At 40.1% G+C, this 144,179-nt stretch overlaps 3 protein-coding genes across 5 annotated transcripts in view; 2 read left to right on the top strand and 1 right to left on the bottom strand.

The window, feature by feature from the left end:
* Nucleotides 1-46,012, bottom strand: part of brwd3.L (bromodomain and WD repeat domain containing 3 L homeolog) — a 71,280-nt gene extending 25,268 nt beyond the window's left edge. For 2 of the 3 annotated variants that reach the window (XM_018229951.2, XM_018229952.2), the window contains exons 1-22: nt 45,732-46,012; nt 45,556-45,614; nt 45,427-45,456; nt 45,237-45,296; nt 40,427-40,577; nt 39,066-39,164; nt 38,652-38,812; nt 37,698-37,919; nt 36,311-36,411; nt 35,440-35,510; nt 34,689-34,789; nt 27,677-27,717; nt 26,928-27,032; nt 25,521-25,674; nt 23,803-23,937; nt 23,477-23,605; nt 21,578-21,803; nt 21,085-21,261; nt 19,873-20,056; nt 11,660-11,753; nt 9,590-9,736; nt 339-415 (exon numbers count right to left, since the gene is read on the bottom strand). In XM_018229951.2, coding sequence (XP_018085440.1) covers nt 339-415; nt 9,590-9,736; nt 11,660-11,753; nt 19,873-20,056; nt 21,085-21,261; nt 21,578-21,803; nt 23,477-23,605; nt 23,803-23,937; nt 25,521-25,674; nt 26,928-27,032; nt 27,677-27,717; nt 34,689-34,789; nt 35,440-35,510; nt 36,311-36,411; nt 37,698-37,919; nt 38,652-38,812; nt 39,066-39,164; nt 40,427-40,577; nt 45,237-45,296; nt 45,427-45,456; nt 45,556-45,614; nt 45,732-45,741 — 2,534 coding nt within the window. In that variant the 5' untranslated portion in view covers nt 45,742-46,012. The remainder of the gene's footprint in view (nt 1-338; nt 416-9,589; nt 9,737-11,659; nt 11,754-19,872; nt 20,057-21,084; nt 21,262-21,577; nt 21,804-23,476; nt 23,606-23,802; nt 23,938-25,520; nt 25,675-26,927; nt 27,033-27,676; nt 27,718-34,688; nt 34,790-35,439; nt 35,511-36,310; nt 36,412-37,697; nt 37,920-38,651; nt 38,813-39,065; nt 39,165-40,426; nt 40,578-45,236; nt 45,297-45,426; nt 45,457-45,555; nt 45,615-45,731) is intronic. The other variant, XM_041572778.1, reaches the window with a different exon arrangement.
* Nucleotides 46,013-73,426: 27,414 nt separating this feature from the next.
* On the top strand, nt 73,427-108,968 carry sh3bgrl.L (SH3 domain binding glutamate-rich protein like L homeolog; the record flags this gene model as incomplete). The annotated part of the gene is given in 4 exon segments (NM_001096530.1): nt 73,427-73,674; nt 102,330-102,515; nt 105,866-105,946; nt 108,164-108,968. Coding segments are annotated over 4 exon segments (354 nt in total). The 3' UTR covers nt 108,206-108,968.
* A 16,223-nt stretch (nt 108,969-125,191) lies between these two features.
* Nucleotides 125,192-128,045, top strand: XB5776174.L (provisional ortholog of RIKEN cDNA 5430427O19 L homeolog). The gene is made up of 2 exons (XM_018229950.2): nt 125,192-125,371; nt 126,883-128,045. The coding sequence occupies exon 2, from the start codon at nt 126,907-126,909 to the stop codon at nt 127,828-127,830; it is 924 nt and encodes a 307-aa protein (XP_018085439.1). The 5' UTR covers nt 125,192-125,371; nt 126,883-126,906; the 3' UTR covers nt 127,831-128,045.
* The last annotated feature ends 16,134 nt before the right edge of the window (nt 128,046-144,179 follow it).

Below are 144,179 nucleotides of genomic sequence, written 5' to 3'. Positions count from 1 at the left end.
TTTCTCCTTATATCATCATCCCCATTATCTTGGTAGCTCACATGCAAAATAAATGGTTAATCATACAATGGAAGCAAGCTTAACACTTTCAGAATGTATGCTCTAATGAGCAGTATCCAATTTAACTCTTGTTTTGTCTGTATGTGTGTGTGATATGAATGCATACACCATTGCTGTAAACAAATGCAGCACTTGTTGGTGCTTTATCGAATAAAAAATAGGATTTTTTCCAAAGCCCTATAGGAATGCAAATATATTAATTCAATAATGTGCACACCTATACTATTAGTACATTTATTTAATCTAGGTTTGCCTTTAAATTTACAGAAACCGGATACCTGGATGAGGTTTCTGATTGCCAGGGAGCTGCAGTTTCATCTGCTGAAGCCTCTGTGGAATGCTGGGACTCCTCCTCCTGCAATATCAAAATTACAGATTTAACCAAACACACATACAAGGATGCTAAGTGCCTAAAAGGGGAACTGTAATTGCACAATTTAAAAAAACAAAACAAAACTTAACATTGCTTTTTCCGCCACCACTAGACCAGTTATTCCTGCCCTCCACACTTTCTTCAAAGTAAAATAATTTTTTTCTGCTTTTAGCCACACGGCTGCAGCACCCACCCTTCCTCTTTAAATTTCCCACAGGATTTATATACTTACCAGTAAATCCATTTCTCTGTAGTCGACCGGGGGACACAGGAGACCAGTGGGGTTAAGCTCCATCCTCCTGGAGGCAGGACACTTTATTGAATAAGAAAATAAGGGGGTGTGCCTGGATGTTCCAGGTTTACCCCTAGTACTTCCCTCATCAACTCAGTTGGTACCAAGAAACCGTACACAGAGAGAAGATAAAACAGTAACAATATTTCAACAATCAACTTATTTACAGAGGGTGGGAAGTCCTGTGTCCCCCTGTTGACTACAGAGAAACGGATTTACCGGTAGGTATATAAATCCTATTTTCTCTGGCGTCTTCGGGGGACACAGGAGACCAGTGGGGACTTGACTTAAAGCAGCCCCAACAACAGTAGGGAGGGTGAATAAGAATTAGAATGTGTTGCCTTTAGTCTTGCACTGCAGCATGCAATACTTTGCGACCAAAGGCTGCCTCTGAAGAGGCAAATGAGTCAAGTCGGTAGAATTTAGTGAAGGTATGGATTGATGACCATGTAGCCACTCTGCAGATTTGCTCAGCCGAGGCAGAGTTGCTCCAGGCCCATGATGCCCCTACTGCTCTGGTGGAGTGAGCTCGAACCCCAAAGGGGGGTGACTTCCCTTTAGCAATGTAGGCTTTTTGGATGCTCTCATGCATCCACCTGGCAATGGTGGCTTTAGAGGCCGGTTGTCCAGCTCGAGGTCCAGCTGGAATGACTAGCAGGCAATCTGACTTGCAAGTCTCTTTGGTTTGTGATAATAGGATTTATTTACTCACCGTTAAATCCGTTTCTCTGAAGTCGACAGGGGGACACAGGAGACCGATGGGGTAAAGCACCATCCTTCAGGAGGCAGGACACTTGATTGACAGATCAAAAGAGGGCGTGCCAGGACTCCGGCTTTACCCCTAGCATTTCCTCTTTTAACTCAGTTGGTACCAAATAACTGGCCACCAGGCAAAAAACAAGGTAGAACAGGTTTACTATTTAACTTATAACTATGTACAAGCATGAACCGGGTGGGATGTCCTGTGTCCCCCTGTCGACTTCAGAGAAACGGATTTAACGGTGAGTAAATAAATCCTATTTTCTCTGACGTCTCTGGGGGACACAGGAGACCGATGGGGACTTACCAAAGCAGCCCCACAAAACAGTAGGGAGGGCAACAGATTTGTGAATGCTTGCCTTTAGGCTTGCACCACTGCGTGTAGAACTTTGCGGCCAAATGCCGCCTCCGCCGATGCAAATGTATCTAGGCGGTAGAATTTGTAAAAGTGTGAATTGTGGACCAGGTCGCTGCTCTGCAGATCTGTTCCACTGAGGCAGAGTTTCGCCAGGCCCAAGAGGCTCCCATTGCTCTCGTTGAGTGTGCTCTGATTCGAAAGGGTGGAGTCTTTCCTTTCGCTATATATGCTCTCCCAATGGCTTCTCTAATCCATCTAGATATGGTTGTCTTGGATGCTGGTTGACCTGCTCGTGGTCCCGATGGAATAACAAAAAGAGAATCTGATTGTCTGATTTCTTTAGTACGTTTGGTATATATCCTCAGCGCCCTAACTACATCTAGGCCATGCAGTCTCTTTTCCTTAGGATTCTTGGGATCCGGACAAAAAGACGGTACAACTATTTCTTGGTTGATATGGAAGGAGGATACCACCTTGGGAAGAAATGAAGACTTAGTTCGAAGCACCGCTTTGTCTTTGTGAAACACTAGGAATTCGGGATCACATGAAAGTGCTGCTAGCTCTGACACTCTGCGTGCGGATGATATTGCTACCAAGAAGACTACCTTCCAAGTAAGCCATTGCAGGTCAAGTGAAGAAATCGGTTCAAACGGAGGATCCACAAGTGCTGTGAGCACCTCGTTTAGATCCCAGCTAGGTGTTGGACGTTGACGTGGTGGAGCTATATGAGCTACTCCTTGCAGAAATTCTTTAACTGTGTTATCCCAGGCAATCTTATGTTGAAAAAGCAGTGACAGAGCTGAAATTTGTACTTTGAGCGAATTTAGCTGTAGACCCATATCGAGACCTTTTTGTAGGAAGGATAAGATAGATGGTATGGAAAGAGTCTCAAAATCGATGCTTTTCTCTTGACACCATAACCAGTAACTCCTCCAGATTCTGTGATAAATTCGTACCGAAACTGGTTTTCTGGCCTGCAGTAATGTAGCAATTACTTCCTCAGAAAATCCCTTCTTTCTCCAGATGGACTCCTCAACAGCCATGCCGTTAAATTGAAGAGCATTGGATTGGAGTGATGAATGGGACCTTGCAGTAGTAGATCCCCCCTGCGAGGTAGAGGGATATATGCGTCTGCCGACAGATCTTGAAGGTCGTGAAACCAAGTTCTTCGCGGCCAGAAGGGGGCGATTACAATTGCCAGGAGGTCTGAGTGGCGAATCTTCTTGAGGACTCTGGGTAACATGGGAATCGGTGGAAACACATATGCCAGGTCGAACCTCCACAACTGAGTCATGGCGTCTATCCCGTCTGCTAGTGGATCCCTGTACCGAGCAAAAAACTGGTTGACCTTGCGATTTGTTCTTGACGCCATGAGGTCTATCTGTGGAGTTCCCCACTTTTGTACAAGTTCCTCGAATACTTCGGGATGCAGCTCCCACTCCCCTGGGTCTATCTGGTGTCGGCTGAGGAAGTCCGCCTGGATGTTGGATACTCCCGGAATGTGGATCGCTGACAACTGTACTAGGTTTTTCTCTGCCCAATGAACAATCATTTCTGCCTCTTTTAAGGCCCCCTTGCTTCTGGTGCCTCCTTGACGGTTTATGTAGGCCACAGCTGTGGCATTGTCGCATTGTATTCTGACCGCCTGTGCCTTCAGTTCCGACGCCCAATTGTTTAGAGCCAGTCGGATTGCCCTCAGTTCCAACAGGTTTATTGGCATCTTGGATTCTTTTAGTGACCATTTTCCTTGTGCTGTGTATCTTTGCCATGTCGCTCCCCATCCGGAAAGGCTGGCATCTGTTGTCAGGATAGTCCAGTCTGGAGTTGCCCATGATTGGCCTTTGGTCAGTGTATTCGGATGAAGCCACCACTTCAGAGAGGATGTGGTCTCGTGGGACAGAGGAAAGGTTTGCATTAGTGATCCCCTCTTCCACCAGCGCAGAATGTCGGACTGCAAGGGTCGCAGATGAATTTGGGCAAATGGAACTGCCTCTATGGTCGACACCATCGAACCTAGAACTTTCATGGCTTGATGTATAGTTGGACGGCGAGATTGATATAAGTTGGATACTTGTTTCTTCAACTTGATCTGCTTGTCCCGTGGCAGAAACACTCTCTGAGCTACAGTGTCGAATTCCAACCCCAGATATATCATCCGATGGGATGGATGTACCTGTGATTTCTTCCAATTGATCCACCAACCAAATTGCTGGATTATCTCTGTTGCTCGCTTCAGGGCCGCTTGTGCTTGTTCCATTGAATTGGCCTTGATGAGAAGATCGTCCAGGTATGGAGTCACTGAAATTCCCTGGAGTCTCATTGACGCTGTTGTGACTGCCATCAACTTTGTGAATACCCTTGGGGCGGACGACAGTCCGAAGGGTAGTGCTACAAATTGGTAGTGTTGGTTGCGGAATGCAAATCTCAGGTAGCGTTGATGGGCCGGCCAAATTGGAACATGTAGGTAAGCGTCCTTGATGTCCAGAGACATAAGCAATTGGTTTGGCTCCATACCCCTGATGACTGATCGTAACGTCTCCATCTTGAATTTCGCGGCTCTGATAAACTTGTTCAAGTCCTTTAGGTCTAGGACAGGTCGAAAAGTCCCTTCCTTTTTCGGAACCACAAACAAATTGGAGTAGAACCCGTAAAATTTCTGTTGCGGGGGTACTGGAATTATTACCCCCGTTCTTTGAAGGGTTGTCACACAGTTGTAGAAAGCTTGCGCTTTGTTCGAATCTGTGGGTATTGTGGACATGAAAAACTTTCTGGGGGGCATAGCCCAAAAGTCGAGGTGATATCCTTCTGTAATTATTTCTCTTATCCAGGATTCGGAAGTGTGTTGAACCCATGTTTCCTGGAATAGTCGTAGTCTGCCCCCTATTGCCCCCTGCTGCCCCAAGGGGCTCGCCCCATCATGCTGAATTGGACTTGTCCTGGGCGGGCTTGTTTTGAGATTTATTAGATCTCCAACTTGGTCTGGTTGCTTTGTCAGAGAATCGATTGCGAAAATTGTTTCTGCGTGGAGAGGTTGAACGTTTTGTTGTTCTATTACTTTGGCCACGAAAAATTTTTCCCCTACGGAATGTATTAGCTGAGCGGGACTTTGACTGGGGGAGGAAGGTACTTTTTCCCCCTGTGGCCTGAGAAATTATTTTCTCTAATTCCTCTCCAAAAAGGCGTTGGCCTTTAAACGGCAGTGCAATTAATGACTTTTTTGAACTGAGGTCAGCTGACCAGTTTTTGAGCCATAGTGTCCGGCGAGCGGCAACTGCTAGGGCGGATGAACGTGCTGTCAGTTGTGCTGTGTCAAGTGCAGCTTCGCTAATATATGCGCTGGCTTCTGCCATGTCCCGTGCTATGTCCATGAGACTTGCTCTGGATGTCCCATCTTGTAGACCTGACATTATGGATGTGGACCAAGCTTCCATTGCTCTACCGACCCATGCTGTGGCTAACGCGGGACGAATAGCCGAACCTGCTGTTGAAAATACTGCTTTAAGGAATCCTTCCATCCTTTTATCAGTCGGGTCTTTAAATGCAGCTGCGTCCGTAACAGGTAGTGTGGTATTCCTAGACAATCTAGAAACTGGTGCATCCACCACAGGTGGTATCGCCCACTTATCTACTGTTTCTTTTGGAAATGGATACAACTTAGTAAACTTTTGCTTGGTTGAAACTTTTTGTCTGGAGTGTCCCACTCGTCTTGTATTACTGCTGTTAGTTGATCATGTGACGGAAACTCAATTGTAGTTTTGCGTTGTCTCTTAACAGGCCTTTGGACTGTGTTTGCTGGTCTGTAGGTGGATCTAGTTTTAACGTAGTAATAACTGCTTTTATAATGGCTTCCACATCATGGTTTATCTCTTTATCCATCTCCCCTTCATCCTCATGTTCTGACTGAGAAGAAGAAGAGGAAAGGATTTCTCCCTCTTGTTCAGACTCTGATTCTGATGGTTGTAGAGTTAGTGTCACTGGTGAATGAGATTGTATGTGTTTAGCAGATCTCTTACGTTTCTCCCCAGTGCCTTCCTGAATTTTTGACATAGACTTCTCAATAGTCTCGACTATAGAACTGGCAATAGAGTCGGCAAGAGAGGGTAACTGCTGGAGAGAAGCTAGTGACTGAGACAATTGTAAAGCCCATGGTGGAGCTGATATCTCTGACTGAGCCCTAGTTTCAGAACTCTGAGCATTCGTATCCTGAGGAAAAACTTGTCCCTCTTGATTAGTAGGGAGCTCCAGGGATACTGGCGGAGCCTCTGACTCCAGTAAACAAGACCTACAGAGCGGGTCTGTTTGGCCCAATGGAAATTTTGCCTGACATTTATTACACGCCAAATATGTAACCTGTGCCAGCCCTGCTGCTAGTGCAGCACGTCCCCCTCCACTCCGAGTAAATAGTCCCCCTTTCCTACCTTCAGCCATAGTAGTAGTGCTAGGGGTGAAGTCGGAGTGTGGATACCGGACAATAGTGTAACCGGCAAGTCTGTGCGCCGCAGTGAGGAAGCTGTTCCGCTTCGCCGCACTTCAGAAATCCAAAATGGCCGCCGCTTGAAGCTGAGCTCAGTTTCGCGCCTTCGGTACCAAGATGGCCGCCGATGGGACTCACAGGTGCGCGAGATGTGCGCGAGATGTGCTCTCTCCCCTCCCTCACCACTACCGCGCTGTTCTTCACAGCACTGTAATGCCAGCAGAAACAAAACGAGCGGCCAGCATATGAGTAGCTGCGGTGCGGAGGGGTTTCACAGACACGCTGTGCGCGCGCGTGCGCACACACACACTTAGTGACCCGCATTAAGAAATAGCGGACAATGCGTCAGGAGTAAGCCTCCTCTTACCTTATCCGCATGTGTCTCCCGGCCAGAGTCCCTGTACCCCCCTCAGGGGGCAGGTTTAGATCTGGAAGGCTGCTCCCTAAAGGTGAGCTTTTGGCCCCGGGACTGTAGTATTCCCACGTCGGGGGTTAACTATTCTGGGTGTAGGTGAACCCTAACCCAAGTCTGGCCCCGGGTGTCAGTGCTATTCACTGACCGGAGCTTCTCTAGTTGTGTCTCTCTAGAGACCGATGGGTCCATCCTCCTGTGGACAGGACACTTGAAAAACTGAGTTAAAAGAGGAAATGCTAGGGGTAAAGCCGGAGTCCTGGCACGCCCTCTTTTGATCTGTCAATCAAGTGTCCTGCCTCCTGAAGGATGGTGCTTTACCCCATCGGTCTCCTGTGTCCCCCAGAGACGTCAGAGAAAGGTAGATTTTGAGCGATCGGACCACATCAAGACCATGCAGGCGTTTTTCTTTGGCATTTTTGGGATCCGCACATAAGGATGCTACTACAGTGTCTTGGTTGATATGAAATGAAGTCATCCTCTTACTGGGCAGGTGAAGAGAAAACTTCTCCCTAGGATCCAGAGCGTTCAGGTATATCTGGAGAAATAGATGCGCGATCATCTCGCTTGGATACAGTACGCTTGAACTTCTCAGTAGGAACCTCCTGAGGTTTGGACATAGCTTTCTGAATGGAGTTAGCAATAGAGCCAGCAATGGCATCTGCTAGTGAAGGGATATTCTGTAAGGATGCTAGGGACTGTGACAGTTGGAGGGTCCATTGTGGTGCCCCTGATTGGGAGGGTGCACCTGCTGCCTGTTTGTGTGATGATCCTTCCTCTGCATTCTCTAACACACCAGGGGGCAAATTCACTAACAATCGTAGTTTCGCCAGGCACAACTTCGCCGTACTTCGCCAGGCATAGTTTCGCCAGCGCTTCGCAAATTCACTAAAATCCGAAGTTGCGCACAGGGGTAGCGTAAGGTTGCAAAGTTGCGCTAGCGTTGATTCGCTAAGTAAAGCGGTTACGCTAGCGAAGGCTAATTTGCATAGGGCGCCAAATTCAAATTTCAATGGAGGAATACGTATCAGCACTACAAATGCCTAGAAAACCTTCAATTCATCAAATAAAATTTTTATTTTGTCCTACACATGTGCCCACTGTCTAGGTAAGTTGCCATGAGTCAGGAAATGTAGGGGGGAAGGAGGGGAGCCCCAAAAATTTTTTCGATCTTTTTCAGCCTATCACCCATAATGTAGAAAACACGCCAGCGTGTTTTGGGACTTAGAAAAAATGTTGCCTTTTTTTGAAACAATCCCTATCTACTCTATTGCGCTTCGCCAGGTCTGAGGTGGCGAAGGAAGTCTAGTGTAAAAGGTAGCGTTCAGTACACTGCGCGCGTTAGTGAATTTGCGTAGTTACGTCGCTAGTGAAACTTCGCCAGGAGTAAGGGTGCGAAGTAACACTAGCGAAACTACGCCAGCGTTCGTTAGTGAATTTGCGCAGTAACGAAAATGACAAACGCTAGAGAAGTAACGCTAGCGAAGTAACGCTAGCGTTCGGCGCTTCGTGAATTTGCCCCCAGGAGCAGTATTGGCATTATGTGCCAGTGCCCCCCCCCCCCTCCCCTGCATGAGAGGCAAAGAGGATCAGCTCTACTCATGGGGAATTTAGTGTTGCATTTGATGCATGCAAAGTAAAATACCTGAGCCTGCGTTATTGGAGCTAGTCCTCCCCCCCTTTGGGAAATAGGGCCCCTGTTCTACCTTCTGCCATGTGTAGGATCTGGGTACCAAGAAGTAGCTGCCCCGCTGTAGGTAGTTTTTTGCTCTGAGGAAGATGGGTTGTGCCTTCGCTGGTCTCCTGCTGTGATTTGGAAGCAGCTTTATGGATAGGTGCTGAGTGTAAGGATTGCATGGCTTCTCTTAGTCTGCGTGAATTGGCACCAATGTGAGAAGCAGATGAGGAGTAGTCTGGGCTCATCCCCTTAGTGACGTCACAGCTGCACCGATCGATGACGTCACTTCCATGCACCTTGTGCACACTGAACCTTCGCGCCAAGGAGCCGACAGCAAGGGCAGATCTCTGCACCCCAGTCAGAACGCACCGGAACTCCGGTGCTAGTTATCATTCAGGCAGAACGAGCTGTGGCCTGATAGAAGAGAAGCAACATCCACAAAGAGCAGGAAGTCAGCTGCGAGTGTGGGAGAGCAGTGTGTGTGTGTGTGTGTGTGGGGGGGGGGAACATAAGCAGTCTCAGCATAAGCAGTACAGCCAACAGAAGGGGAGGCTATAATCACATGAAAAGGACATCCTATCCAGAATACCTTGGGCCATGATGGGGAGGTGCAAGTCTGGGTGGTCTTAGTCCCCTAAGGGAGGTGGTGACCCCGGGAGTCTAATTCCAGCATTGGGGGGTTAGCATTTGGCAATCAGGTATACCTGTTCCTTGCCTAGCCCCTGGTGTCAGTGCTAGCCACTGACCGACTAATTCCTTGGAAGGGTCTCCTGGAGACCTAAGGTCCAACCTCCTTGAAAAACTGAGTTGAAGAGGGAAGTACTAGGGGTAAAGCTGGAACATCCAGGCACGCCCCCTTTTTTTCTTATTCAATCAAGTGTTCTGCCTCCAGGAGGATGGAGCTTAACCCCGGTGACGCCAGAGAAATACTCTTTCTGCCTGACCTGCTCCACTGTCTCCCCTCTTTCTGAAGACACCCAAAACCTGCTGATTAAATCATTTGTCAATCAATCATTCGCATATTGCCATCTAAATGGGCTCATCTCAAAAGGGGGGGCATATTTTTACTTTGTAAAGTGTAAAGCTAAAAACAGACTCTATAAAACAAATCTGTGAACAATAGATCATCCAGTCTCTCGAAAAGCAAAATCCTAGCATAAAATATCGTATTCTGGCACCCTACCTCGGGGGAACTCTGTGAATCTTCCCCGTTTGTACTCGGGACTGTAGCCCCTGCATCATGCTCACTGGTGGAACGTGTCTGGTAGGCATGCTGACGTTTCCGCTGTATTTTTCTAAGTGATCGTCCACCGAAAGCTTGATAATCCGTCTGTAGAAATTTAGGAGACCCAAATATTGAAGAATGAAAGAACATATCAAAACAAGCATAATGCAACTTGCATGGGGATAAACAGTATGCTTTAAAAGTTATTATAAAAAAAAAGCAGAAGGCTGATAGAAATTGAATTTATCTGCCAAATAATACAACCAACTAATGCCAATACTTTAAAAAGTAGAAGTCAAGAGCCATGATTAGAACTTTTCTTGACTCTTCAGGTAGATCATGGACTGCTTCACACTAACAAAGATTAGGTTGTCATGAACTATTCATCCACCAAGGCTTGTCCCTTTGCAAAACTTCTACAGTCCGTTTATAAACAAGTGGGTCTGTTTTTAGGGGAGCGGATATTCATAAATAAATTCTGTATACAGTAATTCATATTTGTATACCTACAGACATTTCATTAAAAAAACTGGTGTTTGACTGATAAAGGAAACCCCATATTTGTAATGCTTAAATGATAAAAACAGGCATTGCTAAAGATGCACCTCTTGTCCAGCGATAGGACCTATTATGTAGTAAATTCCTTACATGGGAAAGCAGTTTTTCAAAATGACCTCCTTAAAGGAGAAGGAAAGCTACGGAGGCATTTTATTGCCAATAGATTAGCTGCAATAGAGCAAGCTAGAATGCTATATTTATTCTGTAGAATGTTTTACCATACATGAGTAAAAAGCTCTACAAGCTCTCTGTTTTTTAGGATAGGAGCTGCAGTATTAACTTGGTGTGACATCACTTCCTGCCTGAGTCTCTTCCCTGCTCTTGGCTCAGATTACAGTAGAGAAGGGAGGGGGGGGGGAGAGGAGCAAACTGAGCATGCTCTTGCCCAGGGCAATGAGGTTTAAGCTGAAGGCAGGAAGTCTGATACAGAAGCCCATGTGTACACAATAGAAGGAAAGAAATGCAGTGTTTCTTTTGACAGGAGATTCAGAGCAGCACTACTTTGGGGGTTTACTGGTATATTTACATGGACCTTTCTGATAAGGCTTACTTAGTTTTTACCTTTCCTTCTCCTTTAAGCAAACATTTATTTTTATGACTGCCCTGTTCTTTGTGCTACCATCAAGTACAAGATACTGTGTTATTACAAACACATGATAATTTAAAAAAAAAAAACAAAAAAATAAAAAAACGATTTAAATTATTTCAATGTTAACTTTTTAATGTTTAAATGTTTTTGGTAGCCTTGAGGCATGGTGATCCCAATTAATTACCAATCATTTACTTTGAGTGGTAAACCCATGCATTCCAGATAGCAAAAGCCACACCTGTATCTGAAGTAACATGTTGGTTAAAAGGCATGGAAAACTTATTTTTTTGGAAAAATTTGCTAAACCTTACATAAGCCTTTTAGAAACTCCGCAAATTGCCTGGAGCAATTTCTGCAAACCCGCCCATTACATTGCGATGATAATCACACTGAAATCTCATAGAAATGCTCCATTTTCTATCCAACAATCAATTGTGTACCTCACAGAGCTGCTGTAGGCTCTAAATCCCAGAGGCTTGTTTTAAAGGAGAAGAAAAATTGTTTACCACCTGGGGTGCCAAATGTTAGGCACCCCCAAGTGAATGTATTCACTTGCCTGAAACCCCACCTTTTACTAAAAAGTCGGCTTTTTCATTCTACTGCGCACGCATCTGCCCCAGGAAATTTGAAGAAAGAAGAAGAAGGCGGACTCACTGGAATAACCCCGGGCTGGTGCAGTTGTCTGCTAATACAAGCACCGGCCCGGGGCTTCAGGTAAGTAAACACATGCACTCCTAACATTTGGCACCCCCTAGCGTTAAACGACTTTCCTTCTCTGTTAAACATTCTGGATGCTGTCTAATTTCTATTTTATCTACCTTTCCAAGATATATTATTGTTCTTATTACATATGGACAAAGGTAACAAAGCTCAATTCTTACCCTCTGTGCAGGGTTAGGTGGTTTCCTCTTTTTCTCTGTGGTGTACAAACAGATTTCCATTTCACCCTTAGTAGTTCTGCATTCTTCCTGGACCCTGTAAAGGGAAATACTAAATTAGCATCTTTCTTTTATAATCCATGAAGATAACAGGAATTTTTGAAACTCAACGTTAGCTCTGTTTCTCTGTAGTCGATAAGGGGGACACAGGGAACTAATGGGGTTAAGCTCCACCCTCTAGGAGGCAGGACACTTAGATTAATGAAGGGGCGCCAGGAGACTGGCTTAACCCCACACTATACCAATCACATCAGTTTTTACCAAAGACACTGCTGAATAGAAAAAAACATCATCCAGACCAACTGGTCAACTCGCATTAGGGACGGGAAGCCCTGTGTCCCCCTTATCGACTACAGAGAAACAGATTTAACGGTGAGTATCAAAAAATCCTGTTTTCTATGTCGTCTCAAGGGGGACACAGGGAACGAATGGGGACTTAAAGCAGCAGGGTGGGAAGCAAGATTTTGTGACACGTCATTGCACTACCTTAAAGCCAAAGGAGGCCTCGGCTGAGGAAAAGGTGTTGAGACTGTAAAATTTGGTAAATGTATGGACCGAGGACCAGGTAGCTGCTCTGCAGATCTGATCCAAGCATTGCGCTGTGCCCAGGAGGCTCCCATCGATCTCGTAGAGTGGGCTCGAATTGTCTCAGGAGGTGACCTTCCCTTGGATATGTATGCTTGTCTGCGCTCCTTATCGTTCTTGGGTTCCGGAAAGAGGGATGGTACCACAATTTCTTGATTGTTGTGGAAAGATGACACCACTTTTGGGAGGAATGATGGAACTGCGCGTAGAACTGCCTTGTCTTTGTGGAAGACTAGGAATGAGGGGTCGCAGGATAATGCACTAATTTCCAAAACTCGTCTGGCAGATGAGATCACCACTAGAAAGACTACCTTCCGGGTTAGCCATTCCTCAGAAATTGTCTAAAGGCTCAAAGGGAGGGTCTAGCAGATCCTCTAGAATGATATTAAGATCGCATCCTGGAGTTGGAGGCCGAAACGGAGGAGCAATATGCGCTATTCCCTGCAGAAATGTGCAGAATGGATCCTCCATGGCTAGGCGTGACTGAAGTAGAACAGACAATGTCGACACCTGGACCTTCAATGAGCTAAGTTTAAGGCCAAGCTGTAGGCCCCTTTGTAGGAAGGATAGCACCCTCGGAATGTTGCATTCCAGAAGAAAGAGTTCATCTTCTGTATTCGTGTGCGTCTCTCTGTACAGTTCCAGTAAGTGTGGCAAACTCTGTGGTATGCCTTAGATGAGGTAGACTTGCGTGATCTTAACATTGTGGCAATGACACCACCCGCTTTTCCCTTTCGTCTCCAGATGACGGCCTCAACAGCCACCCCGTCAAACTGAAAAGGCCCGGGTTGTGATGAACTATGGGGCCCTGTCATAGCAGATCGTCTCTGGGAACTAGCCGAATGGGTTGTGCTATAGACATCTCCTGAAGATCCGAGAACCACGTCCTCCTGCGCCAGTAGTGAGCTATCACAATTGCTGTGAAAGGGGATTGCCTGATCTTCGTTAGTACTTTGGGAAGCATGGGAAGAGGTGGGAAGACGTAGGCAAGGTCGAACTGCCAACACTGGGTCATTGCATCCACCACCACTGCTAGAGGGTCCCATGAGCGGGAGAAGAATGTTGACACCTTGCGATTGGCTCTGGACGCCATTAGATCGATCTGGGGTTGTCCCCACTGACTGGTTAGCCCTGCAAATGCTTCTGGGTGAAGTGCCCATTCCCCTGGATCTAGGAAGTTTCAGCTGAGAAAATCTGCCCTTGTGTTGGATACTCCTGGTATGTATATGGCAGACAGTCTGATGGAGTTGGACTCCATCCAGCTCGATATGAGTTGGGCCTCCGCTAGTGCTGCTTTGCTGCGGGTTCCTCCCTGCCGGTTGATGTATGCGACTGTGGTGATATTGTCACTTTGTACCAGAACTGCACTTTGTCTGGAGATGATGTGACCAGTGGGAGAGGGATAGTCGTACTGCCCGGAGTTCCAGAATGTTTATCGGTAGTTTGGACTCCCCGGGAGACCCCAGACCTTGTACAGACAGATTGTTCCATGTAGCGCCCCAACATTGTAGGCCATCCCTCTTTGGGTCTAGGAACAGATTGGAGTAAAAACCTGAGAATGTGTCTGCTGGTGGCACTTTACTCCGCTTTGTTTCATCTTGTGGATGCAGTCTAAAAAGGCTTGAGCTTTTTCCGAACTGGTGGGGATTCTGGACATGAGAAATTTTCTGGGAGGATGACAAGAAAAGTCCAGATGGTAGCCTTCGGTGATAATTTCTCCGACCCAGGCATCTGAAGAATGTTGGGTCCAAACCTCCCGGAACCTCAGCAGCCTGCCCCCTATGGGCTGCTGTAATCCCAGAGGGGATGCCCCATCAACCGGAGGTGGGCTTGTTGGATGAGGGCTTGATGTGGAACTTGTTGGTCTTTCATGTTGGCCGCCTTTTGTCAGATGGTTTTGAACGAAAATTAGACCGTTGTGGAGGGCTGTATCTTTGTGTGAAACGGCCGGACTGGCCACGAAAAAAAATCTTCCCCGCCTAGATTAGGTAGATGATTTGTTCTTGGGTTGAGGGATAAAGGTTCTCTTACCCCCTGTGGCTTGGGAGATAATCTTCTCCAATTCTTCCCCAAACAGGCGTTGTCCCTTAAAGGGAAGAGAGGTTAAGGACTTCTTTGAACTGATATCCGCTGCAACCGTCAGGGCAGATGTACGTGCAGTAATTTGTGCTGCGTCCAGTGTGGTGTCGCATAGGTATGCGGACGCCTCTGCTATGGATTGTGTTGATGATAGGAGCTCCAATCTAGGTACTCCGTTTTGAATGTCTGGAAAAAGGGATTCGGACCAAGCTTGTATGGCTCTGGATACTGATACTGGATACAAGCTGAGGCTAGCACTGGACATAGGGTAGAGCCAGCGGAGGAGTAAACCGCTCTCAGGAACCCTTTGAGGCACCTGTCAGATGGATCTTTAATGGCTGTGGCAGAGCTGTGGACTTGGAAAATCGAGACACCGGTGCGTCTACTCAGCGGGCAGAGACCACTTGTCAATGAGTTCCCTTGCGAAGGGATAGGACTTAGAGAATTTTCAGGTAGCCTGAAATTTCTTTTCAGGAGAATTCCACTCCTCTTGTATCATGCTGAGAAGTTGATCATGAGAAGGGAAACATTCTGAGGACTTGTGTTGTCTCTTGAACAAACTAGAAGATTGGGACTGTTGCTCAGTGGTGTGAGAGATTTTTAACAACTCTGTTACTCCCTTGATATGTTCAATGTCATGTGGAATATCACGGCCCTTGGCCTCAACCTCAGACCCCTCTTCTGCCCCTGAAGAAACCTCAGAAGGAGGCGTTCCATGGCGCCGAAATGCAAGATCCTCCTCCCTCCCTGCCGCGCCGTGAGTGAAGAGAGGCAGAGGAGGGAGATGTGTGTCCCTAAACCCCCAGGCGCAAGAAGCAGCGCATTTTGGGCTGCGGTCTGGGAGGAAGCTTTCCAGGCAGCACCCTCCTCCGTTCCGAATCACACTGAGTAGGTAACCGTGGGGACGCAATTAAAGCGCAGAAGGGGAGCCCAGAGGGAAAAAAAGGAGAGAGCAACCAGACATGCGAAACATATGAGTGAGATAAAGACTCACTGCTCTTCCGCACCAGTCAGGCCGTCTGCCTTTCCCCTCTTGCAGGAATGCCTGGAAAGTCGTTATAGCCTGTAGGGCTAGGTTATGACTCCAGTGCGGTGTCCCACGAGGGAGGTGTATCTAAAGGAGACAGGTAGCCCTGCACCTGATAACACCACTATGACATACATTAAAACAAGATTCTTCTTGAGTAGAAGAGGATCCATCCTGCTAGGAAGCAGGAAACATAAAAATGATGCGATTGGTTTAGTGCGGGGTTAAGCCAGTCTCCTTGCACGCCCCTTCATTAATAGAAGTGTCCTGCCTAGAGGGTGGAGCTTAACCCAATTTGTTCCCTTTGTCCCCCTTGAGACGACAGAGAAAAATATTTCACAAGGAACACTATTATTCTTGAAAAGTAAATGAAATGCATAGTAATACCAAAAATGGTATGCTCTGTTTTGAATTAGTCTTATTATATGCAATGTTAAAGGAACAGTTCAGTGTAAGAATAAAAACTATGCAAATATATAGTCTGTGCTGCTTTTAAACTCTTGGTTTCCACTGATTGGTTACCAGGCAGTAACCAATTAGTGACTTGAGGGGGGGGGGACATGGGGCATAACTGCTTTTGAATCTGACCTGCATGCTAAGGATCAATTGCAAACTCACTAAACAGTTATGTCCCATGTGGCCCCCCCTTAAAGTAGCTGACTTACTCAGCTGTTCTGGCTATTATGTTAGACAATCAATTACTCCAGCGTTTATGGATTAAAGTTTTGGATAATTAACTAGATCAGAAAACAGGATTTTTCTATACTCACCGTTAAATCAGTTTCTTGTAGTCGATAGGGGGACACAGGGAACAGCTGGGGTTAAGGTCCACCCTCAAGGAGGCAGGACACTTGGAATAATTAATTAAGGGGCGTGCAAGAGGGACTGGCTTAACGCCCCCTCCCACACACTGTACCAACCCATTCAGTTTGTACCAAAGAGACTGCTGAACAGAATAAACGTATAAACTTATAAACTTGCAGAACTGGTAACCCAGGGAAATAATTCCCTCATGGACCAACGTGGACAGTATTTAACAGATTGGGCTGGAAGCCCTAAGTCGACTGATCAACTACAGAGAAACGGATTTAACAGAGAGTATAAAAAAATCCTGTTTTCTCTGTCATCTCAGGGGGGACACAGGAACAGCTGGGGACCCAACAAAAGCAGCCCCGTAAACAGCAGGGTGGGAGTGAGCGATTAGGAAACGTTATACTTGGATGCTGCCATGCCTTGCCAAGGCCCAGTAGGCACAACAAACAGAGAACGTCGGGATGACCTGAATCTTTCCCGCGACCAACGAAGAGCACTGACCACATCCAGAGCGTGGAGTAGTCTTTCCTTGTTGTTCTAGGGATCTGGACACTTTAAGGATGGCACTACAATCCTGGTTCATGTGAAATAAAGACACTACCTTATGTAGGAAGGATGGGACTGTGTGTAACACCGCTTTGTCCTTATGGAATACTAGGAATGGTAGTTTGCACAATAACGCACGAGCTCCGAAAACACTAGAAACACTACCTTCCAGACGTGTCACTTGTCTGATATGGTCCCCAAAGGTTCGAAAGGAGAATCGAGAAGGGCCTCCAGCACCAGATTGAGTTCCCTCCTGGGATCGGAGGATGGAATTAGGGTACGACATGAGTTACTCCCTGCAGGAAGACCTCATTGCAGAAAATATATAATTCTTGGTATGTTGCACTCAAGGAAAGGTAGACGTGCCTCTTTGCTGCAGCTCAAATAGTTGTGCCAAACCCTGTGGTTTTTAGATGATGTGGGTTAGCATGACTTTAGCATCATGGTAATGACCTCTTCAGCTAGAAATCGCCAAATCCAAATGGCTGCCTCAACAACCATTCCGTCAAATCGAATAGCCCCAGATTGTGGTGGAATATGGGGCCCTGGCAGAAATGATCGGTCCTTGACGTTAGACAAACCAGTTGTGCTACTGACATTTCCCGAAGGTCCGAAAATCATGTTCTCCTGGGCCAATAAGGAGCTATTGCGATTACTGTGGTGTGCGATTGTCTAATTTTCTTCAAAACCCGAGGCACATGGGGAGGAGAGGAAAGATGTAGGCCAGCTCGAAACTCCAAGTCTGTGTGATAGCATCCACCCCACCTAATCCCGCGAGAAGAATCTTGTCAACTTGCAATTTGCTCTGGACACCATCAGGTTGATCTCGGGATGCCCCCAATCCCTCACAATTTCCACAAAGACTTCAGGGTGAAGTTCCCATTCCCCTGGATCCATTTTGTTTTGACTGAGGAAATTCGCGGCCTTTGGAGTCCTCATTCTCTTCCTCTACCCCCAATTAAGGGGGTATGGTTGGTAGTATCCCCTTTTGAATTTGGCTAGAGCTTGGCCCAAATTGTCAGCGATGGAGGCTAAGCTCTGCAGTGAAGCAAGTGATTGCGAGAGCTGGATTGACCAGAGGGGGGCTGGTGCATCTGAGGAAGTGCCAGTGATACCCTCCTATGATGTGTATTCCTGATTGGTGTTCCCCGACTGGCCTGCCATGGGAGTGGGGATACTCCCTGGAGTGGCTACAGCTCCTTGCCCCCTGGCACAGGGTCTGCAGAGCAGTTCGTCCTGACCCGATGGCATCTAGAATCTGCATTTTATGCACATGAAATAGGTTACTTGCGCTTCTGCTGCGGCTGGTGTTCTCCCCCCGCCCTAGGGAATAATCTGACTTACCTTCTGCCATGGCAGTGTCTATGATACTAGCTGAACAGGTAGAGTGGGCGTGTAGCCAAGTGCTCAGAAAGGACACTCTAAGCTGCCTCTCAAACAATCTCCTGTCTTGAGGTTATGAGGGCAGATACGCCCCCCCGAGGACCTGTTAAGGTATATGGAACTCAGGGGAAACTCATTTGGTTTGCCAGCATTACAGCCAGCAGCATTTCACCTCAGGCCTGAAGCAAGTAAAATGGCACCTGGAACGCAACCGCTGGGCGGGAGCAGTGCATTCCAATTCAGTCACAAGTGCCAAATAATGGCGCCTGTAACGCACAACTCCTGCTCCCATCCTCATAGTGTGAGCTCCGGTCCTCTGTCCTGGTGACTGTTGGTCGGACCTTTGTGAGCCGGGTACTGGCCCAGGCTAGAAGTAGCAGGCGAGTCCCTGAAGCTCTGACTGAAAGGGAGAGGACCCGGGTTGGGTTAAAGGAGCGGAAGGTGGGGGGTAACGGACAAGCTGAGGCAGGGCAGCAAAGTTACCCGGAGGGAGAGCAACCGGGGAACCTGGGAGTAGGCATAGATAATTCTACTCACATGTCATCTCTATCCGGGAGCAGGAAAATCTGGGTGGTCGTTATAGCCCTGAGGCTAGAAAATGACCCCGGTAGAATTCCCCCCCCAGAGGATACAGGTAGCACTCTTCCTGGTGAGGCCCCTTGTGCCAGCGCTGTGACGGCCATCTTTTAAGATGTGGATGTCCGTCCTCCTAGGAAACAGGACACTTGAAAACTGAAAAGATTTGTACAGTGGGGGGGGGGGGGGGTGTTAAGCCCTTAATTAATGATTCCAAGTTTAATTCATGCCTCCTGGACGGTGGAGCTTAACTCCAGCTGTCCCGTGTCCCCCGGAGATGACAGAGAAACATTTATTTTTGAGCTATTGGCAATTGCACATTTGCAGTACAGTAAAACTCAGCAGGTTAAATCTATTGTGAATGTGTAAGCAAAAATCAGCACTAGAGATGCCTGGGATACCAAGAGGAAGACAACTCAAATTCCAGCACAACACTTAAAGGACCAGTAACATAAAAAAATGTTAAGACCTTTTTTTTTTTTTCCAAAGAGGCTGGTGCAGTGGTTTTCAAAAAGGAACACTGGCCCAGGGGGGAAAAGAGAGAGAACATTTTGGCAACCCACCAATTGAAATGTGCTTTATTTATCCTTTAACAGTTGTATAGTCTATTACAGGCACTGTGCCTCTACAATTTGTAAAGAACTATACTTGGAAATTAAAGAAGCAGACAAGTACAAAACAAGTGAGAATGGTCTAACAGGATAAAAGACAGGAGCAGCCAAACAGAATAGCAGGTTTTCAGAGTAGGAGGGAAAGAGATTGCAGGTGGGGAAGGCCGGTAGATATACATCACACAGAACTACCTATATAGCAGGTGGGGGCAGTTGCTTAAGATCCACATTTCAACAGGTATAAAAAATGTTTAGCTCTAATGCTTAGCAATTTACGGTTACAGTTATAACCTGTGTTCAGTAAAGCACATAAAACTTTACTTAAATGGTAGCTCATATAAGATATAAAAAAGCTAAATATTTACTTTTAATACTTTTAATATTCTTTAATATGTCATTTATTAGAATGTAGTAAAAACTTTCTGTTCACCTTTTGTTTCTTCCACAGTAGATTACACAACATAGCAGGTTCAGGGGTCGGCTTCAGATTAAAAACAAAACCCCTTTACCCCCAGGTACTATAGATTGTCTTTTACCTGCTAACACCAGGATGCAGTTCATTTACTATAACCCTTCTGCTCCAGGCCATTAGGTCTCTTTCTGTAGCCATTTGACTCCGAGGTGCATTACTATGCATTTGCCGAACACCCTCAATTTGGCCACTCCGAAGAAGACCAACATTAGGTGGGGATGATAAATCCAAACTATTACTTCTCCATACTATAGGGACAATAGAGATATGCAAGTAATTAAGCAAACATAACATAATAGATGAAAGAATCATGCCCAGTGTAACATAAAATGAAAATAGATACACCCATAGGTAGTTGCCATAACTAGTTACAAATCAGTCAGTCCTACATTAAGGGCCTGATTTATCAAAGATTGCGTGTTTTTTTTTTACTTTGAATAAACTCGTAACTGGAACGGACTCTTACTTAAGAAAAGATTTGAATATGAAAAACCAGATTCTGGGAGTTGAGTCCTGCAACTCAAATTGATTGACTTTTCAGTGAAAAAAAAACTTGTATCGCTCTAATCATTTCACTTTTTGACCAAAAGCCTCCAATAAAAATAAATAAATAAAAAAAAAAAGATAGAACATCAAGCATGTTGTTAACATCTTCAAATGGTTCAAGGGATCTTTGCCATTGACTTCTACAGAACCTCAACAGGTTTTAGGTGGTGTATTTACAGATTTGAGTTATTTCCAGGGTTGGGGTATAATAAATCTTTTAATACGAGTTTTTTGTTTTTTTTAACCAAAAAATGTGAGTTTTGACCAAAAACAACTCGAATTTTCTGCCCCTAGCTGTAGATATATGGCAGCATCATCATTCCGAGATGTGTTGAGTGAGATAGTTTTCAATCCAGAGCAGAACACAAGTCAGACCTTGATTTACTATATGCATATAGAAACTGCTCGATTAGAAAGAGTAATGGGACTTTCTTCAGTACACCAGCACTCAAAACACCCTACACACAAGTGCATTGCTAAAATATAGGTCTCTTTCTGTCAAAAGAAGTGTATACTACATTACTTGGTCAAAAATTGAGCAAAAAGACTTAAGAGGCTGTGTTATTGTCAGTGTCCTCTCAGTATGCAAACACTTCAAAAATGGAAGGATGCTTAACAGAGCCTTCTAGAACGGTGTAATGTAAACTTTACGGTATTAATGAATACATCTTAATACATCTTAAAACTTAAATTAAAGATAAAAAGCAAAACAGAAGAAAAAAAGGCATGCCTCCGTTTCTTGAGTCTGTTCTGTTATACATGGGTGTATCCACATCTTCACCTTCACCATCATTTGTACGCCTCTCATCCTGTTCCCTCTGGAGCTCTCGGATTATCCCATCAAGTATACTTCCCTCCTGATTTCCGGTTTGCTGGCCAATCACCTGCTCCACCACATCCCCATTGCCTTATTTTGCAAAATACAACAATCATTTTATAGTTATTTATAAAAGACTACATGAACAGTTGTATACTTTTTGTTGTTTTGTGCTAAACACTCACTAGTTATTACAAAATAGATTACCGCCCATCCTACTCTTGAAAAGAGAAATAAGGAATTAGACTAATACATACTTTCATATTGTACCCCTCTAAACTTATATCATCTCATCATATTGTCTTACATAATATAATTTATGTTGCCCTTTCAGTTTTTTCAAACTTCCTTCCTCAAAATGTATTGTCAACATAACCAAGTGAGGATAAGCAATGCAGAAAATTACCATTTGACATATATCCCAGCTGAGGGATGAGTTGCTCATCTTTGCAATTCTCGCGTCCTGGCACCAATCTCTGGAAACGGGTAGGATGTGGGTTGCCATCAACATCAACTAGGAAGGGAGGGGGCATTAGGTGTGGGGCCTGTTGCGTTTGTTCATCCAAAACATAGTTGTTGGAGTCTCTTATTAGAGGCCTAAAGTCTGTATGGAAGAACATCTGTTCTGGAATCTGTTAAAAGAAACCACATACAATGTCTGAATTAGTAAATGGATATTATTTGAAATTATAAAACCACCATCATTTTGAGGATAGAAGTGTTTTGGAAATTTAATTAGTGAACAGCGTCTTTGAAGTCTTTAAGGCTGCGGCATCCTCTTAATCACTTAGAACCCCTACTCCTCCTCTAATCCACTCTGCACCGTCCCTCAGGAATTTACTTTGGCTGTTGACTTATAAATATGATCAGTTCTTCGCAGCTCAGATTACTAAACACACCCTCCAATCTAACAGCCAATGAAGATTAGCATTGCTGGTTCCCATAGAAACTCTAGCAGTCTGATCCTATTTTTTTCTCCTAACCACCACTCCTGAGGCTCTGCTTAAACAATACAGCAGTGGTGCCAAAAAGGTAGATCAGGATCTACAAGTAGACCCTTAGTTGGTGATCAGTAGATCTCAAGACACTGTCAACAAACAGCTTGTCTATATCATCCTCCTGTTTCATGCTTTTTATTCAGATATTTATTATGTTAAGGTTACATAAGAAATAGTTGTTTGTTAAATATAGCAATATAAATTCTCATAAATCAATATAACATTTAAGTAATATTTTGTATTGAACAGAATGCTACCAATGCTTTTATGGATGTAGATCATAATGGGACAACATCACTAAAAGTAGACCAAAGTATGGGCACTCCTGCATTACAGTGCTTTTTATACTTTTTATCAAAGTATGTTGTGTCTGTATAAGTTTGCATTCTGAATTGCATGAACTTTATAGCATAAATGTTCTGTTTGCCGCCGGGTAAAAGTTGCTATTTGTTTTAGGAAAATGTGATGGGGCTGGCAAATGGAGGAGGTTTATGTAGTACAAATTATGTGGCTGGGTTGGGGAAGATATACCCAATGTGTATACATGGTAGGTACATGTCCTTTAACACAGGATTAAGAGTTAGTATAGTGGTTTTGTTTTTTTTTTTTCATATTTGGCATTTGATTTGACAATGTTTTATATAGCTGCAGCTGCACAAGCATATCAGCGTACACAATCCCTCTCAATTGCAGATGCCATTTGCCAGCAACAAGAGTGTTTCTGAGAAGTTCTGCCTGGATTGCTGGCTATTGAAAAGCTATGTAGGCAGCAAATACCACTGATAGTTTGGAAGCAATCCACTGTGTATGCAACCTATTGGTTTGAGCCTTCCCATGATCACAGCAGTTGCAGGTTATGGCTGATATCTGGCAATCTTCCTCCCCATTACTGGCTTTCAGAAGGCTGGAAATGTTTCCTATGCTACTAAACAGACAAGTGCCATCAGGATAACAAGGAAGGATGTCTATACACCGACTAGCTGAAAATAACTGCCGTCTAAGGCCCCAAATAAGCAGCCCTAGGAGATTCCAGAAATGTTTATGGCTGCATAATAATCTGGTCATTCAAATATAAGTAAGGATAGGATGTAAAACCCCACCAACAAATAAAAACAACAGGCTGTGAAGATTGTATGCAATGTTACAAAGTTCTTAAATGATTATCCGAGATTGCTTTATATTGCCAGACAAGAAGTTCTATAAGCAGCATTTGCACATCTAGGTTAGATTCAATAAGTGGTGCTACATTTTAGAGAAGTCTGCAGTTCCCAATGAGGCACTCTACTGCAGACTGCATCAGAACTCACCTTTTCGTAAGGTTTACTGCACCCAAAACCAAAGAGCAAAACATGTCCGTGAGAATCTGTGCAAGCAAAGTTTTGGCCATCAGGAGAGAACTTACAGTCAAACACTGCTCCATGGCCCTGACCTTCAATCTGGAAAACAATGGCAATCAAACTATGTTATTTAAATGTGGGTTAAAAGTACATAAACTGCATTTTTACACACAAAAGTACACACACACACAAAAAAAAAAAAAAAAAAGTGCGTTCGTCAATCAACCTTTCAACAAATAGACGTATCTTTCATTAAAACGCAAAAAGAAATTGGTGCATAATATATATGAACTTACCATGTTAAAGTAATTACGAATTTTGGTTCCGGTTTCTAGATCCCACACAAATATGTTTCCATCATGCCCAGCAGAGATTAAAATCCTTGGATCAAAAGGATGAGGTTCCAAAACAAAAACTTCATCATCATGGCCCTGATTAAAAACAGTTAAGCAAATTAAATATTATTAAAAACACCTCATCCTGTTACTTGCTTTCATGTTTAGACATACAAACCAGTTCCTAATTTTTAAAATATGTAGCACTGCCTGCAAGGGATTCAAAGAAAGAGGACAAACTATTTTGCATTCCCTGACTAAAGGGTGTGGGTTAGGATTAACATACAGAAGACTGTATATTCTCATCTATGTTCATTGTTATATTTATACAACATTGTAGAACTTCTCTAATTTTTGCAGAACAATTTTTAATTTTTTTTTAATTACTAAATAAATTACCCAAACTGTAAAAAGCAAGACAATTTAAAAACTAGTTAAGGACAATAAAACAGTTTGGGCTTTGCAGTTTTAGGTCTGGTGAGGTTAGAATGTGAGCATGTAATCTATATCACATAAAAAATGTAATCTGTGACTTTATACACAATATATATGAAAGCAATGGGGAAACACTGAGCTTGGACAGGCACAATACTGGTATGACATATAGCCAAACACAAGAAAAACCAACTAATTCATAAGAAAAGCGGAAACAAGCACATACCAAAACTAACATCAGACTTAAAGGAACAGTGACACCGAAAAATGAAAGTGTTTAAAGTAATGCACAGTGTTATGTAGCACATAAGCTCTGTAGTATACAATGCGATTCTTCAGACTGTAGCTTATCTACGGTGTATCCTGTGTTTGAATGGCTGCCCCCATGGCTACAGAACAGCTTGTTTAGATCAACTATAGTCGTGTTTCTGAATCAAACACACCCGTTTTACCAGTGGAGGGCAACACTACGTTATAGTGACACTCCTTTAAAGGGGTTGTTCACCTTTCAAACACTTTTTTCTGTTCAGTTGTTTTCAGATTGTTCCCCAGAAATAACGCCTTTTTTCAATTACTTTCCATTATTTTATTTTTTTTTTTAATGTTTTTCCCAAAATCTAAGTTAAAAGTTTAATGTTCGTGTCTCTGGCGTTTCAGTCTGGCAGCTCAGTAATTCAGGTGCAGACTATAAACGGTTACAATTTTGCAACATTTAATTGATACATCTCTCAGCAGCATTTCTGGAGTATTAGCAACTATTGTATCGATTCCAACAGCTGCCTGTGATGAAACCCAGAGATTCTGCTCAGCAGGGACAATGTATCAACTAAATGTATCAAATTAGAACAGTTTACAGGGTCAGCGACCTCCCCTTCCCAGAGCTGCTTTAGAAGGTGAAAAATGACACTTCAATATTAGAAAAATGGTGTGACACATAGAAAATATCATCTGCAGACAGACAAGTAGCACATCTGTCTGGTGCTCTTGATGCCACTAATTATTTAGAGCTTTTACAACTGGCAGGGATAACAATGGGTGAAAGGTTTTTTAAGACCATTCACATTACCATGGAAAACTGCTCTGGGTTTTGCTTTGCTGACAGGAGCAGCAAGTGGTCAGGAAAAATATATCTGCACAGTTCAATATTCCTCACAGCTTTACATTTCACCTAGGGTATAAAGTAGCTATAATGCCATAGCCTTGTAACCAATCTGGCAAATGAATGCAAGTTATAAGCTACTCACAGACAATACATGAAGAAGTTCGCCAGTATGAGAGTTCCAAACTTTCAGAAGGAAATTGTTTACAGCAGTAATAACTGTTGAATCAGATCGGTCCCAGGCTACCATGGTGACCTTAAGCTTGGTCACTTTGTCTTCTGGATTTGTAACACTGCTCCTGTAAAATGAGAGTATGTTACACTAGAGAACATTTTTAAAAGGCAAAGTACACATCGTTTTCCCATTTGTCACCGACAAGTTGAGGAACCACAGCTATTATGATATATACACTATAAAACCTAGAGAACATAATATTATGAGAAAATGTACATTGTGCCTGTAGGTGCTGCCACAGTATAAAGTGAACATTTGAGAAAAATCACAACAAAAGATCATTGTGATTGCAATTTATTTTTACTGTGATTAGTGGTTTCTTTAAAAAAAAAAAAAAAATTAGACTTATGCTACCTAAAACCAAGATGCCATAGAATTCAATTGGAAGTGTATCGTTCAAACAGGTTTTTTTTATTGCCAGACAATTTTTCAACCTCATTGAAAAAAAATCATTCATGGAAAAATGCAATCTAAATTAACCCTTTTGTGTTTTTTCTTAAATAGATTAACCATCACAGAAATAAATAAATCTATGTTCACACAATGCAGGGTAAGTAATATTATTCTTTAAAACTCCATGTCACATGGCTGAATGATTCCAATCATGTAAGCAAGGTCACTATATATACACTGCAGCAGCATGCATTTTGAGAATAATACATTAAAGGAGAACTATTGTGAAACTTGAATAAGCTCAAACAAGAAACTTACTAAATATAATCAAGTAAAAACTCTGCACCATTCTGAAATATAATGTTACTCTTCACTTTCTCCCTCTCATCAATTTATATCTCTACACTATCTTCCTGCAGGAGTCAGAGTCATAATTTGAATTATATTTAGGTCTATTACATCCTTTGGAAGGTTCTAATTTTGCCTAGAAAATGTGTTAGAGCTCACTCATTCAAAATAGCCAACTTTGTAAGAAATACTGTCTAAATGCAGGATGTGTGGCAGAGCCGGTTATTTTGTCACATTTTGTTTGTGCTGGAGTCAGTTATTGGAATTAGTTCAAATACATCTATTAGAAAAAATGGAGGTCTCCAAAATATATATTAGACCTGTCAATCAAAATCAGTCAGACTGCATGATCAAAGACGAGAGGAGAGACAGATTGCTAAGAGGATGACAGAGAAGAGTAATATGATTATTTCATTATCACTCTGTACAGAATTTGTCATTGTTTATATTCAGAAAATTTCTTATTTCCATGAGAGAAAGCTTATTATTAATTTAAAGTTTTTGCAATAGTTGCCCTTTAAGGGACCAACCTAGAAAAAGCAGTAAGTGTCACTAAAGACTACAAAAATCACCTACCCAGTCACCTTGGTAGTCATATCCAGTACAGTCATTTTCCACTCTTGCTGTTGATATTGCCAAATCCGAGCAGTTCCATCTCTGCTTCCACTGACGAAGCATAAGCTTAAAACAAAAAGAAACTTATTAGAGAACACCTTCCAGAATGTCTTTATATCGTATCAATTCTTTCTGTTCCTACAGCCTTAACATGACAATTGTGCCGATTGGTCAAATTATCCTGTTTCTACAACTGTGTTCCAGGTGGAATTACAGTATTTAGTACATATCTAAAAAACAAAAAAACAGTACAGGATAGGGAAAACACACTTAGTGATTAGAATTGCTAGGGGTTGTCTAAAATACCAGAACTCCCAGTGAATTCAGGATTGTTGGTCCTTTAATAAAGGCTAGTTATGCATTAGCATTATAGGACAGTATATATCCAGTACTTCTGCATGAGGCAGGATAAGAACCTTGCCACAGGTGTCATTTTACCAGGGTTGTTTCTAGTAACGTAAAGCAAATTTTTTTTTTTTTTGCACAGTATGGTGCCCTGACAAAACTGTGTACCATTGCTAGACCATATGAAATATGAATTTGTCTACAGCTTGAAGCATTACAAGTGCGGTCTCATGTTAGATTTGTTTTATTGTCATAACATTTACGATTAAAAAGAAAAAAGATTGATTATACATAACTCACAATGATCGATTACTGTAAAGCAAATGAATGATTTACATCTCTCAAAATTCTGAAATGCTACTCACCGGTCTGAATTGTTGCAGAATTGAATAGCGACCACTTTGTCCTGTAAGAAAAATATATTAATTAAGAGTGTAAATTAGAAGATTTTCAGTAAATTCAAACAATGGTCTTTTCTGCTCTGTAAGTCCCTCAATTGTGCGAACAATCCACGAACAAACAGAATGGCAACTAAAACATAAACATGAAGTCCAGAGACTTACGAAAACCTCAGTTGTGGCAAAGAATAGAACAGCTCACACTCATATATACCAATTTCCCTACAATGTTAGATTTATAAGGCAACTAAATTGAGTTACAATATGTTTATTTTGAAGGGAAACTTCATTCTAAAATCCATGCACTAGAAAAGAATGTGCTCCTCCAAAGTCCAGCATTAAAAATTTTTTTTTTTTTTTTTAAAAAAAACAAACTATTTCATAATTAAAGTTGAAAAGGTTGATGTGATATGGTAACCATGTCTCCTTAAGGAGTCCCGCTTTTTGATTTTAATGAAGTAAATAATAGGATTTTTTGCTACTCACCGTTAAATCCTTTTCTCTGTAGTCGATAGGGGGACACAGGGAACAGCTGGGGTTAAGCTCCACCCTCCGGAGGCAGGACACTTGTATGAATAATCAAAAGGGGGCGTGACCTAGGGACTGGCTTAACCCTGATGCTACGCCAACCTATTCAGTTTGTACCAAAGAGACTGCTAAACAATAGGAATAAAACTTCAACTAGCAGAACTGGTAACTCAGGGAGTATTCCCATATGGACCAACGTGGTCAACATCTCGCCGCGGGGCGGGAAGCCCTGTGTCCCCCTATCGACTACAGAGAAAAGGATTTAACGGTGAGTAGCAAAAAATCCTATTTTCTCTGTCGTCTCAGGGGGACACAGGGAACAGCTGGGGACTTATCAAAGCAGCCCCAAGAACAGCAGGGTGGGAGCGAAGAGATTGTGGTACATTACTGTACCACTGAATGTAACACCTTTCGGCCAAAGGCAGCCTCCGAAGAGGAAAAGGTGTCTATTTTGTAGAATTTAGAAAATGTGTGAACAGACGACCAGGTGGCCGCTCTGCAGATCTGATCCAGGGTTGCTGAATTGCGCCAAGCCCAGGAAGCTCCCATTGATCGAGTGGAATGTGCTTTTACATGCTCTGGAGGAGATTGTCCTTTGGAAACGTAAGCTTGTCGTATGGTGTCTTTCAGCCATCTAGCAATGGACGATTTAGATGCCGCCATGCCTCTTCGAGGCCCATTAGGAACTACAAACAGTCTTTGAGAACGTCGAAAGGACTTAGACTTTTCCAAGTACCAGCGAAGAGCTCTGACCACATCTAGGCTGTGAAGTCGTTTCTCCTTAGGGTTCTTAGGTTCCGGGCACAGGGACGGTACCACAATTTCCTGGTTTATGTGGAATGAGGACACAACCTTGGGTAGGAAGGATGGTACTGTGCGTAGAACTGCTTTATCTTTGTGGAATACTAGATAAGCTGGGTCACATGAGAGAGCACTCAGTTCCGAAACTCTTCTGGTTGAAGTAATCGCTACTAGAAACACTGTTTTCCAGGTGAGCCACTTCTCAGGAACTGTGCCTAACGGTTCGAAAGGGGGATCCAGTAAGGCTTCCAAGACTAGATTGAGATCCCAACCAGGAATCAGAGGACGAAATGGAGGAACTAAATGGGCTACTCCTTGCAGAAAAGTGTGCACAGGATCTTCTAGAGCTAGGCGTGAGTGAAACAGAGCCGACAATGCCGAAACCTGCACCTTCAAGGAACTCAATTTGAGGCCCATCTGGAAACCTCGCTGTAGAAAGGATAGGATTCTTGGGATATTCAACTCGAGAAAAGGTACTTGTGCTTCCTTGCACCAGTTCCAGTAACTGCGCCATACCCTGTGATAGGCTTTGGACTATGTAGATTTGCGTGACTTTAACATTGTGTCAATAACCTCTTCGGTTATGCCCTGTCTTCGCCATATGTCGGCTTCAATAGCCATGCCGTCAAAGCAAATAGGCCCGGGTTGTGATGGGCTATGGGTCTCTGACACAGGAGGTCCATTCTGGATGGAAGGCGAACAGGTTGTGCTGCCGACATTTCTTGGAGATCGGAGAACCAGGTCCTCCTGGGCCAGAAGGGAGCTATCACAATCACTGTGGAATGCGATACTTTGATCTTCTTGAGGACCCGAGGCAACATGGGTAGTGGTGGAAAAATGTAGGCTAGGTCGAACTGCCAGGTCTGGGTCATGGCATCCACCCCTACTGCTAAAGGATCCCGAGAGCGGGTGAAGAATCTCTTCACTTTGCGATTGGTTCTGGAAGCCATTAGATCGATTTGAGGTAGTCCCCATTGACTGACAAGATCTGAGAAAACTTCCGGGTGAAGCTCCCATTCCCCTGGGTCCAGATTGTTTCGACTGAGAAAATCTGCTTTTGTGTTGTTCACTCCTGGGATATGGATAGCCGACAGCCTTACAAGATGGAGTTCCGCCCATCTCAGAATCTCCTGAGTTTCTGCTAGTGCTGCTTTGCTGCGGGTTCCACCTTGTCTGTTGATGTAAGCCACAGTGGTCGAATTGTCGCTCTGAATTCTCACTGACTGTCTGCAAACGGCTTGACCAGTGATGAAGAGCCAGTCGCACTGCCCGAAGCTCCAGTATGTTTATGTGAAGCTTGGATTCTGGGAGGGACCATGTACCCTGCACGGATAGATTGTCCCATGTTGCTCCCCAGCCCCGGAGGCTGGCGTCTGTCGTGATTACCTTCCAATCCGGAATCCCCCAGGATTGGCCCCTTGATAGATTGTCTTGTTGCATCCACCATTGTAGAGATTCCTTTACTGTTTGAAGAAGTTTGATCTTCTGGGAAAGAGGACCCCTTTTCCATCCCGACAGGATGTTGTTCTGAAGAGGGCGTAAATGAATCTGTGCGAATGGGACTGCTTCCATGACCGAAACCATGGATCCCAGGACCCTCATGGCCATTTGTGTAGTTGGATTCTGGATGAGAGATAGTTTGGAAACTTGGTCTCTGATCCTCAACTGCTTGTCCAAAGGTAAGGTCACCTGTTGTGTGAGGGTGTTGAACTCTAGACCCAGGAATGTCATCTGGTGGCTGGGAATTAGACTGGACTTCTCCCAGTTGATTGTCCAGCCAAAGTCTTGGAGTAATCGGATCCCCGTCCGAAGATCTGCTCTGCCCATCTCCAATGTTCTGGACTTCAGAAGAAGGTCGTCCAAGTAGGGTGTCACTGAAACACCCTGAAGTCGCAAGGAGGCAGCCGTAACCGCCATGAGCTTGGTGAACACTCGAGGGGCCGATGATAAGCCGAAGGGGAGGGCTACGAACTGGTAGTGGAGGTTCTTGAAGGCAAATCTCAGGAAACGATGATGAGGTTGCCATATCGGCACATGAAGGTACGCATCCTTGATGTCTAGGGACATCAAAAATTGTTCTGGTTCCATTCCTCGAATCACAGAGCGCAGGTCTCCATTTTGAATCGTACTGAGCGTATGTGCTTGTTGAGGAATTTCAGATCGAGAACAGGTCTGAAGGATCCGTCCCTCTTGGGTACTAGGAATAGATTGGAGTAAAACCCGGAGAATTTCTCCAGCGGGGGCACGGGAACAATTACTCCGTTCTGTTCCATGTTGGATATGCATTCCAAAAAGGCTTGAGCCTTGGCTGGATTGACCGGGATTCTTGACATAAGGAATTTTCTTGGGGGGAGAGAAGAAAAATCCAAATGGTAGCCCTCTGAAATTATTTCGTTTACCCAACTGTCTGATGAATATCGGTTCCACACCTGCCGGAATTGAAGCAACCTGCCCCCTATCGGATGCTGTGACTCCGGAGGGGATGCCCCGTCAACCTGATGTGGACTTGTCAGTTGTGGGCTTGTTGTGAAACTTGTTGGTCTTCCATGTAGAACGTCCCTTGTCACTGTTCTTTGATCTAAAGTGGGAACTTTGGGGAGGACTACTGCGTCTGTTGTAACGTCCACTTTGGCCACGAAAAAAATTTCCGCGTCTGTAGGAAGGATTGGTCTTGCTTTTGCTCTGGGGTAGAAATGTACTTTTCCCCCCCGTAGCCTGTGATATGATTTTTTCTAATTCTTCACCAAAAAGTCGCTGCCCCTTGAAAGGAAGTGAGGTTAATGACTTCTTTGAACTGATGTCCGCTGTCCAACTCTTAAGCCAGAGGGTTCTGCGGGCGGCTACCGATAGAGCTGAGGTGCGGGCAGTAATCTGGGCCGCATCCAAGGTAGCGTCACATAAGTAAGCGGAAGACTCAGCTATCGACTGTGCCGTGGCAAGAAGTTCCGATCTAGAGACTCCGTGTTGAATGTCTTTGATTAGGGAATCGGCCCATGTTTGTATGGCCCTTGCCACCCAGGAAGAGGCTAGTACCGGTCGAAGAGTAGAACCTGCGGATGAGTACAGAGACCTCAAAAATCCCTCTAGACGTCTGTCAGATGGATCTTTAAAAGCTGCCGAGTCGGTGACTGGTAGTGCTGTGGCCTTCGATAATCTGGACACTGGAGCATCAACTGTTGGTGGCATGGACCACTTGTCCACCAATTCCCTGGAAAAGGGATAGGACTTGGAGAATTTACGGGTCGCCTGGAATTTTCGTTCTGGAGAGTTCCACTCATCTTGTATGATGGCGAGGAGTTGATCATGAGAAGGGAAGACTGTGGCGGACCTTTGCTGTCTTTTGAATAAGCTAGCGGTCTGAGGTTGCTGTTCTGAGGGAGTAACCTTGAGGACCTCTAGTACTCCCTTAATGATACTATCAATGTCGTGTTGTGGCTCACGACCCTTATGGTCTTCGCATTCATCCTCTTCCTCCCCAGAAGACACATCGGATAGAGGTAGTTCACCCTCTGACTGGGATGAGTCGGCTTCCGCTGATGAGGCGTCTGAGGGAGTAAGGTTACTAACTTCAACCCTTGAAGTGTCTACTCGTTTGCGTTTCCCACTGGATTTCTGACCCAGCTTGGCTAAAGCTTTACCCAAATTATTTGCGATGGAGGGTAAACTCTGTAGGGATGCCAGTGATTGAGACAGCTGGATAGCCCAGAGTGGAGCTGGAGGGTCTGAAGAAGTTCCAGCTACCTCATCTGGAGATGGGTCCTCTAAATTGGAAATCCCAGTCTGAGAATCCGTAGGATTGGATGGAACCCCTGGAATTGGAGCAACTCCCTGCCCCCCTGAACAAGGTCTGCAGAGAGGCTCACCCTGACCCCCTGGGATTTTTGCATTGCACTTAGTACACATAAAATAAGTGACCTGTGCTGCTGCCACTGCTGCTCTCCCCCCCGGTCTAGGGAATAAACCCCCTGACTTACCTTCTGCCATGGTAGTGTCTGAGGTACTCACTGAGCAGGTTAGGCAGGTGTGAGGGATGAAGCTGACCCTGGCAAATTTATGGTGCACTCGGTCAAATGTTGCTGCTGTTATGTGGAGAAAACTCCTAACAAGTAACTATGTGTGAGGAGTGAGAAGCGTCTGCTTTAGCCTGTAAGCCGGAACGCTGTACAAGTGCAGGCGTCGCGCTGTAATGCGGCGCGACCGATCAAAATGGCGCCTGGAACGCAGCCGACGCTGAACTGAGGGATGCGTTCCACCTAGGCGTGCGAACAATCAAAATGGCGCCTGGAACGCACCCTGCGTGTAGCTCAGTGCGCACAACGGCTGGCCGTAACAGGGAGGAGGGAGATGCTGCTCCCACACCTCTCTGTCACCTACTCCGGAGCCCAGGCTAGAGAGGGCCTGTACATTAAGGACAGAGCCTGGGGAACACGAACAGTAGCAGAAGGCCACTGTAGAGGTACTGAGGAGGAGGAGGGCGGGGGAAAACGACAGGCAAACCCCAACAAGCAGCGCTTATATGAAAAAAATATATATTATAGGGAAGAGTACACATCACCTCTCACACACACCGGCCAAACCTTCTGCATCCTTATCAGGAGCAGGGATGTATGGATGGTCGATATAGCCAGAGGGCTAGGTTAAGACCCCGGTATGTATTCCCACGAGGGAGGTCTCTCCTACGGAGACAGGTAGCCCTGTTCCTGGGAGACCCCTTTTTGCCAGCCTGAGCTGGTCTGTAAAATCTTCTTTTTTTCCTGAAGAGGAAATGTCCAGCCTCCTAGCAGGACACTTAAAAACTGAATAGGATGGCGTAGCATCAGGGTTAAGCCAGTCCCTAGGTCACGCCCCCTTTTGTTCATACAAGTGTCCTGCCTCCGGAAGGTGGAGCTTAACCCCAGCTGTTCCCTGTGTCCCCCTGAGACGACAGAGAAAAAGTATATTCTATATTTTTTTTTTTATTTAAATAATGAACTCTGGAGGAGCACATTCTTTCAATAGTGTATGCATTATGAATTTGTTGGGCTGAAGCATAGAACCCCCTTGAATGTGTATAAACAGAAGACAGCTGAATTATTTGTAAGGACAGCCCTGGGCTAGGGAGACCTGGGAGTAATGTCTGTGTACAGTAGAACCCCCATTTATGTTTTTGAGGGGACCAGGAAAGAATGGTGTAAAATACAGGAAAATGTAAAGCCATGGAAATGTACAATGCATAATATATAGGTGGGAACACAAAACAACATTGTAAAATGAGGGAAAACTTAAAATCAGGGGATGTAAAATTGAGGTTTCACTGTAATACTACATTGTAAAATGAACATTTAAGTATGATGAAGCTACCCTAAGCCAGTTAGCAGCTAGTCTTTATTTTTCTGCTTTATACCCATTTATGGAATGTCCCATTGCATCAACAATAGCAATTGGCAAAAGCCCCATCATTATGGCCAGAAGATATATGGATGTTTGTGAAGTCAATTTGGAATGCCTCATCCATGTAAAAAGTTATTTTCTGACAAGTTATTTAAACTTTGGTCTATTTAAGTTAATTTTTGAGCTATATTTTCTTTGCTACAAAGGTCAAGCACTCAATAACCTATACTTCCAAGCAAAGACTCAGCTAAAGGTAGATGTAATTGAAGCTGGAACTTACCAAATGTTCTTCCAATTCAGTGATCTTCTCTGGTGAACCAGAACCCAGATAGTATATTCTGATCACATGATCAGTACTTCCTGTGGCTATGAACATACCACCTAAAAAAACAAACAAAAAAAAATGCATTGAGATTCCAATTGTTATGCCATAGTCGAGGAACTCGATTCAACTGAATTTTGAATTAAAACTTTTTCAAAGCCCTTCATAGTTATACCCAAGGAAGCATCTAGGTGAAATGTATATAGAGATATTGTATGCTTTAACATGTGGGACACAAAAACAAATTTAATGTTTTACAGGGACGTTGTCACTGCATGCATTATAAACTTTTAACAGAAATTCCCATGGAGGATTCAAAAAGGAACCGTATACAGGCTTATATATTTTGTGATTACTTGACTTTTGTAACAGTTTTGAATGCATAAACTGGTCTTCCTATAGAAGACTTAATGGCTTTGTGTTCTAAATAAAATATTTCACTGCTGCAATAGATCCCTTATTCTATTCATCCCAAATTTAGGAACTCTAAGAATTGCACCGCTAACAATGAATGTGTGTCCATTTACAGGCAAAAATACATATTTAATATTTTTGGTGCTACACAGCAAACCTCCACTTTTTGTCCACCATGACACCAACAAAGTTTCTGGCTACACTTTGCCCTTTCTTGTGGCTTAAGAATTATGCCACTACATAACAAGTACGATAGATGTCTGAAATGGTTGCCTTTATGAATAAGTATGTTTACCTGAACTAAACGACGAGCAGGAGATCTGAACTCCAGGCCTTGACCTCTCTGCAAATTTTACAGGACAATCACTGCAGAAACAGAATTAGTGGTGATGTTATACTGCAGTATAACAAAAAGAACATAAATCTGAGTTTTAAAATCAGTGACAGATTTTTTTTTTTCTTTCTTGCTTGCTTCCAAGAAAAAAAAAATAAAAAAAGGTGGGGGAGTAACCGTTCAATTAGTGGAGACCACTTGAGGTGCAAGACAACATTTTTGACAGGACATGGGAAAGAGTATGGGAAGAACATAAAAGATATTGCTCCACGGCACAGCAAGACATAGTACTGCTCTTACAGTTTAAAAAGTGTCTCTGCCCTCAAGGTCAGGGTAGTAGTGACCAGGGCTAGCTTGAGAGCACAATCCAACCAAGCTGGGGGGGGGGGGAATTTGCAGAAGAATCTGCTTTACTCTCAGTTACCTTTAGAGTTTGGATGGATGGAAATTATTTCATCATTCTATTTCCTATAGTCTCAGTATGCCAAAATACCTTTTATTGTATTAAATGGAAAGGGACCCCAAGTCCTTTGGCAAAGGCAACTTCTGCTTAAAAAAAAATGCTAAATTTGGGAAGTAATCTGGGTACCAGAAGACCAGTACCTCCTGATCTACTGAATGAAAACTTTTCTGTGGTGGGATTGCATAGCAGTAGTGCTGGTAAAAACGCTGTATACGTGCTCTAATTCTTGAAAAAGGCGTGTGTCTAAATGCATCAGCAATGATTTATGGGAGATTAACTGGCTATATGTTTAGCATTTGATGGCTCCCAATTCCCCAAATCACTTGCATTTCTGATGTACTACCCTATTCAATGATATCACACACTCACTTAAATGTCATGGTATCTGCATGCCATTCCCAGAAGCAGATTGTCCCATCAGCACCAGTAGATGTGAGGTATCTTGTTTTTTGTTTTGTTCCTGGGCAAAACTAGAAAGAAAAATATAAAAAAGCATGTTGTAAAAAACAGATTATTCTCGATGACAAATTTGCTATTTATAACATTCACACTCATGAGTTTTATATGCCCACCAAAAATCAGTATACCAGGATACCGTCTTTCTTTATGTAGGTCAGTAAAGCTAAAAGCATGCTTTGTTAAGTCAGTCAGAAGTTTGACAAAAAAAAAAAAAAAAAATGGATATCTAAAAAGAGAGAAATCGCTAACTCACACAAAATAAAACATTTTAAACCCTATTCACAGAGAATACAAAATGGTCTCCCCACAATAAAGACAAACATATTAAGTACAGTACATGGGTGATTTTACCAGAGTTGTGATGAGGCAGAAAACAGGAGATGTGGTATGTTTTCAACTCTACCGTATTCTGCCTGAGCAGCCTGTGCTATAGTGTTAAAATAATAAAATCCTGTTGGAATTTTTTTCATACAGTGATAAAAAGCCTGAATAACCGTCTAGGTGGCTGCACCCTTCGTAACTTTGCCTAGAACAGAAAAGCTTCATAACTGTACAGCTGCTCCACTATGCATTCTGTAAATAATAGATAACACAGCATTGTGGCAAATACTTGTTAGATTCGGAATTACGTTTTAAACATTCCTGGACAGTGCTGGGATCATTTTATATCTATAAAATCAAGAACTAATGGGGGCTCTGACCAAAAGCACCCAGCAAATAGTGAACCCAAAAAACTGGCAGTGTCTGTCCTAGGGTATCATTTCTGACTACAGAGAGATGGACAACACACATCTGCCACAAAGTATCAAACTAGTTGAATGGATTCTTTGAACACAAAGGACTATTATTATTATCAACATGTATTTATATAGCGCCAACATGTTGCGTAGCACTGTAAAGTTAATGTGATTATACAACTAAATCACATGAATTATATGCATAGAACATATGGACTACTAGTTTAGTAGAGTGAACTTGTACAGTTATTGCCATAGCGATGCAAACAAGAATGGTCGTGGGAGCCATGAAAGGTGCAAGGCACAATTAAGCTATAGTGCCGGTGGTTGAGCAAGAAAAAAAAAAAAAAGCCATTACTTTTGTTCATAAACAATATTTAAAAAAAAAAAAAGTCAGATCTAATCTGTGTTCAATCAGAGTCCAGTAAAATATAGCAACTATCACATTCTGTTTTATGATGAAATTCTTCACTTTCCAAGTCACCAATTAAAAACTTTAATTAGTTATGATTTAGCAGGAAGGCACAAAGTTATGTAAAAGTCCGGCATCAACCAGTTACCTGTATGGAAGTGATAGAAGCTGTATGGCCCTGCAACACAGCTACTGGTGCACATGTGCGAAGACACCACACACGCACCACTTTATCACAGCTGCCAGAAGCAATCAATGTATTCTCATGATTCACAGCAAGATCAGAAATTTCAGCCGCATGACCACGTAGTGTGGAAAGAAGACGCCCATCATCAGTAGCCCATAGTTTGACTAAACAGTCATCTGAACCCTGTTAATATGGAAGACAATAGTTTAAGCTGTTTGTTATAAAAGCTGTCCAAAACACATACAGCAAAGATCATTGCAATGATGGGTCTACCTTAACACATTCTATTTCACTTTAAAAATACAATACAAACAGTATATCCAAAAATACATAATTCCTAGGATGGGTTCCCAAAAAACTTAAAAAAAAACAATTTATAAGCATGAATTTAAAATTAAATGTATGTTACTCGAAAAATTATAAACCTTTGTTAACCTGTTTTCAAAAGTATGGTTAGATCAATTTCTATAGCCAAAATCAAACTAAAATTAGTTTACACCAACTACAAATAGAGCCAAAGCAGACTGTGGACCACAGCAGAAGACATTGTAAGGTTCTGGACATGAACCTGTGGGCTTTATTTGATCTAGAAAGCTGGCTCTAATCTGCTCTCTCCAATTTATTTTTTTCTAACTTTATAGAGTGTTCTAGTACTGACAACTTGCAGAAGATTTGGGGGCTCCACCTGAATGGCCCTTTTGTAACCAAAATGCTCAGCAGTTTAAACACCTAGAGATAATTGGATCTGCAGAATATTTGTTTGCATTGTGACAACAACTGGCCTTAAAATTAGACCAACTTAGAAACTTGGATGGATACAAGAAAAACAACTGATTGACAATTACATTTTTTTTTTTGTACGATCTGTTTTTTTTTGTGGCAGACATCCACCAAAAAATGTTACTGGGTTCTTACAGTGAAAATACGCCTTCCAGTACGATCAAAAGCCACGCAGTATACAGATGAAAGATGACCCAAAATTCGCTTGTGCATTTTCATCTGCTGGTAAGCTGAAGATGGAAATATGCGATGGAAACGTGCATATCCAGTCAGATCTCTGCCGCAAGTGATATTTACTAGAAAATAATTACATCGGTAAGTTTGCACAATTACATATGGTGGTAAAATGCTATCAGTGAGGACCTAATAATAAACAAATGAAACAATTAATATTGATTTGCACAATGAGGTTTAGACCAAAATTGGACAAAGCTCTGAAGTCACTAAATCAAAGCTCTCTCTGAATAGGAGAAAAGGGTTAAAGTACAAATTCTGTTGCGCTCTTACGCCCGAATATGCAGCCAACAAACAAATGCAAAATAAACTTACCAACATTGAGGGCCTTGCCATAGTTGACTGGAAGTTCTGGTGGTCTCCCTCTGTGCAAAGCTGCAAAAGCTGTCCCTTTCCATGGTGTATGCTTGCAGTCTATAGCAGAAGTTGAAAGGACTTAGTAAAATATACATTTTAGGCATTTAGGATGAGTTATTTCAACAGATACTTCATGCCTCAAAACTGTAGTTTAGCAGGAAAGAGCCACTCTACTATGATAATTTAATGTGACAGAATACTTAAACTGAAATAAATGGAACACTACAGCAAAAGTAGATCTTGTTCTATGTCCCTCCCCGGCTCCGGACGGTGCCCCTACCTCCCTCCCCGGCTACGGACGGTGCCCCTACCTCCCTCCCCGGCCCCTGCCCCCACCTGCATCCCTCCCCGGCCGCTGCGGGGGGAGCAGAGGGACCTTTGTGACTGGGTGCACCCCCCCCCCCCGAGGGTGGTGTGGGGCCAGAGGCCCTACAGTCCAACACGGTCTGCCTGGTCCCCTTCTGCCATGCATCTATGCACACACAAATCAGCAAAAGTGCAGTAGACCCTATTGCATGGAGAAGAGTTTAATCCTGGACAAATTTTAGGAGGCATCAGAACACATGAATCTGGAAAGAGCATCAACGGGCTGCTTTCAGTGGCAATCAGTAATGGAGGTCTATGCATTAGTACTAGGAAATTTAGCCTTGATCACCTCTGGGCTTTATTTGCAATTACATATTATGTAATTAATGCAAAACTATAATAAAAGCTAGCCTCACAACATCATTGAAAGTTACACTTTGGAGACAGGCAGAACAGAAATCAGAATTATATTAAAAAAAAAATAATTTAAAGATGAAATAGTGAACTTCCCATTAAATAAACCGAAGTTCAAATACAGATACAGTAACTGTTCATGCAACAAGCAGGATTAACCCTCTAGCTCAGTGATCCCCAACATGTTGCTCGCCAACCCCCTGGATGTTGCTCTAAGTGGCCTCAAAGCAGGTGCTTATTTTTAATTCCAGGCAAGTTTTTGGTGTATAAAAAACAGGTGTACTACCAAACAGAACTTCTTGAAGGATGCCAGTCCACCAGGGGCTACCAAATGGCCAATCACAGCCCTTATTTAGCATCCCCAGGAACATTTTTCATGCATCTGAATGTTGCTCACGGGTTAAAAAGGTTGGGGACCTCTGCTCTAACTGAACATTAAAATATGTTTTTTGCTGTAAAGCACAAACCATCCCGTATGCTTGTATATTAGCTGGAATTGGCATGACACGAGCAATGAGGTCTAAGCACTGAAGCATTCACAAAAATTACCATCAAACAGACAAAAAAAAAAGTAAGCATATATTATGGTTTATATATACCTTTTTTACTTCTGAGTAGTGACTGTTTTCCAAGTCCCAAAAGACTATTCAACCCAGGAACACTCGGTGGGATTTCTTGATCTAGGATAGGTCCAAAACGCTCACAGATTTTCAGCAGGTAGTCTGGTGGAATGTGTGCATTGGCTGCCACCTAAATATAACCCAGGATGACAAGTTGTATTAAATAACAGAAAATTACCTGTTACTTTGTACTATACTGGAAATAAAACACTTCACAAAGTAGCACTAACACCTTTACATTTGACAGCAACTTTAAGAGATCAAGTTGGTGGCAAGATTAAAAGGAAAAAAAAAAAATTACAAACCTAAACACAGCACAATTTTATATAAGGAATCCATTAGTTTAGTGACAGCATCATTACAGAAGAAGTCACCAGGTGGCATTTTCTCCCTCCAGTTTTCCTTACCCCTCCAGTACCAATCTATGTATGTAGGTTTACGAACTGGAGGTCCCTGTGCCAGGTGCAAAGATTTTCACCTACAACTTCTCAGCAGCATTTCTCAACTGGGTCAGAAATATATATAGACTTTGATGTTAAGAATAGGCGACCCAGCCACAAAACCCACCATAACAGATGGCTTGTGTTACAAATGTTTAGCGGTGAACAGAAGTAAATGAATCAAGACAACAGAAAGATGATATGAAGTAACAGAAGGTTGAAAGCAGGTACAAGAAAAGCAAAGTGCCAGAACATATACAAGAACAAAAAATTAGCTTATACAGGTATGGGACCTGTTTTCCAGAATGCTTGGGACCTGGGGTTTTCCGGATAACGGATCTTTCCGTAATTTGGGTCTTCATGCCTTAAGTCTACTAGAAATTCATTTAAACATTAAATAAACCCAATAGGCTGGTTTTGCTTCCAAGAAGGATTAATTATATCTTAGTTGGGATCAAGTACAAGCTACTGTTTTATTATTACAGAGAAAAAGGGAATCATTTTTAAAAATTTGGATTATTTGGATAAAATGGAGTGTATGGGAGACAGCCATTCCGTAATTCGGAGCATTCTGGATATTGGGTTTCCGGATAAGGGGTCCTATACATGTATTAGGAGCAGAAAAGATCAACGATGACAATTCATGACAATGAAACTATAAAAACTACTCTTCAAAATATTAATAAACATTAAAAGTTACCTTTATGTCATGTTGATCGTTTTTCACCAATAGATCTGCTTTAAGTAATTGTTACTTGAAGTTCCTCAACCTTACTGTTTTGCAAACCTGACTGTCCGTTCTCAACCTGCCAGAGTTTCCAATGCTAACTGACTACTTCTTCACAATATGGCAGCCTCCTCATAGAGGAACATGGGGGATCAGATAGGTAATGTCAAAGCATTTGGCAAATACTCTTATGGCAAAATTATAGACAGCACTCAAAGACAATGTTATGATAGATGTAAAAAAAAAAGTTTAATTTCTGCTGTCAAATCATGGAGGCTTTGGGGAACTTTTGGCCAGAGATATTTAGGTGCTGTGACTCTTTGGGCATACTGACAAGTTTCTATGGATTTTCATGTGAACAAGTCAGTATCGCTTAAAACATAGCAAGTAATATTATTAGATCAATAAAAATTACCCCAAGCCGAGTTGTCTCAGAGCATTTACAAAGCAATCTGCATGGAAAAATAATTCTCAGATCTAAAACTACTGAGAATGTGCAAAGAAACATTCTCTGTACAAACCGATTCATTGGGCAAAATAGTTAGAGGCACAAAAAGGCTGTGACCCTCTGCACCTGAATAAAATATTGTACAACATGTTACAGGTTCTAATCATTTTAACCAACTCGAAGTGCTCAGCACATACATATGCCTTTTAAAGCACAAAACCAGAAACCTCTTTCTTAGGGATAAATATCCACAAATCCTTTTAGAAATTATGGATTTGCCCATTAAAAAATGTACAAGTTACACACAAAAGAAAAAAAAGTATCTTAAAACAAAAACAGCTGTTCATTGCTGCATGGAAACTACACTATAAAGCTGCACAGTTGCAAACAGTGCCAGGCCACACATCTGTGTTCACCAACACACAAAGACATGCACAGTCAGCTGTGGTGCTCACTACGCAGGACACTGCCCCTGATTGAGCAAGTGGTTTAAAAGAACAGATGTCCTATAGGCATTAGAGCAACCTTCTGGTTGTGCCTTTTTCTGTATTAATAGACAGGAAATTACAATTATTTTTAACTAACATACAATGTACCTTGATATGTTATACAAGCCCGGACAGTACATTGAGATTTCAATTGGCCACCTTTAATCTTACACAAAACAATGTGCATTAAACTGTATATTAATTATACCATGTCCCACTTTTTGGTATTAGTGGTATTTTAGTGCGACAGCACAACTGTATGTATATTTCAAGACTCAAAGCCAAAATACAGAAATCTGTATACGAAGTTATGTTATTGTACTCTAGGGAATTCCTCCAGAATATTTATCAAATTTTAGCTACACTCAATCAATATCTTAATCTTAAACCAGCATTATAGGGCACCAACAGAAACAAATAGACATGCACTAGGTAGAGCAATTCAGCTGAATAATGAAAATGTTACAGATTTAAGGGGGCTGCTCGCCTTCAAACACTTTTTTCCAGTTCAGATGTTTTAAGATCAGAAATAAAAGACTTTTGTCAACTGCTGTCCATCATCTATTTGTAATATTGAAGTTTCACCTTCTTTTGCCTTTCTAAAGTAGCCCCGGGGGGCTAGCACATTGTAGCACACTGTAAAATTTCAGAATCTGCACCTGGATTACTGAGCTACAAGACTCAAAACACCAGAGAGAGGAACATTAAACTTCAATTTAGGAAGGAAAAAAAATTGTAAAAGAAAAATGGAAAACTGAAAAAAAAAAAGTCTGTTCTAAAAACAACTGAACTGAAAAAGTGCTTGGTAGGCAAGCAAACCCCTTTAATTACATATAAAAACATTTTCGCTGAAGTGGCAAACAGATGAAGAATTTTCAACACGTTCCTTTGAAATAATACATGGACATTGTGTGTGTTCACTACACTATTTACGTTATGATCAATGGCAAAGGGAAGCACAAGGGGCACCAACAGAAACATGCACTAGGTAGAGCAATCCAGCTGAATAATGAAAATGTTAGAGCACTCACGCTATCTGCTACAGTTTTGGTAGTAAAACACTACACAAATAGCATGGAGACAAAATTATATTAAAGGTTTGTAGCCTATGGTACAGGACCCAAGGACCCACTTTACTTTTATACAATAGTATTTAATACAATGATTTTCTACCATAGAAAAAAAACTGTTAAAATAAGTTTCATTGTGGATTTAAAAAAATTTTTTGGCATCATCTGATATCCAGATAAAGTGGGCAATCAACAATTGGAATATTTTTACAGAAAGAACCCATCTAACAACATTAACACTGAAACTTAGAGAATCAAATGAAATAGAAAGCCTAATTCACAGATGGTTGGGGGGGTGACAATACATTTGGCATCCAAAGAAATGGTCCCCCACGGCAGTGATTTTTTGGCATATTAATCCTAAACAGTCTTCAATACTGTTCGTAAAAAGCAAACCAGATGTAAAATGTAAATGCTACTGGGCATGCGACAAGGGTTAATAACATTATTTACATTATTTTTAGGGTTGCCACCTTTTCTGGAAAAAAAAAATCCTCTATTCTTGCCCTTTTTTCCTATTAATAACATTGGCTTCAAGAATCATTTTTACCGGCCAGGTGGCAACCCTAATTATTTAGAAAGCTCCAGAATATTGCTAAGCCCAATAACATAATACAAACAAATAAAGCAAGATATCAAGTGAGAAGGCTTACAATCTATGGCAAACACAGAAACCACTTCTGGCTGCAACAAGAAAATGATAAAATGTCTGGTTTTAAATTGTGCCCAATGGCTACCAGATACCAGTACACACATTTATATTGCTTCTATGATTCAAATAATACACTAAAAACAGGACAAAAAACGCCTACATGTTTGTTTCATGTGGGCCCAAGCAAGTGCATGTATTTTATTCATAATATTAAGAACAGGAATGCAATTTGCGTTTAATATATCAAGGAGTAGTGCATATCTGAGTTTAATTACGTATTTTTAAAACCATTAACAAATCCCTAGGTTTCACAGCACGGTATTATTGTTTTAAAGTGCTGAAGAAAGAAGGAAAACGTTAGTTCCTGTATTATGAAGACGGCGGACCAATCACAACCAAACATACACAGGCGAACAATCACGCAGGCAAAGTTAGCGGCGCGCCGATTGGTCAAGCCATGTCGGTGACATCACCCCCTTGTACGTGCCCTCAGATAACCCTCCCATTTTTCACAATAGACGTTTCCCTTGTGGTAAAAAATGTAACAATAACAACAATAACAACGACCATAATAAGAAACATGAATAATAAGTAAAGCGCAGCAGTCGGTTCCTCACAAGGTCACGGAGAAAACACGACTGCCTGCTGCAAGTCTACGGACTCACGGATCGGTGCCCTACCCCCCCCCCCGCTCCCGTTTACCGAGTAAACGATTAGAATATCTGTGGATCTCGTGGGTTTTTAGATCGGTGAGATCAGATATCAGAGCTTTGGGGTCCGGCGCAGCTGCTGCAGAACTACAATCCCATCAGCCCCTGCGCGAGTTTACTCGCTATCCGATCTACAGAGCCGAGGCTTTCAATGTTTTACTAGAACTCGTAGCCGAAGTGACAGTCAAGGATGCTGGGAAATGTAGTTTAGCGCCGTTTAAGAAACGTTGAGGTGGGAGGTTTGCGCTACTCACCAGATCCTGATAAGTTCTCCGGTGTTCCTTCCCTTCCCAGTCTAAGCGTGGTGGGATGAGCTGAGGAGAGACACACAGAGAGAGAGGATGAGGAGTGAGTGTGTCTGTACATGCAGCGATACACGTTCCGTTAACCCACTCACACACTGGGGGCCACTCACACACACACACACAGTCCGCCCAGACTTACCCGGTACTCCTCCAGTTCCTCCGCCAGCACCTGCAGGGTAAAAAAAAGAGAGCCGAGTCAGTGGGGCTTGATGAGATGTAGTGATGGGACAGGAAACCGGGGACGGACTGGGTAAGGGAAAGTACTCGCCTGTGCGGATCTGCGGCAGGGGCCAGACTGTAGGAAGCGGGCGATCAGGAAGTAAAGCTCTGTGGGCAAGAAAGAGAGAGGGCACGCCAGTAAGTGACTGTCAGGAAGCTGAAGAAGCCGTAGAACGCCGGCCGGTAAAAATGCCGGCAGAGCTACTGCAATGTCTCTCTACTCACCAGCTTCCATGTCGCTACCGGCCCCGGGTACACGTCTGCCTTTTATTAGCTAACCAACGCTTCGGCTTTATTGTGTTCGAGCCCCCATAGCGGCTGCTTGCCTTGTCGGATTCACCGCATCGCTCGCACCCCCATTAGATGGAGCCAATACCCCCCTCCGGCCTGAGAAGAACTGAGAGACAAGGCAAAAAGCTAGCAGCGATACGTACCTCCGACCGCTTGTAGCGCTCTACCACTTAGGCAAACTGCGCAGGCGCAATGTGTCCGAGTCTCTCTGGTTTTGAACGCCATTGGGAGCTTGCGCTTCTAGAGTGACGGGTTGGAAGGGGCGGGGCGGAAGGTTTTGTTGTGATTGGCGCTGATTCATAATGGCCGTGGTGTCCAAACTCAAGTGTGAAATATTCATAATATCCGCAGCAAATGTGGAATCGATGTTTCTATGCGCTGTCTGAGGACCACATGAAACCATGATTGGCGGCTTCAGTCGCTTTCTGTTATTATTTATTGGACAGCTCGCACATTCACATGGTTATCATGATGTAATCAGAGGCCAAGATATCACTCTGCAAAACTAGTTGTGCATCAGAAATAAAAATGTTTTGTTACCTGTGAACAGTGTGTGCTTATTGTAACTCTAAATTATAGGGGCCTCAAGTGAATAGTACTAGTGCTGAGCAATGCATTTTGCCTAAAAATACCCACTAGACACTGCAAAATCTGAATTTGTAAGTTTACGTAACTTCTTGTTCATCCAAGCATAATCAAAATAAATATCTACTCGTTGTATAGAGGCTTTCTGTAGAACAGGAAGTAGAATGTGGCTTTCTTTTTCAGATTTATACCCATTTAGTGCAAGAATTAATGTCACCTAAGATTTGGATAATGCAATTTCCTATTTGGATTTAAGATACAATTGGGTTGTTTAATAAAAATAGTTGTAATTGCACTTTTTCCGCACCGCACGCAAATTCGCTATAAACTGCAACTCTTGTTGACTAGGCAGAATAGGGAGCTAAGAGCAAAGGCAGACTCGTAACATTTTCATTCTCTTATTAAGAACAATGAGGTACTCTTGGAAGCCCTTCATCCTATATAGCCTGACTTCTTACATCTTTAATGTGGATATACTGTCTGTGTACCCACCAACTATTGGGTATTATACAGTAGTTGCTGTGCTCTTAATTTCTGAGATACTGTACTCTAGGAAGGTTAGCCGTTCTTAGCTTCCATTTTTTCAAGTTATTGGATTCATTAATGGATGGAACCTAGATTTTAAGTAAGTATTAAGAGATAGGATTTACAGCCATGAGCAAATCATATTATAAATCATATTAAATCATATTATAAAAACCTAACAATAACAGTGAATTTTAGACAAGTAGATCATTTCATTCCCAGTTGGTGGTGGACTGGACACATATACCAGAACTCCCTCATCAAGGTGGGGAACAGTTTGCCTAATGTATCAACACTGTCTGGGATACTATCTTCACCTGCAATTTAGGAGACACTATCAGACTGGTAGATCTTGGCTCAGGGGTTATTTTGGCTCCTCAGAAACAAGAGCTAGAAGCTGAAGCACTGAATAATAGTGAAGTAAGTGAAATAAGTGAAGTCACAAGAGCATTTGCTTAGGTTACAAGCAGTTCTAGGGTCAATCCCATATAGACCAGAATATTTTTCAACAAAAGTTAATTTAAGAACCTATATACTGAGAACACAATTTAACAGAACTGAATGATTTTCTATATATATATATATATATATATATATATATATATATATATATATATATATATATATATATAAAACAAACGGGAAAGTTGTGCTCACCACTAGTTTTTAAAATCATTAGGCGGGGGTGCAATGAGGGTGTGACCACAAAAAACATATAGACAAATACAAGATTCCTCTGCACTCAACCCATTATCAATATATTTAAGACAGCGACATTTTGTGCATACTGCTTTACCCTGTAAACAAAACAGGGATTGTTTGTCCATATATTGCAATATATTTAAGCTGGCCAACTACGTCAAAGTCATCCCATATCTGGCCAGTCCTACGCTCAATTTTCATCTGATTCATTAAGATATATATATAGAAAGATAGATAGATAGGGCTACATATGCACATGTGAATATATTGTTTTTTCACTGAAATCCTGGTGTTGCTGGTCATTTCTGCACTACATATTATTTTACCGGGCACCCAGGTATAGAATTAGTATAAAGTTCCAGCTGTGGTTCACTCCAGTCAAGCGTTCTCTTCATGCCTGGGTGCTGTCAAATGTAGTGTAGATAGTAGTTTGCATTATGAAGCCATGGAGTGTGTCAATCTTGGGGAACTACTCTATATATATATAGGTTTATTAGACCAACCTGCACTTTTCAGCTCTCTTGGTTTACGCTGACTGGTTACCCTGGTCATATCTGTTGCTTTTGAATCTGAGCTGAATGCTGAGAATCAATTGCAAACTCACTGAACAGATATGTCCCATGTGGCCCCCCTTCAAGTCGCTGACTAACTCAGAGTTATAGAGTTGAAAAGCAGGAAGTAGTGTTCTGGCTATTATGTTAGACATCCAGTCACTCCAGCCTTTATACATTACATTTTTGGCTAACTAACTATATTAGAAACATTTTTTATTTTGCACAACCGATCTATTTACCCAGTTTGTTTTGTCAAACTGAACTGTTCCTTTAAGTAAATAATGCTAAACATCAGACATGATGGGTGTATCATTGTGATATGATATTAGTAAGAACATGATAAAGAACATGATAAAGTTCAGATGTGCTCATAGAGAACAATTGTATCCAATGGCTATTTATTTATACAATAAGGTCAGATGGAGTGTGAGTGTGAGAGAGATCTGTCTAGTCCCTGAGTATTCAGGAGCCTTATGGCTTGGGGGAAGAAACTGTTACACAGTCTGGTAGTGAGGGCCCTAATGCTTCGGTATCTTTTTCCAGATGGCAGGAGTGTGAACAATGAGTGCGAGGGGTGTGTTGGATCAGCCACAATGCTGGTGGTTTTACGGATGCAGTGTAAATGTGCGTGATGGAAGGTAGAGAGACACCTATGATCTTCTCTGCTGTCTTCACTATCCTCTGTAGGGTCTTGCTCTCCATGACAGTGCAGTTTCCAGCCCAGACAGTGATAAAGCTGCTCAGGATGCTCTCAATAGTCCCTCTGTAGAAGGTTTTGAGTATGGATGGCGGTAGATGGGATTTCCTCAGTAGATTTCCAGTAGAGGCGCTGTTGGGCTTTCTTGGCTAAGTAGCTGGTGTTGTGGGACCAGGTGAGGTTCTCCGCCAGGTGGACACCAAGGAATTTGGTGCTTTTGACGATCTCCACATTAGAGCCGTCGATGTACAGTGGCAGGTGGTCACTCCTAGTCTTCCTAAAGTCAACAACCATCTCCTTTGTTTTGTCTACATTGAGAGACAGGTTGTTGGCTCTGCACCAGTCTGTTAACCGCTGCACCTCCTCTCTGTATGGTGACATGTCATTATTGCTGATGGGACCCACCACAGTTGTGTCATCACAAAACTTTATGATGTGATTTGTGCTGTGCGTGGATGCACAGTCATGCGTCAGCAGAGTGAACAGTAGAGGACTAAGCACAGCCTTGAGGGGCTCAGTGTGGTGGTTCTGGAGATGATGTTTCCAATCCTGACTGACTGAGGTCTGTAGGTCAGGAAGTCCAGAACCCAACTGCAGAGGGAGGTGTTCAGTCCAAGCAGGCTCATCTTTTCAGATGCTGAGGAATGATAGTGTTGAATGCTGAACTGAAGTCTATGAACAGCATTCAAATGTAGGTGTCTTTTTTGTCCAGATGAGAGAGGGCCAGATGGAGGGTGGTGGCTATTGCATCGTCAGTTGAGTGACTGTAGGGGGTATAGTGCTGGTGGCAGTAGGGTTTTGATGTGTTTCTTGACAAGCTTCTCAAAACACTTCATGATGATGGGGGAGAGTGCCACAGGACGGTAGTCGTTGAGGCAGGACACTGATGATTTCTTCGGCACGGGGACAATGGTGGTGGTTTTGAAGCACTTCGGGACAGTGGAGGTGTTCAGGGAGATGTTAAAAATGTCAGTGAAAACATCTGCCAGCTGATCTGCACATTCTCTTAGCACTATGCCAGGGATATTGTCTGGTCTTGCAGCCTTCCGTGGGTTTACTCTTTCCAGCGTCATCCTCACGTCAGCCACCGTCAGACGCAGTGCCTGGTCACTAGGCAGAGTGATGGTCTTCCTCATTCCTGTGTTATTCTGTGCTTCAAACCATGCATAGAAGTCGTTCAGCACATCTGCAATGGAGGTGTCACTGTCACAGGCAGATGGTGTTGACCTGTAGTTTGTGATAGCCTGGATGCCCTGCCACATACGCCGTGCGTCGCCATTCTCCTGGAAGAAGCTGCATATTCTCTGAGTGTATGCGCGCTTAGCTAGTCTGATGGCACGGGAAAGTTTGGCTCTCGCTGTTCTCAAGGCGACTTCGTCACCTTCCCTGAAAGCAGAGTCTCGGGCCCTCAGTAACACACATACCTCTCCAGTGAACTACGGCTTCTGGTTGAGGCGTGTAGTGATGCACTTGGAGACAGTGACATCATCAATGCACTTTGTGATGTAGCTGATTACAGATGACGTATACTCATCCAAGTTGATGTAGTCGCTGTAGGTTGTAGCCTCCCTAAACATGTTCCAGTCAGTGCACTCAAAACAGTCCTGAAGAGCAGTCATGGCTCTTGCTCGCCATGTTTTCACCTGCTTCAGAACCGGTTTAGAATGCCTGATGAGTGGTCTGTATGCTGGAATTAGCATAACAGAGATGTGGTCTGAGTATCCAAAGTGTGGGCAGAGCTCTGCTCGGTACGCACTGGAAATGTTTGTGTAAACCTGATCCAGTGTGTTTGGCCCTCTGGTAGCAAATTCCACATGTTGATGGAATTTAGGGAGCACTGACCTTAGATTTGCATGGTTAAAATCTCCAGCGATGATAATCAGTCCATCTGGGTGAGTGTTTTGTATGACATGATAGCACTGTACAGCTCCCAGAGCGAATCTTTGGTGTTCGCGCTCGGAGGAATGTAAACTCCAATAATATGAATGGAGGCAATCTCATGGGGTAAATAAAAGGGTCTGCACTTCACAACAACAAACTCCACCAGCGGTGAGCAGTGGCTGGACACAAGCACAGAGTTCCTGCACCATTTCGTGTTGATGTAAACACATAGACCACCACCACGATTCTTACCGCTCAGAGCAGCGACTCTGTCAGCTCGAACCGCGACTAGCCCATCCAGCTGAATGGCGACATCTGGGACTCTTTCGCTGAGCCACGTCTCCGTGAATACAAACACTGAATTCACGCTGAGTAGTTTGCTGGAGTCTAATGTAGTCCATTTTATTCTCTATGGAGCAGACGTTAGATAGTAGTATGGACGGGAGAGTGGGTCGGTTGGGGTTAGTTCTTAGTCTAGCATGGACTCCTGCTCACTTTCCGCGATTCCGCGTCCTCATACACCGTTTCCGAGTGCTTCTCCTCCCGCCATTGGCCCCAGACAAGACCGCGGTCAGAAGATCCGGCTCCCGATGTAGGCCAGGATCCCGTTGTGTGTGCAATAAGCCATCCTTTATCGGAAGATATGCATGATTGCTGTACCTGTCATGTTCGACACCCTATATCCAGAACCCATGCTAAGCTCCCTGGTCTTGGCTCTCACTTCTGCCTTTAACTGGCGCCTTTCACCTCGGGAGGAGCCCTCGCTTAACAGAGAGAGGAGCAAAGCTAAAGGTTCTGGATGAGCAAAGGGGCACGGTCGTCTATCCAGGATACTGGAAGGAAGAACACCTCCAGGAACAGGCAGGCCGGGCCAGCACAAGCAGATGGAATGGTCTGACAGGCTGAAATCAGGATAGAGAGCGTAGAATATTCGATGGACAGGCAACGGTCGGATTGGAGAGGTCAGAATAGTCACAGACAGGCAGGATCAGTATTGGAGAGATAAGAGTAGTAAATCAGACAGGCAAGGGTCAAAAGACAATAGATCAGTCAGGATTCACAAGGAATTAACACCCAGGAACTTCTAAATAGAACCTAACAACGGGCAGTTTGCTGCAAACTAAATTCCCTTCTTATACTTTTGAATTTGGCGCTATTGCGCTCTGACTTCAGACGCCAGCGTCACTTTGTCTTTATGAAACGAGCACGCGCGGCACGCACACCTTAGAGGAAGCCAGCACCAGGAAGGTAGGGGTGGCACAGCGGGCATCCAAGCCAAGGACACGGCGGTGGACCCCGCTGCCCATTAGACCACCAGGGAGAGGTAAAATCCTTACAGTACCGAAGTAGTGTCTGGCGATTATAGACCTGGACCTTAGTTGTTCCGAGGTCCATAGCTTCACAAAGTAAAAAAGCACAAAAAGCACAAAAAAAAAGAAAGCACCTTATGATCCGGAGAGGCCGCTGCAATCTACTGTCGCGCCGCCATCTTGTCCGCCACTAGGCCCACAGTCTCCGCCGAGGTGCCCCACGTCACCAGGCCAGCAGTCTGCCCTGCAGCTCAAGTAGGGTTGCCACCTTTATGTCTGGCTGAGACCAGACGGGGGCGGGTCAGTGACATCAGTGGGTGTGTCTGTGATGTCAGTGGGCGGACCCGTGACATCAGTGGCGGGGTTATGAAGTGGCGATCAGCGATTGCCCAATCACGTGTCAATCATGGGAATCCCGCCCAGTTTTCCTTATTTGGAAAACCGGGCAGGAAGTATAGACCCTCAAAATACCGGCTGTCCGGGTCAAAACTGGACAGGTGGCAACCCTAAGTTCAAGCCCCAGCTCGGTCTTGGGTACCTTTACTACTAGAGTCCCCAGCTTCTGTCGAGGAGGTAGGCCCCGTTTTTTTCTCCAGCTCTGTGTGTGCTAGAAAGACAGTTTTTCCTCCATTAGGCAGCGGATGTCCCTTTTAGGCTGCTGGTGTGGGAGATGTTGGCAGAAGGGGACTTGTAAAGCACAGATGGGTGCAGATTTTAACAGTGCCCTGGGAGCCCTTGCAGATGAGTCTTCCCTTGGGGAGGGTGGGGGTAGGGTTGCCACCTGGCTGGTATTTTAAAAATGATGGCTGATCCCAATGTTATTAATAGGGAAAAAAGATAAATATATAGGAAGGCCGGTATTTTTTTCCAGAAAAGGTGGCAGCCCTAGGTGGGCGTGATCAATCAGTGAACTTTACATAATTAATAAATATATGATTAATAAATATATAAATAAACATATAACCAAATCCATATATCTCAGGAACTATCCCCTGTATATCAAATGCAATATATAAAGTGCCATATATAAAGTGCATCTATAAAGTGCAAAATATAAAAGTGCCATGTGTAAGCCCTAATGTATCAAATGCTTGTACAATGTCATATAGTGAATATAATTTAAAGTCATAACACACTAAAACAAATTACTATAAAATCATTAAAATAAACAATTCTTCAATATACATTAGATCATAACGGAATCCATTGGAGTCTCAAAACTCATCAAACATGAAGCAGTCCTGTACATTTAAATTCTAAATGCATATGCTAAAGGATATCATATTCTGTTTAAACCAGTTAGAGAAAGCATTGCAGGGAGAACATCTCATTCATATACACACATATATATATATGTTTGCAAAAGGATGGCAAGGCGGCACTCCGGTTAAAAAGAAGGTGGTTTGTTGCAACAGGTCACAAACCAATAGCCTATGACTAAGGGAGTTGCTCCAGAAACGCGTCAGGTGATGTTGGTTTGTGACCTGTTTTACCACCTTTTTAACCGGAATGACGCCTTTCCATCCTTTTGCAAATCTGATTACAGTTTGAACGTGGGTGGCTGAGCACCCAGTACACCAAAATGGAGCTGCACTAAATTGAACATACAGGGGGTGAGCCTAGAGCGGCCCAAATCTTCTTTTTCCAGATATACGTGTATATATAGTATATATTCACTATCAAGCTGCCGAACTCTAATCCGAAACAGTTCAACTGTGGGTGCAGGGTTAAAGGACATACAGAAATCTTCACACAAACCCACACTGCAGTTTGTGATAAATCAAATCACTCTTATTGTATGCATCTGTACATCCAACGTTTCTGCCCACCTTAGAATACTTGAAAAAGGCCCTAAGGTGGGCTGAAACATTGGATGTACAGATGCATATAATAAAAGTAATTTTTGATTTATCATGAACTGGAGTGTGAGTCTGTGTGAGGATTTATATATATATACTGTATATACAGCATATATATAATCACATCATTTATACCCCCTGGGATATGTCTGGCAGAATTTGATTCTTTCCGATTCCTTTTTCCAGGTACTTTGCCCATGTACTCCAACTGGCTGCAGGGGCAGTCATTTTTCATAAGGCTAGTGTTCTTGGGGTATTCCTTTGGGAAATGTAGAGATATTTCATTAGAGACAAGCCACTGAAACCAGGGTTGAGGAAGGAAGCTGATTCATGCATTATTTGGAACAGAATCCACAACTTTTTTCCTCTTCTATATATTAGAAAAAAAAAAGGCTTTATATATACCGATGAGAGGTGCTCAATGTTAGCCCTGCTGCAATGAGCTTCCGTAAAGTACACACAAATATAGGAACACAGGCACACTCACTTCAATGCCTGGACTGATATGACACAACAGTGTCATGTAGGGTTGCCACCTTTAAAAAAAATCTTCACCGGCAGGTGGAGGGGGCTGGGTTAAAAGGGCGGGTTGTGACGCTAAAGGAGGCGGGTTGTGATGCTAAAGGGGGCGGGGCCATGATGCGCTATTGGCTGGGCGGGTTGTGCCGTCAAAGGGGGCGGAGCCAATGCACACGTTTGGCAAGAAGCCCAGTGGTTAGGGTTGTGTTGTGGCCCTGCCCCCTTTTGCGTCACGGCCCCCCTTGGCTCTGCCCCTTTCTACGTCATAGGGATGCACCGAATCCACTATTTTGGATTCGGCCGAACCCCCAAATCCTTTGTGAATGATTAGTCCGAATACCGAACCGAATCCGAATCCAAATTTGCATATGCAAATTAGGGGTAGGAAGGGGCAATCACCCTCCCCCAGGGAAGACACATCTGCAAGGGCTCCCAGGACACTGTTAAAATCTGCACCCATCCGTGCTTTACAAGTCCCCTTCTGCCAACATCTCCCACACCAGCAGCCTAAAAGGGACATCCGCTGCCTAAAGGAGGAAAAACGGGCTCTCTAGCACACACAGAGCCGAAGAACAAAACGGGGCCTATCTCCTCGACAGCAGCTGGGGACTCGAGTTGTAGAGGTACCCGGGACCGAGCTGGGGGCCTGAACTGCAGGGCAGACGGCTGAGCTGTAGGGAGACTGCTGGCCTGGTGACGTGGGGCACCCCGGGGGAGATTGTGGGCCTAGTGGGGCTGCGCCACAACTGGCAGCGGCTAACTGTTCTCTTGCAAATACAGTAGAAAAACGGTTTATTTTTATTTATTTTCTTTCCGTATGTTTGCCCAGTTTGTTTTTGTGTTACTATAGTCACCATGCATACTACCTATGACAGACACACTCTGCTTGAAATCGGGAAGAAATGCACAACTTCTATGCCAAATCTGCTGATAAAGACTCTGCGGAGTCTGGGCTTGTTAACAGCACCGGAGCTCAGAATAAAGACCGGTACTGCGAGATGCTGCTGGCTGAGACGCAAGCACTGCAATCGTAAAGGAGGAAAGCGCGCGGGCGTTAGCACCAGGCTAAAGGCTAACCCGGTCCGACCAGCGCTACCGTCAATCCTTCTCTCGAACGTTCGCTCCTTGGACAACAAGATGGATCATCTGTGGCTCCAGCATTCAAGCCAGCGAGAAATAAAGGACTGTTGCATCTTTATTTTCACGGAAACATGGCTAAACACAAACATCGCAGACTCGGCTATCCAGCTAGCCGAGCTAGCCTGCTACCGAGCCGACAGAAACGCTGCATTGTCCGGCAAGAGCTGAGGTGGCAGTTTGTGCATCTACAGGTATATCAACAAACTCTGGTGCACAAACTCTGCTGAAGTGACTCACCACAAGTGGCGTTTTTAATTGTTGAATGTCGGCCTTTCTATCTGCCGAGGGAATTTACCGCAGTACTAGTGGTAGCTGTGTACTTGCTGCCTAGCTCAAATGTTAACTCAAAAGACGCCACACTCCCAGAGGAAATGAACAAGTTCTACGCACGGTTTGATGCGTTAAACAAAGAGCCTGTGCGGAAAGCCACGCCTCCTCTCATCTGTCTACTCACGGCCGACGTGAGGTGAACCTTAACCAAAGTCAATCCACGAAAGGCTGCCGGACCAGACAACATTCCTGGGCGTGTGCTCAGAGACTGTGTGATCAGCTGGCTGACGTCTTCACTGACATTTTCAACTGATTGCTAAGCCAGATGATCATCCCCACATGCTTCAAGTCCACCACCATCATTGCAGTGCCAAAGAAATCTTCAGTAACCTGCCTGAATTACTACCGCCCTGTTGCACTAACCCCAGTCATCATGAAATGCTTCGAGAGACTTGTGATGGCACATATCAAGAGCACCCTCCCCCGCTCACCGGACCCACTACAATTTGTATATCGGCCAAACAGGTCAACTGAGGATGCCATATCTTCTGCTCTCCACCTCTCACTAACTCATCTGGACAAGAAAGACAGTTATGTGAGAATGCTGTTTATAGACTTTAGCTCAACATTCAATACCATCATCCCTCAAAAGCTGAGTGGGAAACTAAGCGAGTTGGGATTGAGTACCTCTTTGTGCAATTGGATCTTGGACTTTCTGTCAGAGAGGCCTCAGTCTGTTCGTATCGGCGACAATGTTTCCAGCACCATCAGATTGAGCACAGGAGCTCCTCAAGGATGTCTTCTAAGCCGGTTGTTGTACACATTGCTGACACATGACTGCATAGCTAGACACAGCTCAAACCACATCATCAAGTTTGCCGATGACAGAACTGTGGTGGGGCTCATCGGCCACAACTCGCCCTGCTCACACACCACTCAGCATCAACGGCTCCACAGTAGAGACAGTAAAGAACACCAAATTCCTGGGAGTCCACATCTCTGATGACCTCGCCTGGACCACCAACACCGCCTCCATCACCAAAAAGGCTCAGCAGCGTCTTCACTTCCCAAGACGACTGAAACAGGCCAGCCTTTCGCCTCCCACCTTCACAGTGTTCTACAGGGGCACCATAGAGAGCATCCTGACGAGCTGCATCTCCATCTGGTACAGTAGTGCCAGTGCTGCTGACCGGAAAAGTCTACAGTGGAATATCAGAGCAGCTGGCAACATCATTGGAGTGGCTCTTCAATCACTGCAGGACATCTTCCACAAGCGCTGTGTAAGAAAGGCCTCTTGCATTGCACTCCACACACCCCTCACATGGACTGTTCACGCTGCTCCCATCCGGCAGACTCTTTCGCAGCATTAAAGCCGGATTAACCAGCCTGCGCGAAAGCTTTTTTCCACAAGCGATCAGACTCCTCAACTCACTGCCTGCCCTCCCACTACATTCCAGGCACACCTGAACTGTGAACTTAACTTTGTGAACTGTTAATTTATTTGCGCAATTCTAAACATTTACACATGTATGTATCCAATTTCTGCCAATATATTGCACATTTCATGTTTACATATTTATTGTGTATTTTTAAGTGCCTTTTTGTTGATGTATTAGCTGGAGCCATGTTGTCTCATCTCACTGTGTATTCGTATACTGCTGAGATGACAATAAATTTTACTTTGACTTTCCTTGTTTTGTGACAAAAAATTACACAAATTTCCCTCTGCGCCACTAATTTGCATATGCAAATTAGGATTCAGTTCGGCCTGGCAGAAGGATTCAGCCGAATACGAATCCTGCTGAAAAAGGCCGAATCCCGCATGGGGGGCACTGGGGTACGATTGGATTGGACTGGATGGGTCATCAGGAGGCAGCTCCATATAGAGTAGACATTCTGAAATTACTGACCCCTGTTGCTCTTTGCTATTAACTAAACTAAAGGTGTCCAAGGGGATGGCCACATGCTGCCTCCAGTCAACCCTTTATGAGAAAAGTGCTGCCAAAGGGAGTACACAGACCTTTGTGTTTCATTCTGGAAAGACACTTGTGTCTATGGGCACTAAGCCCTCTAAGAGTTTTTACATTAGTAAATACCTCAACTTTTGTCTTGTTAGAGGATAGTGCCCCCATTGCCTTCTAATTTTCTCTGCCCACTGCCATCTATTATAGGGGATCTATCACGAAAATGAAAATTTAATATAAGCTTCATCTTGCTGAAATAAGGTACAATCAATTAAAGATTCTGCCCTTTTTCAATGAAAAAATCAAGTTATTCTTCACTCTCCCCTGTCTCAACCTGTCTTTCTTCAATCTGTCTTCAAACTGTAGGTGGAGTCAGTTTTTGATTGACAGTTAGGTCTAATACATCCTTTGGGGTGTTGCACCCTTAACCTAGGTTCTCACTCTTTAAAAATAACTGGCTCTGATGAAAATCCAGTTTCTCTTTGTGCAGGGTGTTTGCCAGAGTCTTTTATTTTGTTACCTTTAGTTTGTGCTGGAGTTGGTTACTTGAGTTATTCTGCTAAGAAAGGGAGCCCCCCCAAAAGACATATTAAACATACCTGTCAATCAAAGTCTGACCCAGGCTTCAGCAAGAGTGACAGGTTGTGTATAGTGAGACGTTGAAGAGTAACTTAAACAGTACAGATTTTTTAATATTTTGTACATAGAAAGTGACTTATTTCAGTGAGATGAAGTTTATATAAAATTTTCATTTTTCCGATAGATTCCTTTTAAGCACTTGCATAGTAAAACTGTATTTCAGACTAGCACACACTACTACTACTACTACTACTACTACTACTACTACTACTACTACTACTACTACTACTACTACTACTACTACTACTACTACCACCACCACCACCACCTGGATAAATAACATTAATATTGGAGGATGTCAACTTTTTGTAGAAGAGACATCTTTGCAATTTGTAGTAACGTATTATCTGTTTTAATTATCCTATGTGTTTTCTTCTTAGGTGCTGCGTTTTCAATTATCATGCTTCTTGAGAATTGAAAATTTACGTCCTTTAATATTATGTATATTTTGACAAATGTCATGTGTCCTTTGTGATTGTGAAAATAAGGTGGTTGCATGCTTTCTTTTGTGAACTGCTATGAAGGATATTCCCTATTAGAAGGATTACTTCAGTATCCAGTTATGAAACATATAACACCACTGAATTTGGTAACAAGACAAAAAGCTAATATTTAATATTTATTTCTGAAATATAATAAAAATAATTGCAGTGTTTTGTTTTGGTACTAAAGTCTGTCGTGATTTGTTTTTAAATAGAAAGCATTATACTCAATGTTCAGTGGTACATTATTTTTAATTTGAATGCTAGTATAATCCAAGCATGTACTGTACCTTATTCTGACATAAATGATGTAACCCCCTTAAATGCTATCAAGAATGCCAGAACTGCAGATACCGTATTTCCAGGCATTATTTCCCACTATGGTGAAAAAAGCATGGTGTGCCAGTCACAAATGGGAATAAGAGTGTTAAAGGAAATCAATTGTGTGCTGATTAAGTGTAAAGTTATAGGATCTGAAACTATTCAGAAAGCCCCCATAGATTTTAAACAACAATTAAAAAAATGTAAGTTATTTTTCTTTTCTCTGTAAACATAAAAGTATACCTTGTGCCTGATCCAAACTAAGATTTAACGAATTCTTATTGCATGCAAAACAACTTAATTGGGTTTATTTAATATTTTAGTAGACTTATAATATGGTGATCCAAATTACAGAAAGACACCTTATCCGGAAAACCCCAGGTCCAAAGCATTCTGGTCCAATACCTGATACCCATATTTTTGGTTCTACAGACTGTTATAAGTAAGAGCTGACAACTTTCCTAGCTTTGCAAGCAGTTTAAGCCATGGAGGCAACGCCGGATCCAAATTTCCGGTTTTTAACTACATTTATGAAGTGAAAAAAAGCTTAAGGAGAAAACAGTCAGCATGACCTATAGGTAACTTCAAATGAAAAATCATTTGATTATGGTAATTTTTTGCTTGCCTTTATCCATTCTGAGGCATTCTCAATACTAGACTCAATACTAGAAACATGTTCTAAAATTCGCTTTTTGAAGTGACGACTGGTCTTGCCGATATATACCTTATTGCAAAGACATGTTAGCAAATATATTATGGCGTCAGTGGTACATGAAAGCCTATATGTGATGGGATGCCATTTGCCAAACCTATCAATTACAGACCTTTCGTTATGTATGTAGCTGCAAGCTTTGCACTTTCCACATGGATAGGTGCCCATTTGCGTTGATTTCTGAATTAGTTTCGCAAAGTGACTCCTTACCAATTTGTCCCTTAAGTTGGGTGCCCTACGGCAGCAGGTTAAAGGATGAGCACCAAGGGCTGTTGCTAATAAAGGGTCAGTCCTCAAAATGTGCCAATGTTTACTGAGCACAGAATTAATTGATTGCCATTGATTACAATACGTGCCATATAGGTTGATTGTCCTTCGATGGAGAACGTTTATGGCCTGTGAGTAGAGTATCACGGGGAGTCTTGATAGCTCTGGAGTAAGCTTTGCGGATCTCTGTCCTAGAGTATCCCCTTTCAATTAGTCTATTGGTGAGTTCCTGTGATCTGAGCTTAAAGGTGGTTAGATCAGAGCAGTTACGTCGCAGGCACAGAAATTCACCCACTGGGATGCCTCTTTTAGTAGCAATTGGGTGGTGGCTCTTAAAATGTAAAGTTGAATGAGTTGAACTGGTTTTATGAAACAGATCAGAAGAGATGTTGTCATTCTCATTGATTGAGAAAATCAATACTTTCCTCACTGATCATCTGTGCCAATCTGATATACAAATTATTGTCATTAAAGGACCAGTAACATCAAAAAAAATGTTTAAAAATTCGTTAGTGCACAACGAAAAATAAACACCAAGACAAATGAAACTTTTAAAAAGCAAAGCCTTTATTAAGAAATAACTTACAGAAAATCCACTTCCTGTCCTCTTCAGAAACGGCAAAAAAGGGAAGACAGAGAGGGAGGTGAGGAGAGCGGAGGAGGGAAGCCGATGCACGGGGAAGGAGAGACACTGCTGCTTCTGGACGTCGGGAGGAGGATGCCTGTCAGTGAATAGCCAGGGAGGAGAAATCGATTGCTGCAGTGTGGATGGTCGCCTTTTCGCCGTTTCTGAAGAGGACAGGAAATGGATTTTCTGTAAGTTATTTCTTAATAAAGGCTTTGCTTTTTAAAAGTTTCATTTGTCTTGGTGTTTATTTTTCGTTGTACATTAACGAATTTTTAAACATTTTTTTTTTGATGTTACTGGTCCTTTAAGTGCCAATAGGAACTCTTGTAAGGAGTCCTGACTGCCCGTCCACAGAAATATCAGATCATCGAAGTAACAAAACCACAGGGATATATGCTGGGTATATTGGGATAAACGATCCACAAATACCCAGTTTGCCTCCCACCATCCCATAAAAAGGTAAGCATAGGTCGGCGTGAATGCTGCTCCCAACTCCACACCCTTTACTTGTAAGTAAAACTTATCATGAAAGATGAAAAAGTTATGATTCAAACTAAACTCAACCAAATCTGACATAAAATCTATAAATTGGCCATCCCAATCACTCTCTGTTTTCATGAAGTACCTGATCGCTTGTAGCCCATGTTTATGTGATATGGATGAATACGTATTCCACATCACAGCTCACTAAGATGCTGCCCCTGTTCATATTGACATGTTCCAGTTTGTACAGTAGGTCCCCTCTGTCTAGGGTTGCCACCTTTACTAAAAAATATTACCGGTCAGAAGAGGGGGGCGGGCACCAAAAGGGGACGGAGCTATGTGGCGTGGCACAAAAAGGGATGGAGCAACATCGCAGAGATGTCCACAGCGCTAGAAAAAAGGTAAGTTCTGTGCGAATTTGGGGCAGGCCAGGGGCTTTTTTAAAGGGTATTACAAATTACCGGCAACTGCATTGCCGGTAAATTTGTAATACCGGCTGGGTGGCAACTCTACCTCTGTCTCTAATATATGAGGTAAGATTGATAAAAAACTTTCTTAACTTAGAGTCAATAAATTGGCTGGCTTTTTCAGATAGATTGCCATTGCCTGAGACAATTGGGTGCCCTGGAGGTTTGGTGAGGTTTTTGTGTACCTTTGGAAGTGCCATAATCAATCCAGCAGGGGACTGAAAGCTATGGGTCTCTCCAAGCTATCACTAGGTATCAGGGGAGGAGATCTGGGGAAAGCTTTATTAACTAAAGAGAGTGAATGGATTTTCCTGATGAACACTCTCAGCCCTGTAGGATTAAACGAAAATATCGTTATGAATATGTTCATATAATGAAACCTATATTATGTGCTCTGTTTTTACAAAGGATATACGCCTCTCCGATAAATACATTTTTATTGGCTTTATTTACAAGTATTATCTGGGTATCAATTGGAGGGTATAATGCTGTTTAAATGTGTCCAATTCCTCTGTTGGACACACCCACATTATTAACTGCAACCGTATCCAATCTGAGTATAATGAGTATCAATGTTTCTTATCCTATTTCCATAGAGGATACATTGTATAGTTTACCATACATTATGCTAACACTATATAATACACAAAAGCCATGAATATCCTGTAAATTATATCCTTATAAACGGTGAGTTCTGATGTCATCAGTTATAAACGGTGAGTTCTGATGTCATTTCTGTCACATGACTCACTGAAATTTGTGTATTATAATAAATAAAGTACCCCCTTTTGTAAAATATGAGGATATTAGAGGTTACCTCAGAGTTCCATGACCTGTATAAAAACACTCGGCCTTCGGCCTCGTGTTTTTATATGGTCATGAAACTCCTCGGTAACTTATAATATCCTTATATTTTACAAAAGGGGGTATAAAGTTCACTATATAATCGATCATTTCCTTGGGAGATGAATTATGCATAATTTGACACGTAATTTTTCGGTGGATCATCAATGTTTCCTGTCCGATCAAATCGCTTCCTCCTCCTAACATGACGTCCTTGTCCGCAATTGGGAGACAATAATTACGTCAGCAGGTCCCATTTGAACAGCTTTACAGTACAAGTGTTAGAGTCATGTGTAACCCATGCTCTAGTGCACTAGCTGGTAATTAACCCCCTTGTCCCGTATTGCACAAGATAGCGTTACAAGTGCTTTGATTCAGACAGAACACAATACTGAAATAAATGAATCTCTATATCAAGAGTACCTTAGGAAATGTGTCACTTAACTTGCCTTTGTGTTCCTGTAGTGTTAAATGCACTAATATAAAATATCCACACGGTGGCACTCATACTGTGCTACTGCAAGGACGGCAATGTGTAAACCTGAAGATTAATTACCCTTTCGTGAATAACTATAAAAAGTGTGAGTGTTGCTCAGAAATTGTAGTAAATAGGTAAAATGAAATGCAACAGGATGATACATGGGTGCAGGTGTGCCAAAATATATTATTTACACACTTTATTACACAAAATGGAACACAAGGGCATCTGGTCCCACTGTGATTACAACTCCATTCAGCCCAGCAACACTAGGCTTTATAAAACATACACTGTCACAAGTGCCTACCTCTTTCTATTGTTCGCAGCATTTAGCAGTTGCAGCAGTATATTCATTTCATGTCCAGGAAGAGTTTTGCCTTTCGGAAAAATTTTACCATTAGGCCAGGAGTCAACTGTAGGGTTTCATTTGCACATGACGTCCATGCTCACTTTTTTTTTTTCATGTGCATTTGATGTTTAAATACTGCCCACAACAGTAACTGAATTCTCCTTTAAGAAGCATTTTACCTGCCTTTCAAGTGATATCCAAAATGAATAATTATAGTCATATTTACCAATAAATATCCTACCTGTTTTATTAGATTTTCCCAGATCCTCAAAACTAATTCTATTCTTTATTTATAATGTTATAATTTGCACAGTGAATCAGTTCTATAATGGGTTTTCGTCCCCTGATTTAAATCAATGACATTGCTTTATGCATTATGCACACTGAAGCTTTGTGGTTCAAGGAACATGACTAAATTATGTGGCAAGAATAAGCAATGTAGGTACAATGATTTGCACTTAGTGTGGGTATATTTTTTTTTTTATAAATTACTTTTTGTCTCCACTGGGTATTGAATCACCTTCATAATAAAATACATGTTCCCATGGTTAAATTGTGGAACACCCAAAATGCTTGTAAAATAAGCGTACATGGAGGAATGATTCATGCTTTAAATAGTTTTAAGAAAAGTCCTGTATCATGCTTAAATGCTAATACTTGTTACTTTTGTTTAACTTTTTTAGTAACATAAGTTGCTGGTGTCACTTTCTACACAGTGAATCGGTGCTATAATTGGTTCTCATCCCCTGATTTAAATCAATGACATTACTTTATGCATTAAACACACTTTAGCTTTGTGGTTTAAGGAAATGACTAAATCATGTGGTAAGAATAAGCAATGTAGGTACAATGATTTGCACATGGTGTGTGTATTTTTTCTTATAACTTACTTTCTGTCTCCACTGGGTATTTAATCACCTTCATAATAAAATACATTTTCCCATGGTAAAATTGTGGAACACCCAAAATGCTTGTAAAATAGAGTACACTAAGGAATGATTCATACTGTAAATAGTTTTAAGAAAAGTTCTGTATCATGCGAAAATGCTAATACTTGTTGCTTTTGTTAAACATTTTATTTAAAAAACTTGCTGTTGCTATAAATAAATAATAATAAATAAATGATGATGATGAAGATCAGAGTCCTTGAGTGATGAACACTTTATACTACTACCAAACATTGTGTTTCCGACTGAGAGTTGTCATATGCCATTGCTTTTAAAGGAACAGTTCAGTTGTTTAAAAATAAAAACTGGGTAAATAGATAGGCTGTGCAACATAAAAAAAATCTTTCTAATATAGTTAGTTAGCCAAAAATGTAATGAATAAAGGCTGGAGTGAGCGGATTTTTAACAGAACAGAGTACAACTTTCTGTTCAGTAAGTTTGCAATTGATCCTCAGCATGCAACTCAGATTCAAAATCAAATGGTTATGACCCATGTGCCCCCCCCCCTCAAGTCACTGATAGGTTACTGCTTGGTAGCCAATCAGTGAAAACCAAGAGAGCTGCAAAGCAGGAAGTAGTGTTCTGGCTATTATGTTACACATCCAGTCACTCCAGCTTTATAGATTACATTTTTGGCTAACTAACGATATTGAGAAAAGGTTTTATTTTGCATAGCCTACCTATTTAGCCAGTTTTTATTTTTATATTGGACAATTGCTTTAAAGCTGTGGTTTCTCAATGTAATTTTTTACTAAGAACTGAAACTAAGTTCTGAAACACAGGTGTTGACAAATATTTATGTATATATTTACATTGCCTACAGCACCCAAAACAGCTGGAATGTGGCCTTCTATGTTGTAAGCAAAAGTAATTGGAATTAATAATTCAAATTACTCCCTGTCCCAGTGGAACATACTATCTAAGTTCCCTATCTCATTCACACACAGTAGGGGCAATTTAATCTTTAAAGGTGGCCATAGGCACACAGATCCTATCATACGAATCGAGGATTCGTACGATTTTCGGATCGTGTGTAGCGTGTGCCGACATCTTTCGTCCGTTTGGTCGATCGGTCAGGGTTGATTTCGACCCGACCGATCCAGCCGGAGCCCATTGCCAAAGTGATCGGATCGTTCAGCCATACGGCCGAACAATCAGATAACCCCCGATATAGCCATGCTCGTTAATGGCATATCGGGGATAGATCCGCTCGTTTGGCGATGTTGCCAAACGAGCGGATCTTTGCGTTTATGGCCACCTTTACTTGTCCGCACGTTTTTTTTTTAAATGTGGATGCACTCTGGAGTACCCAAAGGAAACCCACACATGCATGGGGAAAAATATACAAACTTTTTACAGATAATGCCCTGGATGGAATTATTGTGTTAGTGGGAATATACAGCATATTTCCACCACAAATATGTTTCAGGCTTCAATCTGCATGCAAAGCAGAGATGCAATGTGGCATCATGGTCATTTAGTTATTTTAAGTTGCAAAATACACTGTTTGTCAAGTTCAACAATACCAAATTATGCATGTTCACAAAGTCACCCTAGCCCGATTTTAGGGCAATAATGGAGTCTACCATGACATCACCTGACACGGAATGCTAGTGAATTCATTGAAATTCCACTGCCTTCAGTGTGAAGAACTTTTTATGTTATTTTCTTTCTCAACTAGTATTAAACTTCTGTTTCTGTGTATCAACACTGAACCTCATTTGCCAATATAGTCTAATCTCTTGATAACAGAGCAACATCCTGGATGGAATTTACAGTTTTGCCCAATTCAGTACCATTATCAAAAACAGAGACAATGCCAGCCTTAAGGTCATTTATGAACAAATTAAAAGCAAAAGACCAAAGTCAGACCCCAGAGATCCTACAATAACAACACTGGTCCAATAAGAAAAAGTTCTATTTACCATCCTCTTTGTAATCTATTTTTTAACCAGTTTTTTATTCAAGCACAATTATTATGTTCAGTGTCATTATTTCTTAAAGTGTTTGTTCACCTTTCAAACACTTTCTTCAGTTCAGTTGTTTTCAGATTGTCCGCCATTTTGTATGTTTTTTACCAAAATTTAAGTTTAATGTTTGTGTCTCTGGTGTTTCAGTCTGGCAGATAAGTAAACCAGGTGCAGATTCTTAACTGTTACAATTTGCTAATTAGATTATACATTTCTTAACAGTATCTGTGAAATATTAGACACTATTGTATCAATTATAACAGCTGCCTTCAAATGGGTTGTTCATCTTTGATTCAACTTTAAGGGCTCTTACTGACGGGCGGTTGAAGCTGCGCTCCCCTGCGTTCCGTTTTTCTGCGTTCAGCCACAGGGGAGCGCAGGAGTAGACGCATTAAGTTTTTTTCAATGGGGCTGTACTCACACAGGCGCGTCTAAAAACGGAATGCAGGGGAGCACAGCTTCAACCGCTCGTCAGTAAGAGCCCTTAGTATGATGTAGATATTGATATATTCTGAGACAATTTGCAATTGGTTTTAATGTTTTATAATTTGTGGCTTTTGAGTTATTCAGATTTTTATTCAGCAGCTTTTTAGGTTGCTATTTCAGCAATCTGGTTGCTAGGGTCCTAATTATCCTAGCAAACATGCACTGATTTGAATATGACACTGGAATGTGAAGAAGAGGCTCTGAATACAAATTTGAGCAATAAAAAGTAGCAATAAATGTGTAGCCTTACAAAGCATTTGTTTTTAACTGGGGTCAGTGACCCCCATTTGAAAGCTGGAAACAGTCAGAGAAAAAAGGCAAATCATTAAAAAACTATAAAAAAAAATTAAGACCAATTGAAAAGTTGCTTAGAATTGGCTATTCTATTTGTAACCAGATATATGAAACATGGTGTTATGTGTATTAAATGCTTTAGAAGTACAGGGTTTCTGAACTGGAAAATGTATACCTGTACAGATCCCAAAAAACATTTTGGGCAACAATAGCTATAGCTCTTGTACAGCTCTATGTAACTAAAGATATTGCCCCTAATATCACCAGCTCCGTACTTTTGAGACCCAAAGTACTCATCTCTCTTTGCCTGTTCCCAGGGTGCTACCCAGGCTTATGTGTTATTATTGTGTACATGCTGAAGATATGTATAGTCAACGGTAGACTGTAAGAACTTGGGTGGTTGTTATCATTTCCTTAAGATCAGATGAAATATGTACAGATGATTTCAATTGAAAAATACATTTCAGGAAATCTTCATTATAGACAAAAAGCATCACTGCATGTGTATCATTTTTTGAACGGGATACATGAGCCTTATTTAAAAGGGTAGCAGTGGGGCAGCAGTTATCAGTGAGCTGTATATGCTGCTGAATTTAGGTTCTGTGTTAGGTATGGGATTTGTTTTGCAGAAACCTGTTAAGCTCCAAATTATGGAAAGCATGTCTCCCATAGACTCCATTTTATCCAAATAATCCAAATTTTTAAGAATGTTTCATTTTTCTCTGTAATAATAAAACAGAACCTTGTACTTGATCCCAACTAAGATATAATTATTTTTTATTGGAAGCAAAGACAGCCTATTGGGTTTATTTAATGTTTACATGATTTTCTAGTAGACTTAGGGGCAGATTTACAAAGCTCGAGTGAAGGATTCGAATTTTTGGGCTACTTCGACCATCGAATGGGCTACTTCGACCTTCGACTACTACTTCGAATCGAACGATTCGAACTAAAAATCGTTCGACTATTCGACCATTCGATAGTCGAAGTACTGTCTCTTTAAGAAAAACTTCGACCCCCTACTTCGGCAGCTAAAAGCTACCGAAGTCAATGTTAGCCTATGGGGAAGGTCCCCATAGGCTTGCCTGTGATTTTTTGATCGAAGGATATTCCTTCGATCGTTGTATTAAAATCCTTCGAATCGTTCGATTCGAAGGATTTAATCGTTCGATCGAACGAATAATCCTTCGATCGTTCGCTCGCAGGATTTGCGCTAAATCGTTCGACTTCGATATTCGAAGTCGAACGATTTTAGTTCCTGGTCGAATATCGAGGGTTAATTAACCCTCGATATTCGACCCTTCTTAAATCTGCCCCTTAAGGTATGAAGAATTATGGAAAGATCCATTATCTAGAAAACCCCAGGTCCCGAGCATTCTGGATAACAGGTCTCATACTTGTATTACTCTGTGGCTTATTTAGATTCTATCCCCTTTTCATTTACTCAGTCAGCGGATCCAGGTCATGTAAATATTGTTCCTTGCACCAGTGATTGGAGAGGGGAAGCAATGAGTGCAGCAGAGCCAGGACATGCTTACTGTATAATGCAGGGCGGATGTTTGACTACTGCAAGGGATGGTCTGTATGGGAGCTCCATATTCCAGATTCCATTTGGAATGTGGCCCAATGCAAACACGTTTTGCCAGATATGGATTTGGATTAGCTTCCTTGTCATCTAAGTCAAATATTGGGCGTAACTGTTTGATGCTCAGCACTGGCCCCTGGTAGGGTTAACACATAGCAATGCTTAATGCTGTCCACATATTAAATCCACACCCTGATGTACGCTGAATGGCTACACGTGAATTAATTCAGTCTCCAGCATGCATCAAAATTAATTGCTAATTAGCCATTAAAATGATGCAATGGCAACCATAGCCCTAGGCCCACTTTTGAAATCAGCATTGTTCAGAGCAAAACAGTGACTGCATTATTTCCTGCAAAGTGTCTCCGCTGACTGTAGTCCATGTAGTTGAAGCCACAGGGAACACTGCACAACACCTCTAGGAACTTTCACAGAACTGTTAATATTGTCATCGGACCCTTGAGGGAAAATAACATTCTAATATTCAAGAAGGAACAGTTTTTTCATCCAAAAATGGATCAATCAGCTAAACAATACAGCTTGATAAAGGGCCACACACTGGTCTGAAATGTTGCACTTGTCCCGATCATAAAGCCACGAAAAGCAATTAAAGGCTTTTTAAATATATTCTTTGATGCTGATGTCTGCTACATTCCCGATAAACAATACAGGAATATAGAAATTTATTGAGGTTAAAGCTACAGTAACGTTCTGTTCTCCTTCACAAATCATATTTTGTATGTTAAGATTATCTCTGTGTGCTCTCTGATAAGAACAGGGTGGGACAAGGGCAAACAATATAATTTCAAAACTTTAAAATACATTGTTGCTCAGGCTGAAAGAACATTGGCATTGATTTACTAAAATGAATGGAGACTGTAAAAAATGTAGAGGGCAAACAGACTCAATTTGTGTAATTGTAGAGGCTAAACAGTAAAGAAGTACTGTATATAAACTTGCTCAGGGTTAAATCAACTGTAACTTCTTGTTCTCCATAAAAAAATGCATTTTGTTTGCTCTATATGAGTTCAGTGGCTAGAGATGCTATTAACTAGCACGTAAGTGACCATTACCTTATCCTTGTATAAGGTATTCTCTTCCTGTACTGCGATTTCCATCATATAGGCATCAGGAATCCTGTATTATGTTACAACATATTTATATTTATCTACAAGTAATACTTTGCTGTGACTTTTCACACTGTTCATAAAAAGAAGTCCCTATAGTACTTTGCACTTTACAGATATAAAATATACAAGCTACATTTTTTTTACTTTTTCCCTTTGGTCACATTTGACACAAATCCGGATCCAGTTAATATGCTTTTTTCCTTCTTTAGATGTGCCGCGTGACACACAAGCTGTTAATGGTACAAAGGCCAGTGCCATAACCAGTGATAACTTGGAGAGATCTAATTGACCTAATAACAAATGCTAATTTTAGCAATAAGCAAGGTTCAGTTGGTAAGATGTTACTCAGGATTGGCCTTTGGAGCCTGTATGCAAATAACAGCCTCTGCTTCCGTGGCACAGTAGTTGTGAAGTACAAACGGGACTACCTTGCAGTAATTAGTATAAAGAACAACTAAACAATACATATAAGGCCTCTTAAACTGGCCATAGACATGCAGATTTTACTGTTTCTATATAATGATCTACAACTAATCATTCAGATTAAATAAGTAGGAAAAATTACAAATCAGACAATGTTCTGGCCATTAATTGACAGACAGCAATCGTACCAAAGTTATGCCCAAGAAATAGTAGTGACAGTTACCCATTGATATCATGCAATACACGCAAAGATATTATTATAAGATATGTTTTCTAAAGATAGCTATAGTCACAGGAAAGCGTTCATTTTCAATACAGATGCGGAATCATCAGATATACAGGGAGAAAAAATAGACTTGTACCTGTATCTGATGATTCAGCACCAGGGCCAGATTTACATAGCGGGCGCCCCTAGGCCCATTGCTTTTAGTCGCCCCTGTCCCCTCCCCTTGATAGGGATTGGTGCAGGGAAAATTTAAAAAATGATTGTATCTCCAGCACATTCCCAGTGTTTTTGAACCAATGTGGACGAGTGTGGTTGGGCAGCATGCCGCCCCTCAAATCCTGCCACCCTAGGCCCGGCCCTTGGTGGCCTTTCCACAAATCTGGGCCTGTTCAGCACTAAGTGACCAGTGTTCAGGTGCCTTCAAAGGCCCCCTATCAAAATCTTCTGGCCAGCTCAATCAACAAGCCGACCATTTTTCTAGTCTTCTGTCTATTTTGGTGGGCTTGTTTCCCTCCATACATGCAACGAATATCATATGAAACAATATTATCGGTGCGTCTGTGGCCACCTTAGCCTGTCCATTTGACTAAATGACCGATTGCCATGGTATGAAAAAATCTCAGACCACACACGGTCCAAACATCGTTTCAGCTTTGTTATGTACAATTATATCTTTGCGGCTATGGCCAATATAACTGACAAGCATTTTTCTTAACTGTAATTGCACATATAACTACTCCTGAACTACAACATAGGGTGTTATAATTAGACTACATAATGCATAAAAATAGTGCTCATGTGGGAAAGGAAAACAAGCCCTGTAATTCCAGCTGGTATATCGTACAATGCAATTGGTATTTTTATTCCCTGCTTCCCTAAATTAATATGCAAGTGATAATATAGTTTATTGGCTCATCTTTCATTTAAATTTTAGTATGTTACAGAACTACTATGAGCAACTTTTCCATTGGTCTTCGATATTTATTTTTTAGGTTTTTTTTTAAAAAACATATTTGCTTTCTTCTGACCCCTTCCAGCTTTCAAATGGGGGTCACTGACCCTATCTAAAAAAACAAAGGCCCTGAAAGGCTACACATTTTTCGTTACTTTATTGCTTATCTTTCTATTGAGGCCTCTCTTATTCATATTCCAGTCTCTTGTTTAAATCAATGCATAGTTGCTAGGGGAATTTGGACCCAGATTGGTGAAACTGCAAACTGGAGAGCGGCTGATAAAAAGCTAAATAACTCAAAAACCACAAATAGTAAAAAAGAAAACCAATTGCAAATTGTCTGAGAATATCGCAAATTGTGCGAAGGGCGAAGTGACTAACATTAGCGAAAATTCACCAGCATGACGTTATTTCATTACTTCGACGATTTACTAATGGGCGCAGGCGTAACTTCGCTAGCAAAGGAGATAGACTCAAGCGCTAATTCGCTCCCTTACGCCTGGCGAAGTTTGCTCCGGCGAAGGGACATAACTATGCAAATTCACTAAGGATTTTACTGAACGTTACCAAAACACGCTGGCGACTTTTAATTTTTCACAAGACTTGGGGCAGTTGGGAAATTGCCAATATGTCTAGCCCCATGTCAGATTTCAAAATTGAATATAAAAAAATCTGTTTGCTCTTTTGAGAAAAGGATTTCAGTGCAGAATTCTGCGGAGCAGCACTATTAACAGATTCATTAGTATCCCTTAAAGGTTTTCCGGTCTTGTGTAGTGTAATGTATTGGCTGCAACAGATACGTCCATTGAACTTTAACTTCCCGCTGTATGCAAATTAGCCAACTTTTTTTTTAACTTGAAAGGGGGGCCCTGGCACCAATGTTTGTTTTTTTTTAAATATTTTTTGGGGCCCCAATTTTTTTTAACTTGTAAGGGGGTCCTGGCACCAATATTTTTTAAAAAAAATATTTTTTGGGGCCCCAATTTTTTTTAACTTGCAAGGGGGCCCTGGCACCAATGTTTTTTTAAAAAATATTTTTTGTGGCCCCAATTTTTTTTAACTTGTATGGGGGGCTGTGGCACCAATTTTTTTAAAAAAAATTTTTTTGGGGCCCTAATTTTTTTTTAACTTGTAAAGGAGGCCCTGGCACCAATGTTTTTTTTTAACTTATAAGGGGGCCCTGACCATAATAGCTTTTTATAACTTGCGTATGGGTGGTTTACTTTTTTAGCGCTGATGTCTGTGTGGTCTTTGGGCAGGATGGAGTGGGGCTGGGGTGGAGTGGGCGGGATCTTGGTGGGGCTTGGGCGCTAGTGTGGGCGGGGCCCAGGGGCCACGAAAATTTTGTTGTACGGGGCTCTGTGATTTCTAATGGCGGCCCTGGGCACAGTAATGATAGCGCAACTTCGCCAGCGTTCGGCACCCTGGACACAACTTTGGATTTTAGTGAATTAGCGAATCTATGGCTGGCGAAGTGTTGCGATGTGACCACATTCTGCACTTAGTGAATCTGCACCTAAAAGTCAAAGGTGAACAATCCCTTTAAAAAGAATCTACAGAATATAATTGAAAGCAATCTAGTGAGTTGGGTTAATAAATTCCTTTGCTCAGTTTCCTTCCTGGTTCCCAGTGCAAATTTTAGCAGCTGGTTTCCAAGGCAACCTTAAAAATTGTATCAGCATGATGAAAAAAGAAGCGGCTCCTGTTGGTCCTATTTGCAGAAGGCCCGCCGTGTGTTTTGTTTGGCTGCGAGGCGTTAAACCAATAAAAGTAATAAGGAAAACACAAGCGTGCACATTCTCCAGATCTGGGTTTACAAGGAACAGTAGAGCGTTTGTTCTCCGCTCTGCTGCATTTTATTCCTGTAAATAAAGTTCGTTGAACAAGAGAAGGGAAAAAAAGCAAGAGAACCTCCCTGCGCTGCATCCACAGTGACTAATACGCAGCAGCAGCAGTTCCAGTAGTGAGACAGCGGCAGCATCGCCCACACAGGAGATCCCATCGGCGCAAGAAGGAGGGGTGCAGCAAACGAAAGCTTTTATAGAAGAGCAGAAATAGTAAGAGGGAAAGAAGCAAGTACATCGCTGCCTGGCTGGACGCAGAGCGACAACAAAGCATCCTTATCCAGCTGTGCCGGAGTCAGGATGGTGATTAAAGTTTATATCGCGACGTCTTCAGGCTCCACATCGGTAAGAATGAAACAGTTGCAGCAACAAATGACTAGGGCAGTGTGCAGGGAAATGCTTCTGCTTATAAGGTAGTATCGCCTGTGCTGGGGGCACTAGAGAGTGCGTGGGATGATCCATGGCCCCCGCTACAGGGGGGGATACAGTCGTTGAACCCATCCTCTCCTCCATAAGAAACTCATGGACCACCTTTACTTACTCCCCTATTTTGTATGCAACAAGTGCATGGTGGCCTCAGTAGATCAGTTTCTTGCAGGCTCTTATATTTTATAGAGGGAGTATGTGCATCAGTATTGGATGTTGAGACCCACAAGACCAACTCCCCAGCAGTCTCTATTGTTACAGGCATGTTTTGGAACCCATCAAGTTGCTTTATCTATGTGATGCCTGGTGTTTGACAAAAGCTTGTTTGATGCTCGTTTGATGAGATCTCATTGGAGGATTACGTTACACTGGGGATTATATCTACCCAGAGCTTTGGGCACAGTAGGTATTTATAGTGTGCAGGGGCTTGTCATCACAGGAAAAGCAGAAACCGTGTTTACTATATCCAGTTTGAAGAGAAGCCCAAAGGGCTAGCCTGTCATTGACTATCTTATAGTGTTAGAAAAAGAATAGGCCTGGGTAGGCTCAGAATGCAATTTCCTGGAAGAAGACTGATATATAAACCATATACAGTTGCATACTTATCAGTATACAGTATATAAAAAGCCCAGTACTTCCTATTATCACTGCCTGTGATTGTGTACAATCATGTTATTGAATAACTCTGCTTCCCCAAATTTGAAACGCCATGTTAATAGGGAAACACAAGCTATTTAATTATGGATCTGTGTAATACAGCAGCTGATAAACTCCAAAACGGGACCAAGTGCAGACACAAGGGTGCTTCTAGCAGAGGGATAACGCCACAGCATGGGTGGCTTGCAATTTTTTTCTTTTTGTGAACAAAGTCTAGCCAGATATTGTGTTTAACTGCCATTCAGTCTTTAGAACAAGGAACTACTTACAGGTGTAGGTTAATTGGCTGGGGCTTAAAAGCTCCCTGCTCTCTCCCTAGAGCTGCTGAGTTAATGTTAAGTGAAACATGGTCTTACGGCTCAGTCACGCTGTTTTTCTGGGGAGACTTGATTTTAAATGTACTACAGACTTTGAATGCTAATAGGCAGTGTAGGATGTAAAATAAGGGCCCTTGATGTTGCTGTGAGCTTAAATATTTTACCATAACATGGTACTAGCACCTCATCTTTTTGTAACAATTATTTTTAAAGGCAAACCGTGTGCTGGCAGTCTTTCCTTTTTTAATACCAGGGGTATCCCAGTGCTGAGCATTACTAAATACTGAACTGTGCACTGTACCCTATCCCTATAGCAAATTATATGCAGAGAAGCAGATTAAAAGCCATCTTGGAAGCCAGGGTGACTGGGGTCTATTTTAGAGCATTCCTTGCACTTTCAGGTACTTCCGGGGCGTGCCACATTAATTGCACAGGATGAAATTTAATACACTGCTGCAAAGATGCTGCAATTCTGAGGGGGAAAAACATGGCAAATTGTGTCCAAAAAGTGCACTTGGCACTGCGTTTGTAGAGGAGTCTTTGCAAGTTAGCTGAATCCCAAAATAAAATCTTTTTTAAAGGGCACCTGTTGGGTAAAAATATTATCCCCAACCAAAAGTGCGGGCCCCGATGGGAATTATTTTATTGCTTAATCCTTATTATTGCTTATTATCTTTATATTCGAATATTTGTACCAGCACATTTGGCTACTATCTTTCTCTTTACAGAAGCCATATTCAACTCTGAACTCCTTCATTCTTATGTTCTTGGTGCTTTCAGATTCTACAGCACCCAGTAGAAGCAATAACTTTGCATACCTGGGGTTATATACGTGGGATGTACAGCAGCATTAAGTCATTACAAATGTTGTGGGCTTTTTAGATGCTCTTTAAAGGGAATCTATAGTTAAAATACAAATGTCTCCAGCATAAATAATTATTTGGTAATTTACAGAACCTAAAATATCTGAAGTTGATGTCCTAATAAACATGTAGCTCTTGCAAAGTTATCACCCTTTCAGTCACTTAACCTTATGAAGGATGTGCATCACTGCACCCAGTGGTGATACCCTTTGTCCGCTGTGGAATACTTGCTTAAACTCACTCTGACATGTGCACAGGTTTACTAATTAGTGAGCCGGTATTGCTCCTGCTCTGACGTCTGGTTACTTCTTGTTGTGTACTGTGTTTAGTAAGGGATTTGTACCTAGAAATTGGGCGCAGACCAGACTGCATATCAATGCATAAGGGAACATAAACTCTACCCAATAGTGACTTCTAATGGGCAATGCCATAGCAGTACTGATTGATGCAAGCACTCCTTCTTAGTTTAAGCATGCTGCTCTGAAATAAGGGCATTGAAAGCAAACCTTTGTTTGTTTGCCATGGTTTACTACCCAGGTGCAAATTTGCCAGCTTTATATGGAACCCATAACCTTCTGATTTGTAATCTTTGAGCAGAGCGCTTTGATGTTCTTGTTTTCATTCTGAAACCATTGCTTCTATTTTTTAAATTTGATTTTCATCTCCTTGTGCTATATAAATAATGGTGTTTAACCATCACATGCCCCTCTCCATATAAAACCTCCCACATTACCTATTTATACTAAAGCATCATTTGGTCATTTAACGAGTCACACTGCAAAAGTATCCTTTACTCCCTCCTTCTTCAACTCTTGAATTTGTTACTAAGTCATGTTATTACTTAAACAGTGTGTTGCTCTTCTTACCCCAGTTCTTACTCATATATTCAGTTTCTCCTTAAAGGAACAGTAACACAATCTAATGAAAATGTTTTATAGTATTTAAAACACAGTAGCGATGTGCTGGCCGGGCTGATACCTGCGGGAATCCACGGGTTGGGCGGGTTCAGGCTGACCTCACACTCCTCTTCGACACCTTTAAATGCCGACTTCCAGCTTAATAGCTACGAGAATGCTCGCCCCGTCCCTTTTATGATGTCCTCGGTGGGGCAGTTCAGCACAGGTCTATAAAAGGAACCCGGAAGTCAGATGAGGGCGGGTGCGGTTCGGGTTTTACCCAATCCACACATCACTAAAACATAGTAAAACACAGGTAAAACTGCGTGTTTGCTTCAGAAAGACTGCTATATAAACAATCTGCTGTGTAGCCATGGGGGCAGCCATTCAAGTCACAGGTTACATAACAGATGCAGTCTGCAGAAAACCATTTTATTCTGTTACAGAGCTTATCTGTTAAGTAACCTGTGCTTTTTCTCCTTGCTCAGCAGCATTTTATTTGTTGCTGTTACTGTTCTTTTAACTTCTGCTACTTTCCCCTTCATTGAAACAGTCCTGTGCCAAGGCCATTTTTACAAATGCTACACTGGACCATCCTGGTTCCCTTCTACTGCTGGTGTCTAAACTTGTAAAATGTCTTTTTTTCATGTTACTCATTTTCTTCACACCCATAATTTGCTGGACTCTATGTAATCTTGTTTTCTGTCTGCACACTCTACTGAGACTGTGAATAATCTATAAGTCTCCAAGGCCAATGTATGCTACTTTCTTTTTCAGTGCTAAAACACTCACCCATGCCCTTATCACATTCATCTTAGACTGTTGCAGTCTACTAATAACTGGTCTATTTCTTCCACCTCTGTCCTCTGCAATCACTTTTACTTACTGTGTTTAAGAGGGCACCTGTTCATCAATTGCTACATTACATTTCTGATTTGGGCACCCCTAAGCCAGAGTGTACAGTGACTGGTCCTTGCAGAAATCTTCTTCCTCCTATGTCTCTTATCATATGACATCTTTGTATATTGATATTTATTTATTGCACTGTCCTCCCTGTTTGTACTTTTTTGTACTGTAAAAAGGTACAGCACTGCATATACTAGTAGTGGTATATAAATAAAGTTATACATAAACACATAGAAGTTTCTGACTCTTATAAGAATGGCAGTAGCAGCCATAACAGTCAGAGAGGTATTGTTGGTCTTGCAATTATCCTTTAAAACCTAGACTCCCTATTTATAGTCTTTTATCACAGAAAATGTACTATAAGACACTAACACATAGGGAGGCAAGTTTGAAGGTGTACAGAAAATTTGTAGTTATATATATAATGGATGTCGGCTATTATAGTAATAAACATGGCTATTTTGCATTATATAAGGAATATGTAAACATACTTATATATAATAATTATTAGATTCACCATGAGTAAACTGTTATTGGTTTGGTGGCTGTGGGGGAAGAGCACAGTCATAAAGAGCGCAGGCATACTTGCTGCTTTCATATATATGTGCTATGGTGTTATCTAATGCCAGGATATATTGTCATAAAGGAAACTAGTTATAATATACAGAACGTTTGTCAGGAATGCGGAAAAAATGCAGTATCCTTATTGATTCTGATTACTTATTATCTAACTCTGCAAATGCACTGCAGGGGAAAGCATGCCAGAGCTTTATTGCTGCTTACTAGAAAAGGTATAATTTTCGCATTTTGCTATGATTTACCTAAATTGGGGCAAAACATATAGACAGAACATGTAATCAGCCCCTAAGATTACAATAAAAAAAAAAGGATCTAAGGTTTTTTCACATTTGTCAAGAGAATTTATATAGTGCTAAGCAAGGGTAGAGCTACAAAGGAGGGGTAGAAAGTAGGAACAGTGTATGAAAACCTTCATGTACAATAAGGCCGCCTGATCGGTTTTGACTCGAGCAGTTCGGTTTTTGTAAGGCCTGTTTGGGTCTCAATTTTCTGTTCTGTTTTCAGCCTTATGAAACCTGAACAATAATAACATACTCACCATGACATGGCTTAGTTATTATCAAGTGCAGTTAAAGGGGTTGTTCATCTTCCAAACACTTTTTCCAGTTCAGTTGTTTTCAGATTGTTCACCAGAAATAAAGAGTTTTTTAAATTATTTTACATTATTTATTTTTTACTGTTTTTTCAAAATCTAAGTTTAAAGTTTAATGTCCCTGGCGTATCAGTCTGGCAGCTCAGTAATTCAGGCGCAGACTCTAAACCAGGGATCTGCAACCTTGGCTCTCCAGCTGTTAAGGAACTACAAGTCCCACAATGCATTTGCCTTTAGACTCCTTCAAAAGGCTCCAGCCAAGGTTGCAGATCCCTGCTCTAAACTGTTACGATTTTGCAACATTTAATTGATACATTTCTGGGAAGCATCTCTGAGGTATTAGAAACTTTTGTATCAAGTCTAACAGCTGCCTGTAATGAAACTCAGGATTCTGCTCAGCAGGGACAAAGATAAGAAATGTATTGACTAAATGTATCAATTTAGAACAGTCTACAGGGTCGGCGACCCCCCCCTACCAGAGCTGCTTTAGAAGGTGAAAAATTACACTACACTTCAATATTATTGAATTATTCAATATTCAAAAACGGTCACACATAGAAAATAGAAAGTCATTGGAAAAGTCGTTATTTCTTGTGATCTATCTGAAAACAACTAGTTGTGAACAACCCCTTTAATTGTTTATTATTACAGAAACACAAAAGCAAATCAACCAAAAATAAGGAATTGTTTTTCTAAATGAGCATTAACTGATTTCTGTATAATAGATCCCATACCTGTAGTTAAAAAATTTGTCTTACTCATCATGCAGAATAGATAGAGGTAGGGTTGCCACCCGTGTGGGATTCAACTGGACATCTCAGTTTTTCAGTTGCGGCTTAGTGATGCAAAACCCCTGACCTGGCATCATAAGTCCATCAACATCATTGTGCCCATATCTGATGTCATCATACCTACCTCAACCCCAATGCTATTTGCCCTGTCCCCTTTGTTCGGGTTTAGCCACCAGCAAAGGTGGCAACCCTATGTATAATGCTGCAGAAAACCAAAATAAGGCCTGTAGCACTCAGTGTATTTCGACCCCCTTGGCCATAGGGGAAAAGTAGAAAGAGTTGTGACTGTGGATGCTTTCACAGCGGCAGCCTATTGCCTGGTATTTAGCTCACTTCCTGTTTAGCATATGGTTATAGCATATGGTATGCCAGTAATAATCCTTTTGTTATTCTCTACCAAGTAAATACACATCTGCATGAGTGAAGTTTATGCTTCAGTCCTTTCTCCTCCATAAAAAGTCCAGTGGGACATGTAATTTTAACTTCTTGGTGTCTGTTTACAGGATATAAAAATTTGGCTTCCAGTGAAAATGTGCATGTGCCTGTTAGTAAGAGTGCATGTGCTGAATATTATTTTATAGAATGCAAGATGTTGACGCTTAAAAACTAGTTTCTAGTATTACTTTTACCATTACACCACAGGAACCCAGACCTGTTTCTAGTATTACTAGTACTTACTAGTATAGGTATTTACTAGTATAGGTAACTCTAAAAACAACTGGACTGAGTAATCATAGAAGACATTTCACTACTCATCCGAGCAGCTTCTTCAGTTCAACTGACTGGTGGGGGAAGTTCTCAGCATATAAACTCTTCCAACTCATCCAATCACAATGGCACATTGTAACTCTTCAAAGAGGTGACATCTGAAGAAATTCACAGAGGTGTTGATTCTGTGTAGTAACTGTGATAGGATTATCCAATGTGTCATGCAACTCCTAGAAAAAGGTGTTACTTGTGAGAGTTGCATGAATGGACGTGTGAAGTGTTCTGAAACCACAGATGTTAGAACAGCATTGTATGTAGCAGACAGGTGGTGTCGAAGGCTCCCACCTCTATTCAGGGATGGTTTCTCCACCTTGACATGAATCGCCTCTTTCACACCTCGTTCAAACCAGCCGTCTTCTTTATCCAAGATTTGGACCTTGCTATCTTCAAAGGAGTGTCCCTTGTCTTTTAGGTGTATAAAGACAGCTGAGTCTTGCCCTGTAGAGTTCGCCCTCCTATGCTGAGCCATTCGCTTGGAGAGCAGTTGTTTTGTCTCCCCAATGTACAGATCTGTGCACTCCTCGCTACACTGGACTCCGTATAACACATTGCTTTGTTTTTCTTTTGGTGTTGGATCCTTTGGGTGTACTAGTTTTTGTCTCAGTGTGTTGCTAGGTTTGAAAAACACAGGGACATGGTGTTTGATGAAAATCCTCCTGTGTTTCGCTGACATTCCAGCTACATATGGGATTTGAACAAGGCGTGAGATAAACCATCCCCGAACAGAGGCCAGGCCTTCGACACCACCTGTCTGCTAACAGGGGTTCAATTAAATACACATTTTATAAAAATGTATTTAAATCTAATATGTTTTATCTCACAGAAATAAGAAACTTCCTACATGTACTAAATGATAAATTCTGTGCCGTTTCTGAAATAATCAAAATAATCTTCATTATCACCCTCCCAGCATCTGTCTCTTTTCGTACAGGAATCTGAGTCAGAGTTTGAATGATGGTTAGGTCTAATACATCAGTAGAAGGGGGGCTCCATTTGCCTGTAAAGCTGGCCAAAGATTTTTAAAAGATCGTTTCGTTATCGTGAGACCACGATTATCTCGAAAACGATCATTTAAATGTATGATTTGTCCATCAACTAAAAAGACCATTTCAAGCGATATTGCCAGGAAAACTGAGTGTAGCTGCCTGTTGTCCCTGCAACATAGATAGATTGCACTGGGGCCAATAATTTTTTTAACCTGGCTGATCAATCGTCTGACAAAAAAATCGTAAAATGTACCATTTTTCAATTCCCACCAACCTCACGATAATTTGACGGATTGGTCGGATTGCACTGAAATCGATCGTTCACCAACTAAAGATCTTTGTGTCTATGGGGACCTTAAGATGAATTAGAATTTTACTTTTTCAAAATAACTGACCTCTACACAAATCCTGTCTTTCTACATATAGGATTTACATAGTGAATAAAGTATCCACTATTGTAAAATATATTTATATTATAAGTCACTGATGCGTTCCATGACCATCTAGAAGCTCAATCAGAGCAGATATCAGCAGCACACCGTAGATATGAATAAACGTGAATTTTATTGCATCAAATCATTTCAAACAAGCCCTGTTTGAAATGATTTGATGCAATAAAATTCACGTTTATTCATATCTACGGTGTGCTGCTGATATCTGCTCTGATTGGATAATTTGGCCCTGTAACAGGCGTGGGTCCTTCAGTACAGCACCTGGTACCGCAAAGGTATGTGTTCGAGGTTTTAAGCTCTCTACCTTGGTTTCTGCATCTAGAAGCTCAAGGCCAAAGGCAAGTACTTTTATAAAGGTTATAAACTCCAAGATGACTTCTAATATCCTTATTATCCTTATCATTAATTTATTATAATACACAAAATTACACCACTGAGTATGAGGATATTCATGGCTCTTTTGTATTATATATATATATATATATATATAATACACAGGACTGTTCTATCTGACGTGCATAAGCACACATAGCTTTTGTAAGACAGATTAAATGGATTTTTTTATTTGCAGTACAGCCCTGCACGAAGATAAACAACTGATCAGTTTTTACAGCTACCATTCTAGACTGTCTGTGAGTCACTTTTATGTGTTGTAGGCAGGCAATTGCTTGCAGGGCAATCTTTGCTATTTTGCTTAAACTGAGTTTACAGGGAATTGAGACAGTCTTACAGCATGTGGAGACATGTAGCAAAGACCTGGCACAGCTGAGAGAAGTGGGAGTATTTAGGGCAGTATGTTGCCTTTACTTCTATTTCAGTCACTGAGCTTGGAGATTGTTTAATTGCAGATCATGGATAGTCTGATACGTGAACTTTTCATTAGAAAATTGTTTCATGCGTTACAGAGAAGCAAGATGCTTTGTGCATATTCTGTGAATTCTACAATCTAATCCTACTTTGTGGGGTTACATTATTACATTTCTATTGACAACACATGTGTTCTCCATAAAACTGTGTTGGAATAATGTATTTATTTTTATAGAAGTCTATAATAGAAGAAAAACTGTGAGTTTCAATTTTGGTGATTCTCTGCCCTGGATAATTGAAAAGAGTATGTCAAATGAGCCTCGCAGCACTTTATTGTGCCAAATTTGCTAGGTCTCGTGCACATAGAGTTCCCACCTTTTCCGGAAAAAAATACTGGCCTTCCTATATATTTATTATTTTTTCCTATTAATAACATTGGGATCAACCATCGTTTTTACCAGCTATGCCGGTAAAATACCAGCCAGGTGGCAACCCTACATGCACAATGCCCCACGCAGTGTGCAAAGTGAAAATAAATTTGGCCACTGTGTGGGGCATTGTGCAAGTAGTAACAGGCCTCTGTGCTCTTGCAGACTGCGATTGTCTGGCCTACTGTCTTTTAGGACAACCTACTGAATTACAGCATATGTTTTTCTATGGGCACACACAAATAAAGGCCAATAAACTTCCAATCTGCTGTGCCCAGTCTGTTCCTATGTCTGCACGCACAGGCATTGCTTTGGCCTGGTTGCAGACATACAGAGCGGATTTTGAAACAAAAATGCATACACATGCCTTTACATACCTGAAAACTGGTCTGTGACAGAAACAGCCTCGTGTGCCCCTCATGTGTCTATTATTAATAAAATTCTTGTAAATCTTTTAAGTAAAACTTTTTACTATAATGATTATATCTCAATAAATCATTGCAATGTTACTATATACTGATAAAAGTACTGAGATGTTGTTGGGCAGCTAACAAGTTGTAATTACTTCTATTTGCATTACAAAAATCAATGATTTAATTTCCTTTGTCTCAACAGGATGCGGTTTCTTCTAGGCAAGGACACTTCTGCTTTTACTGCAAACAGTCCCTGCATACAACACTTTGTATAGCTTAATGTGCATGATTTCCAGTAAAAACACTGCATTGTTTATTTGCAGATACGTCCTATGAAAGAATGTATTTAAAGAGGTACCTGAAGAGGTCCCATGAAATTAAAACATGTCCACCTCATAAACACACCTACCATATAAAAGGGCAAAATCTTTCTATAGGGTTTATATTTTGCTACAAACAGACAGATTAATGGGTTTGTTAACCTTTGAATTAACTTTTAGCATGATGTAGTGAGTGATATTCTGAGACAATTTGCAATTGGTTTTCATGTTTTATTATTTGTAGTTTTTAAGTTATTTAGCTTTTTATTCAGAAAATCTGCTGTTTGCAATTTCAGCAATCTAGTTGCCAGATTCCCCTAGCAACCATGCAGTGATATGAATGAGACTTGAATATGAATAGGAGAGGGCCTGAATAGAAAGATGAGTAATGAAAAGCAGCAATAACAATAAATGTGTAGCTTTACAGAGGTTTGTTTTTAGTTGGGGTCAGTGACCCCCGTTTGAAAACCAAGAAGAGTTAGCAAAAGAAGGAAAATAGTTTAAAAACTATAAAAAGTTGCACATACTATAAGTTAACTTAAAGGTGATCCACCCCTTTAACAAGTTGTGGTTATACGAATGGATGATTGTTTGCCAAGTGGGACCAATTCAGATTAATATTTTGCACCAATAACAATTGACTTCTGTTCAAAGGAGAACTAAAGCTCAACTAAAGAAGTAGCTACTGTATAAATGTTGTATATTTTGTTTTGGGCTTCTATACCAGCCTAAGGCAACCACAGCCCTTTAGCAGGGAAGATCTGTTCCTCCAAAGATGCCCCAGTAGCTCCCCATCTTCTTTTCTGCTCATTCAGTGCACATGCTCAGTAACTGAGTTTAGGGCCCAACGCACAGTATGTTGTACATATAGAACATAAATGTCACTAAACAAGGCTGATTAGTAATTAATACAAAATATGACTACATGACAGCACAGAAACCAGTGGAACTTACGTCAGAATTTAATAATCAGCCTTGTAGTATCATCTTATATTACAGGAGAACATCGTTTTCTGCTTGATAATTTGGCAATTAGCCAATAAAAAGCTTAGCTTCTCAACAGCTGCTCAGAATGTCGCAGACACTTTCCAAGATGGTAACCCCTCTGTGACAAGCCCCTAAAAGCCCAGAGCACTCGGAAACTCTGGTGCTTGTTTTTACAGACGGATGCTGCTTTCAATTTGCAGCTAAATAAGGAGTGCAGCAGAAAATTGTCTATCTTTAGACTGAAATTGCTCATGCTGGTGAGACACAATAACCATGGAGTTTATGTGGATTATCATATTAGCCTTCATATCTTTTCCTTTAAACTAGATTACATGTTCGCTATTTTGAGAATTTTTCCCCTTAGTTTTATTTAATTCTTATACTATTTTTAATTAACATGCCATGTTTCACTGATTCGGTTTACACTCCTTAAAACAATAGATGCACAGATACATTATATATATATATATATATATATATATATATATATATATATATATATATATATATATATATATATATATATATATATATATATATATATCACAAGCAAGCTGGAGCACTCACATGCAAAGTAGGCAACTGCCTGGGTGCTGGTTACATAATAGTATAAACAGCAACCAAAAAACCGCACTCACAGGACTTGATTTGTGCAAACAAAAAGTGGTTTTTAAAAACCACTTTTTGTTTGCACAAATCAAGTCCTGTGAGTGCGGTTTTTTGGTTGCTGTTTATATATATATATATATATATATATATATATATATCTATATATATAGATATATATATAAAATGTATGTAAATAGTGCTGCTTGTATACATAGCACTGTGCATAAAATGCAGGGGTAAAACAATTCTGACCATTCTGCAAGTGCAGTACATTGAACGGTTTGTTTATAGATTATTTTACAGTATTGATTGGACATGGTGATAATCTGCAGAATTTTTGGCGTAAAAATGTAAATGAAACAAACTTGTTTCAGCAGTTTCCATAGGGACAGCTTGTTTAGTTATATGGAGACGTATAAAGTATTTCGACTTTATATCATTCTTCTTATTAAAACAAAGTCGACCCATCCACGAATTTAACTCATTCATCAAATAATCCACTCGAAAAAGTTGGTGTGGTAAAATTAGAATTGTACGGCTTTTTCAGATTTGATGCCTGAATTGCTCAATTAATCGCTTTTTTTAGTTGTTGCCCAAAACCCCCATATTTTTTCAGATTATCGTACGAAACCCAGAGTAGATCACATCCTCTTCAAATTGTTAAAGGGACATTTGTCTTTGCTGTGGTATCAATTGTCCTGTACTGAGGTAGCAGGGATGTTCTATTTACTGAAAGATAAATACCTACTACATTATCCTGTATTTGAATAGCAGTAGTATTTACTTCTAATGGTGTAGCACACACACATGGAACAGCAAAAATCCATAGAGTTGCACAAACCATTCATGTCATAAGTCTGTGTCTCATGGCCAAGAAAGATCATTATGATTAATTGGGATATATCTTGTACTTTGACTTCTGGACATGTTGCGTTTGCTTGTGTTGGCTCTAGAGTTTCAGACACTTATCAACATACTTATATGACTGCATGCATCCATTACCGGGGATTTTTAGTACCGATCTTGTTCCCAATAGAGTGCAACCCGATCTTGTGCTTAATTACCAGGTTCTCATTAATAAATTGAAGATAACCTTTAGTTAGATCAGATGATATGATTGGAGTGAGTTTCTCATTTTGTGCAGTGATTATACAATATTATCTTTTGGACATGAAAAATGACGATAACAGGCAAATAAGCTATAGAGCCCTTGATCAAGCTCATACATACCATATCTGGTCTACAGGCCTCTTCATTTAAGGAATTCGGTTAAAAGGGGGTGTTACCATGCCACACCGAATCTTAGGATGCAAGCTACACCCTCACACAAAGCTTGTGATTCCTATAGAAATAGGCAATATAAATGACCCAGAGGTGCTTGCATAAGTGTTCGTTATTTTTCATGTAATACATTGGGGTTAGCTGGGTATGCATATTTAATTTTTACCTTAAAAAAGTAGCTCAAACGTATTTTTTTCTTGCCAGAGATAGGGTCTTGGCATATGAGCGAGTGTGTGTCACATGTCACTTCTACAACTATTGTATCAAAATGTCTCTTCTGGCAGCCACTTCTTATTCCGTTGACAGCTGGGATACCCATCTAAAAGCTGTGATACCTACCTATTAGGGTATGACAGCTGTACAGGTAAATGGGAAGCACTATTAACAGTGCATCCAATCTGGGTGAATTTCTGCCATACCCACCTGGCAGCTCTGATTCCATAGACAGCTCAGTTTCCATACTCAAGGCATTTTGATCACTTTAGCTGTTTCTGCAAGTGTTGTGGTGATCACACCTATACACTCTGGACTGTGAGTGAGTGAGGGATGGTCCCCCAGAGAAGTCACGTGAAATCATCCTTTTTAAATTCTTACTAAAGTATAGGTTACTGAACTACCATTATCTATGATCATTAGATAACTAGTTTAGCATAAGTAATTAATGGCTCTAAATGAGTTAATTAAAGGGTTAAATCCCCAGTGCAATAGGCTAGGAAACTACTGTACAAGAATCAGTAACAGAGATGATTACACTTTAACATGTAAGTATATCTCAGACAGCTAAATCCCACCACCATTGTCTTCAACAGTAAATAGAAAACTGCATATAATTATGATAATACACTATACCTTGTAAATGGTGTAATACTCATTAAGCAATAAAGGGATGCTCTGTGCAATCAATAATGCACTGCTGCTGTTTGAAGGAACTTATACTGACAATAAGCCCTGTTACAGAACATATGCTAAATGTTTTGGATAAATATTTACCCTTAAATGAATTGTTCTGTCTAGAGGTACCGTATATTACTACCATGAAAGGGTTTCTACAAACATTCATCTTTTTTCCAATGTTCACATGTCAATATACTGTTAGGCTCACAGCCATAAAAGCGATTCTACCACCTGCTCTCTGATATACCTGTACCACCTGTACTTCTGACATTGTGCACGTAGTAACATAAAAGGACAGGTGATGTCTTAAATTTCTTGATACACCTTCCATATGTAAACAAAAAATGTATATATATAATAAATGTTCTGACTTTTTATCTTTCAGAAGTCACGTTAGTGTGTCATGCAAGCTTTGACTTTGTACATTGAATTAAAATTACCCTTGTCTTTTTAAGCAGCTTTTGAATATGTCTTGTCCAGGAAACCATTTTTTTTATTGCATTTAGTTATACAGCCCTTATCTGAAACTGCACATCAAAAGGGGCATAACCCTGAGGATTAAAGGAATCTCAAACTGTAACACTGGTTTAAAAATAATGATAAAGCTGATTCATGAAACTTGTTCTTGCCCTGTTTTGCATGCCCTGTATTTAGGGTTCTAAAGCTGTGCACAGTGATGTAAATATAGAGGGATTCAAGGTACAGGGGAACCAGAACTGTGGGTTCTGCTTCCGCTATAGTTTAAAATCCTTGTAGAATTCCCTGTTTGCTTTCTGGTAAAGCTGGCCATAGACGCAAAGATCCGATCGTACGAATCAACGTACGATCGGACTTTCCCATCTCCCGACCCTCCACTAACCATTCAGATCAAAGTCTTTACCATTCCGATCAAATAAGAACAGATCACCCAATGTTCTGCCCCTGACAGCAATCGTACGATACTTATGTCTGACAACACTAGTGACAGTCTCCCACTGAAAATCGTACGATCGGCAATACACGCAGAGATATTATCGGCAGGCGACAGAAATTTTCTAACCTGTCCGATCGACCAAACGACCGATCTCCGACGGACGAAAAATGTCGGGACTCTCCACACATGGTCCGAAAATCGTACGAATCCACGATTCGTACGATCGGATCTTTGCGTCTATGGCCAGCTTAAGACTCAAGCTTGCAGAAAGGGGGATGGGTACGGGCTCCTGTGCATGCTAGGCCCCTCCTAAAATATACTTGCAGCATTGTGTATGAACTCCAGTGGTTGTACTTACTTACCAACTAGATTTAGTTTGTAAATTAGCTTCTCATTATGTTAATTATGAGTAATAACATAATTTAGGTATTCATTTATCCTACACTAAGGATTGCACCGAATCCAGGATTCTGTTCAGGATTCGGCCAAATTCAGCTTTTTTCAGCAGGATTCGTATTCCACCAAATCCAAGTGCCTGGCTGAACTGAATCTTAAAAACCACGTGACTTTTCGACACACAAAAAATGAATTCAAAAATTTGTTAACTGTGCAAGCCATTTGGGATTCGGCTGAATCCTAAAATAGTGCATTCGGTGCATCCCTACCTATGACTTACACTGAATTCTGGGTGGTGCAAACCATAACACAGTTCAAGCACATCAAACATTGTTTTTGATGTTTCTGTTTTTTTTTAAATTAATTTGTTTCCTCTGTGTTTAAGCAATCGAGCAGTTGCTACTTTTTCTATCTCTTGCATGCACCATTATTATTATTATCATACTCTCGCAAAAGTAAATGTGCCCTCTAGTGGAACAGACTTAGGCAGCAGATGTGCTCAGCTGGCCTGCGTAGAATGTGGATCAGAGGTTTGGGTCCACAAGTAGATTTATACTAGCCTTTGGAATGCAGGACTAGACCATTAAATTTAGGCAGCCAAGATCTTCTGGCTTCCTTCCCAGGGCTAAATTAATTTGCTTTGGCACATGCACTGCATATTTTGTATTGCTGTGCTCCCTGAAAAGGCATCCTCTTATTCAACATTACCCCTGTGACATTTTTTCTGAAAGGATAGTGTGGTTTTCTTTGTGTTGTTTGTTTCAGGCAGATCATTTATTTGTTGTTTAGTGTCTATTGTTTCCTGATAATGTTCATAAATCTTTGTAACTGGTGCATCAGAGCAGCACAATTCAACAGAATTATAACAGTGTTATTAAGAACTGCTGTTTTAAAATTGAAATTGTATTTTAAATATACATAATAATTCTTCCCCTTTACTGCATTGCAACTTGTGAAGTGGCTAGATACTGTATATCATGACCTGGATAAATGAAAACTCTTAATAGACATTCTGATAAATGTACCAGGCCCAGCAAACGCATGCGCAGTAGAGTGAAAAAGACGTTTTTTGTGTCTAAGTTTGGCTTTCATGCCCTGGTAAGGCCTCACCTTGTATGTAGCGCATTTTTGGGCTCCAGTCCTTAAACTATATTAATGAGCTGACTGAAGAGAGTGCAGAGATGTGCAATTAAATTGGTTAAAGGGATGGAAGTTTTAAATCATGAAAGTAGACTGTCAAGCTCTCTGGAAAAAGAGGCTTGGGAGGGGACATGATTGTTCTTTACAAGTACATTAGAGGGCATTATAGAGTTGAGTATGCAGTGCAGCTTTGGGTTCCAGTCCTATATTAATGAGTGCAGAGATGTGCAATTAAAATGGTTAAAGGGATGGAAGTTTTAAATCATGAGGGCAGACTGTCAAGCTCTCTGGAAAAATAGGCTTGAGGAGTGGACATTATTATTCTTTAGAGGGCATTATAGACAGAGAGTGGGGGATCTTTTTTCCCATAAAGAGGATCACCATAGCAGAGATCATCCCTTTGGACTAGAAAGATGAACAGAACTTTCATTTGAAGCAGCTAAGTTTATATATCACCTAGCCTCTTTAGTGAAAAAAAGTCTGCATTATTCTAACTAATTTTTAACATTTGTAATACCTTTTTCCTGGACACTCCATGTCATACTTACCGGGATAGCCCCGCCCCAGTGCTCCCATCAGAAGGACCCTCCCCAAAGCTTTAAAAGCCCAACCCCACCCCCCAGTCCGGTGTCTTTTTTTCCTTCTGCTTCAGTTTTTTTTTTGCTCCTGTTAGAAGCAAGTTTTTCTTTTTAACCTTGGGGAAGCAGTAGGGCTGCTGTTAGCGTCCTAGGGACTCGGGTTGGTCCTGGTGATCTTTTACCCCTAAGCACATTACCTCAGGTGGAATCTTCAGTGTTTAAACATCTGGATCAGGTAGGCACAGTTTTTACTGTGGCTAATATCATTGCTTTCCTTGATCCATGTGCCCTCCAGCCTGATTACATCCAGGTCTGTGGCAAGTGCTATGTCCCCCCATCCGTATGCCTACCTGGGCATGTCTAAAAAGCGTCCAGCGGCATTGGGTTATATGGCTCATACACCCTTTATGATTTTTACGGATGGGAGAGGGAGGTGGCAGTTAGGTACGTTATTCTGATAACAAATATTTAGTTAGCGGCCTGAACCTTATGGCCTCCTTCTCTTTTTTCCCCCACATGGGGGTATTTTTTTCTTCTGGAGGAATTTAGGTGTCAGAGCCAGCTGCCTCCCTCAAAAGACTTTCCCAAGGTTGAGGTAATTGGCAGCTTCCAGGGTTAAATAAAAGAAAACCCTGAGGTCTTAAATCTACTGGCAGTTAAAGCTAAATTTAAGCTGAGAATGCCACCTTGTTCCAGAGTCTCCTAACTCTTAAAAAAAGTATGAGCCATGTTGGCCATTGGAAGAACTGTGCAGCTGCAATGCTGATATATACGTTCTATAAACAATGATAATGGAATGCAGTGATAATGCAATACTGTTTCTACGTGCTGAGAGCAGTTCTATGCAATGATGATCTGCAGGGTCTGAAAGCAGCATTAAGGCAAGACTTGTCTATATGTTATGTGAATGTTGCAAATACAATGTTAGCCTTCTTATTTCAGCACTGAGAATACTATGTTGATCTGCAGGTTCGGTTTACAGCAGCTGCAGGTAATTGGGTAATTTAGTCTGGAGGTCAGTGTTCAGGTTCAGTTAATGAACAGGTAGATCCCCTCCCACCCCCTCCCTTAGCAGCTCAGATTGATTATCTGAAACATCAGGTAAGGTTCTGTGTTACAACTCTTCCTTTATAGTATAGGTTTGTGAACTAAATTAACATGTACTTCTTCTACTCTGCTTCTGATTTAGCTAGCTTAGAAGCTTAGACATTGCTGTATGGAAGGAAGTAAACTGTTTAGCCAGTATATATATGTGTTTATATATGTATGTATATGCGTGTGTATATGTGTGAGCATGTAGATACTGGCTAGCTGGGATGGGCAGCCAGAGAAAGGGGCCTCTTTACTCTTGGGCCGAGTGCTCTGTCTGCATGATGTAGGAATTCCTAGTCCTGGCACTACTGAATATTGCAACCAAACTGACTGTATATGTGGAAACATTTCAGTGATTCTAGAGCTGGCTTTAATAACCAAATACAAATGCATATGTTATACATTTATGGGCCTGTCGCTGCATAAGGCAGTAACCAAACTGTCTGTATATGTGGAAACAAAATGTGTGTTATACATTTATGGGCCTATCACTGCATAAGGCAGTAACCAAACTGACTGTATATGTGGAAACATTTCAGTGATTCTAGAGCTGGCTTGAATAATCAAATACAAAGGCATATGTTCTACATTTATGAGTCTATCACTGCATTTTCTAGTAATCAAACTGACTGTATATGTGGAAACATTTCAGTGATTCTAGAGCTGGCTTTAATAACCAAATACAAATGCATATGTTATACATTTCTGGGCCTGTTGCTGCATTATGTGGTAACCAAACTGACTGTATATGTGGAAACTTTTTAGTGGTTCCAGAGCTGGTTTTAATAACCAAATATGAATGTACATGTTAGACATTTTTGGTATAGGCACTCTTTAATATTACACCAAACTGAATGTAGATGGGGTAACATCAGTGGTTCGGAGCTGGCTATAATAACCACATACTAATGCACATGTCATACATTAATTGGGCCAGCCACTGGTCACTACTATAACCTTACTGTATGTATATGCTTAAACATTTCAGTGGCTTTGGTGCTTACTAAGGTTATAACTAAATGAACATGCTATACATCTCTCTGGTTTGGACACCAATCAATAGAACAACCAAACTGAAGGTAAATGTTAAACTGATGAGTAATGGGTGTGGTAAGGTTCTAGGCATTTCCGGAGGGTGCCTATATAACCTTCAGGTTTGTATGTAAGCATGGTAACACAAGTTAAGGCTCCAGTATCCCTGGGTCATGTCTGTTTCAAGTAACTTTGATTTAGGTTATAAGCATGGATTACTCTTGCAAATAAGCCAATAGGGTAACGTATGCTTGCTGATAACAGCAGCCAAGACTGACTTAAAGGCACTAGCCAAGTCAGATATAGGTATTATGAACTTAATTAAGTACGTCAGCTGTGTTGCAGATAAGTATTATACCCTTATTTACAGCAGTCCATAATGGCTTAGGGGACTGTGTCCCGGTAAGTATGCCACAATCGGTATATGGGTTACAGATACAGTAAAGGTGGTAACTGATGTAGACATGTATCTTGTCTAAATGGATTGGCTAAGGCCAATTCTGATTCATATAAATGCTATGTAATATATAGGATTATGCACCGTTACAAAGATGGTGTGAGAGTAGTGGCCAATTCTGGTTTAAAGGTATACGACTATATTGCATATGGGTGTTATGCAATAGTCAAACAGCAGGTAGGTATTATACAATGGCTGTATTATAACATGAACTTGTAGACCACAACTTTTGAAGTCGACGTGGTCCATATATTTGCTTACATTCAACTATAGGCTGTTGGAATAGTTATCAGTCTTAAGGATCTCACTAATTAGAATCTAGGTTCTACGACTGGACTTATTCCTGCTAATTAAGAAAATAAGATAAATACGTATCCTGCTTCTGCGATAGGATTGGCCTGGGGCTAAATGGACGTAGACATGTATACAGTCATATATACATTTAACAAGGATTCTAATATCTTCACAGCTGGATATCAGGCAAGATAAGTGTTCTGTATATTCCAATGATAAATCAAGGTCTATTTATAAAACTGGTATGATATTCATCAGGATCTCTTTCTTGGTTACAGGGGTGCAACTTATCTGGTCTCAGTCTGGAAGACAGTGGGTGCATCAGTCAGTGCAAATGTTTGGTTAAATCACATACTGTATACTGTATTCACTACTGCCACAGGGTTTTAGAGCTTTGCAATGAGGTATTTTATAGTACAGACCTATTTAGTTTGTCTCCAATACAATAGGGGTCAGCTCTCGGACTATATATTCATGGGACATATTATATTAATGGGTACCATATAAAGCTGGCTGTAAAATTAGGTATTCTCCATCAATTCAGTTATAGCTAAAAGTTTTGATCCACTGGTTCGTTATAACAGGCTATTCTGTAATGTTAATCCATATGGTGGACAGGAAGCATGCAATCTTGGCATGCTGGGTTTTCTAAAGGTCTGTTACTCTGGGTTTAGCCTTTTACACCACCATAGACTGGCCTGGCTAGTTGAGGTAAGTATCATAGGGCTTAACATCAAGCTATAAAAAGGGTCTTATACACTTTATCCTTTTAGACCAAGGCTGCAGTATCAGCCTTAGGCAAGGTCCTGGTTATTGCATCTCTTGCCAACAGGCTTGGACATGCTAGTATGGTTAGTAGGGGAGTTCCATTGCAGAATAATAGGTAAATAATTATATCTCCATACCTAGATTAATTTTAATCTTGAACACTTAAGGATGGTACTGTCCATCTCCAGGGATTTGAGAATAACCAATCTCTAGCAGTATTGTTGGTTGTAATACTTCCTTGATTCATTCAAATTTCTTCCTACATGGTAAACTCATGGGAGCAGGCCATACAGATTGTTTATAGGCCCAATCTATGGGGTACAATAACTCCAGCTATGTACAGGTCACATCTGTGAAGGCTCGAGGACTGTATCATAGCAAGGTTATGCATATCTGCAGGCATTTCTTTTACCTGGTCTACTCCAGGGCACGCTGATCTTTAATACTATCCAGTCTTGTTTGGTGTTGGATCATGAGCTAAAGATAAAAAACAATTTCAACCTGTACAGACTGCAGAATGCTTCTAGATACCTCACAGGGCAGGTAAGGTATTCCCACATTGGCAGCACTCCTTCTCCATAAGTCATTCTACGGACCTCTCATTGAGAGGTGTATTGGTTATGGTCTAGAATAAATACAGGTTCCTTAGTATTAAAGAGACGGGGAACTACACTAGGTGATGCCATGTACCGGTAGTGTCATACAGAGTGGGGTCATGTAGAATACTAGTGATGGTATTTTTCCTTCCCCCTACTAAATCCTCTTTTGCAGGTACCATGCTTTTGAGCCATTTCCAAGAGTCCTCTTGTGGATGTTATGCGGTTGGAATAAACGTGCTGGTATGTAGTAGGAGTAAGACTATGTAGAAGTGTTACTCTGGGTTCCTATCCGCTTCTATTTAATTAAGAGAGAGTTCTCTCTTTTTAAATGTAATTGTCATGCTAGTTTCACACTCGGTATCATTACTTTGGTGTGGGTTCCTTTAAGGAGTACTATTTCCTTTATTCTCTTCCAGTCCATTTCCTCTGAAAATAGAGTTCACGGATTTCCACAAGGTGATTTTGGTCCACCTTTGGGGGTTTCATTCTTCTGAGTTTTATCTGGTATAGATTATACTTGGCCACTTCCTTATGTGTAACAAATTCCCTCCCATTGGGATATTAGCTTGCTAAGTCCCGGTAAGTATGACATGGAGTGTCCAGGAAAAGGGAAGATTGTATCATACTTACCGTGATCTTCCTTTCCTGGACACTCCATGTCAGGTTTCCCATCCCTTTTTCGGTAGTTTCTAGAAGCTTATTACGAGACACCGGACTGGGGGTGGGGTTGGGCTTTTAAAGCTTTGGGGAGGGTCCTTCTGATGGGAGCACTGGGGCGGGGCTATCCCGGTAAGTATGACATGGAGTGTCCAGGAAAGGAAGATCACGGTAAGTATGATACAATCTTCCCTTTTTTGCATGCACTGTATTAATTGTTAATCTAAAAAAGTCGCTGTGCATTAAAACTCAGGGGCTGATTCACTAAGCTCGAGTGAAGGATTCGAATGAAAAATACTTCGAATTTCGAAGTATTTTTTGGGTACTTCGACCATCGAATTGGTTAAATTCGTTCGAATTCGAACGAAATCGAACGAATCGAACGAAAAATCGTTCGACTATTCGACCATTCGATAGTCGAAGTACTTCCCCTTTAAAAAAAACTTCGACCCCCTACTTCGGCAGCTAAAAGCTACCGAAGTCAATGTTAGCCTATGGGGAAGGTCCCCATAGGCTTGCCTGTGATTTTTTGATCGAAGGATTTTCCTTCGATCGTTGGATTAAAATCCTTCGAATCGTTCGATTCGAAGGATTTAATCGTTCGATCGAACGGAAAATCCTTCGATCGATCGATCGCAGGATTAGCGCTAAATCCTTCGACTTCGATATTCGAAGTCGAAGGATTTCAATCCGAGGGTCGAATTTCGAAGTATTTTTAACTTCGAAATTCGACCCTTAGTGAATCGGCCCCTCAGTGTCAATTTGATAGTTAAGTACTGTTGCATGCATTTACCTGTAAATCAACTTCCAGTTTTATTTTAGGAAAGCTTTTGACTAATGGCTGTAGAAGGTATCTTCATTTTTTTCTATCTGCTATTAAAATATTTGAATGAATACAAACGCTTTATTGTGTATTGAGTAGCTGGATTGTTTGGAAGCTGGGAGTGCTGTACTGTGGCCATCATGGTTACATAGTGGTTAGCAATGCTGCCTTGCAGTGCTGGGGTCCTAGGTTCGGTTGTAGCCAGGCGACTATTAACAAGGTGTTTGTATGTTCTCCCCATGTTTGTGTGGGTTTTTTTTTCCTTTTTTTTTTTTGGATTGATAGCTTCACATGGGACTGTAAAGCACTGGGGAATATATTGCCACTTTATGTATGATATTATGCAACGCATTATCTCTCGAAACAACAGATAACTGTTGATTATGAAATGTATGTTTTAAAAAAAATGAAGTAACTAGCGGCGGCCAGGTGCAGGGTGTGCATCCAGGTCTCCTTTCCTCCAAACTTGCGCTCTCCTGGCCTCCAGACATGTGCAAGCAAAGACTTCCCTGCTGTGCCGCTCATGATAAGTCATACATGGCCCCAGCCAGCCCCAAGGGGCTGTGGGCCCTGCAGTCGGTAGATACTGCTCTGACACAGTCTGTGCTGGGTCCATAGGCTGTACTGCAGGTCTCTGTGCTCTGGAACAAAGCAGCTATAGACAGATGTCTGCAAAGTGCAAAGAGATGCCCAATTGTGGCCTTTTTTGCACTTTGCACACTGCATTTGGATTTGCAAATGAGGCCTCAACTGTAGCACCCAGGCAAGTCAGACAGAAGCATATACTGTATATCCATAAGGAACATGTAACAGTCATAAACCTGTATGAAAAATGTTGTTCTCTTTTCTATGCTGTATGAATCACATGCAGAAACTTTTCAGAGAAGCCGATGTGGAGGGTGAACTACCACTCAGCAGAGTAGCTTAACCACTTCTCCATATTTGGTGCTACTTTGCCTGGCTGCCTCAGGAAAGGCTGATGCTGGGGGAGGGGATGTACATTGCCTTACATGGGAAAGGTTTCAAGTGAATTAATTCAAGGGTCTTTGGAAAAACTTTCCTCCTTAATAATGCAGCTATCTGAATTACTGTGTGATTATTTATTTTTTATTTCCACCTATTGTAAGACTTTAAAAATAGCTGTTATAGTTCTTTCTTTATTTTGTTTTTCATCCTATTATTCTCCGACAACTCATCACTGGGGCAAACTATGAGATAACCACCACGCTAGCAACAAACTTAATTTTTTTCCCTAACTGCTACAGTTAGTTCTGTAATATTATAATACATCTGACATTATACTATATATACTATACAGTTTCAGTTGTTTTGTTTGCTGTCATTCGGCTTAACCTTTTTCTGGTTTAAATGTATTACTTTTACCACACACACATTTCACTCTACTGTGAATGCGCCTTCCTGGGCCCCGAGAAAACAAGAGAGAGGATATTGCAGCTGTCTATTGACCTTCTACAGGAATACCTTGGGCCAGTGCTGTTTTCAACTATTAGGAGCACCAGCCTGGGGTATCAGGTAAGCGTTTATAATCACTGTGGGGCACCTAACATTTTGCACCCCCTGTGATTATATCTTTAATTTTCCTTTAAAGGGCCCCTGCCACCTCAAAATTTTCCCCCCATCAAAGATGCAGATACTTTGGTTTGGGAAAACAATATGCTGCAGGGGAGGGGATTTTTTTTTTTACAAAAAAAAAGAAGAAAACTTTTGTTTCCTCAAGCCAGAGTGTGATAGCGTGACAGGTGCCCTTTAAGACTTGATTGCAGGGTCGAGAGGTAGGAGGCCAACAGAAGTGCATTGCAACTGTCTAAGCAGGATGGGATAAGGACATGGATGTTTTAGCAGTTGCTTGAAAAGAAGGGCAGGGATCTTTTGACAGTGAGATTAAGGGGCAGATTTATCAAAGGTCCAGGTGAATTTTCAAATGAAAAAGAATAAAAATTTTGAGCTATTTTTTGTGTACTTCGACTAGGGAATAGACCAAATTAGATTTGAATATTGAAATTTATCATATACTATCTCTTTAAAAATTCGACTTCGACCATTCACCATCTAAAACCTGCCGAATTGCTGTTTTAGCCTATGGGGGACCTCCTAGAACCTATTTGGGGCCAAAGTTTGGAAAAACTTTGAATCAAATTCGATAGAATGCGCTATTACTTCGATCTGATCGATTCGAATTTGGCCGAATACGGACCTATTCGATCAAAAACTGACCTATTTGATCAAAAACTGACCTATTCAATTCGGAATTTTTCAATTCAAAATTCGACCCTTAATAAATATGCCCCTAATAGTCGTTTTTTGGTCAGGATAGAAGTAGAGGCAATGGCATGGGCACCAAGAACTAAGAAAAATTAATTAACTAAAATATCTAACTAAACCAAATGGGTTCCCGAATATCGAAGTCGACGTTTTTTTTCATTGAATTTGGCTATCCTGCGGTCGAACGATTAAATCCTTCGAATCAAACAATTTCAGCGATCGAGCGAACGATTTGACTTCGACTACAAAAAACCTAGAAAAATTCTCTAGAAGGTCCCCATAGGCTAACATAGCTTTTCGGGCAGGTTTAATTTGGCGAAGTATTGAAGTCAAAGTTTTTTAAAGAGACAGTACTTCGTTATCAAATGGTCGGATAATCAAAGTATTTTTACTTCGAATCAAAGTCAAAGTGGCCTATTCGATGGTTGAAGTATCACTTTGAAATTCAAAGTTTTTTTCTTCACAAATTCACTTTGACCCTTTGTAAATCTGCATCTAATTGTTACTTAGATTGTACACGGCTTGTACAAGACCATGGCCATGCCTTTTTTTAACAGAGACAGCCAAGTTAGAAAAGTCAGTTTACAGATGTTGTCCATAATTATTTTTTCAGTTAAACGGGAAATGTTAGTTTGAATGTTTGTCTGCTGGGATTTGTGCAAAATAGGAATGAGTATCACATTTACATCCCTGGCACAAACATTGGTGATGTGCTTTTGAGATTTATGTCATGCATCATATTCATTTGCTACTTTTAAACAGTGTTGGACTGGCCCGGCGGGATACCAAGAAACAACCCAGTGGGCCCGACCCTTAATGGGCCCCCGCCGGGCCAGACCCCTCTCACGATCAAATTGTACACAGGAAAAAATTTCCTTAGGCGCACAGCCCCGCACAGGCGTCTTTCAAGCACGAGCGCCCCCCCAAGCATGTGCGCTCGGCGTATCACGGTAGGGGGGGGGTCCGAGGGGGCCCTGGACAGTAGTCCCGGTGGGCCCCGGGCCCCCCTGTCCGACCCTGCTTTTAAAGATGACATTACTGTACGTTTTAAATATCTGACAGGGCATGGATGCTGGGAGAGTGATATTTATTCACCTTCGCCATAATAAAGTGCCTGCAATTTATGGTATATTGGATAAGAGTCAGTCTCTACATAACATCTATATAGGCTTGAAAATAAAGTCAGGAATTCAAATAGAGCAGGAATATTTAATACATGGTTCTGCTTCTACAGACCACATGCAAGTTATTAATCCACATCAGCACCCTACTAGTTAATTTTTAATATCTTTCAGAGTCAACAGAATGATTTAAATGTTTTAGTAAACATTTTAAATAACTGAAAATTATCCGTATAGGTATATCATGTGGGCAAATAGATCAGTTACAGCTTTAGATGAACCATGTGCTACATACAGTTCCAGTTATTAATTTGGTTAGATAATCTCTTGTGTGCTGTAAAAATGTTATTGTAACTGCTCTTTCTGTTTGTGTGCACAGCATTATGTAATGTATAATAAGGCAACCAAGTCGTGTGATTTGAACTGAACATCAGAGTAGTATAGCAGCACTTTGAGATAAGCCCATGATGAAAGTATATTGCCTCGATATCAACGGCCTATAAATGTAATCACAGAGACTCTATACACCTAGAATATAATAAAATAGTTTATAATATATATACTATATAATATATAGTGCTAAGCAAAGTGAACCTAGCTACATTTTGAGCAGAATTTTATATTACATGGAATTGTTTTAAACAACAGCAACAATAAATGTTTGCCCTTTATGAAAGGCAGATTCAAACAATGGCCTTATTTAAAAAAAATCAACATTTTTAACTCCCACTGGCGAGACATTTAGAATGCTATTATTATTATACCCACAGGCAAGTAACAAAATATCACTTTGTTGACAGTCTTTTCAGAAGTGTATGTGTGAGCAGAATTACATTTTACCATAGAGCCAATAAAACCGAGAGATCAACAGATCTATCCTTATGTAATACACATTTAGGGTTTAATGGAATAGTGGCTATTGTAGCAATAGTAAGAAATCACTTAGGGCAGTCACTAGGTTTCTCTGTGTAAAGAAAAAAAATGAATTCTCAAATAAACACATTTTTGGCCAGTACAAAACCACGGAAAAAAATAGCATTATTAAAGAATGTTGAGTATGTAAAAATGTTTTGCACACAGGGAGGAAACATTTTAAATTTTCTCTAAAGCATTAGTGAAAAAAAATTCACAATCATAATTTTCACAATTTTTCTATTTTCTCTATTGCAAGCATATTTCTAAAAAACTCGTATTGGAAAAAAGTTCAAGCACAACAAATGATTGCATTGTTAATTAATTTTCTGAGTGTATAAGAAATTAAACTCAAAATAGTTTGAATGTTAAATATTGGCTTCTGTAGAAATATTCACGTTGGAGGTAAAATTGCAGTGTACAAAGTACAATTGCAACCAGTGTTGGACTGCCCCACTGGGGAAAAATCCTGGTAGGCCCCAATCCTGCTGGAACCTCCAATTGCCCCTCCACTGCCTGACCAAAATTGTTTCTGAAGGAATTGTTTCTGAAAAAGATGAAAAATTTTTTTTTTAAAGATACCCGTGCACATTCACCCATTTTTTTGCAGTGATTTTACTGGCATGTCTGCGGTCAATATGCTAAAGGGCCTAACATTTTTATCACCATGTTACGCTTTTTTTGGGCCCCAGAAGTACAAGGTGTGTATTTGGACACAAGCAACTTTAATAAATAGTATCAATAAACACAACAATGCTTGCAGCTGAGATCATACATGAGCTCTGTTTTGAAAATTTGGGCAGTGCGAATTTCCCTGTATGGATTTTTGAGGTTTTAGTCATTAAAAGAGACTGATTTGGTTAGAAAAACTTAATGACATGACTACTTTACATTTTCTAATAGAGAAAATTTAAACACCACTTTCTACTGGAAATCTTGAGGGTTTTTTTTTGTTATATTGACATACTCATTTTCTTTTGACAATTAAAGGAACAGTAACATCAAAAAAATAAGTGTTTTGAGTAATAAAAAATATAATGCAGTGTTGCCCTGCACTGGTAAAACTGATGTGTTTGCTTCAGAAACACAACTATTGTTTATGTAAAAAAGGCTCAGGTTACACAGCAGATAGTAGATAAGCTCTGTAGAACATAATGTTATCTGTTATCCACTAATTAACCTGTGCCATATAGCTTTTTTTCAATTTCTGACATTGCTACACAGCAGCTTGTTTATATGAACTATATTACTGTTTCTGAAGCAAACACATCAGTTTTACCAGTGCAGGGCAACAGTACATGATATTTGAATTACTTTAAAATAAAAAACTGTTACTGTTCCTTTAAGCCCCAATGTTCTTTTTTGTCTTAGCCAGAACTACTGGTCAGAAAGTAGTATGCAAGCAAGTACTTGAATTACTGCTAAGGGCCTTTCAGAAATATACACAGGTTGACAGCAATAATTAAGATTCCTCTCTTACCTTAATATTCGCTTCCATTTATTCAATGTCCTCTAATTTATTTGCATATTATTATTATTTTCGACTACTCTTTCTGTTTTTATTGCTTAATTCTATCTATCTTGACAATATATACAAATATATTTTGACTTACATAATCACTAATATACTAAAGACACCCATAAATATTTGTTTTATGCATAAGCAAAGAACAATTATTAGGTGACTTCACTGAAAACATGTACACACCCTAATTTATTTGTCAACATATACTGTATTAAGGTGCTTGGCACTTCATAGCAACGGGATTAAACTGTATTTCTGTATAGTTATGTATTTAGATGGGATAGTAAGGCTGTTCCAAAAAATTTTCTTGTTTAACTAAAACAATAGGCTGCATATCACTTTTAATAGACAAATAGAAATGTACACCTTGACAATTCACGAAATGATTTATTTAACATACTTAGCAAGATGTAAAGTCTGTTCTACCTATTTTTTTAGATTAAGAAGAAACAGCAAGATGTCCTAGGGTTTTTACACGCTGTTAAAATTGAATATGAAGAGAAAGATATTGCCGCCAATGAGGAGAATCGAAAGTGGATGAGAGAGAATGTTCCTGAGAATTGCCGACCAACAAATGGCAACCCACTGCCTCCTCAGATCTTCAATGAATGCAAATATTGTGGGGTAAGGTGCTAGAAACATGGGAGATTGGTGTTTCTAGAGATGCACCAAATCAGTAACTTTTGCATTCAGCTAAATAACAAACCCTCCAAAAAAAGAAAAAAAAAAGATTCCATCGAATTCCAAACTAAATTGGAATCCTAACTGGATAAAAATAAATAATAGGAGCTGCAAAATTATATGACTAATAGGGTTTTATTTAGTTTAGGGAAAGTATGAGCTTAATTTTGTGGAAACTTAATAAATATACAATATATATATTAAAATACTGTACTGTTTCTGAAAATAGTTTTTCACTTTCCCCCTTTAAGCAATCTGTCTCTGTTCTTGTAGGAGTCAGGCTAAGATTACGATTGACACTTAGGTCAAACACAATAGTTTGTTACAATTGACTAGACAATGTATTAGAGCTAACTGTTTTTATATAAAAAAACCTATTTTGACGCAAAGCTGCAAGAGAGACAGATTGCTGAGAGTGGGATGGTGAAGAGTAATTTAAGTAGTGAAGAGTTTCTTATACCCCTTAGATTAAGTTTATATAAAATGTTTATTTTCATAATAATTCCCTTTTACAAAAAGTGCTGGGATTTGGCTGAATTCTGAATCAAATCCTGGATTCAGTGCATCCCTATTTATTTTGTAGTAGATATGTGATTAATTCTAAACTAAATTAATTTTATCATATCTGTGGCTGTTAATTAAAGGGGACCTGTCACCCTAAGAAATAATTTCAAATTCTTTTCTATCATGTTAGTTGAGCAAAATGAACTTTACTTACACTGTATTTATTATTTAAATTGTGTTTCCTTCTGTTTTGGAATTATACAATCACAGCAAGCAGGCAGCTGCCATTTTGTGGCACGGTTATTAAAGGAAATTGTCGATCACCCCAAAATCTTGTGTATGCTCCAGAATGGGGTACCTAATGTCCATGTGCAGTGCCCTACACAAATATAGAGCTTGAGGAGGGAAGGGGGAATGTGAGGAGAGCAGTGATATCTATGATGTGCTGAATGGAAAGTGAAAGTAATTGACTGCCCCTCCTCTATGCCACGGGCATAGAGGCGGGGCAAGTAATATTTGATTGACAGTTTAGATATTTAAACACCTTTATAACAGGTATGGATGTTTTAATGAAAAAAAAATTGGGGTTCCATATTTAATTTGGAATGGACTTTCATTATGCAGTTTTTTATGTGTTGGTGACAGGTCCATTTTAAAGGAATTGGAGACATTTCTCAGTTATGGAGTTTGTGCTGACACCATACCACAGAAGACATGCACCACCATTAAACCACCATTATATCTGATAAATGGGTGTCCATGAGTAGCAAGGACTTTTCTAGTTGTAAGCTTGCATGGTTGATTCCTAGCTTTACCACAGCTTATAAACAGTTCATGAAATAATATTTTACACTAATAAACACAGCTACAAATCAGGAAATAAAAAGTTAAATTCAAATTTATGAAACAATTATTATTTGCACAGGATAGAAATTGGGTATAAGCAGTACAGGGCCTGGCTGGTCAGGGCATCTCAGCCCTTTCTTTTCTGTATTGTGGTCCCCAAATGGCTGCTCCCCATTTTTTTTCTCTTCTGTAGTCCTTTAAGAATACCAAGGGTTAATCCTGACCCCAGGGATTGCAAGTGCAAAAGTACTATGGAGCGCAAGAGCAGGTAGTGTGGGGAAACGGAGTGCAGAAGTCTATATATAGCCAATGCCCCACAACTTTATTTTGCACACTGTGCGGTGCATTAGGGAATGACCTCTGCTGTCTTTGGTAAATCACCCATATTGATACACGGCACCAGGGTACCTTCACCCAAACAACTAGTTTGGTGCCTTTGATAGTTCTCCTTAAAACAAGATCTTTATTAGACGTTCATTAGCTATTAAGAGACATATATGTAAAACCAAATAAAAATGGATACCCCACATCCATTAAACAGTACATAATTTATATTCTCTATGTTTACCCTACCCTTTTAGTGTAGCTTCATTCCTTTTAAACTCTAAGTAACAAAAATGTATTCCTTTGCACAAATATTTTTTCTTTCAAACTAATTTAACATACCGTATATACTCAAGTATAAGCTGACCCGAGTATAGGCCGAGGTACCTAATTTTACCTACAAAAACTGGGAAAACGTATTGACTCAAGTATAAGCCTAGACACAACTACAGCCCTGTCTCCCAGCAGCGCATATTCCGCCAAAGCGACCCCCCCAGCAATCAACCGGACTTCTTTGCAAAGTTGACGGTGACAGAGAATTGCCAAACTGATTACTGTGTGCATTGTCCCACTGTCCCACTACCATGTGCAGAGGGTGCTGTGTGATATTGCCATCACTGTTAATCTTTCGTATAACCAACAGAGGGCGCTGTGTGATATTGCCATCACTGTTAATCCTTCATATAACCAACAGAGGGCGCTGTGTGATATTGCAGTCACTGTTATTCTTTCATATAACCAACAGAGGGTGCTGTGTGATATTGCAGTCACTGTTATTCTTTCATATAACCAACAGATGGCGCTGAGTGATATTGCAGTCACTGTTAATCTTTCATATAACCAACAGAGGGCACACTGTTATTCTTTCATATAACCAACAGATGGCGCTGTGTGATATTGCAGTCACTGTTATTCTTTCATATAACCTACAGAGGGCGCACTGTTATTCTTTCATATAACCAACAGAGGGCACTGTGTGATATTGCAGTCACTGTTATTCTTTCATATAACCAACAGAGGGTGCTGTGTGATATTGCAGTCACTGTTATTCTTTCATATAACCAACAGAGGGCACTGTGTGATATTGCAGTCACTGTTAATCTTTCATCTAACCAACAGAGGGCGCACTGTTATTCTTTCATATAACCAACAGATGGCGCTGTGTGATATTGCAGTCCCTGTTATTCTTTCATATAACCAACAGAGGGCGCACTGTTATTCTTTCATATAACCAACAGAGGGCGCTGTGTGATATTGCAGTCTCTCCCCAAGTGAACTGTTGGTATAGGAATGATTAAGTGACTGCAATCTCAGCTACTGCCCACTGACTCGAGTATAAGCCGAGACTTTTTCAGCACATTTTGGATGCTGAAAAACTTGGCTTATACTCGAGTATATATGGTAGCTTTTGCAAACCCTGGAAGAAATATCACACATTTTCTAATTTTTGCCAGCACACAGTGTATGTATTAAAACTTCTTACTGAAAGCAGTTTTTATTCTTTCACCAAAAGCGTACCCCACCATCAAGCATGCGTAAAAGTGCTCAGACTGCTATGAACCATGCAGCCTCATTTTTTAGTATTACTACATTTTGATCACACTGTTCTCTATAAACAGGATTATGATGCCTTCTTTGAAGCACGAGAGAATAATGTAGTCTATGCCTTCCTTGGGTTGACAGCTCCACCTGGTTCAAAGGTAATACCATTAATGTTTTGTTTCACTGTACATTCTTTATTGCTTTATGCAGGTTTCCTGTTGGGGTTATAAAAAAACTAGCTGTTAAAACTCTATGTTTAACTTACTAATGGCAAATAGGAACTCATCTGGCATGTGAGCAATCTTCATCCCGCTGTTTAATGAGAATAATATTTGCTTGAACGATCTACTAATGTCTTTTTGAACTAGCATTCACAAAATTCAACAGTGGCTGCCCTATACTTCTGATACAGTTCTACATCCTGTTCTAAAGTAATTTGCTGTAGATTATTCAAGAATCCCACTAGTTGGTTCCATCCATTTCATCTGCTCATTGTAGGTTTAAAGGAACACTTGAATGTAAAAATAAAAACTGGGTAAATAGATAGGCTGTCCCAAAGAAAAACAATGTTCCTAATATACTGTAGTTAGTGAGCCAAAAATGAAATCTATAAAGGCTTGATTGAGAGAAAGTATAACAGAACAGACTGCAACTTCCTGCTTTTCAGCTCTCTAACTCTGAGTTAGTCCGTGACTTTAAGGGGGGGGGGCACATGGGACATACCTGTTCAGTAAGTTTGCAATTGATCCTCAGCACTTAGCTCAGATTCAAAAGCAAACGGTTATGACCCATGTGGCCCCCCGTCAAGTCACTGATTGGTTACTGACTGGTAACCGATCAGTGGAAACCAAGAGAGCTGCAAAGCAGGAAGTAGTTCTGGCTGTTATGTTAGACATCCAGTCTCTCCAGCCTTTATAGATGACATTTTTGGCTAAATAACTATATAAGAAATATTTTTTATTTTGAACATCCTATTTACCCATATTTTGTTTTTATATTGAAAAATTCCTTTAAATGCCACCTACTTCTTTTACTACATTCTTCATCATTCATTATTATAGGTCAAGAATGTAAGTCTTTCTTGGGGTCCAGGCGTATACTTTTGAGACTGCTACATGTTATCAAACATGTAGTAGTCTCTAAGGTCTATTACAGAATCTATTACAGAATCTTAAATTATAATAATTACTGGGGGGTTACATAGCAAACTGGCAACTTTCAGTGATGAATCCTTTTGTCTTCTTTCAGTTTTTGTTTAGCCTGTTTTGTTCCTAATCTTGACAAAATGTAGCAGAAGCCACATTTTTTACTCTGGTTTTTGCTATGTTGTTTTAGACAAAAAACAGCAGGGTAGATAATATAATCCACCTGACAGATTGTTCTTTCAATAGAATTTACATTTAAAAAAACAACTTTAAAGCAATTCTTAGCATGACTTCTTTTCACTAAAAATATTTTTTTGGTGGAAGTTCTTCTTTAATGACTGTAGTTGTACATACTGTTTTGCCAAGATGTATTATGCCACAGTGATAAAATTCTGTAAAGCATTAGGAGTCATTTACAAAGGCAACCCCATTATGAAAATGCTAGCTAGGCACAGATTGTGACAGATTGTGTCAAAACACAAGTACCGTTGCTCCCTTTCTGAGCATTGTGCAAAATAATGGTGGATGCAGCTCTGAGCATGGCTGCAATGTCTTCCTTGTGTGTGACTGCTTAGCAGCTTACAATATTCCAACTGTTGCATGCTAGTTTAAAGGAGAACTAGAGCTTAACTTCAGAAGTAGTGCAGAAATGTTTTACAAGTACACGGGAACCACAGACCTTTAGCAGTGAAGATCTGTGCCTCCAAAGATGCCCCTGTAGCTCCCTATCTTCTTTTCTGCTGATTCACTGCACATGCTCTGTGCTGCTGTTACTTACTAAGCTTTGGGGCAGACACACAAAATACTGAATATATATAAAATATGAAAGTCACAGAGCTCAGAACTAGCATCAGAATCGAATAATCAGCCCTGAAGCATCAGCTAATATAACAGGCAAACCTAATTTTTTGCTTGATCATTTGTAACGACCCCTAAGCTTAGCCTCTCAACAGCTGCTCAGAGCACACTGAGCATGTGCGAGTCATTGACAGGCTTAACAAAATCCAAGATGGAAAACTCCTGTGACAACTTTGAATACCTGGATCATTACTACTATAAAGATGCTAAACCTTTATGCTAAACCTTTAGGCTGGTTCAATAAGTTCAATATATAAAATATGGCACTTCTAGCCTTATTTGTTTTTAGGGTTTTGTTCTACTTTTATTCTGCAACTCATAAGCTATTATTGTGTGTTTTAACTCGTAAAGCCTTTTTTTTTTTTTTTACAGGAAGCTGAGGCTCTGGCAAAGCAGAATGCTGAATCATCCTAACCTGAATGATCCAGAACCAAACCAAACGTTCCACAGCTTTTCCAAGCCTCCAAAATGCGCTTCAGCTAAACAAAACAATGTATCTCCGCTAAACTCTTAACCCTTTAATGTAAAATTGTATTACTGGCTTCTTTGGCAGCGTGGGGGTTGGCTGTTTTCTGCGAGTGATGAAGATGCAATTGTACGTGCCAAAAGTATCTCTTGTATTAATAAGAAAACAGGAGGGAAAGGCCATTGTAGGAAAAGTAATTGGCAGTTTTATAAACGTAACACAATAGTTGTAAATTATTTGATATCTGGTGCCACCCCTTATTTCTTTCTCAGAAGAACATAGACCTTTTGATTTTCCCTTTAAACACAGGAAATTAGGAAATCATTTGCAACGTTTTCCTAAATTCTGACAGTATAATGTCTGTTTGTGACCAATTTCTCTTTTTCTGAAATATATTTTTGTTATGATGAATGGAAGGTGGAAAACAAGGCAACATCGGACACAAAGGTGCACTGAAAGGTTTTTGGTGCAGGGACCATGAACATGGTACTAATTCTGGTTACCATAATGAAGTTAGAGAGAAACTAAGGGCAGAATAAATCAACATCTGTGGTTGCTTCCCCTGAAATAAATTAAGAGTTTGCTGACAGGACAACATAGAACTTCTGCTGCGCTATATTAGTTCTTAACATGGTATACATATATAAAATATTATTATAACGTACATTGCTATAGTGTACCAAGGCTATCCAGAACAGCATTCACCCCAAATTGCATACAAAAAAAGCACAGAGAATTCACATTCAGCCTGCCCTCTGTTTGGGAATCTCTACCCCTGAGTCTACAATTCCCATCATGCTCAGTCAGCAGTCTTGATGTTTTTTTCAATCTTGAGGAAATAGAATTGGTAATCATTCTCCATATAGCTTTACTGTAGAATAAATTTACATGAAGTGAGAATGGCAAGTGTCTTATTTTAAAAGGTTCCTCAGACATATTAAAAAATCCTATACATGACTAAACTATTGCTGTGTTTTATCTAAGGCAAAGTTCCCTTTATATTGTGTTCTAGTGCACATGATCTACGAGAAGTGAAAAAGGGAACTTTGATCTGACAATGAACTCGTTTTGTTTTCTATTTACAGACATCAAGTTTTTACCATACTAAAATATTTTTTGTTCTTGTTGATAGAAATACATTGTTTTTCCAAATGAACCTTTGAGGTCAGTGATTACTGGTCCTCAAACCTTCATCCCCTCACCTTCCTGTGCTCTGCACAAATCTCTGCTTTGCCAGTTTTATAATGATTAACAGATATAAAAATAGAACACATGCTCTAAGCTTTGCAGGAATGTGCTAAGCACTATAGGCAGAAGGCTTTTCTTTTAAATTAACAAAATTCATTATACTTATCCAGGTCTTCTAACCCTGAAACTCAGCATAATCCCAGTAGGTCTGTGCACATAATCCCTGCACACAGCTGCAACCAATGAGTTGAAGAAAGTTTTTTTTGGAGAAAAAAAAAAAAGCAATTAAGCAGATATATGTGCTAAATCTGACCGCAGACACATTTTGGTTACTAGGGGGCCCATTTAGTGAAGGAATAGAGGAAAAAAATTTTGAATTTCGAATGGTTTTTTTTGGCTACTTCGACCATCGAATGGGCTATTTCGACCTTCGACTACGATTCAAACTAAAAATCGTTTGACTATTCGATAGTCGAAGTACTGTCTCTTTAAAAAAAAACTTCGACCCCCTAGTTCGCCACCTAACAGCTACCGAAGTCAATGTTAGCCTATGGGGAAGGTCCCCATAGGCTTAGCTATCTTTTTTAGGTTCGAACAAAAATCGTTCAATCGATGGATTAAAATCCTTCGAAACTAACGCTTCGAAGGATTTAATCGTTCAATCGAACGATTTTTCGTTCGATTGAACGAATAGTGTTAAATCCTTCGACTTCGATATTCGAAGTCGAAGGATTTAACTTCGACAGTCGAATATCGAGGGTTTCGACCTTAAGTAAATTTGCCCCTAGATGTGGTAGAAATAGTTTATTTAATCTAAGGATCAAATCTGGCGCTTTCAGGCCCACACAGATATCTCTTCAAGAGCAATCTCTCTGTTAGATCTTTTATCCATAAAAGATTGTACCACTAATTAGACATACTTATGGAGAACCAATATTGATTATAAAAAAACAAGCTGGGATAAGGATTGCATTGCATTTAAGGGTGTGTCTGTATGGTACCCTGATTGGACATCCTACTAAGAGCCCATGAGGATCAAGTGTGAGCCGTTACAATAGGTCATGCTAATTGCAGCAGAGACGCCCTGAAACACCATGCGCAATAATTGCTTTCGTTTGCTTACATTTTGTTTTTAATAAAGAACATTTACTTACAAAATATTCCTTTTTATATAATGTTTCATTGTGAATGAAACAAGCAAAATCCATAAGATGCTTTTTATATTGAATTTATACCATGTTGCATCAGACCTTGGACATAAAGTCACTTAATGATATAAACTGTTTTACTATTCCAAATAGAAGGGATATCGGATTCAACTATGCTTATTTTTTTCTCAAAAACATAAAACCAACATTATGCAAGTAAGGTATACTTTTTCTTTGATGGTACAACATTTAGAAAAACCAGATGCAGACTTCATTGGAGAGCACCTCAAGAACTTAAAGAGAGTCATTCAGCAGTGACGGCTTATGTATTTTTTTTTTTTTTTAAACGTCCCACTTGGCAAAATAAAGAAAAGTAGAAGAAATTTTGAGGGCTATTTTCTATGGCGCAAACTATTTATAGTCAGTTGTCTTCTAGCTTTTCCATTCCTTTTCTCTGTGCAATTTCTGTAATGGACTAACCTGTTTATACTCACTGACACTCTGAGTAGTTATAATTGTACTATATTGTGTTGGGTAAACTGCATGGGGCCAAAAAGACCATTTGTTCTCTATATGCCTTGGTTATCTTATGTAGGTTTGATGCAACAGTGTCCACTTTATTAAACTCTAGGGGGCAGATTTATCAAAGGTAGAATTTGTGATTTTTTTTTTTTTACTCTAATAAATTCGAATGTACTCAAAACTCAAATCTTATCTTATTTAAGAAAAAACAAAATTTGAACGAATGTTACTGATCCGAAAACTCAATTTGAATGAAACCCGATTCGAGTTTTTCTCTGAAAAAAACTTGAATGTCAGGAAAGCTAGTAACATCTTCAAATGGGTCAACAGACCTCTGCCATTGATTTGTAAATTAACTCGGCAGGTTTTAGATGGCAAATATTCAAATTAGAACTGTTTCGATGGTCGAGGTGTGATAAATCTCCCATTCGAATTTACATTCCAGTTGGTGCTTTTAAATTCAAATTTGTGAGTTTTGACACAAAAAAAATAATTTGAATTTACCATTCGAACTTTAATAAATCTGACCCTAGGTACCTTCCACACCCTGCCATTTAGGTGCCATAGAGGAGTAGAATATGATGCTCTATAACTTGGCCTAACCGTAACCGTAGAGAGATGATGGGACTTGTAGTTAATTTAGTCACAATCAACATATTTCTATACATGCTGTTCCAATGTCCATTATAAGCTCAATGGCCATTTGGATCCATATTGATATGTGATAGACGAGTAAGGAACTACAGAGCTTTAGCTGTAATAAGTCAGCAATCAATGAAAAAGAACATGCATCATTGCATTTAACCATGTTTTGGAATAGTAATCTTTTTAGGTGTGTTCCAAGATATTAATCTTTCTGCTGACAAACCAAGAAACTTTTAAACCCTAGTGTCTTACCTGCAACAAGAACAATTACAGTTTTTTTGCTGAACAACATAGTTCACATATTGTATCAAGAATGTCTTCATCTGTGCAACTTTCTTCTGTTTAAAGGTCTTATTCGGTTGCTAGTACTGCTAATATTGTCTCACTAATGAGTTCAATATGTGTAGAACTGTATTAAGTCTTAAGGGAAGTCATTTCTTTTCCAATATGTCTTTAATAAAGGAATGGTCAAGTTCACGTTTTGCTAGTGTTTTCCATTTTTTATTTATTTCAGTTCTGAATGTAAATATGACATTTTCCTGGCAGAGCTTTGATTGATATACTTATATACTGCAGTTGGTCTCTCTCTTTGGGGGAGGCTATTTTTGGTGATTTCTATTGCATACAGGAAAAGTCATGCATGCTATTTATTTTCACTTCCCTAGGAAAGTCATTTCAGAACATTTTAGTTTTTCTGTCCAGAAGTGAGTTTATTATGCCTAGCAACAAGCTATTACATAATCATATGCCTAGTGTGCAAGTTCCTTAGGTATCACTTGTGTGTTGGACATCTAAAACTGTCAAATTAATTCACTAATAATTGGAATGCCAGTGCATTTACCTGTCCCACACACTGAATGATTATGTGGCTGGATAGCAGAATCAGTTCTTTTGCTGCTAAACGAAATATTGTTGAAGAAACAAAGTACTTTGTGTGTTTTTTGATAATCAGTTGAAAAGATGGAAGTCTATGCTGTGCAATCACTTTTAGTATGAATGGCAATATTTGACAATTGTTGCAACATTGTCAGAATATTCACTATTCAGGAAGAATGTTTCATATAGCACTGCCATAGTTGTTTTTTAACAGCACATGGTATTTGTAAAGGATGAACCCAATCACATACCATGTATATTTTACTGTATATACATGTATGTTCAATTATATTGTGGTGCTACATTTGTCTCATAGTGTAGTCACTGAATACAGCAGTTACAACTGGTACTTTGCAGCTTCACATTTGGAGGTGGTGTAACACCAGGTTTGCACTGCGTCATTAGGCACAATGTGCTCATTTCTGTACAGGTGCATGATTAACCATGCAGTGAAAATTGCAACTATACATGCAAAGGACACAAGCACCTTGAAGCTTTTTGGCACAACTGCACTTGAGGTCATAAATGATGCCTTATATTACTTTTGGGACTGAGATAATGGACCAGACAATTGTTTTATGAAACTTTTACTCCAACAACAAAGGCCAGCTGTTTAACAGACCTGTGAAGAATCATACAAGGCTTCTGCTATGTTGTCTCAAGAACAGGAAGTGCAGAAGTGGACTGAACATGCTGATTTTTACCTGCAATTACATTTAGGGGGCTACACTACTAAAATCCAATTTCGGAAACCACAATATCTACAAATTGGGATAGGTACATCTCACATTGACTTATACAGTACATATAGACAAATACAAGAGTCCTCTGCACTCAACCCATTATCAATATATTACAGAGACATTTTGTGCATACTGCTATTGAAAAATGCCTTACCCTTTAAACAAAACAGGGATTGTTTGTCCATATATTGCAATATATTTAAGCTGGTCAACTACATCAAAGTCATCCCATATCTGGCCAGTCCTATGCTCAATTTTCATCTGATTCATTAAGAATTCTATTACTTCATTATACATTTTACAAAGGGAATAAGTTTTACCTGCAACTTACTAGTTGCGTTCAAAGTAAAACTCCCAAACTTAGCTGCCCTTTTATTATACACCAGTGTGATCACCTGACTATAGTTGGGAAGGGTGGGAGCTACAACATGGAGCTGGTCACTGCTCCTGTATATCTATAACAAACAAGGGAAAGTTGTACTCACCACTAATTTTTAAAACCAGCCTCATTGCACCCCCGCCTAATGGTTTTAAAAATTAGTGGTGAGCACAACTTTCAGCTTGTTTGTTATAGTTATACAGTACATGACCTTGACATGTCTGAGATGGCGGATTTTCAGAGTCAGGCTTTTTGCACCATTGGGGTATAATAAATTTGCATTTTATTTCTACAAAAACTTTTGAGTTTTTGCCCCAGAAAGCCTGACCAGAAAAATTTGAGTTTTAGTTAATAACCCCCTTAATGTTTAATGCTTAGAGTGATATTTTCTTTATTAGTCAAAATGAAAAAAGAGTAGATGTCCCCCTTAAAGGACAATGAAAGTGTTATTCAACTGCTTAATTGTTACTCCAGAACTCCTCTTCGGTAAAGAATAGACCAGAAGGGACTTAAGTCATGGGAGAGTGACATCATAAAAAATTAGGCAGCAGCCTACATAGATTCATTTAATTAGAGCTTCATTGTTAGTGATTGACTCTAGTTTCAAGCTCTGTATCCTCATTGGCCAGTTTTAAAAGATGCTAAATTAATTTAAAAAGTGCACAATGTGGGCCTAGATAGACAGGTACTTGTCTTGGGGTCTGGGGTCACTTTTGTCAAATGGCTGTATGAGTAAAAACCGAAATGGTGGTCCCACACACCATTTTTATTTAATATATTTTTTAAAAAGTTGAATGTATTTCTACAGTTGCTGGCTGATATGATAAGCGAACAGTTAATGGTATTGGTTTACAAATTGCAATTTGGTTCTTTTTATTTATCTGAAAAATGGGCTGTGGCATTTATCCACCAATCATGGGTAGTGTTGGGCCACTACCTTTAGGGAAATATCTGGGAACATTTACATGTGCAGTCAACTAACAATGGAAATTGGTGCATATGCAGTATGGTAAAATCTCAACTTTCACTATTTAGTGCATGAGAACAGCCCCAGACAGCCAAAAGGAATCTTCTTTACCCAAGAGGTCTAACAACTAGAGTAAGAAGTAAGTGCAGTGCCCCGCCAGGCCTTTCAATTGCCCCAGGCAACCCTACTGGCAGTTGGCAACTTCGGTCCCCGCCGCAGCTATGCGCAAGGGCGCGTAACCGAGAACGCACGTGCGTAATCGAGGGCGTGCGTAATTGTGCGCAACGGCGCGCAGCCGAGGGCGCGCGTGCGTGGACGTGCGCATTTAAGTCTGCTCAAATAAATGAATAGCTGCTGGCTGTGTGTTTTCTAACCTAAACCAACAAGCAAGCAGTAGTCATAACTACCATACATCAGACATGGGATCTGCTGTATTATACTCCCCCTCACCAGCGTTCAACCAGTAATGATTTTTTAAGCTGACTGAAATGTCTCATTTAAAATAGAAATATTGCGCTCATTTACAAATTTGCTTCTTTGATTCTATGATCCTTCCTGCTGCCCTTTTTGTAAAAAAAAAATACCACATCATTTTCTGCGAGGTTAGGACAGTAAGTGCTATTGACAGTAAGGTTCTGCTGATGACATTTACTCATTCACTTATTAAATGACATTTCAGATTCTCAGATTCTGCTTTGCTATTCTGCAAGTGTCACTCTGTGAAATGTTTCCACCCACTTCCTATTTAAGTAACACTCTGCATCATATGGTCAGTGAAATTTCCTCTGCCAATCTAGGGTATTACCCAAAAAAAATTAAGTTCCTGTTAAAAAGTTCGCAAGAAAATAAGTTATAGCTGAGACATGAACCCTAATTGCACTGAACACTCTGAGCCTTCAGAAACCTGTAGTCCTAGAGTAGCTGCATGGGGCAGCAAAGCAGCACTTTTTAAATAATTATTATATTGGGGGGCTGTACAAGAATATAGTTGATAATTGTAGCTGTTTTCTGTGTGGCTGTTCATGCAGGTTTCTGGTACTTGTTGCCTGAGGCTATGGCACGGCACACACAGTAAGGTACAAACTGAAAAGCAATGTTCACAGTGTACTCTGACCCTTCTGGATTGATGGTTTGTACATGATACATACTAACTGCTGGGCTCAGACATGCTGTTCCATCTCTCCACAGCCTAGAGCAGCGACATAGCAGGGGGACTGAAGGTACCCCATACAGGCAGGCTTCTGATTGGAGATGTCTCCAGCACTGGAAATTGCAGCAGGAGCTGACAGTCAGAGATAAATAGGCTTCATATTGCACAGAGCTTAAAAGAACAGTAACACCAAAAAATTAAAATGTATCAAATAAATTCAAATCTCATGTAGTGTTGCCCTGCATTGGTAAAGTTGTGTGTTTGCTTAAGGGCAGAAACACACGCTCAGATTGGGGGAGACTAGTCACCAGGCGACAAATCTCCTCTTCTTCAGGGCGACTAATTTCCACAAACTGCCTTCCAGCCGGCCGAATCTGTGTGTGTCTCTGCCCTTAGGAACAGTACTATATTTGTTTAATAAAAAAAAAAAGATGCTGTTTAGCAATGAGGTAGCTCTTGAAACAGGGCTTAATGGAACAGGTTACATAGCAGATAACAGATAAGTAAAACACCATTATATTCTACAGAGTTTATCTGTTATCTGCTGTATATAACCTGAATGTAAATGTATCATTGTATTAACTAATGTACCATTTAGAACAGTTTACAGAGTCTGTGACCCTGCTCACCCCAAATATTAGAAAATCAGTTACAAATAGAAAATTCAAAGTCAAAGAACAGTAAACAACCCCTTTAATACTATTAAGGACTGTGTTAAAATCTCACAGTTACTCAACAAGTAGGATAGAATGTTCTTGTCTACAATAAAGACACTAATTGAATCTGAGAATAATGCCTTTCCTAAAGACAAACTGATTATATGATTAGTAGAAAAACAACAGTGATAAAAAATACAGCATAGTTGGAGATAACCATGTAATATAACAGATACAGTATATTGTCAGAAGTGAGGGGATAGAAATGTAAATACGTGAATATGAATATATGTTATAAGTTTTAATGTATGGTAAGTAAATCGAACCAAATTACATATTAAAGCAAATTGTGAGGAAAGTACAAAATAGAGACTGAAGATGTTTATAAAAATGGAGGAGGTAGAAATCAGTGGAAGATTCTGGGAAGGATGTTGTGGGCAGAAGTCAGAGGAGGAGGAAAGACACAGCAACCTGAGGTCAGAGAAATATGTTAAAAATGCACACAGCAGGCAGAAATCTGTTTCTGGTGAATGCTGTGAAAAGGACAGAGTGGGCAGTGGGCAGAAGAGATTGCTGAGAAGAGGCAGAGGAGGAAGAGAACAGAGAAGGATGCTTTGAAGGAACTCAAAATCAAAGAGGGAGCTAGGAGTTCAGTACTAAATATCAAAACCAGAGAGAGCGGTATAAACTGGAACAGGATGCACCCACAACTGAGAGGAAAAACTGAAGAGTTATATAGGCAACACTGCAGTTATGATATGTGCTTGAGCTGGTAATTTGGCAGTTGATGGTAATAAAGTTATAGCTACAGTATATATGTCAGAATACTTACAAGTATTCGTAGGCCTTTTAACAGCTAATATAAGGAAACTGTCCAAGAAAATACAGTTCTAAATGGTAATAATTTTGGATTTGCTGCTTCCATGCTTTATCTTAAAGGAAAACTATACTCCCAAAATGAACACTTAAGCAACAGATAGTTCTTAGAATCTTACCAAACTGGAATATATATTTAAGTAAATATTGCCCTTTTACATCTCTTGCCTTGAGCCACCATTTCGTGATGGTCTGTGTGCTGCCTCAGAGATCACCTGACCAGAAATACTTCAACTCTAACTGTAACAGGAAGAAGTGTGGAAGCAAAAGACACAACTCTGTCTGTTAATTGGCTCATGTGACCTAACATGTATGGTTTGTTGGTATGTTTGTGAGTACAGTGAATCCTACGATCCCAGGGGGCGGCCCTTATTTTTTAAAATGGCAATTTTCTATTTATGATTACCCAATGGCACATACTACTAGAAAAGTATATTATTATGAAAATGGTTTATTTACATGAAGCAGGATTTTACATATGAGCTGTTTTATGCAATATCTTTTTATAGAGACCTACATTGTTTGGGGGGTATAGTTTTCCTTTAAGTGGTGTACACATTTGTTGAGCTGGAACACTTAGCAACCTACAAATCTATAGTCAAACACTTTACCAGTTACGTTATTTAAAATAGAAATATCCTTTAAACATTGGCATTGGATGGTAGATTAGGACTCAACAGGTATATACCTTTTATCCTAAGCAGTTAATGGATTACTTTGTTTATGGACCATCATTCTATTTCTCCATCATTTATGACCCATTACTGTGAGTGGTTAAGGTTCAATAACTGCCAGTGAAACACCTGTGTAATAATTTCTTTATGCTTAGAAAAATGTCATTTTTTAACATGTTGATTGGGTCTATAATCCCATGCTTTAAAGACCATGCTTTATACAGTGGGAAACCTAGGCAGGCATAGGGGTTAGTTTATGAAACAATGGATTCCAATCAATTTCCGATAGAGGGGCATCTGATTATTGCCATTAGAATATAATATAATTAAAACATAATGATACTTAATATTTCCATTAGCAAATTACAAATAGAAAATGGTGGCTCTGGGGCCCTTAAAGAGACAAGGGCAATGGTTGTTCAATGACTATGTAACTACACTGTCTAAAGAAGAGTATTGAGTACACTACTAAACGGGCTAAGCATTTATTCCCTACTCAGTATTTATTAAACAGTATGTTGATTGCTTTTGATATTATGGAAAAGTAAAGTTTGCAGGAAGCATGCTGTTGTAGAAGAAAGCTCCAAATTTACTTTGGGTAGAATTATTATTTGCTGATTTGCTGCCCGCGGTGCAGCCACAGCAGGACTACAGACGCCTTGAGGCTCAGTATGCGCAGTACAAATACACAAAATAACCTGCACTAATATTGCACATGTGGTTTGCACCTGAAACATTCCACCTGTGAAACCCAGAAGGAGCTTAGAGGGATGTTGTAGGAAGCTTGTAAAGTAAATTAAAACATGAAATTAGCTTGCCTTTAAAAGGGTAGTTGGCCTTTAAATTAACGTTTAGTATGATGTAGACATCAATATTCTGAAATAATTTGCAATTAATCTTAATTTTTTTTATTTTTTGTGGTTTTTGTTCAGCAGCTCCCCAGCTTGGTATTTCAGCGGCCATTTGGTTACTAGGGTCTTATTTACCCCAGCAACAAGGCACAATATAAATAGGAGAGGCCCTAAATAGAAAAATGAGTAATGAAAATGAACAGTAACAGTGAAACTGCAACTTTGTTTTTTTTTTGCTGCCATAGTCAGTACCAGAGTCAGTGATCCCCATTTGAAAGCTGGAAAAAGGCAAAAGAGGAAGGCAAATAAAGCTACAACAAATTAATAATGAAGACCATTTCAAAAGTTGCTAGAAATAGGACTTCCTGTAACATACTAAAAGTTAACGTAAAGGTGAACCACCCCTTTAATTTTATGTAGAGAAGTAACTTATATTAGGTATATACATACAAAATATTCTGTGCACAACACAATACATGTGCACTATCTAGAGTCACGTGCTATGAGTTTGACAAAAAGCTTGAAACTTTTCAGTTGCAGTTAAAGCAACCATTTTTTTTTAACTTTGAGCCTACTGATCACATTTATTTATATTACTGCAGCTTTTTATGAAATGATATGCCTAACATACTCCCATAACCAAGAGTAGAGTACAGTTGTAGTTCCCAGTACGATGTATTATGTAGGATAATGTACAACCTGCTTTAAATCATGAAGGGTATTAGGAGTCACCTCAGAGTTCCAAGATTGTGTGTGTCTTTACATGGTTACAAAGTGCTATGTGATTTATAATATCCTTATAAATTACTATTGAAGACTGCATTTTCTGCTGTGTAATACTGACATTTTAATGATATGTCTCTGCACTCCCACCAATATGAGTAAAGGGTATTATTAGCAAAGACATACTTCACAAATGACAGCACTGATAGGACCGATGTATATGGAACCAGATAAGCAGGAACTGAAACTAGAGTCACGCTAATACCTATAGCACAGAGGTCATAACTAAGAAACTTCCCATTTCCTTGCTATTCTTTGATGGAAAAAATGTACAGTGGTCAATTTTGTTACTTAATTATTGTGACTAAAGGGTCATTAGTCAAAGTAGAAAATTTTGCTCACCAAGGGTCCAGGTGGAGGACTCCTTTAAGGTGTTGTGAAAAGGGGATCATTTACCAAAGGTTCTGTCACAAATGCTACAGCACTACAGGACAATAAACAGAGCCACTTAGTGTTCATTTACAGAAAAGTGTAGCTGTAGATTTGAGAGCAGCCTAAGCTGAGGTGCAAGGCTCAGCAATGTGGGAGCTACCTTGCACTTTACACTTACTATGCACCAATAGTCTGCACTTTCCACCCTGACCTTTAGTTATAAATGAAAAAAGGAGGTTGTGGGTGCACTCCTAAGGCTACATTATAATATGTTTAAGTACAATGGAAGTGGGTTGTTGGTTTGGGCAGGTTCTCTCTTTAAAAGCCACAAAAGCAGGTGGTGGAGGAGGATCTAGCCCACAGGTTGAAACCAAGGTTCAGGAGACATTTACTTGAAGTAATGCTATTAAGCAGAAAGGTAAAAGACCTTTTATACTATGACCAGAAGTAAACAAGTTAGGGACCACCGTGTGGGGTTTACCTTGACGTGGTATGGTAAATTATCAATTTTATGATCATAACTTTGTAACAAACATAAACTGTTTTTTTTAAATACATTTTATTGAATTACACATTAGACATTGGTCCAGAAACCGAGGTGGAGAGCTTAAAGGACCAGTAACACTAAAAAATTTTGTATTAAAAAATCCATCCCACCCCCACGAATAATAGGTCTACCCTGCATAAAGTTTATTAAAATCCATACTTTATTGAAAAAATACTGTTTGAAAACACTACTTCCTGTGTACTGCAAAACGGCGATAAGGCGACTCACTCTGCAGCTCTGTATCTTCCCCCTAACCCGACTTCTGCCAAAACCGGAAGCCATGCGCTACAACTGTGACAGCAGCCAATGGAAAACCTGTTTATGTTCCATATCAGGCAAATGCATATCTTTCCTTTGTATGAGAGCACTCCTAAAACGGCATGTTTATGCCTGACCTGTTGTATATGTTATATTCTAGCTAGGTTTATTAAGCCCAGAGTCCGCAGCAGCTCCGACTATTATTAATAGTGAGTAACGCCTTCCTACCTCAGCTAATTTTCACACAGTGCAACCATTTCCCGTCACAGCACAGCACACCATGTCCGACACCGAGCAGCTCTCCGTCTTCTTTCTCTCAGCCGGGTTATTACCTCCTGTCTACGCTCAGCTGACTCGCACTGACAACCACCCTTCTGAATGGCGGAACGCCGTGACGATTCCAACTACAGACGCCATGTTTGCTATGGGCAAGTCACTATCCAGGGACAACGGAAATAGAAGAATCGCGCGGAATGGAGGGAAAGATGTCAGGGGCCTCTCCTGTGACGGGAAATGGTTGCACTGTGTGAAAATTAGCTGAGGTAGGAAGGCGTTACTCACTATTAATAATAGTCGGAGCTGCTGCGGACTCTGGGCTTAATAAACCTAGCTAGAATATAACATATACAACAGGTCAGGCATAAACATGCCGTCTTAGGAGTGCTCTCATACAAAGGAAAGATATGCATTTGCCTGATATGGAACATAAACAGGTTTTCCATTGGCTGCTGTCACAGTTGTAGCGCTTGGCTTCCGGTTTTGGCAGAAGTCGGGTTAGGGGGAAGATGCAGAGCGCAGAGCTGCAGAGTGAGTCGCCTTATCGCCGTTTTGCAGTACACAGGAAGTAGTGTTTTCAAACAGTATTTTTTCAATAAAGTATGGATTTTAATAAACTTTATGCAGGGTAGACCTATTATTCGTGGGGGGGGGATGGATTTTTTAATACAAAATTTTTTAGTGTTACTGGTCCTTTAAAGCCTTGAACACATACCTTTGCGGTACCAGGTGCTATACTGAAGGACCCACGCCTGTTTCAGTGTCACGTAATCCAGTCAAAGCAGTTATCAGCAGCATACCGTAGATTTGAACAAACTTGAAATTTAATGTATCCAATAAATTTCACGTTTGTTCAAATCTACGGTAGGCTGCTGATAACTGCTTTGATTAGACATTGGTCCAGGGAATGTGCATTGATTAATTAGCCAGGTCAGTAGCACTTTCATTGTACTTAAACATATTAGAATTTAGCCTTAGGAGTATACCCACAACCCCCCTTTTTTGTATTTAGTTATAAATGAGCCCTACAGTATTTTAAAGGCAGGGCTTGTCAAGCATGAACTGCATTCAGTGGAGGTAGATAGAGGGAACTGTGATATATACAATATCTAAACAGTATTCTACTCTCTGACTGCATTGTAACCAACCCCTAATGCCCATGGGCATCCTTAAAAGTTCCTGTCCTGTAGATGGGTAGGTGTGGACCATGTGGTATGAGCAGAGCCGGGCCAACCCAGCCACGCGCCCTAGGCAACCTGGCCGGCCACTGGGTCGGCTTAGTGTCTGCTCAATCGCGCATGCGTGAAAGTACGCGCCAGCACGCATGCGCGAAATGACGCGCATGCGCATTTAAATGCAAATTACCAGCAGCAGCCAGGGAGACATAGGAACAGACATGGGGTAAGCGAAAGAGCATGTACGTGCCTGGCGCCCCCTCAGCTTTGCGCCCTAGGCACGTGCTTACTCTGCCTACCCCTAGTTCCGGCCCTGGATATGAGAAAACATCTACATCTAGAAGTTAAGATAGAGAACTTTCACTCTGTGATGCCTCATTTTCCCTATTACAACCTTCAAGAAGAAGGCATTTAGCCGTGAAGTTGAAATGCAGACCACTCGTAGATGACAATTAAACAACTTATAGCTATACTGCTATGTGCTATCAATATCTGCACTTGGTTGCTCTCTGGCACTTGTTCTACATTTACAGTAGATGATACACACTTTTTAAAAAAATCAGTAACCATAGTTTGGTCAATTAAATGATTACTTATAGTCTGGTGTATGGATTTCATTCGATACTCATTCAATCATCATGTTTTTTCAGAACTGTTGCTTGAGCTTCAAAAATGACTCACTCCTCCCATATAAATTGAATTGTTTAGCTTATCTGGAAGCCATTTCACTGCAGAGCAATTTTATTTAGATTCCTCAATATATTGAAAAGTTATTATTATTATGTACTTTAAGAAGGCTTTTCCTTGCGCAAACGACTCAGTTTAGTGTTTGGTAATTTGGACATTACAATCACGGCTGGAGTCAATCAATGAATTAAAATGATCGTACTCATCTTACCTCTACAATCACCCCTTGGGTTTACACCATAGGTGAGTTATTTTTGTAATATATTTATGTCAAAAAAGAAAATAACTTGGCTTCCAATGCTGGAGTCACCCAGAATAGGCATGTCACAATATGTGTATTGATACAACAATCTAAGGGGCAGATTTATTAAGGGTCAAATTAAAATCCTTCGAATTCAAATATCAAATTCGAAGGATTTAGCGCAAATACTTTGATCGAACGATCAAATAAAAATCGTTTGATCGATCGAATGATTTTTATTCAATCAAAAAAAGCTTAGAAAAGTGCTGGGGAAGGTCCCCATAGGCTAACAAGCAGCTTGGTAGGTTTAAAGTGGCAAAGTATAAAGTCGAAGTATTTTTAATTTTTTTTTTTAAAGATTATTACGTTGAATCGTTCAAATCGATCGAATTTGACCAAATCGATGGTCGAAGTACCCAAAAAAATACTTCGAAATTCGAATTTTTTTCATTCGAATTTTTCACTCGAGCTTAGTAAATCTGCCCCTAAGTGTGTAGTAACTGATAGTATTGATAGTAACTGATGTAATTTGTCATCTGTTGCTTCCCCTTCAATAAGTTCTGTCTGTGTTCAACAGTCCCCTATCCAAAAAGGGTGGGGGGGTCATATAGGTGTCCTCTCTCCCACACACCTTCTTTCCCCTAACTTGTGTGTCAATCAAATGCATGGGTTAGGGAGCGGAGAGGACGCAGAGCACAATGGGGCCCTGCCCTTACCACCTGTCATATGTCAGTCGGTAAGGACAGGGCTGGCCAGCACCCTCTGATACAGCAATGCGCACTCCATGCCAGATTTTTTTTGTCCCACGCAAGTTTCATAGTGCAGTCATTACACCAGGCAGAGGTGCTGCTGAATGAGCACTAAGGGGAATGCTCTTGCATGTCTGCTCAGGGTAGTCGTAAATGAGCCACAAGGTGTGCAGGTCTGGTTGCAAAGTATGTAAAAATACATATGGAGTCACTTACAAAGTGCAGGACAGGGTGCAGAGTGTAAAAACAGGTGCAAAATGAAATTTGTTGCACTTTGTGTCCTGCCCTGCACTTTTCTGAAGTGTGCAGAGAGCTGATTTTCTGAGTGTTTTGGTGGATGATATGCAAGGCAACGTTAGAAAAGAAAATTCAAAAAGTCAACCAGATATGCTTATGTGTTGTTCTCAGCTCTTTCAGTTTTTATATTGCCCAAGATAAAATCAGGTAGGTGAAAATAACCTACCTAAACATTTCAATAATATGTTATAGCAACAAGGGCTTCAAAAAAATGTCCAATGGTATAACTTTGAATTGAATAACACATAAAAAAGCAAAACAGACCGCACTCACTTTTCTGCCCAAATTTGATATTGGGTGCACGTCTAGTAGCCTATTCACAATGGCTGCTCCAGGGTATACAAATTCCATCCAGTAGACAGCACTCCCTGTTCAATAAAACCGTCTTTATTCTTATTTGGACAGCAACATCATACAACGTTTCGAGTGGCACTCCACTCTTTGTCAAGCATGCTTGACAAAGAGTGGAGTGCCACTTGAAACGTTGTATGATGTTGCTGTCCAAATAAGAATAAAGACGGTTTTATTGAAAAGGGAGTGCTGTCTACTGGATGGAATTGAATAACACATACATTTGCATATGCTGATGACACTAATATGTGAATGCTGCAAGACCTTATGAGGCTAGGGAGAGGTGCAGTAGAGAAAGGATTCAAGGTGAACTGTGCTAAAGTCAAGTACAATGTATATATTATCTAGAAAAAGAATTGTAAAGGTGGAGCTATTCAGTTAAATTGTGCCAATTATAAAAATGCAGTGCGCCATATTGTTGCATAGTTGATGCACTTGATAGATTTCATGGTCGTGAACTGCATTAGTGCCAGAAAATGTTAATATAGATTATGCTAAATCTGTTCTGTCATGTGCTGTGTAAGAGGTTGTCTCTAAGAACTTCTGCAAAGTGTTATTAAAAAAGGAACAGGTCAGAAAGATTTTTCCACTTTGCAGGAGGCAATGAATATCTGCACACAGACAGAGGCATTAGTAATCTGACAATGATAAAGAACGCATGATGCATTCTACATGTATTAACCTGCAGTAATCCAAATATAAGGTAAGGGATATATTTATTATTCTTATGAAAATATAGATTTTAAACATAATAAGCATAGATTTAAACTGCCTCCACATTTTCTTTTAACTTGAGTATAAACTGGGGTTCAATTGTGTCAATTCATGTTACAGTCTGTCCATTTCACTCTTCTTTTTTAAAACAGTGTTTTTCTATTTCCATTTTTCAAGTATTGACAATGCTTAATGTTTTTTTCTCCAAATACAATTTTTCTCTTCTAAATAAACTATGAATCCATACAGAATGGGTTTTAAGGAGGTGCACATAGGGGTGAGTGCAAAGAATCCTTGGGTTATCCAACCTGTCGTTTCCAGGTGTTGCTGAAATAAAACCCACAGAATTATCTGACAGCTGAAGCCTATTAATAAAATATACCTCACTCATAGGTGTTAGCATAGAAATTAAGGTATTTTTACCGAAAATTAAAATCACTTTCGTTTTTTTTGATGCTGTGGTATAGTCTGTTAATTTGTCCCTAGTTTGTAACCAGTAACTTGCAATTAACCATAACGTGCATATATATATATATATATATATATATATATATATATATATATATATATATATATATATATATATATATATATATATATATATATAGGATCTAAGCTTCGATTTATGGAAAGGCTGTCTCCCATAGATGAAATTTTAGCCAAATCAAGGTTTTTAAAAATTATTCCTTTGTATTTGATTCAAACTAAGATATAAATTAATCCTTATTGAAGGCAAAACCAGCCTATTGTGTTTATTTAATGTTTACATGATTTTCTAGTAGACGACTTAAGGTATGAAGATCCAAATTATAGATCTGTTATCAGGTCCCCAGGAGCATTCTGGATAACAGGTCCCATTACTCTATCTAATCTATCTATATATACACACAAAAAACAACAAATATGTCACACCGCTAATTTGGTCTTCTAACTTGTTTCATTGTGTTACTGTTGTTTAGTGATATTTTTTTGCCAAATCCTGTACAGCAATTTTGTTCATGTTCGCAAAAAGGGAACATCAGTTCCTATTTAAGAAAGAGCAACAAAAGTTTAGCGAGCACATGATATTTGAGGAAGTAAAGATTTTATAGCAGGGACTCTTTGTTAAAGGCACGTATTGAGTAATTCAGGAGACTTGTTCTGCTTGTAATCACAGAATATTATATTCAATTAGCAATCTGGTCCATGGGTTTTACCAAAAGAGGGAAAGTAGCTTATGCTATAATGCAGATCCCCACTTTTGTAGAACAGCTTACAAACCAGAGAAGCAGATGTGGCCACTAGGGGATTTACTGGACGATATGAATTGTTCTGCACTAATAGGTTCATGATTTAGATTTGACTTCAGTTGAAAGTAGGACTTTGTTAAAGGGACACCGTGGTGCATATTCAATATAACTAGCACTGCCTCCAAACCTATGTTTTTGTCTTTATGGCAGCAGAGAGTGATTGTTGAAATTCTTCACACTGTATCTAAATCCTACATTTTTTTCTTGGCAGAGAGCAAAATATTCTGCCATCAGAATGTTGGCTGAAGCTTTTATCAGTACAGTTATGTATCATGAAGAAATTTTGAAAAGAAACTTACATAAAGAGTTTAAAGGACAGGAATATAATGGGCCCCTGGCTGGTCGCTTTGAAAATTCATATGGGAGTCTATCAGAAAAAAGAACTCAGAAGAAGTTTAAGGCAAGTGGAGAGGCGATGGATTTTGTGCAAGATAATCACAATTTCAGGTCTGCTGAAAAGCTTTCCCCACAGTTATTTGGTGATCCTACAGGTGATGCTTCACCAGCAATGAGTATTCCCGGGTCAGATGATAAAAATTCAAAGCAACTGGACTTATATACATCATGGTCAAGCATGTATGGAAGCATTTATAAGAACTACCCTGATCTGCACATTGGAGGAGACCATTTCCTCAACAAAATGGATTCAGGTTGTATCTTGGACCTTGACACTGAATTTCCAGATGGCCCTGTTTTACTTTCTGAAGATATCACCTCCGGTTCTGCAAAATCCCTTGAGATTTTGAAGAAAAAATCTATAATAAGAACAGTGCACAATGAAGAAAATAAAGAAAAGAGTATAATTTTCCAGGGCGCACCATTTTCTAACTCGCTCCTCAATGGCTACATGGAGAGCAAGATACAGGAGCTCTACAAACAGTTTCTTGAAGAAAACACAATGACAGAGGGTCCTCTATATACTTTAATGTTTTCTGGATTTTTAATGAACAATGTCAATCAAATCAGTGAGCAGATTTCACGGGAACAAAAACTGGACCATACTATGGCAAGAGAAGCTCTGCTGCAGTGTTTGAGAAGTTCTTCTAGTAAGATCAGTTCAGAGTTTGCCACTCCTGTTCTACATATCTCTACTTTAGATGGAAAAAAGAACGCTGATACATTGTTGAAGACAAAGTCTAATTACTTTAAATTTCCATGAATACAATAACAGAATGAAAATAAAGCATATCCCTAAGTTGGAAATTATATTCATTAAGCCACCCTGAAGCATTAATTCAAGATGACAAATGATTAATGTTACCTGCTAATCTGTTATAATTTAAGAAGGAGAGTGGAAATTTGAATGTATTTGCCGAATTACATAAAAATTGTACAATAAAAAGTTTATATGTAATAAATACTCTATACATCATATACATTAAGTGCATTATAAATTCCTGTTTAAATATATAACATAATGCAGTCATTAGGTATATGGATGAAGGGCTATATTTCTGCCCTGTCTCATGACAGTTCATCCCATTACATAAGTTTGATTTAAAAATAGGGCTATCTAAAAGTACAACTGATCTCATCTTCTAACTTCCCTTACCCAAAGCCACTTACTTGTTTCTATATACTTTACTTGTTTTGTGCCTTATATTTGTTGCAAATAAATAAAGGTATAGGACCTGTTATCCAGAATGCCTGGGTTTTCCAGATAAGGGTTTTTTTGGATTTGGATCTCCATACCTTATTAATACAAAATAAATGTAAACTCAAATTAATTAATTAAACCCAATATGATTGTTTGTCTTCACAAAGGATCAATTATATCTTAGTGAGGCTAAAGTACAAGGTACTGTTTTATTATTACCTATATATAGTCAGCTGGCAGTAGCTGAGATTGCAGTCACTTTTAATCATTCTTATACCAACAGTTTGCTTGGGGAGAGACTGCAATATCACACAGAGCCCTCTGTTTGTTATATGAAAGAATAACAGTGCGCCCTCTGTTGGTTATATGAAAGAATAACAGGGACTGCAATATCACACAGCGCCATCTGTTGGTTTTATGAAAGAATAACAGTGACTGCAATATCACACAGCACCCTCTGTTTGTTATATCAAAGAATAACAGTGACTGCAATATCACACAGCACCATCTGTTGGTTATATGAAAGAATAACAGTGACTGCAATATCACACAGCACCCTCTGTTGGTTATATGAAACAATAACAGTGCGCCCTCTGTTGGTTATATGGAAGAATAACAGTGCGCCCTCTGTTAGTTATATGAAAGAATAACAGTGACTGCAATATCACACAGTGCCATCTGTTGGTTATATGAAAGAATAACAGTGCGCCCTCTGTTGGTTATATGAAAGAATAACAGTGACTGCAATATCACACAGCTCCCTCTGTTGGTTATATGAAAGAATAACAAGGACTGCAATATCACACAGCTCCCTCTGTTGGTTATATGAAAGAATAACAAGGACTGCAATATCACACAGCACCCTCTGTTGGTTATATGAAGGATTACCAGTGATGGCAATATCACACAGCGCCCTCTGTTGGTTAGACGAAAGATTAACAGTGATGGCAATATCACACAGCACCCTCTGCACATGGTAGTGGGACAGTGGGACAATGCACACAGTAATCCGTTTGGCAATTCACTGTCACCATCAACTTTGCAAAGAAGTCAGGTTGATAGCTGGGGGGGTCGCTTTGGCGGAATGTGCGCTGCTGGGAGACAGGGCTGTAGTTGTGTCTAGGCTTATACTCGAGTCAATACGTTTTCCCAGTTTTCGTAGGTAAAATTAGGTACCTTGGCTTATACTCGGGTCGGCTTATACTCGAGTATATACGGTACACTGAAAAGGGAAATAACAGGAAAAAAATTAATTATTTGATTAGAATGGAGTCTATGGGGCAAATTCACTAACCGCACTTCGCCAGAAATTCACTAAATCCGAAATTGCGCTCAGGGAGGCGAAAGGTAGCGAAGTTGCGCTAGCGTTAATTCATCAAGGAAAGCGCAGTTACGCTAGTGATGCCTAATTTGCATACGGCACCAAATTATATGTAGCAGCAAATACATTACACTACACAAGCCTGCGAAAGCTTCATAAAATAAAATAGAGTTGTTATTTTGCCCTACACATGTGGGCACTGTATAGTTTAGGTGCCATATGTTAGGAAATGAAGGGGGGAAGGAGGGTACCCCAAAAAAATGTACGATCTTTTTCAGCCTATCACCCTTAAAAAAGGAAAAGACGCCAGCGTTTTTTGGGACTTTGCCTGGTCTGAGGTGGCGAAGACAAGTCTGGCGCAAGAGGTAATGTTCAGTAAAATGTGCAAGTTAGTGAATTAACGTAGTTACGTCCCTTCGTCATAGTGCAACTTCGACTGGCGTAAGGGTGCGAAGTAGCGCTAGAGTAGGTCCACTTCGCTAGCGAATTTACGCCAGCACCCGTTAGTAAATCGGCGAAGTAACGAAATGACGTCACGCTGGCAAATTTGCGCTAGCGTTAGGCGCTTCGCACTTTAATGAATTTGCCCCAATAAGGGAAAGTTTCCCCATAATTAGGACCTTTCTGGATAATGGGTTTCCGGATAATGGATCCCATACCTGTATAATGCTTTTTTACCAAAATTAAAATAGCCATACATTAGTCTAAAGCCTAATTTTGAAAAAGTAACATTATCTCTTATAACATGTAATATGTTTTTCAGCACATCTGCTACTTTATCTGAGCAAAGTGTGCAAATGAAAGCCAACAGCTGCCCAAGGATCACATTTTAATTCAAAACAGCAAAGAATATTTAATAAGTTTATATAGGAAAACAGTTTCTTTGACAATTAGGATCTAATGTAGAATTTTTTATAATTAGACTTTGGGTCCCCATGAGGAGATGTGTGATAATAAGCAAACACCAGGATGGGATTCTACCATAGATGGTCTGCTGCTTTATGAAAAGCATATTGTATTAATATAAATCTCCATGAAATATGAACACAGGCATGTTCCACTTACACTAGCAAACTGGACAGCAGTTTGAATGACAGAATAATAGAATATGTCTCTGTTGTGTTCACTAGACATCACTAGCTCCTGCAACTAGATAGCATTTTATATTTTACTTTAGAGAGATGTAGAATAAAAAGGCAAAACTTTAAAAGAACACAAGAATTTCAAATGTCAGAATATTATTTATTATGGATACATCATAAAAAATGGATTTGAAAATCTTGATCTTGAAACACTAGTTTTCATATAGTGATTGTATGTATATATATTTTTTATTTACAAAGCCTAATGTAGGCAGCTCTGTACAGCAGAAAAATAAATAAATGGAACAAATAAAGGTCAGTTTCAGCTGTTAATTTGCATACAAATGATATTTAAAGATCTCCCAAAGGCTGAGTGTATAGAGATAATAAAAACAGATCGGTTATAGAACTTTGTGGCACCCCTAAATTAAGGAATGATTAATGTGAAAGAACAGTTAGAAAGGTAGGAATAGAACCAGGATGCAGCCTGGGTAGAGATAGCAAGAGAATGTAGAATTTGAATAAGGAGGAAGTGGTCACCTGTGTCAATTGCAGATGATGGTTTAGTGAAGATTAGAATAGAGACGTGACCTTTAGCTTTGGCAAATTAAAGATCATTTTTTAACTTGGTGCAAGGCAGAGGTTTGTTGAGATCCTACGCTACACATTTTATCACTTTACAATTGAATTCTTCACAATTCTGAAAACGTAAACACAACATTTTATGCCATCACAACCTACTTCTTATTATTTTATATAACTTGAGGGCTTCAGGGTTGCTCATGACCTCCATGCCATTTCTGACACCAACATTTTCTGATTTTATTCTTACTTTGCACAACCTCTTCAATTGGTAAAGATCCTGTCAGTGTCACCTTCTCTTCTGCACTCAATCCTCATAAACATGTAAACAGCATGTAAATAAAAATGATTCCCAATACCATATCTATTTTGCCCATTGTTGCTTCATTTTCCTCAAAGCCAGTCATTTAGAATAAACTGAACTGATAATTTCTTAGTTTCTTTCAGCTCACTATTTTCTTATATGTTTCTAATTTTTTTGTATTTCCAAATGAAAAATTGTATATCTTAATCAGACATCTGCATCTTTATGCACTAAATATTATTTTGTTTACAGATTACTGAAGCTTATTTAATTTAAGATTCGCTACTTTCATTCTCACATACACTCTACGGAAAGTTTTGGGGGTATATTGAAACGAATTCCAAAATAGTGTGCTTTTGGCCAGCTCCAAGCAAAGAACTATGTGAGAAACAAGATAAAAAATATATAGTGTAGCTTCCTTGGCTCGATTTCACCCAAGTGTTTTTAAACAAATATAGAATAAGTGCCAATTAATCGTGCTCATAACTAAGAGACTTTTGGGGGCAAATTTACTTATGGTCGAATATCGAGGGTTAATTAACCCTCGATATTCGCCTGCCGAATTGAAATCCTTTGACTTCGAATATTGAAGTCGAAGGATTTACTGCAAATCGTTCAATCGAATGATTAAATCCTTCGAATCGTTCGATTCGAAGGGTTTTAATCCATCAATCAAACAATGTTTCTGCGGCCTAAAAAAGATAGCAAAGCCTATGGGGACCTTCCCCATAGGCTAACATTGACTTCGGTAGGTTTTAGGTGGCGAACTAGGGGGTCAAAGTTTTTTTTTAAAGAGACAGTACTTCGACTATCGAATGGTCGAACGGTTTTAGTTTGAATCGTTCAATTCAAAGTCGTAGTCGAAGGTCGAAGTAGCCCATTCGATGGTCGAAGTAGCCAAAAAAACATTCGAAATTCAAAGTATTTTGTATTCTATCCCTTCACTCGAACTAAGTAAATGGGCCCCTAGAAGTGTTAAGTCTCCATATATTACTAACAGAGGATAGTCTGATAATGGTATAAAGACCAGAATAGGACACACTTTGCAAACTTTGTTCCATATCCAGTCTCACATTATACTCACAAAATAGTTGTAGTTAAATAGTTCATCAAATACTCTCTATTGATTCGGTATTATCACACTTCAACTTTTCCTTACGTACAATAAAACATAGCATGCACAAGTAGCGTCAGTTAAAAGCCATTTTAATGAAAAATCATTGCACTTACTAAATCTTCTGGATATTACCACAGTCCTGAACAACGTCTGTTTCAGCATTCTCTAGTGTCTATTGCACATGTTCCTGGTGTGTGAGTTCTCTGTATGGATGCAACCTGACATACTTGCTTCACAATTACTGCGTCCTGACTTCTTTGCGTTTCTCCTACCTGTTTCTTCCATCACTTAAAAAGCCAGACTGGCAAAACGCATCAGCGGGGATTAATTGGCACATTCTATATTTGTTTGTAAACATTTGGGTGAAATTGAGCCAAGGAAGCTACATATATTTTTATCTAGTTTCTCAAATGTTTCTTTGCTTGGAGCCAGCCAAGAGCACACTATTTTGGAATAGGAGTTTATTTGATGGGTGAGGAGAGCTGGAGGTGCAGATTGGAGTGGGGCATGAATTTGGGATTCAAAATTATACAGATTTATACGGCTATATTAAAACTAATAGCAAACAGAGATGTGTAGTATTTTGCAATATATATTTACAAAACGGTCCCTAAGGCACCCAGCCCAGTGATAATTACATCTCTTAACACTCTGGCTAAGTTAACTGAGCACAGAGATCTGGTTCTATCACTGGGTTGGTGGTGAAGTGATTCCTTGATAGGCTAGTGAACTGTACTTTCACTCCAGCCTTTACAAGGATTGCAAATTCCCAGTCCATTGTGATTGATGAAAGTGACAGGCAGAAATGTTAGCACTTCAAGTCCATTGTGACTAACTCACCTGGTCAAGCAGTATGCTTTGGAAAATATGGGGGGGGGGAGAATGAGATTTACAGGTTTGAGGAACTCTCCAACCCTGCCCCGGAACAGATGACGAAATTCATTAACAGATGGGTGCACTGGGCTTCCTTCAAAGACTCTGACGAATACAGATTCTTGTTTCCCATGTAAGAGTGCTAGACACTCAGAATTGATTACCCTCTTCTGAATCCCGGGACACGCACTCTCCTTCTTTCATTCATCCTCCTTCATGGCCTTTCATACATTTACTCCCACTCCTTCCTACCCAAGACTATCACTGAGTCCCTCTTTCCTCTTCTTTCCCCCCCTTTTTTTTTTTCTTTGTCGTTTTGTTTCCCCTCTCCCCCCCCCCCTTATTTTGTTGTACGACAGGCACGTGGCACAGAAAATAAATTGCCTAGGATGCATATTTTGGAACGAATGTCACGAGATTCTTTTGTGATTACCACAGTTGGTAACCAGGATATTGTTACATGAAACATGCCTGTCATGAGACTTTACCTTGTTGATATGTAATACCGTATTTTACTGTCTTATTGTATGCTGCAATAAAAATCATAATAAGAAAAAAAAAAATATGGGGGGGGTGATTGTCTTTGTTTAATGGATCAGACACAGTGCCGGGCCAGGTCTGTCAGTTGCCCCAGGCAATCCAGCTGGCCTTTGGCAACTTTGGACCCCGCCGCAGCTGTGCGCAAGGGCGCACAACCGTTGACGCGCGTAATCGAGGACGCACGTGCGTAATCGAGGACGCACGTGCGTAATTGTGCGCAACCGAGGGCGCGCGTGCGCAACACACTTTGGAGAGGTGTGCTTGCATTCTAAGGGAGACATTTGAGCTGCTGTCCTTTTCTGAGCCAATTAATGAACGCCGGGCTGTGGGGTCCCTTTGCTGCAAAGGCTTCCAAGGCATACATTCAGAAATTGGTTCATTAACATAGTTATAGCCAGGAAATCTACTCATGCTATCATACAGTGGGAGTCCCCTTGAGCTTCTGGAAGAGCACATACACATTATGGTGAGATTAAGATTTAGATTATAATGCATGGTGTAGTCAAATAAATACCCACTTTGTTCTAAATCCCTGGTTTGGTTTGGATTAGATAGTTCTCAGAGTTCTGTTTCTTAGGGCACAGTCTTATAGAATATGCCACCACTTGCTCTTAGCACTCCTGCATTTTTGCAGAATTGGCGTAACTACAGAGGTAGCAGACCCTGCAGCTGCAGGGGGGCCCATGAGGTATAGGGGCCCATGATGCCCCATTTCATTTACAATTTCAATACAAATTTTAGTAAAACAGTTCAATCTTTAGACATTTTGGGGGCCTGAAAAACAATTTGCGGTTTTGCCCAGTAATATCTAGCCACTGCAAAGCAGCAAGGTTGTGTATACCACCCAGATCTAAAGTACCACCTATAATTATGATGCCATCTTGGAATTACTTCCATCCAGTAGCTGACATTCAAGCAACATTTTTGCACACTATTGCTATTGCTACTGACAAACACCAAAGTAAGTATATGTGGCAGAAGTCATCTTTGCAAGCAATATATGTGGGGCACATGGACCAGTGTCAATGTATCTTAGGAAACTGCTTGCCAAATCTGGCAACTTTGATGCAGGTATGATGTGAAATGGATAATGGTATGATTCTGGGTAGAAGCAAAATAAAGACAAAAGAGAAGCAAAATAAAGACAAAAGAGATCCTCTAATGCCCTAGACTTGAGCCCACCCTAAAACAAATGTGGCATGCCCCTCAAATGGTAAAAAAAAAGTTATAATACAAATTTTTAATGGTTACAACTTTTAAAGACAATCCCGCTTTTTTAAAATTTGTATGCCTTTTTGGCATACAGGATATGATGTCACTGACTGATTAAGGAGGATGTAGCCTCATCTTATCAGTTCCAGGTCTAAGCTGGCAAAGGAAACTCTGGCGAAAGTGGTAACTTTCTGTAAAATTCACACTAGTGAATTTGCAGAGTAACGATCGTCGCCTGAGCAAAAATTCCCCTGCCAATAGGGCGCAAAACTGCCCTAGCAAATGTATCTTTCGCTAGTAAATTGTCCTCTACGCCTGTTATTGCTGATGTCCCTGCGGATGGGATTTCTGGCAAATTTTCTTGTTTTTTTTTTTGGGCAATTCATTTCACATTAGTAAGATTTACCTATAAAAGAAGATGTGTAGTTGTAGTATCTTCCTTATGCTTCTCATTTAATGATGATGGATTCTGGGCTAGCTGCTGTAGTGCAATGAAAGTAACTCTTACATTTTTCACATAAAGTATAACTAATCCTTTATAATTATAGTTAGAATACAATTCCTTAAAAGAAATACCATTGGGAAAAAAAGGATACAATTTATTTATCACTGACTGAGATGCTAAAGGACTTTGGCTTAGCTGATTCAGTTGCATATCATATATACATTGATATCCATTTATAGTAAAAAAAAAAGTCTAATACTTCTATGCTCAGCATTATTTGGTCCTTTCAGGAAGCTGAACATTGAAGCTGCTATAGTAAACTAGAGTGACAGCTGATTTACAAAGCACTAGATCATTTAAAAGCAATATGCATATTTTGGTTCCCCCCACATAATATAGCTTATATAGCTTACCTGTTTTATATTGCTACATTACAAAACATATAATTACTACTGCCTGGCATCAGATTGAGCTTTTTAAAGCATCTGGCTATTGTATGTCTAAATATGTAGACACTTTATCAGAGAAACATGTATAGCAGCCTCAGTCTGTTTTTGTGCAGACACAATAAAGCTGTCAAGCGCTGAATGGCGTTGGATAGATGTTGGATAAAAATCGAAATGAATAGATAAATAGATTTGCTTATAGTGAACTTAATATAGTTTTTGTGCAGTATCTTTATTTAAAAGGTGTGATGAAGTCACAGTTATACAGGGGTCACATCACAAGCTTTGTTAGTATATTTATATATTTGCAGTTGTACAGTGCTTCTTTATGCAAACAGTCAGCGCCACCTACTGGCACCATCGGTAATATGAATATCCAAAATTATACATTCAATAAGTTAAATGCTGAAAAGGAAATCATATTTTAATTATCAGGATAATGATTTATATTATCGTTACCACCAACATCATCTTTAAGCTGACACAGGACCCAATTAAATGAAACATGACTGCTAAATGAGACATAAAATAATCTGAAATAGATTATGTTATTATATTTAATGTTTAGTGTGTGTGTAATTGACCTTAAGAGTGTTCTACATTCTTAATGAGCCTATAATGGATGTTTGCTGAATTGCTAAGTAGGTTTCTTGACCATGCTACATTGCATTAGCCTTGATTCTTCAACTTAACACTTCCTTCATATGTTAACTCCCAGTAGTTATCCCAGTGGAAATAACTGAGCTTCTCTGTCTCTTCATAACAGAAAGCTTTATATCTCAGAATTGGCCTGACCTCACCCTAACGCAGCAGCAGCAACACCATGGATATGGTACCATACCTGATTGTGACGATTTACTTTTTGCAACTATAATACATTGTTGCATCTGTTTTCACAGGAAACCAGAAACAAGTTTCACTTCATGAAAACATCAGTATTTTAAACCCGAATGACTTGGACCTGGTCTCTGGAGACTGGAGTTCAGCACGAACGCAATGTATCGTCTAGGCTGAAAATATCTCTATGGGTTATTATCATGTCAGAATTCCATTTGAAATAACTTTGTGCATAATGCTGGCATCATTAGCTAAAATAAGTAAGCTCCTGTAATAAAATATTTATTTCTTGAATTCTATAAAAGGTCTGTGGGTTAAAACCAGTTAAAGAAGGGCATTTAGTAAAATGAATTGCAATAAATCGTTGTAGCCATTTCAAATTCACTTTTTCTAGTACAATTGTTATAATATTTTAAGCTCTTTTTGTTGAAAAGTCAATGGGGCAAATTTACTAAGCGGCGAAATACGTCAGCAACGGCTTAGAAGCCAGGTGAAAATTCGCTCAGACAATGCTAACTCACTAACATTCGAAGTTGCAACCAGGGCGCAGAACGCTGGCAAAGTTGCGCTAGCGTTAATTCAGCAAGCAGAGCAGAGTTTTACTAGTGTTGGCTGATTTGCATACGGCAGGAAGTTAAAGTTGAATGGACGAATATGTTGCAGCAAATACATTACACTACACAAGCCCAGGGAAGCTTAATAAAACAAAATAGAGTTGTTATAATGTCCTACACATGAGCCCAGTGTATAGTTTAGGTGCTATATGTTAGGAAATGTAGGGGGGAAGCCGGTTACCCCAAAAAAATGTTATGCTCTTTTGCAGCCTATTACCCTGAAAAAAGGAAAAGACGCCAGCGTTTTTTGGACTTTTTTGGACAAATTTTTAACTAAATTTTGAGGAAGTCCTATCTACTCTATACTGGTCTGAGGTGGCGAAGGAAAGTCTGGTGCAAGAGGTAACGTTCAATAAAATCCGCATCTTAGTGAATTTGTGCAGTTACGTCCCTTCGCCAGAGTGCAACTTCGCCTGGCGATTGAGTGCGAATGAGTGCCAGCGGCAGTCTCTTTCGCTAGCGAAGTTATGCCTGTGCCGTTAGTAAATCGATGAAGTACCGAAATGACGTCATGCTGCCAAATTTTCGCCATCGTTAGTCACTTTGCCCTTAAGTAAATTTGCCCCAATGCCTTGCAGGAAAATTGAGTCAATAACAAAATGGCATATATACTGGAAAACTGTCTATATTTTATTTGTTTTATACCTATAGGTTACTTTCTATGATTTTAGTTTTATTGTTGAAAATACAGGTATGGAATCTATTATCCAAAATGCTTGGGACCTGGGTTTTTCCAGATAAAATGTTTTTTTTTTGTAGTTTGGATCATCAAAAATTTACCAAAAACATTTAAACATTAATTCAAAAGGATTATTTTGCTTCCAATACTGATATATGCAGCTTGGTTGTTAGGATTAAGTACAAGGTACCTGTTTTGAAATTATTTTGAATACATATATATACTGACTCTTAAGGGAAGGGAGATGATCTTTATGCAGTTCGGAGCTTCATGGATATCAGGTTCTGGATCACCCAATCACCATTACCCATTATTTTAAAGTGCAAAATAAAATTATTTTAGTGGAATCTGTAATCTATCTCTAAATTTATATCTGAAATCTCTCTGTACCATTAGGGTTATGTGTTTTCAATATATATTTTAATAGATAGCATTTGTACTTGCAAACTTGACTTCAGTGTATGCAGCCTTGCAGGATTGAAGTGCTAGTGCAGTAGTGACATTTTGCAAGATAAAACCTTTTTGAAAATAACTAATATATATTAGTTCTTTATCTAACAGTTTTTAAAGGGAATAATTGGAAGTGTGTAATTATGGGGCATACAACTGACAGCTACATCCAAATCCAAATGTAGGCAATTGTTGCAGAGTGACACTAATGGTTAAAAATATTACTAATAATATAAATACTCTTTTCCACAGTACGAGCAGAACTTAGTATTAAAAATATAAATATGAGATTTACATTTGTGGTTAAAATGGGTTGATTCACTCATGTGGCTGATGGTTTGAAGAAGCCCATCTGAGCAAGAATAAACAAGAACCGTGGCCTCTCCATCTCCCTAAGCAGAGATTAGATATGAGCAGAAGAAACTTTCACTCCAGACAGAACTATTATGATCAGATGGGATTGTATCTTGGTCCATTTAAACTTCCAGTTTCGCCAATATCAATCAAGCTACTCGACCAAATCTATGAATATATTGCTTCCTTCAGATACACACAGTATAGTACACAATAGATTATAATATAAAAACGTCCATCAGATACCGCTATTTAGAACCTGTTACCTGATGTTATATCTAATATTTCTAGTTCTTAGTGTATAAGAGATGTTTTATAAATTTGGCAACAATTACAGCTTTATCAATCCAAAAAACTACAAAAAAACATTTTTTTTTTGTTTGTTTCAGCAGGAAGACGGTTTTGGGCAGCTTAACATTACTAATACAATAATGAACATTATGTACACTTGCCATCGCAAAATGTATTTTGTCATGAATTATTGATTCTACCGAAGAAACACATTAGAAAGTTGCTTTTCATTATATATAAATGCGTATTTCAGAAAGAGAAGAATTTAATATCAGTATATATAATTCATAATGCAGACATGAACAAGAGAATTACAACATCGCCCGGCAATAAAAACAAAATATTGATTGGATTAAATACTGCATTATACAGATCTCTCCTGATTGAAAGTAGGACACAAGTCCCAGATGAATTTGCCTCTGTATATTGTGACAGTGCTAGAGGGATTCCAGTGTCCACAGGGGTATAATGTTTTTCTTAGCACTCCAAGGGCCTTATATCTTCATTTAAAATGTTCCCTTTGTGTTTGTCTAATGGAGATATTAAGAATTTAATTAATCATAATTTTTCTCTCACTACTCAAAGCTACTTTGAGGGGCAGATTTATCAAGGGTCGAATTTCGAAGTGATAAATACTTAGAAATTTGCCCCTCGAATTTAAATACTTCGACATTCGAATATCGAAGTCGAAGTATTTTTCACCAAATTTGGCCATTGAACAATCAAAGTAAAATCGTTCGATTCGAACAATTTTAGCGTACGATCGATCGATCGGTCTAGAAGGTCCCCATAGGCTAACATAGCACTTCGCAGGTTTAATTTGGCGAAGTATTGAAGTTGAAGTTTTTTTAAAGAGACAGTACTTCGATTATCGAATGGTCGAATATTCAAACGATTTTACTTCAAATCGAATTCGAAGTAAATTCCAAGTCGTAGTATCCTATTCGATGGTCGAAGTATCCAAAAAATTACTTCAAATTTTTTTACTTTGACAATTCCCTCGAAATTCACTTCGACCCTTGATAAATCTGCTCCTGAAAGTTTTTACTGGCTCATTCTGCTCGTGTAGCATTGTCATCTCCCTTAGTCCTGCTGTTTTGCTTGAAACTCCTAATCTAATATTGTTCTATCCCTTCTTGTTAGAATGTTAAATGCTCATTTTAATATGCATTAGCAGCTTAGTACTGGGTGGAGTAATGAGAAAGGAGGTGATGCTCGGGACCTGGGAAACAAGGGAAAGTTGTGCTCACCACTAATTTTTAAAACCATTAGGCGGGGGTGCAATGAGGGTGTGACCATAAAATACATATAGACACATACAAGAGTCCTCTGCACTCAACCCATTATCAATATATTTAAGACAGAGACATTTTGTGCATACTGCTACTGAAAAATGCCTTACCCTTTAAACAAAACAGGGATTGTTTGTCCATATATTGCAATATATTTAAGCTGGCCAACTACGTCAAAGTCATCCCATATCTGGCCAGTCCTACGCTCAATTTTCATCTGATTTATTAAGAATTATATTGCTTCATTATACATTTTACAAAGGGACTAAGTTTTACTTGCAACTTACTAGCTGCTTTTAAAATAAAGTAGTTGGCCAGCTTAAATATATGAAAGATTTGTCTCTGGAGAGGGTGGAAACACATATGGCAGCCTGTCTTCTTTGCAGAACAAAGCAGTGTGAGCAGAAATAGAATAATATAGTTCCAGTAATTGTTAGTTGTGCCAGAAGTATGTAGTTATGAAGTAGGAATATTACTGACATGTATAGAAGTCAATTTTTTTTACAGTAGTAGCAAAATGATAACACTTATTCATCCAGTGCCCAAAACCATCTAACAGCACAGTACAGATTTTTATGCCCAGCCATAATCACAATTTTTTTGTGTAATATGCTGATCATGCCACCAATCATATACGATTTTACCATATGTCACCTAAAACTGTGAAGCGACATTCTGTGAAATACACCCTATTGTGCAGAAATAAATGCTACTTATTATAGATAGATATATAACGATAGATCAACAGCTCAACCACTCTCTCCCTGCAGTGTGCTAAGCCTTTGGCTATGAATTGAAAGGTTTTCAATTTCATAGAGTAAGAATAATAAACTTTGGTCTCAAATTGGTGGTCCAGCCAACCCAAGGGTGCCCAGAGCAGTGTCTTGTAGGGCCCAGTCTGAAGAACAGGTTTAGGGTTAGCAATGGAGACTATGTCTATTTACTTAATTGGTTATTATATCAATGTTTTCATATTTTTGCAAACTTGTTATGGGCCCTGACTTATTTTTGGATCTCAAAGTGGGGATGTGAACTGAAAACATTAAAAAACAACAGATTTGCTGCAGGACCTTCAACAGTGTACAACATATTTTATGATGCAGGTGCACAAGCTTTTGCAACTTTTTTGACTAAAATTTACTTAGCCTGTGTGCCATTGGGCTTACTTATTGCCCTAGTGCAAAAACACTAACTTCACCCTTACCAAGACAACTACTGTGAGGTGAAAATACATGCCTCTCTTGCACCTAGGAGATACCAATTTAAAAAGCCCTCTCTGAATATAATGCTGCCAAATGCAGACAGTAACCTGCGAGACAAGGTGTCTTTGAACCTGCTTGTTTTGCACTTTTCACCTTGTCACCTTTCTGTTTAGCAAATCGTAAGGCAGCTGTGGATAAAGTTGCCCCGACACATCTGATGCTGGTTAAGTGCTTTCTAATGAGCAGAAACAAATGTAATGTGCTTCTTGTAAGCATCTGTTAGATCATTTATTGGCTGAATTCAGTGAGGTAAATCTCTGCACAATGTTAGATTCCCATCAGACCTATAGTGTTTGGATGAATGCTCATCAGAAAATCCTCTAGGTAGAAATCAGTACTGTTGATAATGTCACAGATTAACACAGACAAGGAACAGACAATACTAGAAACAGAGTCTACTACAGATATAGTATTAGTAGCAAGGCCACTGTTTAACTTCAGTCTGAGAAGCACACTTTGCCTTGATAAAGGATTATTATTACATTGCAATATACATACAGAGTTTTAGAAGTTGTTAAGTAGAGAATAGGCAACAGTTAAACTGTTCCCCCAGAATAACCGGCGTAGCACATACATTATTCTGCAAAGTTTCAAGGAACCAGTTGATTTCTACTATAGGAAAATATCCTATAACTAAAGTAACCAGGCAAGCAGGGGTTACTCTGTGTAATAAAATGGCCTTGCATGGAAAACTTGGTTAATATTCAGAACGAGCACTTTGTCAAAGCAAATATATTACTGATTTACTGGATAAAATATTGTATTTTTATATGTACAATTTTATTTTTCTAGTGCAAATAACAAGTGCAGTAAATGTTGTGCTATATCATGTACCAAAGGGAAGAGCTCTGAAAGGTCAGTGAGCAGCTGAATGTATTCTAAGCTAATGTTCTTTCCCTCAGGTGCTGTATAAGCTCTTTGAAGCCTTTGATAAAATGACAGAGATTCAGTTTATGGACATCCTTGCTGGTATTGGAGCTTTTTCCTAGTTGGCATTGGAGGAGTGCTGTTTGGTCTGGCATTTGGATTTGTGGCTGCCTTCACCACACGATTTACAGATAATATTGGCGTCATTGAGCCGCTGTTTGTTTTCTTATACAGTTACCTCTGTTATCTTACTGCAGAGATGTTTCATTTGTCTGGCATTGTGGTGTAAGTGTTTGAAGAAGGACATGCCAAGACATACTTTTCATTTCCTGGTTAAAAAATAATATCAAGTGAAAAGGAAACACTTCATTTCCAGGGTCAAGAAATATAGAAATTAAGAATAACTGCTGCAGAGTGGTCAAAGCACCAGTCATAGGAAGAATAGCAGAGTATGGCAGAAAGCCAGTGCATTTTTTTGGAGAATTCACTTCCAAAAGTAAAAATCTGGAGCCCAATCTATGGATTTGTTGAGTTTTGTTGGGAATATCTGTGAACTCATGCAAAATGCTTCGAGTGTTTACCTTGTATTGGTGTTTTTTGTATTATTAGCACCAACCCCTTTAAACCCTTTAGTGTAATCAGTAACATCACATTAGAGGTAGTATTAAAAAATATAAATTGTAATGCATTTATAACTCCCATTTGCCTAATACACTGATAGGCTCGTGGCACACTAGTCTGCACCTTGTTTCATGAAAATACAAATGGCTCTAACCATACACATAAAACCATATTATTTAATGAATTAAATACTTCATGAAGATGTGGAGCAGCGTAAGTGAAACTCTGTTCCCAGTTTTCTTTGGGGTGTCCACAATAGAAGACAACCATGAATGGTTCCAGACACACCTGAACTGTGAACTTAACTTTGCGAACTGTTAATTTATTTGCACAATTCTAAAGAATGAATGCAGATTTAGGGAGCTCCATCCATCACATGAGAGAAACAGTAAGATGGTGTGCAGGGTTAAATTATAAATGGTAATTGAAAAGAGAGAAAAAGAAAGCTAACCCTAAAGAGTGCACCTCCCCATCACAGGATCCGATGATTCAAAGAACAAATTTAAACTTAACTTTTACTAATAATTTACATAAAAACCGTAAGTCCAGGAAACCATTAAAATAATTGTTAAGATCAGGGGGATAAACGGACTGCAATTAAGTTACGCAAATTGATTGTAGGTCCCCCAAATGCTAAAACCCCAACTCACCAAGTTTTAGATAGTGAATAATCAAATATAAATTCTTAAAGGGACAGTACATGATTTATTTCGAAATTCTAA

This window comes from Xenopus laevis, chromosome 8L (genome assembly GCF_017654675.1).
Source record: "Xenopus laevis strain J_2021 chromosome 8L, Xenopus_laevis_v10.1, whole genome shotgun sequence".
Classification (NCBI taxonomy): domain Eukaryota; kingdom Metazoa; phylum Chordata; class Amphibia; order Anura; family Pipidae; genus Xenopus; species Xenopus laevis.
This window is presented reverse-complemented; position numbering and strand designations above follow the sequence as displayed.

Bases quoted from the DNA above. Each gene is read 5' to 3' on its own strand.
- XB5776174.L (XM_018229950.2), top strand. From the start codon at position 126,907: ATGTTGGCTGAAGCTTTTATCAGTACAGTTATGTATCATGAAGAAATT.